At 43.4% G+C, this 144,179-nt stretch overlaps 1 protein-coding gene across 4 annotated transcripts; it reads right to left on the reverse strand.

Moving 5' to 3' along the window:
• Positions 1-18,835: 18,835 nt before the first annotated feature.
• Positions 18,836-109,081, reverse strand: BCL11B (BCL11 transcription factor B). 4 transcript variants are annotated; one of them, XM_035566818.1, is made up of 4 exons: positions 109,024-109,081; positions 95,146-95,511; positions 67,213-67,428; positions 18,836-20,847 (listed from the first exon to the last, which is right to left on the reverse strand). In XM_035566818.1, exons 1-4 carry the CDS (start codon positions 109,079-109,081, stop codon positions 18,836-18,838), a joined length of 2,652 nt encoding a protein of 883 aa, XP_035422711.1. The 4 variants fall into 4 exon arrangements, with proteins under 4 accessions (XP_035422711.1, XP_035422710.1, XP_035422713.1 ...); XM_035566817.1 differs by having other exon boundaries at positions 95,146-95,514; XM_035566820.1 differs by lacking the exon at positions 67,213-67,428.
• Between the last annotated feature and the right edge of the window lie 35,098 nt (positions 109,082-144,179).

Here is a 144,179-nt window from a genome sequence, read left to right on the forward strand (position 1 = left end):
TAGTTCTCCTTAATCTATGAAAGCACCCCTCTCATATTTTTTTTTCATTAGTACAGGCATAAACATTTTACTATTAATTGCAAGCATCATTTCAAAGCACCATATTTATGTTGTGCTTCTAAACATGCACAGATGTGTTTGGACAGGGCAATATGGGTTAATTGTAACTTTACCAGATATATATTACAAACAAAACACTGACAATAAAACAAGAGACAGAAAATCAATATGGTGTCAGACAAATTAATTATCAATGGTATATGGAGTTAAAAATAATGGAATGAGATCATCCACTTAGTTATTTTCAATGATCTGCCTCTTTATGATCTTCTTTTGAGTTTAGAAAATTCTCCACAAGTCTGCAAAAGCAGAACAGTTACCTGTTCAATCACGCTCCTTTCCCCACCTACCTCTGCAATGAAAACTCAACCAGCCTCACTTGTAGTCCTTTGCTTCAGTTCATACCACTTGCTATCTTGCTGGAATCTCCTTGTGCTCTAATGGCTTATTATCCCAAATGGGCAATGAGGACCTCCAGTTTCCAAATGCTTTCCCCTTCTCCCACTCCTCTGCCCAACACAGAAACCCACCTAACCTCTCTGCAGACCCTCACCTCCCACAAAGCCCTGCTCTTTCCCAGGCTCCTCGCATAATGCCTCACTGCCTTCCCATTTCTCTAGCCTGGATTTTGTTCCCATGTTTTCTTCTTTTGCTCCTTGCTTCTTTCCACCTAACCCATATTTCACATCTTCCGCATCACCTGGGTTTTCTGAATCTTTTCTCCAAGGTTGTTTGTGGAGCTTCCCCAACTTCATTCCACCTGCAGTTTGTCTCCTAACATTCTCCAGACAATCTCCTGCACTTTATGCCTTTAGGCCAGATTTCCAGCTTGAATGATACAACTACAGACTGTCCCTTTCCCAAGACAAAAGCGAATGTCTTTGGGCCAAATCCTGAACTGATATGCATCAACTTGGCTCCACTGACTTCAGGGGAAGGGGCAGGCTCAGAGCAGCTGAGTCCAATACTCAGCTTTGCCCTGGGGGATGACTGCAGTACATCACACTGTTAGTTGAGAAGTTCTCACTACCCCAGTAATGGCTGCAGCTAGTTCTGCCTAAAAGCCAAAGACGGGAGCTGGTATATTGTGTTTTTTTTATTTGCGGGTCATTCACAGTTCTGTTAGATGCATAATAATCACAGCAGACTTTGTTTAGTTGTTTTCAAAAACTTGGAATCGCTTGGGGGAAAAATGGGTGAAAAGCAACAAAAGGACTTAATTAAAACATATTCACTGAGGTCACCAAGTTATGACACATACATTTGGTTAAACAATTACATTTTTGTTCATTGTCACAAAAACTGGCAGTTTGGATTTACAAGGCCAGTCTCTGGCTGTTAACTCTGCTGGTCTGTCTGGAGTTTCCCCCAACATCAGCATGTGAAAGCAGTGGCCTCCCACAACTAATATTAGCACAACATGTGACTGTAGGGTCCTCCTCCCTCCTGGATTACCAACTTTTAATTGCCAGGACTCAGAGGTCAGTAACTCAGCCTTCCTGCATTAGGAGATCCTTTCATCAACAAATTACGGCCCAGATCACACCTCCAGGCACAGCCCCAGGACAGCAGTAAGAGATGACGGCCAGACCGCCCAGGAGCAGCCCTGGGAGGCTGAGCAGCTCCGAGACAGCTCCTGAGGTGCTCAGTCTTCCTCCTGCCCCGTCCTTAGGGAGAAAGCATTACTTACCAGCAGCCTATAACCCTCTGGGTGACAGCTCAGCCGGTCCCCCCAAGCCCCTGCCCACACACCTGCCTGTGGGAGAAGGAAGCAGCTGAGGAGCTCCACCCTTAGCACTGCACACCTGGGCACAGGCAGGTTCAGAACATCCTCGCTCCTCTGCACGGACACAGACATCTGCCCCAACAGGTTTCTCGCCCCAGCTGCAAAATGACTGAAATATTCTGCAGATGATAGGTCTCTGAGCAAGATAAATGAATTAACAGCCAGGGCCAAACCCTCAGCTGGGGAGATTTAGAGCTGCGCTGATTTGATGCAATATGGAGATTGGCTCTATTTAAATGAAATAAAAATGAAAAAATAAAAATACCTGCAAACCAAAGCTGTTATCCTGAAGATTCTTCTTGCAGTAACCTTAGGACTAGAGATAATGCTATTGCTTTGGTCATCTTTCTTTTTCATTCCTTCTTTTTATACATTTTAACATGATATCTTTTAAATAAAAAATTCAGTGCTTACATAACTTCCAGCGTGCACTTCTAACTGATGAAATCTAGCAAATCTCAGCACAATACCTGTCTGAATAATGGTGCCACAAATGAAGAAATAGAAGACACTTAGCAAAAAGTTGCCAAGAGAGGCTGAGAGAGAGATGCCAGATAAAAGCCAGGGTTGCATCTGAGGAAACAAAGCAACTGCAAAAGATAAGAAAGCTGATATAGGGATTTAAGCTCAAGAAATAAGGCCGATTATTGTAAATCAGGACAACACTATAAAGACAAAGATGAGAGAGGAAACCAGGAAGAACAATATTGAATTTATCAAGACAACACTGAACCAACAAAACAAAACTTGAAAGTACAGTAGTAGGAAGAAAGCACAAGAGAGGGAAATATCATTTTATTGCAGCACCAGGAAAAAGACAGAACTCGATAAGTGACAGGGCAAAAATCATTAAAAGGACTGGAGTATTCTACAGAGACTTGGAGTCCTGCATTTAGAGCAACTAGCCAAGAAAAGAGTTTTTGCCTTCAAAAAGCACGTCTGAAATCACGAATGAATGAAATGCGTGGCCTGACCAAAGCGTACAGTAGGTCAAGGCACTGGCAGGCAGCTGTCTTTGATAATCCATGGAGCAGCCTGTCAGACAGCAGTGTTCCCTGTCTGATGTCTGTTTGGTGTCCTCTATAAAAAGAGCTGTTGGTTCCTGTTTGCACGATGTTGCAGAGAGATGTTTGTCTCTCTCATAAAAAAACACTAGGGCAGTTGGCAACAACTGATTCTCTGAGCAGAGATGCTGAGAAATGACTGGACATAGAGAAATGAATATATATATATAAAGTAATATATTATTATTTGGACTACAGGAACAGAGATATTTTGAATGAACAAATACAACATCACAACTGCAAACATGCAAGATAGCCCCAACTCTTAGGGGCTTTTAAGGCCATTTCAGAAAAATTTAGAAAGATGCCATGAAGAGCATACACCAGCCTATAATACCATCCATACTGATTTGACTGTCAGCACCTGAATGTGACCACAGAAACACTATTTGTGATTAGTGTGATCAGAGCAAAGGTCTGTATATTCTTTCCCCAAGAGCAGCCAAAAACAGGTGCATATGAAGAGTCTAAGTTCAAGACAACATGTACAACATTTCTCCAAATAGTCTTCCAGTCTCCAACCATTTGTGGCTCAGTGACTTCCATGGTCAGAGATGGTTTCTGTGTATTCAGAAATCCTCAAAGATTTTCTCTTCCGTGAGCTTGCAAAGCCTTCCCTCTAAGGCAAGTAAACTTTTAGAACCATGCAGCAAGTTGTTCTGCAGCTAACCTGCACACTGGGTGAAGAACCATTTCTGACCTTCCCCAAATAGTATAATTTCATCCATCCTTACCCACCCACACAAGTTTACAGGCCTCAGATTATCCCCTTCCTCACCTGAAGACATCTAGTTTTCTTAATTGTCCTCTTTCCACATCTTGGATCTTCCCTGTGGACCTTCTTTGAAGAAGAACCACACTGAACTACTTGAAAAAGCAAGTACCAACAGTGGTCTTTGTAGCTGATCTGTGGTTTAATGGAAGGCAGTTTTGTATCAAGATTGATGTTTATTTTCTAGACAGATGGTAGAAGAGTGGAAAATATTGTTTTTATAAGAAAAGAAAAAAAAAAGGCTGGGGAGAGTGAGAGTACATGGAAAATAATTTATTTGGTTCTGATGCATGTACAGACGTCTATTGCAGGCCTAACAGAGCATTTCTGTAACACAAGTGGCTTATGCAATCAGAAGGGCAAAAGAGCCCTCCTCAACCTTTTTGAAGCCACGTGGCTCTGCAGTAGCCCAACAGAACAGGCAGAAGTTGCCAGATCTCAGGCCAACCCTTATTCGTTACCTCCTTACCAAACCGCTCCAGGCTGCCACAGCATCCACAAGCCAAAGCCCCTTAAGGATTGCATCAAGATATGTGTTCCTCCTGATGAGCAGGAGGGCATCTCTGAGCTACCTGGGCAGCTTCACTCTGCCCCTTTCTCTAACTTTAACTTATTCTAAGGATGTGATTTTGCACTGCCCTTCTCTTAATCTCCATTAAATCATCCTTAACCCTATAGTGCCCCTTAATCTTAATGAGATCAACCACTGAGTAAAATACTAATCAGTGCACGAATGACTCTACCCTCTATTTTTTCCTCTAAGAATCCAAGTGCAGGAAAATACCTCAGAGTTGATACCTGTTACCTCCCCCTCCCAGGTATTTAAGAGACCAGTCTATGCACTTACAGTATTCACTTGTCCTAGCCTAAGCAATCAAGTGCTATCCTTCTCCAGGGGAGCACAGCAACTCTGGCAGAGCAGTAATGGACAAGCACTTACAGAGAAAAACAAAAGAAAAGCAAGACAAAATGCTCTTGAACCCCTAAAGCCTTTTCAGCATCATCTACAACCCTCTCCCACAAACACCACGGTAATTGCTTGCACTGTGGATTTGGGCTCCCGTTAGGCAATCTGCAGAGGGCAAACACTTGGGCCAGATCTTGGAACTTCTGCTGATTTTTAGCAGCTAGATCTGGCCTGGGATCTGCTGTTTACCCGAGACAAAGGCAAGAAAGAGTATGTCTTATACTTCCCGTTAGCATCTGAGCAAACATTGTGTTTAATATTAGAAGCCAGTATGCATGTGGTTGCTTAGGAATGAGAAACATTCCTCCAATATGCCCTCCAATACGCACCGGGTTGCTGTGGGATGTTTTTGTGCATTCTACTTGAGCAGTTACCAGGGTCTAGAGTCCACGGGAACATGACATTGTAATCTTGGTCATGTTTTATTTATGGGGAGTAGTGCGGCAGATAGGGTGTGTTAACAAACAAAGATGATTGCTTCAGGGGCACTCTCTCGTCCTGAGGTAATTAAGACAAAGTAGTTTCACTGGTTGGGGGATTCGTGCTGCAGACAACCTTTTCCTTGCAAAACTGATCTGCAGCAACTAGGCCAAAAAGGCTAAATCAGAAGCAACATGGGTAGTGCTTTATCTTTGGTTAAAGGTGGATCATTAAATGGCACTGGCATAAATTATACTTCTTAAAAACCCATGCAACATGGAATCCTATTGCAAAGAAAATGTCAGGCTTAGAGATGTGCAGATTTTCAGCTGGAGAAATATCAGAAGAATTGCTGCTGCAGCCCAGCGTCTCTATCATGGCCTGAAAACAACGGCTGCCACCAAAGCTGCGCTAGCCACAAACCCTGAGAGATGCTGGCCTGACAAAACATGTAAACTTGGAGTCAAGCTCAGCTGTCAGAGAATCTCAGCATCACGAGGGAAATCTATTCCACCATCAAAGGTCACAACTCAGAGACTTATGGATGCTCGCATTTGTTGGTTATTTGCAAGCTGTGCGGCTGTGATCACAGCCCTGCAGTACTTGCTCCAGAGGAAATTACAGAAATACACACAAGGTACAGCCCAGGTTTCACAAGAAAATCCACTAAGACCCTCCTCCTTCTCCATCACCTCTTCTCCCTTTGTTTGTCTCCATCTCCATTCCTTCCACTGCAGCAAGCCCAGCAGGAAGCCTTCCCCCAGCTCCTCCTTGCCCTCCTTGACAGGTCAGACTGTCCCAGGGATAGGCAGGTGCCTTGCCTGACTCTGGTCAGGTTGATCCCCTGATGTCCAACACGGTCACACTGTGCTCTCATGAAGGCAGAGGATAGTCTTGCCCCTTGCAGATTTTAGCTCACCGATGGCAACCAAGGCAGCTTTTTCACCAGTTCAGACAGGCTGTAACTAAAGATTGTATGTAAAAGCACCTCTTTTTTGAAATATTCAAATGTCACTTGCCATAACAGCTCCTTCACTGAAGGATGGATGTTCCTTTAGGATTGAGGAGCAATCAGAAATCACAGGAATTGGACTCAGGAGATCTGTACAAAACTTCTGGTGACTCCATAGATATTTCTTTTCATGATCTTGAACAAATCACTTAACCTATTTGTGCTTCATATACCTATTCGTAAAGCTAGTGTAATAACACCTTTTCTCCTACTGTTTATATGTGCTGCCCAAAGATGTTAAGTCTCTCACAAAGTCACACGTAGCAAGCTCCAGTGTTGCTTTTCTAAGACTGTTACAGGCATATGGGGTATTTCAGAAGCATCACCAATGAAGTATTTTATTTTCAGGTTTCCCTGTCTTTCACTAATAGGCTACATTTGCTGTGTAGGGTGCGTACAGCAGTGCTGCTGTCTTCTGTCACCATTAACCCAGAAGAGTGGTCTGCTGAAATGAGAGACAATTTGAAAGGAAAGAATAAATACATTTAATGAAACGTGACAGGTACCTTTCACACCTTTCCAGGGAAATACATTAATTGCCCCCTTTGCTTTTAACTGTCCTACGTTGATATTTTAAAATAGATCAATATAGTATAAAACCAGTATCTTGATTGCTTGAACTGTATGTTTAATTAGGCTAATTTGCATTTTTCTCTGAGTTAAATTAAGGGCTAAATTCAGGTTTGGTGGAAGAAGGAAGAACTCTTTCAAAGGTTATGTTGCAGTAGCTTGCATCAGCTCTGAATCTGATGCACAGGCCGCTACCTATGTTTGATAAACCCCAGGTTCTCCACTTCATGTGAAGGCAAGTGTTACCACTGAACTTCCTTCAATGTTTAGTAAACATTTTAAAAAATCTTTGCTCTTTTAAGAAGCCAGTCAAGGAAACCATGACCACTGGCTTGTGAGGAAAGGAAAGGATTGCTAAGGAAAGGATTTGAGTTGTATAAGGTGAATATCCCTGTGAAGGTACATTGGATATATTTCTTCTTCATGAAGGGCTACAAAACTATGGAGGGGGAGAATATGTTTACAACATGTTTTTGCCTACTTGACAACAGTTATTTTCCTCCTTCGCTTTGACTCATTCTTCTGTTGCTTTGTTATGTTTGGTGCTTTTTTCTTTCATGGATAAAGAATCCAAATGCTTTCAATATTTCCTCATCAAACTTAAGCTCTAGACTTCTGATCATTTCCTTCGCTCTCTTCAGGACTTCTCATTGAACCTAAGTGTTCCCATCACCTTTCACTGGTGGGTGAAGCACACGGTGCCATTGTGCAGACAGTCTTACTCAAAGGTAAAGAGGTACCTTCTTTTCTCCCTGTCTGAAATTCATACCCATAACAGACATCACCAGCTTCTCTCTGTCTGAGGTCTTTGGCAAGTCAAGGGATTTGGAAGATAACCTGAACAGAAAATCAAAAGCTCGTAGGAAGTCAAGAAAATAGTTGGTAGACACAGAGACAAGCCACACAACACTTTACTTGCAGGTATGTGGGTTCCTCATGTCCTGTGTGCTCAGAGGATCTGAATTCACTTTTGGTTAAGCTCCACAAGCATCTGTTGCGTGGGAGAACTGGAGAAACAGAACACTAATTCTCTGGGCCAGGAATGTTTCACATGAACCAAGAAATTCCCCTCAATGCACAATTGCATGTACAAATTAGTTCACACAGCATTTTAGGGAGGACACAAAGTCCAGTCTTGCACACTGAATACACAGGTAACAAAAGCAACTGCCTCTGATTGCAGAAAATCACGTGAACTCTGTGGCCAGAGATTCTGTCCATCAAGACAAGAACATACTTCTGGGAAAAATTGCTTGAGAGATTACATCAGATGGAAATGACAAAAAAGCTACTTAATTCTTCTGGCTGATCATTCACATACATCACAGCAGTTCCTACTGACATGCACAGTGTACTTAATTCACCAAGAGCTAACTGCTTCCCACTACTCTTTTTGAGGATTAACTTACTGGGGAAGTCACACTCAGCATCACAAAGCAATCAAGGCAATTTGTTTTAAAACACTTCTTTAAAAAATCTGAAGAACATCTTACTTAGTCTTTCTTTAAAAAAAAAAATGTATCAGATATTAAAACCATTTACCAGTCTGGAGTGGATAGCATAAAATGATTTTCAAGTGATAGACCATCAGCCATTGGAAGTAAGCCCAACTGCCCTGGTGCAATAGAGCAATGCTGATTTACATATGTCAGTGTCCCGTCATTGTTTGCTCCCCCACAAAGTAGAATTTAAAAATGCATTTCACTAACGTGCTACAAAAAATAATAACAAATAAATAAATAAATAATCCTTCTTACTTCTGAATCCATCGTCATTGATCCATCTCCCACTCCACTGGTCATTATCCCTTATTCCTGTATACATCTGCAGTGGAGCCTCGTATTTTCACAGATGGATGAGATATTTTATAGCCAAGGTCAAACATCCATTGCAGAACAAGCTGTGCCAACAGCAATTGTACTGCTGAGATTCTCCCTCATCAGGCCGTCTTGGTCTGTCAGCAAGGAACTAGTTAAACTACCTGACTTTGCACTAGAGTGGATGAAGACCATGCATTCAAACTATCCTGCAACTCTTTCATGGAGATCATAAACTATGACAGAGGAGTAAACTGCAAGTACTTTACGTATCAGATTTCAAAACTGACAAATACTTAGAAACATTTTCAACAGTGACCACTTTTCAGACAGAGACATGGCTTTTGACTCAGAATGTGTTTTCCTCAACAGGAAAGTTTGTGTGGTTAGTAGCTGGCAGTTTGGGTGTTTTAAATGGCTATGATTTCATATTGTTACTTCAAGAGTCATTGCAATGAGCCAAATTATAGAACTAAACTGGAACCTTCACAGGTGGAGAGATTTCCACCAGGGTGTCATTCTGAGAGTTTCTCTATAGGACTACTGGGACACTTATGAGATGTATTGATGTAGAAATGACTCTGAAGTCTTTCATATCTAGTGAAATCATCATTGTCCTGGCCAAGTTTTTATCCCCAGTTCTTGCTACCTGTTGGGTACTACCAAGTGTAGTCAGAAGTTATGTTTCTCTTCAGTAAATGTGGGTCTAAGTCTCAAACTGAGGCAGGATGAGTTTGGAATTCCAGTTTCTCTATATTCAAAAATGTTCAGACATTGAAAATAATAATTTAACCCATTGGAATATAAGCATAATAATGTCTATGACAGGAGATTTTTTCTAAAATAAATTTGGTCCATCAGTCTTATTTTCAAAAATCATTTGGAAATGCAAAGTTTGTTAAAAATCAGTGGTCCTTAGAACCCAAGTTACCTCTAAAAGGAGATTTAAATTCACATTTCACTTAGCTGTTTTGAAATGTCTACCAGGTTTGATTCATCAATGATCCTCCAACACATTCCTTTCATCTGAACATTATTACCATGTGAAACATGATTTTCTCCCTTGTTTATATCTCTTAACATCTCCTTCCCTCTCCTCTTCTAATTCTGTAATTGTATAATTTTGTTCTGTCAGTCACTGGGGGTATTTTGCAGGAATGGTGCTTTTCTCAGTGAAGCTGCATTATGTTACATCATTGCTAAGAATTCAAAGTATTCTGTGGTAAGTGTCTGGTGTCTGATTAGATTGCTGCAGCCACATCCTGAATAGAAGCTACTATTGCTATCAATAACAATTTTCTCTGTTTTTGATGGTGGCTCACATAGGGAATATATCATAGAAAGACTTTCCTCCTTTGGCCTTCTTTACTGCAAAAATTCTTCCCACTCCCACATCAAGGAGAGTTTGTTCTAAGTTTTTCCATGTCTACCTAACTTTTGTGATTTATCTTAGTTTCTCTTGTCTCTCCACGTCTCACGGCAGTGGGAAGATCCATGCCTCATGACAAATGAAGCTCCGCATGCCCCCAACACACAGGTAGTTTTATCCATCTTTTCATATAAATATAAATATAAAAGTGTAGTGAGGAAAAGCATTATAAATATACCTTGTAGTGGTAATTTGGTATTTTGGAAACTACTTCAGATTAGTGTGGCTGAACTTTGCTTTCTGCTCTATCGGTTTCTAGTCCAAAAAAAAAAAAAAAAAAAAAAAAAAAACAGCAATTTTAATACAATCTACTAGAATGTTATATGGGTATTTGTCACATGTGCAATGGCTACTCCAATTGTGACTTTTGAAGAGGATGCATGGGATCCTCATTTATCAATGCAATATCCATTTTACATCAACTTTGATAAAGAAACAAGCAGTCTTGAGGATACAGTGCTGTGGGTGTAAATTGCCTTAGTTATACTTCTCTCAGCTAATTAGGAGCAATTCAAATGAAATCAATATTGTACTGTAGCTTTCTACAGATTCACTTGAAATTTTAATCTAAAGTTATGTACTCAGAGTTATACACATAGCTTCTGCATGTACACACATAACTTGTTAGTCACTGGACATACATTCTTCATGCTTACAAGCCTTTTTAAGAGCAACATGTAGTTTTCTTTATTATTGTAATTCTTTGCTGGCTTGTGGATGAATATAGAAATCCTTAAAACATGATTGTTTTCCTTCACATTTTCATTAGGTTTGATGTATTTTGACGACACCTATGGCTTCCACCATAATCAGCACTGGCACTTGCCAACTCTACATGAAAATATGCATGTGGTCTTCACTTGCAGAAGAGGTATTTCACAGGTGTCCTGACAGATTAAGAAATAAATAAAAAGGTACAAATAAAACCAAACCAATGTCTAACTTCTGTGCAGGAAAAAAAAAAAAAAAAAAAAGCAATCTGTAAAACAGTACATTGTCTGTATAATGCAATGGGCTCCTGATTAGTATAGGAAGTATAAGAATTAGAACCATATTTTTTGGAACTAGCTTCACCCTCAAACTACAGTCCTACCAAGCCCTGAGGCATGTGTCCGCTTTCAATAAATGTAATACCATATTGTTAAATTCCATGATTAAACCCATGGGGAAACAGACAGTGACAAAACTGGATGAAGAATCTTTTTTTACATTCCAGTGTTTTTTTCAATGGGTAGATACAGAATTATATCTGATTCTGTTCTGCATAAAACTGTGCTTAGGAAATGTCCTGAAAGGACTCATCTTGCATCAGTATTGGATAGGCAAAAGGAGTGAACAGGTCTTTCCCACCTCCAACATGTGTGATCCCTTACTGGAGAGAGCGGTCTGTCATCTGTCAGACAGTGAAATACATGTTGTCATTGAGTAACTAAAGGTCAGTGTTTAGCTGAGCTAGGAGAATAATTCAGAGCAAATCAACTATTAGGCAAATGTTGCCTCTTTTTTGCTTACAAGTTGTCTGCAAATAGATCACAATTTTCTCAAATATATCCATTATTCAGAATTATTTCCTGAATGATTTTGGTGTATAATTATTGGTCTGTTCACAAGCCTTTCATTTTGAGTACTCAGTTTTCAAGCTGTTCTAATTGGACAGATGGATCACATGGTGTGTTTCTGTCCTTTGACAGGGTTACTCTTTGACTTCACTTTGAGGTAGCAGCTTCTTGATTATAGAGTTTAATGGTCACTGCTATTCTCTTATATGTTCTTATCATTTATTTAAAGGTCTTCTATGTAAATCAACTCACCCAGATTCAGTCCAAGGCATACTTATGTAAATGGAGAGTAAATCTATTGAATCCAAAGAAGTAATATGGTGCAGAACTGGTGTGAGGAATAAGGCCCTTGAGAAATCAAATCACCTTCATAACACATTCCTTCATTATAATGATTTTAATGTTGACTTAAAGTACCTCTCATCTCATATCAAAGTTTGAACTCCATTAATTTGATTTGGATTTCACAAAGATTCTTCTAAACATTGTTCCTTTACTGAATATAATAGAGTTCTTCTTGGGTTACACAAACGTGTGAAACAGGAGCATCTAACCCGAGGATGCTGCAAAAAGACTCATTTGTTTGCAGCCTTGTTTATGTCATTTCTCACATTTCCTCTGTCAAAAGGGCCTGATTCTGCTTTTTCCCTCATGCTCAATATGTATGAGTGATAAGCACTCTGACAGACAAGCTCTAGCAGATCCAACAGTGATGATTTAAGGCATTACCACTGCCAAGCCGCCCATGCTTCTTCTTTCTGGGCAGATACCACCTGCCCTAGCAGAGGCAGTGGATGGAAAAAAAGTTCCCTTGTTCCCAAAAACCCGCCTGCCCATGGCCAGAATGTACAGCAGGAGCCACTGGATCTTAAAACACCACGGCCACATCTGCAAACCCTGCAACACCTTCAGCGATAATGAAATGACATAGCTCATGTAAAGCTCCCTTAAGTCATGTTCATGGCATGTCAAAAACACCCCTTCCAAATGCAAACTGTACACAATTTAGAAGTAGCATGCAACAGCCTCTATAGATCGCTGCAGAGTGCATTCAAAACAAACATGGCATTTGGGAAACTACAGCGTGAACTATAGCCCAACGTAATTGCCAAAGTTGGGTTCTGATTTCATTTTCACTGGTTTTTCATGAGTGCAACTTTTCAAAGACTGTAACTTTTATATCATTCTGAAGCCTTGATCCAGCAAAGCACTTACACACATACCTAAATTTAGATTGTAGATTCAGGGAGCCCAAGATCAGGAAGGGACCATCTGTAGGAGCTCTTCTGTAGCACAAACCACTGAGCTTCCCCTCCTGACTTCTGAGTTGAGCCAAATACTTTAAAGTCCAGGAGCAGTTCCTTTGAAATGAATTTCAATTACCCACCTGCTTTGAATCACAAGCCTGTTACATGGTTTGTTGGACCAAGGCCTCCAGGAAATCAGAATCTGGTCTCCGGCACTCCACATCTTTCCTGAGCTTTCCAATAATTGTTTGAATACAATTCTCTCATTTAAGATTTCCATTCATTTGCCGCTAACAGGTTGGCTTGATAAAGAGTATCAGGACAGTGAACTGCCTGTAGCTGTCAGCTCTTATCCTCAAACTGCAAATTGTGCACAATTCTGCCTGTAAATGTGCATGCCTTTGTCCCTAGCTGAGGAGGAGGAGCAGATGTGAAACTGAAGTTGTATTGCAGTGCTTCTCATATAATGGCACACAGTCTGTGGCCCAAATTCAGCTCCTGGTTATATCAGTGATTGTTGTCCCCATTTACGTTGGCATCAAAGAAGCAAAACACATTAACCAACTTAGGTGCATATGACTGCTAGCATAAGAAATTTGACTGTTTAAAGGATTATTCTACAATTTTCTCTCAAGATGCCTATGTGGCTAAGGGGTGTGCAGAGGGGGGAGGTCTTTAGCTCCAAGAAACATAAGCAGCATTTAAGTGTACTTTTAACGTCACATTTACGTGTCCTCCCCAAACAAGACTTCTCTACTGATGGACCCCCACAAGAACTGACAGAAAACACTGCACAGGATCTTTCAACCATACTGAAGTTCTAACTCCTCACTTCCTTCTGCTGCTTTTTTTCCCTTCCCACCCCTCAATTTCAAAAAAAACAGGAAAGACAAGATTTGGAGATCAAGTCAAATGTCCAATTTATTTTTATAACTTGAAACTGGAACAAACGTTGTTTTGAACGAGCGTACAAATGAAATGGTAGACACATGCTGAACTCAACATTGTGACAATAAGGGAAAAAAAAAAGAGGCCAAAAATCTTGTACAGAGAATAAAAGGAACAATAAATATTTCACTAAGCCATATTGAAATGACCTCCAGCCATCTCAACATTTTATCCATAATAAAAAAAAAAAAAGTGCTCTCGTTTTTTAAACAGAGCACAAATACCAAGCAATAATAAATAGTTCCAAACTTGTAGTAAAAGACAAAACCTCCAAGTAAACAACAAAAGCTCATACAATAAGTAATAGAAAAAGGTAATAAAAATATTTTGCCTTGCCGGTACAAATGCAAACAACTTAAATCAATGTTACTTTGCTTTGCAGTTCTAAAATACAAAGAGCACCATAAAAATGAGTTTGCCTGTGATAAACAAAACCTTGGACTGTCTTTTACATAGGACTGGGATGAAATGCTGATTTTTTGAACCTTTCCTTAAAAATAAGTATTTTTCTTCTTCAAACCAGGTTCTTGGGCCTGTCCTGTTGCCAAGGAAGTCATCTGGAGTTTTGATCCAGACTTCAAAGGCAGCAGGATTAGACACAATGCAAGTAATAAATTCAACCTTGAAATAATAATAATAATTAAAAAATAAAATAAAATTGTGAAGAGAACTATGGCAGCATTCTAGCTATTTTACATCTATGCTATATTGTGCTTATGGCCTAGTAAACTACAGTTCTCCTAAGCAAGAAGAAAAGGAGGGCCATTTCATTACCACTATATCACTACAGTCTGCAGAAACACAACCTTTGTGCTTTTGGGGTGACTTATTTTTAGTTTCAGTAGTCTAAGTCACAAGACTAGACAACTGCTGGTGTTAGCTATCCTGGATTAACAAAAAAAAAAAAAAAAAAAAAAAGTAGGGAGACTGGAGTTCCTAAGCAGCTTACACTAAAATGAAAGGTGAATTAATTCTTAAAGCAAAGAATCATGGACTGAAAACATTGATAAGCGGACTGTTAACTTCTGATCTTCATTACGCTGATGTACGTCCAGGGCATTCTGCTGAATTCTGTGATATGACTCTGGTTCTATACAAATGTCAGAGTTCTGAATTTTCACCAAAAAGTGAAAATATGCCTTTAAGGGATCAGATTCCTGCCTCAGCTGAGCTGGAGTAATCCAGCACTAAGAGTGATGAATAATTCCTGATTGTTATCAGTTTAATTGAGATCCAAAATTTGTCCAGAAGTCTTAAGGGTAGGTTGCTCGAGCCAGGAAGACATATCTGTTAGGTAGCTGGACCAAATTCTCCCTGCTGTCACACCCATGCCTCTCCAATTGCTCCAGCCATTCTGCACTGATGAAAGCTGCAGAAGAATTTGGCATGGAAATTCTTTTTGTTTGTTTTAGTTTTACTGTCATTTCCTGCAAGGGCGGTGAGCACTTTCTCCTTCTCCCCTTCACTAGAGCATCAGTGCCTCTTCTGCCACCTGTCTTCCCCTCGACCCAAAAGGGAGAGAGCATGAGAGAGAGAGAGAAAGAACAGCAAAGAAGAGAGACATCAAAAGGCACAGAATTTCATCCCAGTCCCTCAAATATTCAGAAATTTATGGAATGTACAACTCGGAGTGAACAGCAGCAAAGCAGCTAATAACATGGACTGGCAAGACCTGTACATGGAGTAGGTCCTGTTCTGACAGGGAAGAGGAGGACTGTGCCTGGACCAATTTTACTTCAACCCGGTCACAACTGTACCGACAGCGGATCATTTTACCTGTGTCAAAGTGGATGCGCCAGCTCTCATTTTTTGTTATAAAATGCCTTTCTTCCAGAGGGCAGTGGCAGGGAGCAGTGAGTGGGGTAGCCGGGAGAGGGAAGATGTGTTGGACATCTTCTTTTTGGGGGAGGGAGGGATCTCCTCTCTCTCTCTTGAACCTGCAGGGAAGCTGTGGGATGTCACCTCAGACACCTTTATGGAAACTGGATTTCATTTCTCACGAATAGGCAATAACCATCCAGCCTGGTTCAACCATACCTGGTAAAACCTTGATGCAAGGGGTCCAGGCAACTTTGAAGTTATTTAGAGCCCTGTGGGAACAGCACTTTTTTGTAGGCCATTTCTGACAAAAAAAAATAAAAATTATATATACAACTAAAATTATTTCTGAACAACAACAACAAAAAAAATAAAAATAAAAAAGCACTTAATTATTTTGTTTTGTTTCTTTTACTCAAAGGTCGTCTAACAACCCCCTTTTTTCCTGTACAATAAGGACTTCACATACAAATTTTTTTTTATTTTTGCAATATTTTATCCTGCCAAATTAAAAAAATATATTATGGCAGCCTGTTTGTTTGTTTTTATTTTTATTTCCAAATTCACTAACAAAAAGGTACATTAAATCCCTTTAAAAGGACAAGCGTACAGTTAAAAAATTACAAGCTTCAGTAAAAATACAGCAAGTGCCTACATCATATGAATCAACCAATATCAATATCCATTCCAGAAGGGGAAGGGAAGGAGGAATGGGGGAGAAAAAAAGAGAAAAATAGGTACAGGTCAGAAACGTGATTTTTTTTTCTGCAAAGCAATAACAATATTAAGCACTTTTTTCTACATACTTTTTCTACATGGTGTAGCAATCACCTTTTAATCCCCAAATACAAGATTCTATACATTTTTGAAATAAAAATTCAACACCCAAGGCAGAAAAAAATTTACTAAAACTCAAGACTTTACAGTTACAGTGACAAGAACAAATTTATAGACCCACCATTTAAATTTTACTGCAACATTTTCAAGGAAAAAAGAAAAGGTTTTTTTTTTTTTCTTTCTGGTTTTGTAAAATGCCCAGGCATTCTCCATTATTACAAATACTGGTCCACTTTTACAGTAATCAAGAAATTTTAATATATATAATATATACTAAAACCCCGTCACCAAAAGAAAACAATATACACATGGCCATTATGGCATTTTTTAATAACCTATTAAGCAAACTTTGAAAAAAAAAAAAAAAAGATTGCTCAAACACACATACACACAATTTCTTTTTTACCCTTGTATGTATTCAATACTGTAAACGTATTTTAAGACAGAGTGCACTAAATTTAACTTTTAAAAAAAATTAGCCGTTGTTCCTGAATTGTTTTTTCTCATTCAATGATAACAACTTGTAATTTGTGTCATTTGAGTTTTAATTCAGCAGTAAATCATTTCCATTCCATTTCCTAAGCAGCGTTGTCCTGAAAAAAAAAAAAAGGCTGAGAATAATTCAGCTAATGGATGTCCGAAGTTGTGCTGGGTATACATCTTCATTTGATTGGGTCTTATGGCATTTTCATGTCCACTATCTTCAACCAGTAATTTTTTTTTAAGTAAATGTGGCTCTTTTTTTCTAAAGAATGTACTTTTCTTGTTTTACTTTTTTTTAAAAGTCTTTTCATTTCACAAAAACATTTTGCATTTGTCTCAAGAGACTCAAATAGGAAGATCAGTTTTCAAGGCACTCACGTCAAATTGAATGGCAGTAGAAAAACTGTCCAATAAATTATTTTTATTTATTTTTCTTTATAGTGCCAGTATTGTGAATGCCATGCTTAGCAACACTGACACTTAATCTCAGCTGTTCCCTTACAGTTTAACCCACCTTTGGGCCAAGTAGAAGAATATGATGTAATTTCTTGTTGAGAAGCCATTTTTCTCTTAACCACAAACAAAAGCTTTAAAGTGCGGGTCAACATAATTAAAATCTCTAACCATAATTGTCCACTGTTTGTTAATATTAGTCATAATGGGCTTTGAAAAATTTAAAATTTGAAAGTAAAGCAGGTGCATTTTTCTTTTCTTTATTTTTTTTTCTGTCATAATGCTTTTCTTATAATACAACTAACTTCTGTTCCTAATTAAGTCAATGGGAAAACTCTTAACGACTTCAGTAGGAGCAGAATCTTGCCAAGATAGGTAGATCAACTATAATTTATTTTTTCCTTTCCTTATAATAATGCCATTGTACATCATAGAAGATAGTTCTGATATTTCCATTCACAAAACAAATGACTATGAGTTGAGACTGTTCACTGAGAAATTGCCACTTGCCCATCCTCTAGTAATTATTTCAACTACAGCAAATCTGGTCTAAAGGAGAGGCACATACAGACGTCCTGGACTCAGAAATATGTTTGTGCAGTTTAAAATGAAAAAAGATGGCATTTGGCTCCTCTGAGGTTTGAAAAGAATATTACAATACTTGAGATGTACTTTTACTGTCTCTATGAAAAGTGGCAGGAGGGGAAGAAGGAGGGAAAAAAAAAAACAAAAGTGACAAAATGGCACCATTCTGTTGCCATAGCTTTAACAACAAGAAGAAACTATCTTGTAATAATGCACAATTAAGAATGGTACTCTTTTCTGAATGTAGCTGCCGTCTGCACCTATGTCTTTTTAGCTGGCGTGACTTTAATGATGAAATCCATCTATAAAAGGCCTCTGTCGTTAGTGACATTGTCAGTGCTACATAATCCACCCAATTCCAAAAGAAAGTGCTAATTTTAAAGATTGTTATCCGCTGTACAATTTTGTTTTCACTAATCTTCAAGGTTATTTAAAAGAGGAAAGGAAAAAAAAGGAGGTGGGGGGAGGATTTGGAAAGAAAGAAAGATCTCTGTTAAAATTCTGGCTTCTTCACAAGAAATTACACATGCTTAGCTTAAATTTCAACAAAGCAGCGGCCCAAAAATTATAATTTAAAAAGATATGTTTCACCCCTACAATGCAAGTAATCTCAGGCTACGACTGGGTAAAATTAAAAAGGGATACCCAACAAAATTTTAAAAGAAATTTAAACAGAAAGAATAAAAAAAAGTACCTGCACATGCCAAAAAATTACAAAAACCCAATAAATACAGAAATTATTGCACAGTTAAAAGGCTCCACAATTTTTACTGCCTTAATCAACCCTCGGGTTTAATAGAACTTTGTAGACACAGGTTATATTTAAGTGCCAAAGTCTGGCACCTACCATAGTTATGCTAAGTTATGTTTACGGAGGCAAGTTAGGTCATCTTTTCTCAGTTGGCAATAGTTAAACTGTACAAATAAAATGTTACCTAGACCCCTGAAATTTAACCTAGCGGGGGGGAGGGAGGGGAAGGGACGGGGCGGGTGGGGGTGTGGGGGGGCTTAGCTTCTTTCTGCCTGCTCAATTTTGACGTCATTTGTCAGCAAATGTTCTCCATGCCACTTTTTCATGTGTTTCTCCAGGGTGCTGTAAACACTGAAGGGCATCTGGCAAATGTCGCAGCGGTAGACCTCCTTCCCTATCTGGCCATGCGTTTTCATGTGACGCGTCAGCTTACTGCTCTGGGCACATGCATAGTTGCAGAGCTCGCATTTGTAAGGCCGCTCTCCAGTGTGGCTCCGACGGTGCACCGTCAAATTGCTGCAGTTCTTAAAGACCTTGCCACAGTACTCACATGTATCGCTCCTGCGCCCTTCCTTCGAGCTGGGTCGCCCGGGGCCCGGACCGCTGATGTGGGGGGTGCTGCCTCCGCTGGCCGTGCCGCTGCGCCCTGAGAGCCCCCCGTCCAGCATGTCCCCCGGTGGGGTGGAGAAACGCAGGCTCCCGTTCTCCGATGAGTGCTCGGAAGAGGTGGCGAAGGGGGATTGTCGGGAGTCTGTGAATCCTAGAAACGGATCCTTCATGAAGTGCCTAGATGCTGCGTACCCTACCAGCCACTGGGAGTAAACGTTTTCGGAAGGTATTATTGTTGCTGGTGGCAAGTCCAAATCTTTCTCAACCTTTATTCTTTTAGACGAGTTGTTTAAACTGGGGCTCGTGATAGGTGTCGGCTTGCGAGGGAACAAGTTTGGGAAGGGCTCACCCGGGCCAAAGTTTCTTCCATTGACCGTCCCTTCCTCGGTGCGGTCCAGCTCTCCTACCACCGAGTCTTCATCACCTGTATCTCTCGGACAGAGGTCTCGAGGACACAAGTCTCGCTGGTCAGAAGACCTTTTCATGAAGCTACTCCTCTTCTGTTTCTCAGCTAGCATGTCGTTGTATTGCTGGATGGCACCGAGACTTACATTCTCTATAACTTTTCCTAGGACGAGGGACTTCTCGTCCGGCAGCGATTTGGAGCCATTTTCTCGGTTACGACTCAGCTCTGAGTCCATACTGAAGCTTGACTCTGGCCTGCTCTCATTTTCCAGCTCCTCTTCCTCCTCCTCCTCCTCTTCCTCTTCTTCATTGTCATGGCCCAGGGAAGGATCGCTCTCGTTCCTGAAATCTGTCTCACCGGGTTTCAGTCCCTCTCCAGTGAGTTCACTTGTGCCTGGCTCAGGGGAACTCGTGGTGGACAGTCCATCGTCTGACCTGCCTGTCATGGAGCCAGCTTTATGCATATGCGTTTTCATATGACGCTTTAGCTTGCTGGCCTGGGAGCAAGCGTGGTCACAGAGCTGACATTTGTAGGGCTTTTCTCCTGTGTGACTGCGCCGATGGACAATAAGGTTACTCTGGAACTTGAATGTTTTCCCACAGAATTCACAGGACTTGCTCTTGGCCTGAGGCTGGGGAGGCGTAGTGCTGCTGGGGGGCATGGGGGGCAGTGGCGGGGTGCTCAAAAAAGGTGATTTAGGACTCGGCTGGAAAGGATTCAACAGGCGATGCATAGGGTTGGTGCGACTGGGCGAGACTGGTGGAGGGGTGGAACTGTTTCCTGCCAGCTCTCGAAGCCTTCTGGAGAAATCCATCGCTGGGGACTCAATTGCCATGGGGTTTAAACGCATAACTCTGTCAAAGGCACTGGGATGCTGGGCAACTAACCCCATTTCTTCGGCACTAAGGCGATGTGGATCCAGATGATGACGAGGTGGTGGGCTGAACAGTGGAGGCGTGTTTGGGAGCCGACCCTCACCAAAGCCTGGGTGTTCACGCAAGATTGGTCCTGTCATCCGTAGAAGATTGAAAGGGTTGTTGTCTCCAAGGAAATTCATCAGCGGGGACTGTGCAACAGTCTCTGGTCCCAGAGGAGGAGGGATGGTGATGCGTGGAGTAAGGGAACTGTTTGAAGGGCTTGTTTCCAGGTAGATGCGGAATCCATGTGTGTTCTGGGCATGCTGAAGCAAGAACCAAGCGCTATTAAAAGGCTGCTTGCATGTTGTGCAAATATAGCTTGAAGGCTCATCTTTACCTATAAAAGAAAAACAGAGAGAACACTCAAAAAATAATACAGCGGAGAACATTTAAATACAGTTGGCATGCACTTTATTTTGCTAACACATTTCCTCCTTGGCATTTCTGAAAGAAGGACTTAATTGCAATGTATTGACTGATATAAATTGTTGAACAGCACATTTACTCACCACACTTATTCACTTAACATGTATGACAAATATCACACATACGCACCGGTGCTATATACATTTATATCCTCCAACTTGCAAATAAAACCTTTTATGATGCATGAGGATCCAAATCCTTTCACATGTTTATTCCACAAAAAGGAATTTGTTTCAAGGGATTTATGGCTACATGTGAAAGTCAAAGAAAATGCGGTATAGTATGTTTTATGGGGCACCTGCAAGGAGCTTCAGCATCATTTTCACTCTTTCATTTTATATTTTTATATACTTCACGCACCAGTCCCCTGAGATCTTGCTGAATTTAATTTATACATGCTTCAGTCATGCCAGCACTTCCATTTTTAAAATACTATGTAAGTATTTAGCTGCACAAGTCCTATCTAAGTCAACAGGAGCTTGGAAAATGTACCCTTGCATAAGCCACTTTGATATTATTTTTCCAAAACACCAAGAAGCCACTCAATGAAACATCCGGTAATCAAAGCCGACAGCACAGTTGCAATTAACAGTAACAAATGTCGGGCCGTGCTTCAACTGTGTCCTGAGAATTTCTGAGCCTGAGCCTGCCCTCCAATACACTAACGCTCACTGGAGCCAGAAACATTGTTCTGTTTGCCTTTCTAGCCTCTTTGAACAACTGCATAAAGGTGGAAAGCATTCCTTTAACCTTGATTCAGCTTTACATAAAGGACAGGTGTGGACAAGTCTGTGCTACAGTCATAATTTTGCTAGCTAGAAAATTCCAGTCCCGGGCACAATATAAACTATGTGCTATCTTCAAAAAGCACTTTCCCCACACGCACACCCCCAACCCTTTTTCTATGCCTCTGAAAGACTGTGATAAATTTATAAATACCTGTCAACCTGAACATCATGATACAGGATTTATTTTTTTTCTTAAAACAAGGGAGAGGCATCCTGAAAAACAACTCCCCACTTTGGAAAATCTACAAGTAATTTTTTGCTGGACAGTTTGTTTGTTCATGAAAGCGTGCATTTTGATCCCACTGTATCTAAATGCACTGAACTTCTTGCAAGTTCAAAACCTGGACCTGGCTCCCCTCCATGTCTGTGTAGCACCCCAAGCCCCCCAGCCTCCCCACCAGAGTGCGGGTCCAAAGCTGAGCTGTACAGCCCATGCCTAGATAGGGAAGTGCGATTCAGAGCAGGCCATTGCTTGAGTTTGAAAAGGGAAAAGTTTATAAGGTGAGCACAACTGTATCATCAAAACTACCTTTGTGAAGAGAAATGACTCATAGCAGTCAAAAAAAAAAAAATTAAATCTGGGGCACACCAGGAGAGGAAGGATTGCTGCTGGCTGAATTCTCCTCTTCTAGCTGTTGCGGGAATGGCTGCTGCTAACAAAACCTACAAAACCCTAGACAAGGAGACTAGGGGATTATCTGCCTACCTATCAGCCTGTCAGTCTATCTAATCTTATCACCAATGAACATCCACAAAGGCGTAAAAGAACAAGCATCTATCAGATTGGGACTTATATACAAAGGTATGTGATAAATGTGGTGCAGTTCCTCCCACTCCTATTGATTTCACAGGGCTGTTGCTGTGGATAGCAGCTTCAGACCCTGATTTCAGAGAACCCAGGTGTCCACAGCCAAGAAAAACTCTGCCCAACGCCACGGGCATGTCCGACTGACACACCCCCACACCCAGGTCCTTCATGCCGCGTCACACCGGATGCGCTCAGTTGTTCTGATTAATCTCTAGCAACCACTACTGAAGAAAAAAACAAGTTTGGGAGCTGTGTTCTGCTTGGAAAAAAAATGCGCATAACTGCTATTGACACTAATGAAAGCTACATACAAACACTGAAAGGAACTGATACATTATCCCTTAAAATCTACTCAGCACTCAGGCAGTTAGGGAGTTTTATGTCAGCTCTGCAGCCAAAGCAACAGTAAATGCTCCCATTATTACTTCAAATATTTAAATTTCTGTTTCTTACAGAAATATGATGAAAATGTCTAGACGTTTAACTTTTCTTGCCCGGCAACATGTGTAGTATAAAAAGTGACAGAAATCACTGAAGCAGACTAAAGTATATAACATACTCTGTCAAAAGCTTTTTTTAACAATATGTTTTACCTCAGCTCACCCTAGAATAGATTTTAATAAAGCCCCTTCTGAAGTGTGATCTAATAGCAAATGAAGTGCAGCATCTTACAAGGTCATATATCTTCAAATTAAAGAGTGCTCTGCACCCTTCACCTTCATTTTATCCACTCTAATTAATCTATTTATTACCCACAGCTGTTCGATTCTTTCATTTTTAAAGTCACAGTGTGTTTTCTTTTTTTTGTTTTTTTTTGTTTTTTTTTCCCCCCCTTTAAAAAATAAAGCATGTGAGTGTGTGTGCATGCATTCTCCTTGCTTAGCTCAAGAGCTGACAGGAGGAAGAAAGCAGCTGTGCATTATACTGCAACAACAGCAACACGTTTACTTCAGCAGTGGCACATACGTAAAGAGAAGAATTCCTGAGCAGGCTGAAGATCAAGGCCAATCTAAAACTGAAATGGCTGATTAAAAAAATTACACTCAAAATGGCAGCTGGCTGGATTCTTGCTACTACATGTTATGAGGAACTGAGATGTTTTGTTTTGTTCTCCAAAACTTCACCTCCATGAAATCCAAGTGAGCAAAGTAAACCCTCTCCTTTTTAGTTTTCTTTCAAACAGAGCAAATTAGTGCTATTAGTGATGTAAGATTTACAAGCTAGAAGTCGTAGAACAACTTTCTCTTCCTTTTTTGCTTTTTTTTAGCTTTTATGCTCCTAAACACTCATCTTCAAGAGACCCCTGCACAACGGCAAAATTAACTGCAGGCTGCCTGGCTACCAACCTCTGACTGCTCTATGAGTGTTTGTGTGTGTGCCTGTGTGTACGTATACATATATATATGTATGTATATATATATATAGAGAGAGAGACTTTCAAAACCCTCAAAGACTCTCCCCAGACTCCTCCTTTAAAAAATAAAAAATAAAAAGAAAAGAAAAGAAAAGAAAAGAAAAGAAAAGAAAAGAAAAGAAAAGAAAAGAAAAGAAAAGAAAAGAAAAAGAAAACATTTATTTCCATATTTTCACTTCATGGTTATCTTGCCTAGAAGTTGCCCTGAGCAGTATAGATGCTCACTTTTAAGAACAGAACAATGTCAAAAAGTCTTTGAAGATCCACTCCGAACATTTTTATATTCAAAAACTTACTAAATATTTTAAACATGCCCAGAAACAGCCACGTATTGCTCAAGAATGATCCTTATATTTAATAATGCAATGCACCTACACTATAAAACTCTTTGTTATAAGGCTATTTTTGATATATGGCTATCTTAATCCCTAGCCACCTGCACTGAAGTCTGTCTAAATACCACTTTATGACAACTAGTCATATAGGCTTTGCCATGTGTAGTCTTTATTGCTTTAGCATGTGCTTGACATTAAGCATGGGAGTAATCAACACCAGAGAAACTTAAGCACAGGCTGAAGTGCTCTGTTGGATAGTGATGAAATTATTCATGTGCTTAAAGTTAAGCACAAGCCAAGACTTCATTAACACCATTCAAGGAATTGCACATGGATTCAACCCTCCAGTCTGTAAATAGGCTTGATTTTAGCAACCAATGGCTCAAGTATAATTTTTTTATCTTTATGTTGTGGGAAGGTATGATGAGACATCCAGGCCACAAACCCTGAGTATGTTGGCAGTGGTGGCTTTAAGACTGCACTAAATAAAGTACTATCACTGGAGTTCAGACACCTCACAGGTTTGTAGGGCTGAATCCTACTGAGATACCAGTGTACAGATTCAGAAATCTTGACTTTAATGCTAGCAAGGACCTTGAAATTAAAGAAGTAAAGGACCTTAATAGCCTTAAAGGTTACTCTGGTCCCATTCCTGGGCCAAGGGATGTCCATATCTTTGCATCTGTTCATACCCATGATAGATGCTCAATTACCCCACTTCAAAGGCCACTCAGATGGAGAGTCTATAACTTTTTTAAGTCTATCGCATTCTCTCACTTCTTTACTATATGAAGGTTGCCCAGTTGCCTAATCTAAACCTTTCTTCCTGCAATTTAAGATGGTAATATTGTGTCCTACCTACATGGACATGAAAAACACAGGAAACAATTTAGTCTTCTTCTCATAGGCCATACAGATAACATCCAGCCCAGTGATTTGCAGTTGAGCCAGTTCATGTCTTTTAGCAACCCCTTCCCCCAGCTCAATTTGGAAATATCAGCCGGGAGGGAATCTACCGTGCCTGTCTATTGGGTAGTCTGTGCCAATGGTTGACTATCCTCAGTGTTAAAAAAAGCTGTCGTCTTTCTGATTCAAATTTCTGAGTTCAACTGCCAGCTATTAGATCTTTTTAGGTTTTTATCTGGTAGATTAAAACCTCCCTACTATCTTCTCCCAAAGTAGGTAATTATAAACTACAAATTTATTGAACACTCACCTTTTCTGCTTATTGTGACATAAGATGGTCTCTTCCAGAAATATTAAAACGTGTTCCCTCCATTACTGCATGACAGATTATATTCCATTCAAAATGTCAAAGCCATAATGAACTTTTTTTTTTTCTGTTTCATGAACAGCACAAAACAAAGCTAAATTTGGATTCTGCTTGCCAAATTCTGTCCTTGTGGAGGGCACTAAGAACACACAGGTAGGTTTGCCCAACCCAGAACAAGAGTAGCCTGGATCTGTGGACATTCATCCCACTGCAACAGGCAGCATGAATTCCCTGACTTATCTGTCCTCTGCAGTCTGGCTTGTATCACATAGTGATACACAGATCTTCCCTGCCCAGTTGGTACATGACTTTCTGTACACCCTGAATGCTGAGCGCCTTTGCCCTGGAGATAAATTTCCCTCAAAATATCCTCAGTTATTCTGGATACCATAAACAATAATCAGTGTGAGATAAGAACTGTTAAGAATTCATTATTTTCTGCTGGGCTACAGTGACATCCAGTGCCTTACAAAGCCTCCCCTCAGCATGCCTGAATAATTGCATTAGCTTTAACAGAGAATGAACTCCCCCCGACTTTTAATCACCCACCCGTAGCCCCTGCCAGGAGAGGCTGCACTGGGTACCACGTCAGGTCCACATAACTACTGCCATTCTTTACCTCTAGCAATACTTTCCGGGTAATGTTTCTGGTTCCCTTTACAAAGTTACAAAAGCAGCAATAAAAATGTTAAGGAATTTTAATGCTGCTTTACTGCAGCTTTAGAAGTTCAGGAAAAGTAGAAACTTGGAAGCTTTAAAGAAAGGACAATTTTTATTGTAGCACTCAGGAACAGACATGTATCAGGTTCCTACAGTCCTTCCACCAATGTTACTCTCTTCTCCCACTTGATTTTTAATGAGCATTTAAATAATTACTCCTTGTTATTATGATGGTTACTCTAATAATACCAATAAAGGTAGCGTAGATGCTCCATAAAAAACACACCTTTAATTGAATTATTATTAAATTAAAATGTCATAATTGAGAACACTAGTTTAACAAGTCACCTTATAAGACCAGCTGACATTAAAGAGAAGGGCATTAAATACTAGAAAGATTTAGTGCTTCATACTGAAGAAAATATATGCTTCTACGTCGTTTGACAGGTCACCTAGACAAGGACCAAATACTTTCCAGGTGCCTGCAGTATGGATCTGCAGTGTGAACTATTTTGGTTCATAACGAATGCATCATCAGGTATGTAAAAATATCTGTAATATAGGTCCAAAACAAAGCCATTACCTTCACTGTCTTTCTGCTGAAGAGGTTTTATAAGCCATATTACCATTTAAACTACCCAAGTTAGCAAGAACATTTAGTTACATAGTTTTATGACTGAGTGCTGTTGAATACTATAGCTGAACACTCCCAATATTCTGGGGGAGTTTTGCCCTCCCTGCATTCCTTAGGGTGTTTGGAAGTGCTGCTACCTCCATTTCACACAGGGACTGACAGTCTTCACTAAAGAGACTGAGGTGTTAGGTTCAAGACCGAGTGGGGATCATCACTGCCAGTCCAACACCAGTCATTAGTTTTAAATACCCAACGCAAAGGAACCATTTCCCTTTATACTTCTCTTCATTTTAATTTTGTTTTGATAGCCACACAAGCTGAAGATGTAAAACAAGTGCAACTCCTCTACCGATCCCCAGAGCTAACACAGTGCATCCATCCCTACACTGTCTTCTCTAAAAAAAGGGCTCGAGAGAGACTTGCAGCACTTCCTGCTGAGGGTGACAGGGACTATCACCAACAATTCATGAAGTAAGCATCAACTGGTGACAAAAGTTGGTGTTTTATAACTCTCAAGATGTCTGCAGTCTCACAACCTAAGCACCTCCAATTCTCCACTCAGATAAACAGCCACACTCTCTCGTAAAGCTCAGCCGACCCGAAGTGCATCTTAGTCAAGGAGAGGAGATGAAGGTTCTAGTTGCAAGAGCCCAAGCATGAGGGGCCATACAGCCTGTCATCATCTGGAAATGGGGAATCTCAAGATGAGGTCGGTGAAAGGGAAGAATGTGACAGGGAAACAAAGATTAAACGTTTTTAAGAGGTGGATGGAAAAAGAATAGTGTCTGAAGGAGGCGAAGTAACTGGGAAGTGTTACTTCTCACTAACAGAATCCTGTCTCATCCCATACTTGGCCCTGTTCTCTTTTCTTGCCTTGTCCTTTGAATAGCCTATTTCCTCCAGTGCCATCTTCAAACACAACAAAAATCACGACTTCTTGCAGTATTCTTCTCCCACACACTGCCTGCGTGCTTTACAGCCTTCCCCATCCTGTTCCTACCTTGACTACTGGGACTGTGCGTTCTCTACAGAGATTATGCAAGAAGATTTATGCCAAGAGCACCTACAAACCCCACAAGACCCTCTTATTCCTGGCTCTGATTTTAATTAGCAATGTGAATATTCTTGAGAGCATTTTCCACCTGTTGAAAAAGATCTACGATAGCACTGGTTAACACCCCTACTGAAATATATTAATATTACACTAATATTAGTAATATGCTTAAACAATTAATTATTTCTATGCTAAAGCCAACTGCCAAGCTCTGTCTTTGCTGGATTAAATTCTCTGGGGAGCCTGTCTTGTTTTCTGAAGTCACTTGTGCTTTTCAGTAGTGAGGGCAATGCTGATCATATTTAGGCAGAACAGAAAGTCATCTCTTTATCATTCTTGTAATAATAAATATATTTTTGCAAAATAACCTATTTTATCATGAGTGGAAAATCTAAAAGATTAATTGCCAATCATATTGTCAAGAAGTCACACCGTCATGCTGTTTATCTACAGCCAATCCTCTCACAATTCCAAGAACAAAGAGCATGAATCCTTGAAAGACTGAGATATCCACCTGATAGCTTAAAATCATACTCTTAGACAAATTCTGATTTGAATTACCCTGCTATGAATTCAAAGTAGCTCTGACCACCACTGCAGCCTTCTGAGTTTTTCCACATAAGTTATACCAGGTTATCACAAACAAGGATCTTAACTAGGCTTATATAATAATATTAAAAGTTGTGATTTTTTTTTTCATTTAACTTTCCCCAGAAGTATTTTATATGTCCTCCCCAGCATTTATGCTTACACAAAAAAAAGGAGGTTGCAGGCAGAATACAGCCATGCATAACACAAACAGATGCTTCCTGCTTCTTAATGGACACAGGTGACCTTTGGCTGCAGATACAGCTTGTGTTCAATAGTCCCATTTTCTGTGAGACTTAATCATACCTCAGAACTGTACTGCCAGATTCACATAAATGAGCCAAATGCACAGCTCAGTTTAATTTCTAGTGCATTACAAAATGGCAATACTATATTTTTAGGTATAAAATGTCAATAGTCATTTTGGGCAACTTCCTTCTGGACGTCCAATTTCTCACTCCTTAACAGAGCTTGTGGCTTACTGGAAGTTAATGTTCAGCCTACAGAAGTGTAAGAAGTGCTTTTACTTAGTATAGAAAAAAAAAAAAAAGAAAGAAAAATGCATAGCAAAAACTGGACTCACAACATAGGGATTTTGACCCAGAAGGACTACTAAAATAGACGATAAAAAACGTGTTTGCCATCTCTGAACACCTTCTTCTAATTGGTGTTAAATTCTAAAATACAAAGGCAATTTATAAAACCAAGAAAGGGAGAAGTGTGAAAAGTAAGGAGCAAACAGGAAAATCAATATCAAAAGATCAATAGTGAATGAGTTAACTTTTAAATTAGCCCTTTGTGATACAACTGTTTCAATTGACTCCACCTTTAGCATCCAAACAGCTTTGTGTCTTTTAGTTAGTTTCTTTGAACCATCAGCTGGCAGATTGTAAGGACACTTTACAAACCTACTGCATAAAATAGTGAAAACTGTCAGTGAAAATGGGGAACATAATAAAAGAGGGTAACTGTACCCACTGTACAGATGAAAAGACCATAGGAATACCCCTGGCTGGTGGTTTTATATATAGGATCCCATTTACTGCATTCATGAAAAACCCTTGTACTGCTCAAGGACACTTTTAGGCCTTTTCTTTTGCATAAAGTATTCAAATGCATTTGAAATAATGTCAGTCTTTTCTACAACATATGAAATATGCCAGCAGCTTCCCTTTAAATCGGTTTCCTGTAAGTAGTTTTGTTTGAAAACTGGCAAGTGCTGGGATTTCTTTTTTTTTTTTTTTCCCACAGAGTTTTCTAAGGTGCCATTTTCTCATCTTACAAGCAGGAATTCTGAGTAATCTGAATAGGAGCTTAAAGGAGGATACGTAAAGGAAATTGTCCATGTCATATATGGAAAAATAAAGAGTAAACCAGGAAACAGTAAAAGAAAAAAAAATAGAAAAAGCCAAAGGGTGAAAACAAATTTCCTTGTTTTTTTTTTTTCTTCTTTTTTTTTTCTCCCCAGGAATACTTCAGTCTGTTTTACTACAACTATTTCTTAAGGGTATTAGGTGCCTATTCATAGTTAGTAAATGAAATAGCATTTTTGTTTTAATTCATTGCTTCTTTAACAAATGCTAACTCCCATCTCTGCTTCTTTAAATCCACAAAATCTCCACGTTCAATCCTAAGAAGTAATATAAAGGCTGTAAATCTTGTTTTAATGGAATGTACATTTAGCTATGAGGAGATAATTGACGTTATGGAGGGCCTAGATGCTGAATTATATAGGTTATCTAATACAAAGGGGACTCATTACTGAAGCACTACAAACAAGTAGTAATATATGTATATTGTTCTGAGTGGCGTTATAGCAAAAGTGTTCGGGTCTGCAGGGATTTATAAAACACAAGAAAACAGCAGACATGCACTTGTAAATTTATCTCATTTGTCTCTGAAGTTAAAGGTTATTCCCTTGATCTGAATTTGTAATAAAAACATGCTAGACTAAGGTTTGTGGAGAATGTTTGAATATGTAAATTGTGTATAATGATAGGCAATTATAGGGTAAAAACTGGACCTTATGAATGTTACAGAATTGCATGGAGCATCAAAGTATTTTCCTTCAGATGAAATATTTATCTTTTATGCATGTTATAAGCACTTTTTCAAAGGTATTCAGCAACCTATTTGAGCGCAGAGTTGACAAAAATCAAATCATTACAACCGACTAAGACTGTGGGCTTATGCACAGGAGAAGCCACTGCTTTTTACAAAATATACATAATAAATCTCTTGAACTAATGGTTCCGGAGATGGATCCTCAAGGACAAGTTCCACTGATTTTCACTCCCTTAGATGAAAGCTGGTCAGATGTTTCTGGATTTTTTTAAAGAAGCTGTGGGGGTGGAAGCGTGGGGAGGGAGGCTGGGGAGGGTAACTAGGTAAGAACGTGCATTTTCCTGGACTGATTCAACAAAATCCCGTTTCCCCTTCAGTTAGTTGGCTGCTGTTTTCAGGAATTTAAAAAAAAAAAAAAAAAGGAAAGAAAGAAAGGATGCTGCATCAAGAGAGGCAGGAGTAAAGCCAGGAGATGATACTGTAGTTTATGCTACTGAAGATAAGGTTTTCTCCTTCTCTGAGCACGACAGTCTGTTCAGGTTAACCAACTGCAGTGTTAGAATAACTCCAGCCGACTTGTCACAGAGTACAAAAGTCATCAGCAACTGAATGTTCTTTTCTGCACCGCAATTAAGACGAATCAATACGACGTGCCACAAATGGTATTTTACTCTCAATAAGAACTCGGGCTGAGTTTATTCAGAATATTTTAGCGCTTCCCCAGGGGATTTTGGTCCGACGCAGATGGCAAATAAAGTACTCAGCCTAGGGCTAGAGCACATTATGCTAATTCTAATGTCAGATGTACTTTAATATACAGCTCTATTTAATCACCCCATTATTTCACATTTCCATATGAAAAACCTGCGGCACTTCTGCAGAGCTTTCACTCTGCGACAATGCCAGCTTCCTTCAACTAGCTCCCTGCGAAACAGAAAAGAAGACTGGTCATTCTCGCCAGTCAAAATGTTACAGTTTCAAAGTTTTAGTATTCCTGAATTTAAAGTGGGTCTTCCAGCACAATTAGCAAATCGCTCTGCTAGAATGCTGATATGTACAAAATGCTAAGGAGGTGTGATTTAAAAAAAATAATAATAACAGCCCTCCCTCCATGCCGCATCCACTTGTGCACGCAGACATACGCAGGCACACATCTTGAGTCTGCTTGCAGAATAGGAATAGTAAAAATAATGAAAATATTTTCCTAGTGCAATTCAACCAATATTTTCACCACTTGTCACCAAAACACTGCTATTCCTGGCTGGATGGCTTTCGTTACTTAGAAGAACAGACATGGCTGGCACAGCTGCCAACCTACAGATGTCTCAGAATAAAACCTTCCTTGTGTATCAATAATTTTTGCCTGTAACAAACTAGACCTCTAATTAGATTTAGAAGCCATACACCTTCAGCATGGGCCACTATCCAAATTATCTGCAAATTCACCTTGATGCCACATCTCTGGTGACCACAGAAATTGAACGATGGACTTGAAGGTAAAACGATTCCAAACTGGATTTGCATTGAAAAGAATGAGGGAAAAACCTTTTCTATGGAGCTGGGTTTATTTTCAAGCCATCTAGACTTTAGATGTACAGGCAGGGAAAGCAGAGGCAATCTTTGGAGCACCTCTTCAGTGGCTTTCCCAGCTTTCCCTTCATAGCATTTCTGTGAAGGACCCTTAATTCAGTGTTCGTGTAGAGTCACAAGTGAAACGAGCTGCATGGTCTCAACAAAATCCTCCCCCAGTTTGGCATCACTGGGGCTCCATGATAACTACCACTGCACATCAGGGGGAGCCAGGTCAGGACTGGATTATTCTGAGATGCTATCAGAGGAATGCACGAAGCTTAAATGGATCAGTTTTCTAATGATTGCACTAAACCTACAACGTATTTCACACCCCCCCCCCCAAAAAAAAATCTATTTAGAAAAAGACCTACTTTTTCCTCCTTCAGTTACCCAATCTGAATCCTTTTAAAATTGTTCAGCAAAGCATGCAGCAGCCAGCACCTGGGGCCAGACCTCACCTGGTTTCACTGCATCAACATTTAAAGATACAGAACTGCTCTGCTGTGCCTTGACACGGCATATGTCACAACTTCTATGTCCTATTTTAAACACATTGCATGATATCCCTCACATTGAAAGCAGAAATTCTTATATTCTAAAGCTTTTGTTATATATATAATGAAATACATATATATATATATAACAAAATATATATATACCCATATACATTTAAATATATACATCCACATATACACCAATGTGTCTGTGATATATAGATAGATATATATAAAGTGATTTGTTCTCTCTACAAATGGCTATGAATATAGCATTGTGCCGGAAGGAGAAAGGGGGCTGAGTACAGGGCACAGGTGCATCCTTTTCCAGCTATTCCAACTAGACCTTAAAATACCCAGCTCGATCCTAGGGGAAGCAGATACAACAGTTTCATCCTCTCGGAAGTTTTGCCTCAATAGAAAATACAGCACAAGTTAATTTAGTAAATTAGGGCAGCTTTAAGGTTTATTAAGTAGAGAATATCTCACCCTGAATATGAGCAGTTAAATTCCAAAAAGGAAGAGGAAATGAATGTTTAATATCCTAATACAAAGCCCACCAAAGTCAATGTGAATCTTTCCACTAACTTCAATGGGCTCCACACGAGGGTCTTCTTCCACACTGGGATTTGTTAGTCTCAAGACACCGTCTTCAATGTAAGGATAAATCTTGTTTGTGGTGGTGTAGTTAAAAGAAGAGAACTGAGTTCACAGCAGCTATAAGCTGTAAATATATTAGCGGAATAAATGGAGACATAGCTAGTAAAGTATCTTTTATATCTGTAGTGGGGAAAAAAAAAAAACACAGCTGAAATAGGAGAAATACATAAGATGAAATTAATCCTTGACAATTCCATTGCTTTTTCTTATGTTGATATTATGGGTTTTTTTGAAAGTAAAAAAGAATAATAATAATTCTCTGTAGATCTATCTTATTTCTGTAGCTCACTTTAGATAAATTGACTGTATATTTAAGCTCAGTTATTAAGAATTCTTTGCAAAAAATGTAGCTGAGAGTAGCAGAACATTTTTAATAATATATTTATTCTTGGTAATAAACAAATTCGAGGAACCCCATTCAATTTCCATCACTATGGGAATTTTTTGAATGCCAGAATGTCTACAGACACATCTTACACTAAAGGGTTCCTACAGGACTCAAAGTGCTGCAAAGGAAAATCCCAAACTGGCTGAACAAAGAAGCAAAAAGAGCAGAAGCATTAAAAGTCTGAATATTAAGGGAGCAGGGCAGGGGACAGGGAGGAGTTGTTGGAGCAAGAGATAGGAGGAGGACGGTATAAAATACTTCAGATGAAAAATAAAACCCACCCCTTGCAGAAGCAGGGATCTTGGGGATTGCTCCAGATGAAGCGGTTAAAATGCAATTTATGTCTATGAAGTTACGAAAGATGAATATATGATCATACTTCCTGAAGTGCAAAGATAAAAATACAATTTTTGCTCCTTAAATAGGTGATGTTTTATGCCACTATAACAGTGCAGAAAATAATGCCAATATTGGCTTAAAAGAAGATGCTAAAAACTTCACATTTTATTTCTATACAATCCAGATTGATCACCTAAGAGAAGCATAATTAAACAATGCTAAGCATCCCAACCCCTTTGAGAATGTGCTGCCTAAAAATATTTTTAGAACAATCACTGTAGTAATTCTTCTTAGTTGTAGAAACACTCCAAATCAGAAAGTCAATTTTTCCTCTATTTGCAGAAGTGTGCTGGTTTTCACTGGAAAGGCGCCTGTGTTTTGTTTGGCTGCTGTTCATATACTGCCTTGGCAGGATTTCCTTGGATTGCTTACAGTGAACATTGCTCTTGCATACAGTAGCACTCCCATTTTAACCGTCCCAGCCACACGTTTTCTAATAACACACGGAGAGCTGCAAAATCCCTATAAGCACAGCTCTTTAAAGCAGCAACAGAAGGGGGTGGGGGCGGAGAGCTGGAGGGGGGGAGGCTCTGCCCGTTCAAAACCCAGTGCTGCAAACAGGGGATAGTCCTTTTAAAAACAGCCAGTGTGAATTGTGTTTAAGGAGCAGCTTTCCAGGAAAAGAAAAAAAAAATCATCTCTGAGAAGAGGGCCTGATTCAGCTGATTCACTGAATCTGATCTGCGCTGGCTGGGCTCTAAGCGTTGCTGACTTGGGTCCTAAGCAATGTTTATTTTCTTTCTTTTTTATTATTTTTCCTCCTCTTCCGAGGGGAGCACAGATAATTTAATAATCCCTGGCATTACCTTGAGTGTTGGAACCCTACACCTGAGCCTGCTCCCCCTGCACGCACGTTTCCCACCCCAGTACAAGCTGGGGGCGCACGGGGAGCACTGTGGGAACCACACGGGCTAGCGAGGCAAGGGCATCGTTTATCTGGCCAAAATAGTCGCGGGAAACAAACACAGCATTTCTACCTACGGCTGGGGCAGAGAAAGCTGGTAACAAACCCGTTATTCAGCTCCATGCCCTCTATAGATAGGGCTGACTTGTTCGTGGCCAGCTGCGGCGTGGCCCCCCCACACCATCCCGACTCGCCCACGCTCGCCACCCTGCTTCTGCAGCTTGGCGGCGATTTGCATCTCCATGCATCTCATTTCTCGTTAAGTAACTTGATTAATTTGGGCGAGGAAAGTTGTCATTCAAAAAAAAAAAAAAAAATTTCCACCAGCATTATTTGTGCTTTTCAGAACTCCCCGACCTACCCCCTGCCAGCCTGGCCCCCACTTCGCACTTCTCTTTCTCCCCGTCCCTTTCTCCCCCCTCCCTGCTCTCACTCTCCTTCTTTCTCCCTGTTGTTTACAAAGGTTTCATTATGTTTTCAACTAATCAGAAAGGCCTACTAATACACAATTAACATGTGACTATAAAAAAAAAAATAGCTTCCAGAAGAAGGAAAAGTAATTAAGTAGAGAATGCTTTTCAGTAAGTGCTCGCTTTAACCCATCGTCAGAGAACAGAGTCTAGGTTAGTCCACAATGGATGGAACAGATGCCAAGGGCGAAATGTTAAAAGCAAATAAAAAAGGACATTATTTTCTTTGGGAATAATAACTATCAACGCCACAAAAACGAACATCAGACTGCAGTTGTTTTTATCTGACCTCCTCCTCTTTCGTCCACTTTTCTAAAGTGCCTTTTCTGCATGTTTCATTAAAATAAATACAGAAATAAAGGTATCGTTTATTGCGTCTTTGCTTCCAAGGTGACAGGAAGCCAAATAATTAGCATCACCATCAAAACGGCACAGAGCTGGAGATTATTAAAAAGATTTTAGGCCTAAATGTACACATAAACTAAGCTCCCAAAAAAGTCAGTAGAGATTCTGCCCCAGCAATGACAAGGGGCGCTGGACCCACTGCAAGTGGTGCTGTGTTATCACAACACACAGGCAATATAGGAGAGAGATTAAAAGTTTTAGTGTTTGCAGCATTTCAGTTATTAACTTTGCATCTATCTGCTGACAGAGTCCTCAGTCTGAGTGTTTCCACACAGGTTGGCAGCCTGAGGATGCTGCATATATGTAATATATACCATACATGTGTGAGCGTGTGGGTGGGTGTATATATTCATGTATGCATGTAGATAGACAGAGTAAACCAAAATGTTATCTAAATAGTTCCAACTTTTTTCTTTAATCCAAGGATTGTCAAAATACATCCAAATGCTCCCTGTGTTCTTGATGCATTCAGCTGACTTCCAAAGCAAAAATGGTTCCCTTTGGAAAAATATATTTCTCTAGACGACTGTCCTTGGAGCAGAGTATTTGGGATATTTTTTATTTCTGTTCCCCTCCCCCAAATAAATTCTAAAACAAACAGACGCTTAGTCGAGTATCTTGAAAACCAAATTCTGCAAGGAGCTCAATGTTTCCAGCAAGGCTCCAAACATCAGTTAGGTCCCGCTGAAATCAAGGGGGGGATGCAGGGTACTGGGAGGAACCGGTCTTTCAAAGCCACAAAGGAGCCTATGCAATAACAACTCCTTTTCCTTAAATTCCCCACCCAATGAATTTATATTCCAAACTATGTATCACATAGACGGTATTTTTTTCTATCCAAAATCCCATTAGTTTCATTGGCACTTTAGGTAATAAGATTTGCATGGTAAAAATTCCATTTCTATTAGATTGGGTCCATAGGACTCACCAGTCTGATATGATTGTCAGAGGAAAGGGAGGATCTGTGGGTTTGTTACAATATGAGGATTTGTCCACACAGAATTTGGCACCAGTTTAATCAAAAGGACTCACTTCACCACTGCAAACCCCAGTGTAGCCTCTATTTCTGTCAGCTTAGAACTGGCTATATCAGGAAATTTCTCACTGTAAATGTATATAGGTAGGCTGAAACAGGTCAGCTAAACTGAGGTGACAATCAATTAAAACAATTTGTACCCAGAAGTATTCTGGATTATCAGTCTGAAAGACCCATTTAGTTAAAATACAGAAGAGGGCACTCAGGCCAGACCTAGATGTTGCATTTGCTTCCACATCTGAAGCCTGTAATAGAACTGGTGGTGTCCTGGGCTGAATCACCCAGTTCTCTGCAAAAGCCAGGCACTGCTGCTCTTGCTAATAAAAACATAACCCCCCAGGTCATGTTTGTCATCCAGGTGCACACATGAGACCCTTCTTTTCAACCATGGCCACCAGCAGAAGCTTAGGGAAAGAACACATGAATCAACTTCACAAGCCTTCCCTTTCAGCCTACCTGCACCAAGCGATAGGTGATTTAGAGTCCTTCAGTGCCAGAGACTGATCCAGAACAGATCAGCATAACCACCCACCAACCTATCTGCCTGATTTTGCCTAGTCCTTTTCTGAAGGCGTTTGTTCCTTTTAGCTTCTGCAACATCCTGCAGCCATGAGTTCGACACCTTGGTTTGGTGTGAATGAAAAACTACCTCCATCTGCCTTAAATCTGCTGTACGTCTCCTGGGGCATTTAATGGGAACACTTGCGTTGCTGAGAGGACCTGAATGGGTCCTGGAAACACACCATCACAAAATACTATCTAGCAATATGAACAGCAAAATCTGGCTCTGCTTTTATGCAGTTGATACATAAACCAAAACCTTACCAATTCCACAGAAGCCTATCTTCTAACAGCCGATGGAAAACAGTGTTGGGCACAAGTCAGGTATAGCAGCTCCTTCCCAAGCCATCCTTCCCTGAATGTGCTTGCTCTTGATTTTCTGATCTGCTAAATAGTTTCTTTTTCCACTCCTAATCTAAGTTTAATGTCTAATCTAGGCTTAAATGTCTCAGACAACAGAGATGTATTCACCAAATGCTGGGAGATGGATTTACAAGAACTTTGCTGAAACTTGACATTTTTCCACCTCTTAAGAACACTATGCAACCTGAAAATCAGTCATGGTCTGGAAGTTTTTCCTGATGCTCATTTCACACATCATTCAGTTTACCCATTATTCATAGCTGCAGCTCACGTTCTGAAAATGCACCTGGTGCTTAGCATCAAGCAGATCCTGAAGCCCCACTGCCTTCATGGGCATCCTGACCTCACTACAGCCTTTTGGAAATGGGGGGCTGACGGGGATGTCACGCTACTGAACTACCCCTAATGTTCCTTGCTACATGAATCATATTCCTACCTACCCACTCCTTATTTAACTTCCTCATATATGTTTAGTTCTTTTCATCTTTCCTTGTGAAATGGTCCTGCCAACATTTTAATCACTTTTGCTGTTGTTCTCTGAATTACCTCCAATTTGACAACACCCTCCAATTAGCAAGGTGTACAGAATTATGCACAATCTTGGGTCATTGTTCTGCATAAGAACAGTTTCCTATTTAATGTCTTGCTGTGGATCAGATTCTGACTTCAAGCACACTCTGGGTCTGAATTTGGCCCATAACTAGGGCTGACTGAAGTGTGCAAATCAAGAACTGAGGGCATTTTGCACAGCTCAGTGTCGTCGTCCCTGGATCAAGCAGTGACCAAGTATGTAGCCTCCTCTACCACCCCTGAGACAGGCAGACGGAGTCAGGTGATGGTGCGATCAATTGACCACCTTCAGTACGAACTGTTTTGCCTCTATCAATCTCAGACAAATGCTTAACTCTAGTGAGAAGTTATTTTCTAATCAAAACATTACAGCACACTAGATTTACAGAAAATGCAGTTCAGGGTTATGGGATGCAAAGCAGCAAGAAGGGCCCCAGGCACACACGGAGCAGACAGCGCCAGGCAGACTTATAGCCTGAGTTTGGTGGGAGGCACCAGATAAGCATCCAGGAGTGTCTGACAGGGGGCAGATAGTGAGGATGTCAAGGAATTGTTTGGGGGAATCCCCTGGGGTATAACAAGAAGCAATGGGATTTAATTGGGCCAGTGATGGTGCAGGCTGATTATCAGGAAAGTGCTTCCTAATTGTGAGGCTGGCAAATCCTTAAGAGAAGCCCCAACTTGATGTTGTCTCTGATGAGGAGAAACACTTGAGAGCACACGACAGAAATAATGTCACATTGCCAGAGTCAGGGCAGCATTATGTAACCAGCATTTTCTGCTTTTTAAATTCATGGGCGTGATTCACAAAAATGAATCGGGGTGCTCCAAGCACCCCATGTGGAAATAGCATCCTCAGTGTGAGCTCCACACACACCCTCCGCCTTCAGTGGTGTCTGCGCCTTACAGAAGCCTCCGTGCACTCTACAAATGAGTGTTATCAATATCCGTCACTAAGAGATCAGGTCAGAACTGTTAATATCTCATCAGTCATGCGAGCTGCACATCTCTTTCCCAACACACACCTATGGATTTATTACTAGGGTATTTCAGCTCTTTTGTATTTTCAAATCAAGCTGATTCATGTAGTTTAATATTCACTATACAATTAAAAATATATGATAATAAGAATGTTTTCCTAACTCACTACAAAATACATATGATATATATTTGTATAATTCATATTATCATCTTTTTAGATCAAATTATATATGCTTTCTCAGGCAAGATGACCTATTACACAGACTAATTGATTCAATGTCATATCTACAACCACAAGGTATTTTTACCTAAGCTTGGTCATTTCAGCCTATCCACAAAGCATGCTCATTGGGTTTTGCTGGAAGGGTCTGGGGGAGGGAAAGATGATTGAACACTTGAGTCAATATTTACCCCTTTGTTAAGATGGATGAGGAGTGGATAAATCTGGTGTATGTGCTTTGTCTACTGAACTTGGCAACGTGGACTCTGCTCAGCAGACCCATCAAAGTCAACAAACACACTCCCAGCTAACTAACTGTGCATGCTAGGTAGCTGACATGCAGAGAAGTCCTGACTGAGTGAATAATGTGAACTTTCATGGTGACAAAATGGGCAGCACTATCCATTACCCCAAAGAGTAACACTGAAGGTCACTGAAGCATTTGGAGAAATAATAAAATAATTGTTGAGCTGCAGATTCAGAAATGCCAGCCTGTAAAGCCACTTCCTCCACTGAGGAAGATCCCCTCCAATTAGTGGCCTTCAATTCTTCCAATACCAAATGCATGCACAATCATTCTGAGATTTTGTATTTGGAAAAAAAAAAAAAAAAGAAAAAAAAAGAAAAAGAAAAGGAAAAAAAAAGAAATTGGAGTAACACATAAACTTTGCCTTCCTGAAGACTAAAGTGGGACAGAGGCATGAAAACTCTCCTAATTCTCTAGCCCTGAAAGCATGAAAGGGGACTTGCATCTTTTTATTCTTCATATCAAAGAGGACTTAAATCAAAGTGGTCACTCCTGCCTCAGCCTGCAGACCTGACCTTCCTCGGAGGTTCTGAGCAATTTGTCACATCTCTTGCACAGTGTGGGGTACTCTGAAAACACAAGGTACCGGCCGGTGAAGGCTGGAGCTGTATTTCACACAGCTGCCAGATCTCCCTCCCCGGGTTCCACCAACGTGTTTGTGTCCGGATGTGGAGCTGGCAGCTGACTGAAAGCAGACCAAGTTCCTCTGTGCCCCAGCCATGCATTGCTCCCCTTCACCTTTGTCAGCTCCACAGGGAGAAGAGGCTGTGGCCACAGCATGCAGAATTTCAGCAGAATGGGGAAGCAGCATGGGGACCACGAAACATAACCAGAGGTGGTTAACTAGAGAAAAGAACCGTGAATCCCCACTGAAGCCATCGGGAATCAGAGATCCGAATGCCTCCCAGGATCATCAGCTACTGAGGTGTTCAAAAGCACAGCCTAGTTTCAAATCTCACTCTATTTGGGTTTCCTATCTTTTCCTAACTAATTATAAATTAAAATGTTCTTCCCTCCTTTGCCAACTACCCCTTTGTTTTACCTCCGATTATCAAGCTCTCTTCAGGTGGCTTCTCTTTAATTTTCCACTGCTGAAGTGCCATTCAGAAACTAAGCAGACCAAATTTTGCCCTACTGTAAATCTGCTAGAGGCTTTTAGCAGAGATAAATGTAACCCTGCAGACACAATAGGGTGCAACAGAGTGGCATAAGGAGAGATCTGATTTTTATTACTATAAGAATACAGACAATGCAGTTATGTAGTGATTATTATATAACCCACACCTCTATAATGGATAAACAGGAGTCAAACTTGTGCACTTAAGTAATAAAAGGTTTACGAATGGGCCTCTTCTATTAATGTAAATAGTCTTCCCTATTTTATTAAGATCCATCTATTGTACGGTGCACTGAGCTAACAAGCAATCTTCAGTTGCCACCTCGCGTGTCTGCATTGCATAGTACAATTCCTCCTAGATAAATATCTCGAGAGAAGCAGGAAAACAATTAAAACTAGAAGGTAATAAATGATGAAGAAGCCTACGAACAGCATGCTGGCCCTCTTCCCAGTCTTCATTCATGCATCAAAAAATCCCATAGCTCTGAGTCTTTGAGAGGGCAGCTGGGCAGTAGGGATGTCCACAGTAATATAAATGGGAATTAGATATGATCAAATGTGCTCATTGCATTTTCAACAGCACATGTAATCTTCTCCCCCCCTTCCCTCCAGTTCCCCCACCTCTCACCCCGCTACCAGAATAGCTGACAAATGATCCTGTAACCAAGCAACTGGGCAACTGAGGAGTTTCAAAGTTTCAATATGTGAGAATTTAGCTATGATCATTTGGGCGATCAGGCTCTGTCTGAAGAGGCCATCCCTGTTTTCTGTGTTAAATACTTTTGCAGTTTCCATGCAGTTGTACCCTGGCAAGGGTTTGCAAGGGTTGGTGGAGGTAAAATTTTGTCCTCTGAGCTCATCAGCTCTGTCCATTACTTCTGCTCCCTGACATGGGCAAGCGGGTGAGGACCACAGAGGAAATGAAGATACATCTAATTGACAGTCACCTCCATGGCAGCAATGGAGTCAGCACAGTTAATGCTGCCTTGGTGATTCTCCATCAATGATACATATCCCTGTGACATTTCATCCATAACTCATGACTGCTCATACCGAGTCCAATGTTAGGTAAACTCAGCACAGTTCAAACCACCACCAGCATTTTATTTCTTTGCATATTGCAATAATGCTGATAGTAATAGGACAAGGGGGGACTGTTTTAAACTAAGGGAGGGGAGATTTAGATTACAGGTTAGGAGGAAATTCTTCACTCAGAGGGCGGTGAGGCCCTGGCACAGGCTGCCCAGAGAAGCTGTGGATGCCCCATCCCTGGAGGTGCTCAAGGCCAGGCTGGATGGGGCTTTGGGCAACCTGGTCTGGTGGGAGGTATCCCTGCCTATGGCAGAGGGTTGGAACTGGATGGTCTTTAAGGTCGTTTCCAACCTAAACCATTCTATGATTCTGTGATTCTATGAATTAACACTATTTAAAATAATTAAGTCAATGAAAACATTTTAAAATATCTAGATCTTTTTCATGGACCTATTCAAACCACAGTAGTGTTTTCCACGGGGGGACACAGATTGTGAGATAATTGATTTTGATGCCACCATGTGCGCCCTTGCTTTAGATTCAGGACACATAACTCACGTGGAGGCCAGTTATGTCATAGTACAGCCTCAAGTGCCAGGGTCTATGGCTTTAAAAGATCCTATGCTAGAAAAGGTATACTGTTATCACAGGCTGGCATTTGCTTCTAAACAAAAATGTGATGGTAAAATTGTGTTTATTGCCTACCCACATATAAATGGAGATACGTGTGCATTTAAAATATATTTTGAACATGAAAGGAGTATGTTGAATGTATGTGTATTTGTACAGGTATGTCTGTAACTCACCACTACACTATCTTTGACATAGATGTAGATAAAAGTACAGCAAGGATTTTTAACTCTTGAATTGCAAAGAAATGGGCAGATAAACAGATCCTTACTATAGGCACTCAGTTCTACCCATTTAAATAAACAACACCAATCTTTAAATGAAATGCAGCCCAGAATATATATAAATTTATTTTAAATTCTGAGCTGTATTAAGCCTTCTCAAATCCTTGCACATCCTGGTGATATTAAGTCAGTATTCACGTATCATCCATAATTGTCAACTAGCCACCACAGGTCAACTAGCCACCACAGATGAAAACTGTCAGCGATAAAACTTGACCCTATTAGGCTGACCCCAGATTAAGTTTTCTGGCTGATCACTGAATGGGGGTGGTCAGACAAGCATTTGTACATCTCCATTTAGCAACAGGGGCCCAGAAGAATGCAGCATTATTCTAAAGAAAACTAGCCATAGGTAACTAAACCCCCCACAAAAGACTTGGCAAGCCACCCTGAGATCACGCTGCCAAATTCCAAAGAGGGGTGAATGCTTTCCAATCCCCAGAAAGCATTTGGGTTATACTCTTTGGTGACATAGAGGTTAAGTCTAGTATCGGGCAGAGAAAATCAGTGCAAACAGTGGCATCCTTACCAGGCTGGCATTCTAGGCTGTGCGATAAGGTGGCTTACGGGTAAGGGGATATGGCAGGATAATAAGTCAGCTGAAAAATATCACATATCATTTTTTTTCATCCCAGCCCCTTGTTAGTTCTCCATAAAAGCACACTTCTCCAGTCTCAGTTTTTAAGTTACATCCAATTTCTGACCCCAGGTGAATGTTGAAAGTATTCACACCTTCCCGCTTACACCTCCATTGTTTTTTTACCACCTTAAACCCACAGAACATAGCTTCAGCCATTTGAACACCAAGCTTCAACAGCCCCATTGTGAGAGATTTGCCTGTGGGACCAAGATGTGCCTCACAGTGAAGACAATGAAAGAAATTAGGAAAACTATCTTGGGAATGTGCATCACTGGAACTCTTTAAAGTGAAATGAAACCTATGTTCCTCTTCTAAGTCAGGCTGAAAATCAAAGAGCCTCAAGTATGAAAACACACAGTTCGGGAAATTAAGAGGTTAGTACAGCTGGAGTTTTTCATCACTGCTGCTTAGTGTAGGTTTATTGGCCACTTTTAAGTAGAGAAAAGAATGTCTAGCAAAGATCATCTCCAGTGTGCAGGTTTTCGAACCTGGAACTATTGCCATGCTCTTCAGGGTGAATAATTACAATAAATAAAATCACCCTCTTCATCCGTGTTAGAATTACTGTGGCTATGGATGGTGCAGATATGCTGGAGGGATTTCAGGAGCTTATCAACTCTTCCAAGAGTAGCCCTCCCCACTGCACTACTCACTGAATTTACATCTCATTGCATGGGGCAGCAATTAACAAAAACAAAAGGAGGAAAAAAAAAAAGAAAGAAAAGGAAAAAAAAGAAAATTAAAAAAAAAAAGAATGAAAAAAAAGAAAACCCCCTCCAGATCTTGTGAACTAAGGGAGTGCAGGAGGCCAGGTCCCTGTAGAGTCTGGCTGGTTTAATAACACTGGTAAGAAAACAAGAGCGGTAAAAAGAACGATCAGAGTGTTCAAGAGCAGCAAACAGAATATCAATCACAGCACAACTGCCAAAACGCTGCCCGTTCTCCTCCTTGCAGAGCCACTAACCCCGAACAATTTGCTGCAGCAAAGGAGCAGATTTAATGAAACAACGGGGCCGGGAGGGCTGCCATGGCAGGACGCCCAGCAGACCCCCCTACGCGGCATGCAGCAGGACAGCGCACGGGCTCCCACCTCTGCACAGGGCGCCGAGTCCCTCCCCTGCTGTCCAGCTCCCCGGCAAGATGGCAGACCCCGAACAGTGCTTGCAAGAGGCAGAGCCACAAGGCCATGCACTCCTGTTCCCTCCTGTACCCTTCCTCCCCTAGAGAAAACCCTGGGGATGCAGCTTGTGCACTCCAAAGGCAGACTGGCGCTGGGAATGCTGATGTGAGCTGAAGCAGGAGAGAAATGGAGGATGCCCTCACGGTGGTGTTGGGAGAGGCCTCAATCTTACATACATAACCAATTTGGAGGCCTCCATGGATGCTGACTTTGCTCCCCAAAATAGCTTGCTGACCCTCGGGAAGATATACTCAGAAACAAATTGCCTGTTGGCAGGAGCCAGGGTGGAAGGATTTAGGACCAGAGGATTACCTTGGCACGAGTCACTTGACATTTTCAACACCTCAGGTTTTGCTCCAAAATGTGCCCTCCTAAGTTTGTACACAAGTGACCAGCATGCCCTATGTTTGCTGTTATGCTGCCCACTTGATTTATAAGCTGCTGGGTGTCACAGAGCCCTGTGTGCTGCAGGCTGAGCACCACAGGGCTATCAATTTGGCATGACACAAATTCTCATAGTGGAAAGATGTTTTGCACTGGGCTACTGTCCACAAACCTTTATTTGTAAAAAAAAATAAAAAAATAACAAAAATAACAAAAAAACAATAGGAGAACATTGGAGATACTTTTACATGATACTTTTCTGGTTCCTGAAAATGTGAGATAATGAATAAAAATGTTCATTACAGAATTATTCACTTTTCTCCATGATTCACGTCCCGGTAATTACCGTGACCAGCCTAATAAAAACTGCTACAAAACGAAGGTCAACTAGCAGTTAGAAGTGTTCATTTTCATTTCAATGTATTCATCTCTGGCTCCTAATGGCCTCATTTTCTCCTATGCTCTTTAATAAATACCACTGAATTACAGGTTAAATAGCTAAATTAAATTATTGCAATTACAGCGTGCGGAGCACTGAAACTGGTTTACCTTTCCCAGTTCAATTAGAGGGGAAGTTTCAACAGCCTGAGACTCCTGATTGCTGTCAATATTCTGAATCACTAGGAATCTGCACTAAAGGCCGAGTTATTTGGTTACAGGCTGGCTAATTTCTACACCCCTCTTCCTTCCCGTACAAAGATGAATGACTTGAGCACTCTCAGCTAAAACAAAATCAGGCAAAGTATTTTGGGGGAAAGCCACCACAATGCATAATTGATTCTTTTCAACTGAAAAGAAGGAAGCCTTGAAGTGGCTCAGGCTGAGGGAGAGTATAGGAAATGACAACCTTCTTCCTCTAAAGGAGAAGCAAGTACATTTTAATAAATATGAATGCTTAACCTGCCATCGGCCCACAATTATTTTACATGTACAAATTAAAGATGTTCTTCATTATTTAAATATATTCCAGCATTTGTTGATGTTGTCCTTTCCACAGGCTTAATTATTTAACATCCTGTTATAAGAATGAATATCTTAATAATAAGTACTGTTGGAAGAAAATTTTAAAAAAAAAAAAAAGGTTTGTCTCCAAAAGATCCCAGAGCATGAAGCGATATTTGTTGTGGAAGAGCTCCCCCTTACTTCTTCACTCTCGTGTTTGCAAAAAGCACCAAAAAAAAAAAAAAAAAAAGGGTGAGGGATTCTTTCCTGCAATGATAACAGGACATGAAACACAGGCACACTCATGCACAGTTAGAACAAGACGGAAATATTTTGACTTCTCAGGGCTATTGCCATTTCTAGCATGAAGGGAGGAGGGAGCCTGTTTGTCTTTCACCAAAATCTACATGTTCAAAGCCACATGCTCTGCACTGCACTTAAACGGAGAAGCGATACTGTCACTGTGGGAAAAGTGAGGTGGACCACACAGCTAAATTACTCACAGGCTTTGATTTTTCCTTCTGGACACCTAAGGGAAGCAGCAAGAAAGGGAGTTACTTCGTGCCAAGTTGAGGAGCCACATTAAAATATCTCTGCAGCTGAAGTAAAAATATATATACTCATTAAGGTAATTGGGAGCATATACAAAATCCTGTTCTTTTATTACCTCATCTTTAATAAGGTTTGCCACTGAAAGTATTTAATTCCTGGTAATGTCAAGTGGGTATAAACAAAAACAGAATACGGCCAACACACTAAACCACAGTGGAGAATTAATGTGATTGCTCAAGAAGGGGACACTGATACGGACACAACTGTGTCTTCAAAATGCCACCAAATCCTTGCACAAGCCGCATCAAAGCAGCGGAATATAAATACAGTTTTGCCTACAGGATTTTAGATTGGGTGTTTCTGTATGTGGATCCTGCTGCAAATATCATTTAACAAGTCACAATATTGCACTGGGGTTCGTTCGCAGCAGCTTGAGCTGACCTGGATTCCTATCAGATTTTGTACAAATTACAGACCTCACTTTTCATGAACCTGGGTGGACAGACAGATTCCACATGTGATTTACCAAAAGGAGATTAAGTCTGCAAATGTAACTTACAGTATGGGGCAGATCCTGAACATACTTCATAACAAGGCAAGAGGTAATTAGTGACAGCACCTAGAGCCCCGAAGGACAGGAAAGTATTCTGTAGAGTTTTGGGTGACTCTGCAGAGAAGCCAGAAGCACAAATGGAGAGATGGTATTACCAGAATCACTATGAAGTCCAAAAAGGCTCAGTGTGAACAGAGTACGAGGATGAGGAGTTCTGAAAGTGTGAATTTATCAGACTCATCCCTCTAAGCAAACCTGAAAGGTTCGAATCTCCACCACCCACCCTTCCTCAACCTGAGAGCAGGGTTCATTTCACAAGGTTGTATGTGAACTGAACCCTGCAGGGCTTGAACAGTTCCAGCCAAAACTGTAGCAATGGAAATGAAATGAGTGTTTTGTGATAGCTGACAAATTAGGTTACATCTTTCCAACTGTGAAGCGCATCCATTCTATAAGGTATGTTTGCACTGCTTTCCTCCCAGGTCTAAGAGGGTACCTGTAACACCTCAGGGCTGAGTGACCCATACCTGGATTTTCAGATCCTATTTGGAATCCACCTGGGATACACAAGGCATGGAAGAGATAACTGGAAGGCTTTTTGTATGTTCACCACATTAGAAAAGCTGGAAGGATAACTGGACCAGGCAAGCAATGTAATCAATGTACAAGACTCATTCCTTTCCACAGGATACCACAGATCCTACCTTGCAGATTGGATTTATATGGATAAAATTAGAACAAGTTGGAAGACTGGACTAGAGCTGGAACACTTGGAACACTTCTTGCAAAGCTTCCTGACAGCTAATCTGGCCTGTTTCAATAGCTGAGATCAGTGAGCCTTCGTCAGAAAGACTGCAAGAGTGAGAAAGAAAGTTGTCTAGTGGTCAGGGACCTGTCCTAGCAGTCAAAAGATAAATATTCAACTGCCTTTATCAGACTGAAAATGATCTGGGAGAAAGATGCTGAAACAGCATTGATACTGACCTAGAAGCCATTGTGACTGAACCAAAATATCATGATTTTTGCCTTAAAAAATGAACACTAAATTCCATTTCTCAGAGATCTTTAAGTTTGGGTTTCATTCCAGTAGGAAGAAAAATGCAATTTGAAGTTTTAATAATTGATGCAAAGTGAACATGTGCTAGTCTTCTCAATTCTCAGGACACAAATCCATAACAGAAACCTGACAGAAGCCACCATGACACTTTAAGTGAGTCATATAGATCACAATTTCACACTTTTTTTTACTTTTTTTCTTTTTTCTTAGAACACCAGTGCTAGCACCTGAAAAACTGAAGGAAGATGAATATTTCTGAGCAATTTCAAGCTAATATATGATTGTGAAGCTCAAGTTTACTCAGCTAGAAGACAAGTAGGAAGGAATGCTAGTATATTAGTAGTAATAAGCAATGAAAGGAAATAAGGTAAGATGCATTTCTACAATCCCTTTAACTGCAGAACCCAGCAAAGCACAGACAAGTTAGGAACACCAGCCAACGTTAACTTCTTTTTTGACTGTTTTTGCTCCACTCTGTGAGGCATAGTTTTTACCCTCTTAGGGTGAAGACCTTAATACATTCCCCAAGGAAGAAACTTCAGCTTGCTAAAGTCTCTCCTCTTAGGGCTGAATTGCCACACCCTCCTTCAAGGGGAAAGGGGCAATATCACCATACTGCACTGCCGAGATCTCAACAACTTCAGGAGGCTTCAGACCAGCTTCTCAGGGCTGGTGGCGAACTTCGTTGCCTGAGGGAGAAGTAGTGATAAAGTCTAGAGACTTCTCCAGGGCTGACAACTGCATCACAGCAGTCAGATGCAATTATGGATGGGAGCAGCTGGCAGGAAAGGGGATTGACAGTGACCAAGGGAGTGGAAAGGCCTATGAGAAAGCAGACCAGAAATTAGTAATGCAAAGCCCATGCCTAGATTGCTAAATCTATGCATTACACAAAGGACCTCTTTTGGCAACCGTTACTCAAGATGAGTAACGTTTGCTCATGCTGACTTCAACGAAAATTAAGTGCCTGAGAAACTGCTACCTATGGTGAGGAAGGGTATGTCTACATGGTATCTGGCAGGCCGACAAAGGCTCACCCTGCCTGCACTCCAACCTGGCCAGATGCAAGCCAGCACCAATGCAAGAGGCACGTAGCTGTGGTTAGTGTAACACCAAGCCCGAGCGAACAAGCCCTGCAGAGATACGGGCTCAACATCCTCGCTCGCACAGCTGAACGGCTTCCGGTGTGGGGCTGGCGTGCATCCAGTTGGCTTGAAGCATGGGCAGAGCAAGCTCATGTCTGCTTGCAAAATACCATGCACACCTACCTTAACACAGCTCTGCTTTCACCAAGAGGTTGAAGAAGTGAAGAAATCCCACATAAAGAGGCCATTCTGGATTCCTGGCTTCTTCAAAACCCAGAGATTAACACTAAGGAGCCAACCCTGGTTTGCTTTCCTAGCGGGTTCCAGGTATGGAGTACTTTATCTCAGTAAGATAAAATAAACTATATTTAAATCTTTTAGGTCCTTTCTTTTCTCAGTTTATTTCACGTGTTCTCAGCTACAGTTAAAAAGAAGTTAAAAGCCTCTACCTTGGGCCAAAATACCCTTATCTCCTGCAAGATAACTTGATGACTGCTGACCTGGATTATGGGTCTAATCCAAAACCTAAGCAAATCACTTTCAACCGTACAGTCATTTTATGCCTGTTGTTTATGTAGCAACGTGACCACAGGAGATGTCTAGAGGCTCAAAATCTACTAATCAAGTCTGTGCCCAAGCCCACTTTTTTCCCTGCCTGCAAAGTGGTTATACTTACCTGTGTGGGCTGATTAGGAGAAATCACAAAGATGAACTATGCTGCATAATCTCGGGCAAGTGGTAGTAGCGTTTTTAAGGATCGTTGCTGCATTTCTAAACTACCAAAAGACTATACTTCTGAGAGCATAAGGGTGAAGAAACAGTATGCTTTCTAACACCTACACAGCTTTACTTCTTAGAAATCTACATATCAACATGATGGCCACTAATCATAAATAACAAACCTGGCCAGTGTATCCTGGTGCTTTCCAATCGGACCAGATCACTACACCCATTGCCAAAAATAATGACTAATGAAATGACTAAGAGGGATGGGTAACTGAAACGCAGATGCTGCAAAACGAGTGACACAATACTGAGAAGTATTAATTCTGTCAGGCAGCCTGGCACTGTTTTATGCATTTTATATCGTTTTCTCTTAGGGAACACAATGCCAATCCAGCCTGGTCATTTTATTACAGAGCAGAGGGGAATTCCTCCTTGCAGCAAGAACCTTATTGCTGCAAAGCAAAAAGTAAAGATATGCAGAGGAACAAAAACAGAACGTTAAAACAAGTTTGTGTATTAAAGCTTAAAGTGGGACTCAGAAAGGCAGCAAATGGCAACTGAAACAGACATCCACTCTTGCTACTCATGGTATGCAGACATAAGGAAAGGGAGAAGTGTGACAGGAGCATGGCAATGGCAAAAATTACTGGACTGTGCCAAACCTTCTCTTACAACCTTTGCCAAAATGCCCTGCTGTCTCCTGAAATACAACTTAATGGCAGTCAGAGAGCAAGAAGCCTGATCTAATGTCCACTGAATCAATAGCAATTGATTTTTCTGATAACTCCCATGGACTTTGTCTAGGTCCTGCCCTGAAAGAGTTCATTTCTTCCCTGGCTATTCGATCGTATTTCATCCTAGAGTGGATCTCCAAGGACTGAATTTCTCTGAATATATAAGTCTATTCACAGTAATCCTGTTTAGATTCTTGCATTGCTTTCTTTATCCGCATACCTGTTTTCCTGAGATTAAGCCTCACGTTATTAGCCCTTACACGTCCCCACCACAGAGACACACCAGGGGAAAGGCAGCTGACCACGTCCACAGAGGGACTGACTGGTGGGGGCAGCAGCAAGAAGCCCCAGTTCCACTTGCTTCCAGTTCAGCATTTGAGCTCCAAAGCCATCCTTGCAGTAATGACTTGTATTTTATTGTTTATTGTTTGCCTGCTCTTCAAATTAGGAGTGCTGTGGGCTTCTTGGGATGAAAGGTTCCAGCTAAGTACATATTGTTGTTGTTTGTTGTTATTATCATTAAGATTATTCACAAATAGAGGTGTCAAGGTAGATTCAGAACAAGTTCTGCTGAGGCTCATATATCTTCCAGGCATCTATCCATGCTGTTATATAGTATTAAGGTGTGAACAGGGAAAACCGTGTACCCAGTCAGTGCTGTGTTTAAGTGGCCTGCCAATTCCAGCTAATCACCAAGTTATTTACTTCCAGTTTATTAGGCCGAAACTGCCACTAGCTGTTGGCAGCCTCTAATATTTACACCTTACTTTCCTGGGTCTCTTCAAGCACTGCTGTAATAAAAAAGCCATTTCTTCCAGGTTTAGATGCAAGAATTAACACACACAGCACCACGCAAGGCCAAGCCAAATTCCAATCTCAGTTACAAATGTGCAACCCCATTGATTTCCAATGGCTTAATTTGCAATGGTCTTGAGCTGCTGTACCTGAGAGCACAATTTGATCCACCGTTTTCACAGAGAGGAGTAACAGCAGTACCTCTTCTACACTTGTGAGGATTTCAAACACTCGCAACAACAGTTGGACAAACATCACTCACCATCAATGGCCCTCAGTCTCATTTCCATCATATCCAAGAAAACCCAGGAAGAGCAATTACTCAAAAAAAATTAACCTAAATGATTCTCATTCACTTTATATACTTCTGTAGCTTTGTATTATTTTAATATTTGAGTGCCACAGAAACTTCCACATATTTATCCTCATAATACTCTCATGAGAGACTGAAGAGTTGGAATTCATTACTGAATTGGTGGGAGACTTTCCATGGAGAAATTAAGGGACTTTTCCAAGATCACAGGGGAAATTCAATGGAGAAACAAGGCTCAGATTTAGATTTCCCAAACTATATGGAAAAGGACATGTGACACAAGAATCTCTGTCTCTTATTAATACTTTTCATGGGATACCAATAAAAGCACACAGCAAATTCTCAAATCCATTCATGACAGTTTCTAACGTGGGTTTTCCCTTTTTAGCCAGATACAGGGTTGTTTCAGAGGTATCACTGGGGGCTCCTGTTCTGTAATGCTTCCCTATCTCCCACTGTAAAGAGAACCTGTTGTTTTTCTCCTAAAGCTGCCTTTTCCATTGGAACATTCCCTGTGCTTAGTGTTCTCCTTTGATTTTAGACGTGTGATTAAAGCTTGCAGCCATGCCCTCGGTTGTGTAAGGCCAACAGTGTATTTGCCTGTGCAGACCAAACACGAGATTTCAGATGCCTCAGATGCGTGGTGAGCTGTGCGCTCCACGTGAAGTTCCCAGCCCCTTTGCACCTTCCTGGCTGCCAACACAAGGGAGTTCCACAATTTGCTTAGGGCCAGACACACCTTTGTTCAAAGGAAAACCTGCTAAGGAACAGCCAGAGCAAACCAATACTGACTCATAGCACAAGTGTGCTCACACAGATGACCACTTCCAGAAACAATAAAAAACTACGGACAAGCCCTGTCCTGCAAAATGTATGCATTCACAGCTCAGTACAGCCATCTGGGCTCACTGCAATGGGGAAATCCACCATATTACAAGATTACTTGCTTTACACATTTTCTCAAGGACATTTTCTCCTATCCCCAAGTAAGGATGTAGCAACAACCATCCAGGAGACCACATCAAGGGACACTGCAACAGATATTGCTGAATGCACTGCCAGCTGTACCCCATCGCTTGAAGGTGAAGTCCTGGCTCCCACCCACAGAAATGAATTTTACCATGCACTGTAGACTGAGCAGTGACACTATCAGCCACATAAATACAAGAATCTCACCAGCATCATTTAGAATAGTCATGTTCACATCAATACATTTCTTCCCTACAAGAAAAGAAAGCTAAGGAGAGAGTGAAAAAGAGAAAAAGAAGTGAAAGACAAAAAGCAGGGTTTTGGGGGGTTTTGTTTTGTTTTGTTTTGTTTTTTGTTTGTTTGTTTGTTTGTTTTGTTTTTATAACCTGGATGTTTTTTTGTTTGTTTGTTTGTTTTGTTTTGTTTTTATAACCTGGATGTATGACCTGGTAGGGAGAGAGCTACCATATATTTTCTTTTGGTCCACTTTCAGATCTCCAGTCACAGCATATCAGTTGGGTACTGTTGATTTTATAGCACAGTCAGGTAGACACAGGTCAGGAAAAATCATTAGAAGCAATCTAGAAGTCCAGGTTTTACCCCAGTAAAGTGTGGTTACTTTAATGAAGAAAATCTAGCTGCTTAGTTTAGCACCAGCTGTGGAAAAAAAACAAGGATTTCAAGAAATAATTACACTTGAAATGAATGTCATTATAGTTACTTCCCAAATGGAGAAGCCAAATAAATGTAAAACCGACCTCTCCCATTCTCAGCTGCCTGTTGTATTACAGTCCTATTCTGGTACCAGGGAAGTGGAAGGTCACACTGGAAGTATTTTTCCTTGCTGTAGTTTTTACATCACCACAGAACAGAAACCCTATGTAACCAGAGCTCTGGGATTCTGGTACCTATCCTTTTCCATGACTCCAAGTCCTCTCTCTGTCCCTTTCATCCTCCATCTCCCCTTCTCTCTCTTTCCCTCTCTCTCCTGTAACACAGAGGCATCCCAAATCAGCCTGATTTATAGACACCAAGGAAGATTTGTGCTGGGCTTTACATCTCTGTCTGTCCATCTGTGAAATAGCTTCTAGTCACAGAAATTATATGAATGGTAATTCAACATAAAATAAAAATGAAAAGGGCATTTCACAAAATTAAAAAAAAAATCAAAGTGATGAAATGTGTTAAGCAAACTATTTTATCACTTTGGTTCACAGTAATACTGGAGAACATTTTTTAAAAGTCCAGGAAATATTTTTTAAAGGGGCTTTAATAAACAAGCACTCTCTGTTTGTTGGAAACACTGACAATCCTATTGCCGTTATCAGAAATGCCTGCCCATAGCCAAAATTTCTGAACTTTGACATGCACTGGCTGCCGACCTAGTGTTACACACTGCTTGGAAAGGCGTACTCAGATGGCCAGGATAGCACTGCTTGTGAAAAGACTGTAAAGCATCACGCATTACCAAACTGGAGAGCCCACGTGAAGCACTCTTGTTTATACCTGCTTTTATCTAAAAAGCTGTTGCCCTTATTGTGTGCAGGTGTACGACAAAGTTGGCTGAACGCTGCAAAAACTGATCTTGTGCCCAGGCAATTTGGTCTTTTGCTCTTTCCCTGCATGCTCTCCACAGATCTTCATGAACTCAGGCTAGAAAACTTTGAAAAGCATTTGGCCTTGCTTGCCAGCAATGTTTGAGCACCTAGCCAGTCCACTAATATGAAAGAGAACTGTACCAGCTACTTTTGTTTTTTTTTTTAAGGGTTGGATTAGCTTCAGAATCAGAACTGCACATGCAATAGCACTAGAAACTGAACTTACCTGCCCTTGGACAACATACCAACACAGCTTGGTGAGTAAAAACCCAGACTCAGAGTTCTGGTTGTAATCAATTCACAGTGCATTTCCCTGAACTGGAGTTTGTCAAGCACTTCTGACAATTTGAGGATAACACTGTCTTGTGTATAGATAGCTCACAAGCAGAGAAAAAAAATACCTGGAATACATTATTTGTTAACTGTTCACTCAGCTCATGCTAGGTGTGTGACTCTGAACTGTATTTGGCATCTAACATCTCTCTTTTGATAGATAGCAATATCTCAGCAGCCTGCTCTCTGAGCCAGTGCAGACAAGGAATGGGCAGCACACGTTCATCAAACCAGCATCTGCTTTCAATTCTCATTTATAGATGTGGAATCCTTTCAACTGGACATTAATCATTCTCTACAGCAGCAGTTAGATACTTGAGACAGATCAGAACAAATCAAATTAGCCTTATTTATTAACAAAACAAAAAAAATCCTAAGGAGTAAATAGAAAAGACACCAGACCATTCTGTGTGCTGAAACATAAAAAGAAAATTAAGATACTGAAACACAGGAGCCTAAAAGCTTTCAGGTGCTATTTTCAAAGCCTCAACTGTAACCAAATAGCAGAGGGCTCTACTGCAGAATGCCTCATGGATTATTTTAGCAATAAGGTATAATTGAAAGGATTAACGTGAATGTAATGTTTCCCTTCCAAAAATTCCAGGAATGCAGAAATGACTCTCATCTGCACTGTATGACTCATGGTTTTAATGCTAGAACTTCATTTTCACTTCTGAGGAATTCAAGCTCAGGGAAATGTTACCACAGAAATAGTCAGACAATTGACAAAGGAAAATCTCTCCCTCTCTTGCTGCAGTTAAACTAACCTTAAAAAACATATCTTTGGAGAGTCCAGCTTGGTTCAGCTTCAGGCAATGGACATCCTGCACACCTAGGGGACCTGATGAGGAGCAAAATTCTCCAAACTAGCTTGTACCAAGCAAAGCAGCTTCCCCATGCTGGGTTTCCCTGGCTTAACATGGCAGACAGCTTTCAGCAAGCAAGATGGGGGACACTGCCACATTCACGTGGCAATTTGTAGCAAAGCATCTGTAGACTTCAAGACAGATGTGGACGAGTCTAGCGGAAGGTGTGCAGCTACACACCAAAGATATGGTGCTTGCTTTCTCTGTCTTTCCTTCCACATGGAGAAAATGCTTTTGTTTTTTAATGAGGAGGCGATGTACTGTGTTTGTCACAGCAACTAAGTGGAGAAGAGCTCTCACCATCTAGATTACATGTATCAGCAGCACTTCAGGGTTTGTTATAATGGAGGCTAAATGTTAAGCAGATGAGATGTCTTTTGAAGGAATATGTTTGAATGGCAAGCAGGGCTTGGCCTTCCACATGCACAATGATCCTCGTCTGTCTATGCAATAGATCACGAAGCCCATCATCTGCCCTCCGCCAAAAAGCCAGCCCCTGGCAAGCACGGCGGTGGGACGAACAACTCCAGATACCCACAGCCTCCCAGGCTAATCCTTCCCTCTCCCTTCCCTGCTCCGCATACACCTGACTGCAATAACAGCAGAGATACCATCTGGGGTTAGCTCGTTACATGTTTATTGCCCCTTTGTTTACTTCTTCATAAATATAAACTGTTGTTACCTGCGCAAACCTGTGCATCCAGCCTAGTTCTGGTGAGCCTTAAAAGCCCCAAATTGAAAATAGCCTAAAGATGTGAAGAATTGCAGCACCACAGTCCAAAAGGCAGCCAGCTAGCTGAGGTATATAGGGAGAACCATTGCAACATACAGCATGTATGTATGGTTTTATATTTAAGATTTCCTGGCTCGGAGGTACTACATTAGCTAGTTAGATGTGGTTATAAATAGAAGCGCCTGCTGACATTAATCACAATAATTTGGTGATGTGGCTACCGATGTGAAATTACAGGAGGGACAGGTACCTTGCAAAACTGAGCCCGCTTTATCGTCGGCCAGATCATTTATCAGCAAGGGAAAATAACCTTTCCTCCATGTTCTGTGATCTCATGCAAACAGGAATCCGAGCGAGAGAGGGAGGAAAGGGCCTTGTTTTTAGATTTGATTTGATTTTTCATTTGGTTCGATGTAACTTTAAGAAATATTAATCTGTTCCTTCGTTTAATTTCATCTGTACCACTGGCCAAGAGAAATGCACTAATTTATAAGTTGAAGCAAGCCTTGAGATAATGTCACCCACCATTCATCCAAATTTGTCACTAGCATCCCATTAAAGCCGTAATTATTTTTTAATTAAAACTAAGGAAGCTGGCATGTGTATGCCTACTTTATACATCTGTTATGGGTTAAAATAGCTTTTAAAAAATGTTTTTTTAGACCGCAGTCTTTTGTGGCCATGGCCTATGCCAAAGAAAACGCAAACTTGCTTATTTTCTCCATGGGGCGCAACACTGCCTATGTGTGCCTGAACAGATTCGACTGGCCGTGAAAAGAATTCTAAATAAAACACAAACATGGAATTTGGCAACGCCACAGAAGCGAGCTTAAGACTAATTCCAGCATGCGGACGGCTCTCACACAGCAAGTCTGGCTCCACTATAAATGAAACCAGGCTCTGTAAAATCGCCAGTAAAGTTTGAGTTAGGATTTAAAGCAACAGCACACTTATTCCGTGGTTTAAGGGGGGGAAACACACGCGCGCGCACACACACATGCTTCAGCTTATTAAGGAAATTCATGCTGGCCCAATAAGTCTGCATGTTGCAAGCTGTGTTTACTTTCAGCAGTCATTTCCATTTAAAAAAAATGTTAAGGGGGGGAAAAAAGAAAAAAAAATACTTTGGACTTGATTTTTAAAAGGAAATTTAAAAAAAAAAAATGCTGTCATTACTGCAGGGCCCAGTGGCAGAGGCAGCAGTGAATGAAGGACCTACCTGACAGCAAGGATGAAAAGGTGTAAGAAGGAAAGAGGCACGAAAGGCTGGGGCAGAGGAGGGGAAGGGAAAGGTGCGGCCAAGGAGAAGCTCCGTGGCCAGGGCGGCTGTGGGCAGAGCAGCCCGGTCCCCGTTCCCATCAGATAGCCCAGCCAGCGGGCTGGTGACTCACTGGGACTTGCTGGGAGGGAGCCGAACGCTGCACGCTGCCAAGAGAGGAGCAGAGCTAACCCGGGGCACTGCCAGCCCCTGGGCAACCCCTCCTGGCAGCCCCACTGGCCCCGGGGAGCAAAGACATCTGCAAAGGAAGAGAAAGTAAGGAGACGGGGAGCACTGGCATTCACCCAGTTTTACCTTTATAGGATAAAATAAATTTAAGAAATCCCAGCTTAAAATCATGAGGCGTAGCCTGACAAACTTAACAGGAAAGGGCAAGGAGCAAATTATTTAAGGCAGTGATAGCAGTGTCTCCCACACACCCTTATGCTCCCTTACGGATCTGGGTGTTATCAGGCCAAAGAATTCAAATTAAACCTCAAGTGCCCACCTCAAACCCCGACCATTGGGCTTTTCTTCAAAATAGGGAGAGCAGGTCGGAAGGTTTGCTGGCTGGAAGCCTCCGAACACTGGAAGAGCTCAGACATTTATAAGTGCACTCGAGTGCACTAATAAACTTTGACAGTGGTGGTAGAAGCAGGGGTGAGCACCGCTGTAGCTTTCACACTGCTCCTTCTGGAAAACGCGCAGAGAAAGTACGAAGGAAATTGGGGGGAGTTCACAGCCATTTCTCAGGATTATTTCACAACTATTCGATGTATCTACTGATTACAGCATGACAGGTTTGGCTTCAATAGGCTACAGAGTTTTGAAGACTCTACATTGACTTCTACAATCAGTTTGAGGAGAAACAAAAAAAAATAGGGAAAGAACTTCACTTTTTTATTATATTTTATAAGGTTCTGCAGAAAGGTAAAGTTACTCACTAATCTTGTCCTGACCGTAGGCAAAACCACAATGATCCTATTCCCAGTTTAATCAACAGTTCACACGCTTTTATAAAGGATTTAGATTAATCAATTCGTAAACACTCAGACCTAATTTCTGGACAGCCTTTGCTTTTTAAACCTGCCTCTGCCATAATAAGTGAACTTACTCTCTCCCTGTTCAACCAGAGGAGAGAACACCCCAAATTTCCTTTAGAAGATCCAAAATGGAAAAAATACTTCCCCCACAGGCAAAGGGCTCTACTGCCATGCTGAGGTCTATCTACATTCCATTATTTTTTGGTTTTTCACCTTAATCCCACGATCTCTTTTAAATGGTACTTGTTTCCCAAAAATGCTCTGATTCTCACTCGATTCTCTGTAGTTTCCTGAATTCCATAGCCCAGATTCACTGCTGGCATAACGATACTATGACACTGAACTCAGAAAATGCCTCCTGGAAAGATGCTCAGCTAAGCATCCCGTATGCCACAGCAGTCCCTAGCCCATCCCTCAGTGGACCCCTGGCTCGCTACAGTGTGCCCTGGAAGCATCATGTTCGTCACGCAGCCAAGGAGGAGATATAAAGATCAGTTTTAGATCAGGGCCTCACGTGAAATAATCTAGGTCAATACAGGAGATGTCTGACACATGAAGAGGATGGGGTGCTCTCCTTGCATTTCCAGGGAATGGACTGAGCACAATATATGGACAATTGGCTCCAAATAGCCAAGTGACATTTAAACAAGCATAACGGCTGCAGGTATGCTGTGCAAACTGGCCTCCCTCTAACCAACGGTCCTTACGTCATTAGCACAGACAATAATTTTAAAAAGCATTGTTTCGTGGCATGATTCCAGAGCCTGCTTCTCCCCACTGCCTTGCTTAGTGCCTGCATTAACCTCATTCTATAAGTCCCAGGACCTCTGACTCTTACAGCTGAATTCATAAAAAATGTAAGCCCTCACTATGTGGGATTTTTGCTTGCTTCCTTCCAAGTGCATGTTTTTCTGACTCATTGAACCTGGCTTCCCCAGCTTGTGCTACAGCAGGTTGCATTAGCTACAATAAGCACCCATGGAAATGGATTGATTAAGAAAAAAACAAGAGGGAAAAAAAGATAGCAAAGGCACATGCTACGCTTTAGCCTACCAGATTCCTGTACGTGCTACAAAAATGCTTGGAAAAACCCTGTCCAAAAGAAAGCAAACAGCATAAAAACGTATGTTGCCAACAGTTGCTCAGCTGTTTACTGCTCAGCAGAAAGGAGGACCAACACGCAGCACAGAGGAGTCCAGTGGGTCACACACGAGGTGCACCAGCATGGCTTCTTTGACTCAAATCCCCTTCTGAACATAGAGAGTCCCATCTGAGAACAGAACTCTTCCTTTCATCAATTTTTATGAAGCACGCGGAAAAAAAGAACCCGGGTCCTCTAAATGAGGCAGCTCTGGAGGGACAGGAGGTTATTCCTTCGCAGAACCATTCTCTGCCCTAAACCTGAACTACACCAGAAATGCGTGATCCAATTCCTTTATTAAAATAAATAAATAAATAATGTTAAATATATCCATTTCACTACAAAATGTGCAATGCCCCGCTCTTGCTTCTACCTTTTCTACTCTGGCCTGTGAACTGAAGAGCAGTCCTCATCGTAACTACCTACACCATACACCACGGCTTGCCCTACTTTTATTGACACAAAGCATTATATTTGTGCACAAGAGTTCCGCCTCTGTTCGCACAAACAGAACAGCCCAGTTCACTTCCTGGCACAGACAAGTACATGAACACATCCGCATGTATCTGACAGAAAGAGAGAAGAGAAGTGATGACAAAAATCTACTGAGGAAGGGGCAGAAGACGCCATCCTGAATATGCCAGGTGAGGCTGTACAAGTGAACTGTTTAGCATATGCTATGTACAAGTAAATGGCAATTTACCATGGGAAAGAAAGAATAATTGCAAACATTTATGCCTCATACATGTGTATGAAACAAAACAGCTCTTAGAAAGCTCACGCATCACCCAACCAGAAGGCAAGGCACCTGACAAACACTACCCCTAATTTTGTCGCTTTGTAGGTGATTGCTTCCTTCCTTCTCTTCCTGCATTTGATTTCTTATCTTCTTAGGAAGTGTTCTCCAAGAGGCATGCAGACAACTCCCCGAAAAGGGTGGAAAAGAGGTGGAAGCAGGGAGATGCTGGTCCTATCCAGCAAACCACCCACCAAACACGAAAGCAATTCCTCACTCTTTGCTGAGTACAAAGATGCACCGTACAACAACTTCAAAGCCAGGTCTGTTCTTCCTTCAGACAGCCGAAGTGTTTCTGGATGTATTGGCTGCCAATAGCCATGGCGGTGCCTGAGCCTTGACTACTGTGCCCCATTAGAGCAGTCTTTATTTATGCTGGTGTTTTCTGGAAAGTACTGCACAAGTGCCAAGAAAAGAGGAGACTGATTTGTTTGGGTCTTCTGTCAGAGCAGCAGGCAACCTGCCATCAGCAGTGCCTCTTTGTAACCAAACTACTCTCTCCCTTGCAAAGTACTGATACTCCCAAATATTTCATGAATCAAGAGGAAAACCAGGGCGTTATTACTGATGTGAACAACAAGGCACAAGATAGGAGCCTTGTACAAATAACTGCTCAGTGAGAGAGACCAAAAATATCCTTCCTTTGCTTTCTCCCAACCTCGCCTTTCAACTCACCTCCCACCTAATACCAATGAAGCACATTTGAGCTTTAACAAAGATGGATCAGTTGCTGCGCAGTCCCCTGGTGCTTACCTAGACACCGAAGTCACCTAGTCCTAACCCAGTCATCCCTCAGCAAACTCTAAAAGGAAATAAATTCATCCATGCCAATAAGTAAATTGTAAGACCACCTTCATCCATCTTGTTCCTGTATTTTTAAAATTTGATTGTGGCCAAAGAACTGCTGGCTGGAAATTACCCTTCCCCCAGCTCACGCATACACCCTTTAAAAATGCAAAATCTAGCCCTCTATTTCAATATTTCTGATGTCAGTGACCGGTGTCGGCTCTCCCCATACAGTAACTGCTTTAAAGCGCTGCATACAGCACTGCATTAAAAATTAATTACACATGCTATTTTATTGATAGTGCATAATGTAATGAGCACCAGCTGTGCTAAACATCCAAACTCCTTTTTAAGACAGCTATAAAAAAAGAAAGAAACTGCACTTCCAAATGCTTCTCCTGTCAGAGGAGAAAAACAGCAACATCTTGGATGGATTTGAAACAGGATTCTTTGATTTAGCTCTCCATTTGGAGCGTTTGAAGAGTTCAGACTCTTGGGCTCAGCGTAGTGGTATGCGATCGAGTTAACTCTCTAAATGTTGGACCCATTGTCTTTACTGCAGGCAATGTTTCTTGCACCCTTTTGTCTTGAGACTACAAGATTCAGTTCCACCCGTTAATATTGCAATTAAGAGCTTTTCATTTTCCTTGGATGTCTGGAAATTGCAGGCATCCCCTTTAAAGCACCTTTAAATATCTCTATTGCCCCTGCTGGTTCTTAACTTTAGGTAATTAGGACTTACAAAGTTAGAGTGATAGGGCGCCTGTCTAGAACAAAGCCTCAGCCATGCTTAAATTGCCAGTGCTGCTGCCCCTTGCAGCACCCTAATTTTAGCTGCCTCTTTGCTCTGTTAAGATACCTTCGTTACCTCTTGGCAAGCACACCACCCAGTCAGAATATATAAGTTTGCAATTAGCTACATCTCTTTTGAGTTTAGATCTGAGTTTAATATCTGGTGAGAAAGAGAGCTGCGCAGACAGACAGGTCACATATGATTTTAATACTTGGATAGATGGATGAACGCAGAGATTGATAGATAGATGAAAAGATAGATGCATACATACAAACTGATGCATATCTGTTTTTAGCACATACATCTCTCACACAGCCCTGCACTCTGTAAGTACTGTGCACAATGTCAATTCTACTATAGCACACACTAAATATTTCACTAAAATAAATAAATACATGTAACCATGACTAATAGGGCACCTCTCCTGAATGTTAGCCAGGTACTTTAAGTAAACCTTTTCTTTATGGAAGAAAATGAAAAAATACATTTTTAAAGGGTGTCAGGGAAGCTGCCTTCAGTCTTTTTCTGCCCTCAGAATCATATACCCAAAATATGTCTTTCTCCTCTCAAAAAAAGCACCATGAGCTGATCAGAAATTGAGTATTACAGTTTTTTTGTTTGTTTTTGTTTTTTTTTTAAGATTCCACTCAGAAAAAAAAATAGGAGTAATGTATCAGCCATCGTCCTGGGACTTGATGAGTTGGGAGGTTTTTGCTGGATGAGTTTGCATTCTCTGCTCTGATTACTGTTTTGTTTTCCATTGATCCTCCTGTGTTAATAAAACCCAGTCTGGAGTGAACAAAAGCTTGCTTCTTGTTCTAGTAAGAAATGTGCCGAGCACATACCATATCATTAACATAAAAGTTTTTGAAATAATACTGCTTTCTAGACAGCCTGTATTAATTGCAGCAAGCTTTTTGCAGCAGGGTGGTCTAATCTAGCTTTTCTTATTGGCTGATTCCAGTTATAAAACCAGAACAAAATGAATACTGTGATGTACTTGAAGAAGGAAAAAACATTCTTTTAAAACCTATTATTTACTCGCAGGTACTTCTTTTATCTTTATTGCCACCTTAACCTTTGCTAAGAAAACAGAAATGATGCAGTAAGTAGAATTTCAGCAGCCAAGTAAATTGATATCAACTTTACAAGATGACCGTGTGATTTTCAGAATGTCCTAATGACTAACACAGCTGATTCCTTGAATTAAAAGGAGCTTGTTCCACTCTTCTGATCTATGCCCCATGCCTTCCTCTGTTTTAGCCCTTCAGCTTCACAGCCCTGTCCATTAATCACTGCTGTCCATGCCCGCTTGCTGTTTTTATACATGCAACTAAGTATCATAATTGCTTTCCACCTCCCTCCATCAGCCTACATGTGGGAAGCAAGCAGTTTCGCTGGCTGGCTGAATGTATGTGTACTGGGCAGATTTAATTATCTTTACAGATATATATAAAACCCTCGCTCATGGGCCGAGGTCCAAAGACTTTGGATCAGGTATGTATCTGAACGCAGGCAGAAAGGATAAATTATTGTCTGTGGCACTGCAATCCACTTTGTCTTACACCGATCAGAGCTCCTTTCCTGGGGCTTTTACATGGTAGGATCTTCAGGGCAGGGACTTTTCTCTTTGGAGAGCACATTGTAAAGTGCCATGCACTTCTGTGCTGAGATTTTCAAAGCTCGTTTCTCGTTAACTTTAATGGGAAATGGGCATCCAAATCTCTTAGGCAGCTTTGACAATTTAAGACTTAATGTACAATATTAATAAATCAGCATCATAAAAAGAGCCTTATGAAGATGTATTGTGAAAAAATAGCCCCACAAAAAGCATTGTAGTGTATGTGTGTATGCATACAGGCATATACTTTTCTTTACATAATTATGTCTCTCAACAATCATTTGCATGTCTCTTATGCAGAAAAACCTGTGTGCATTTTACAGTTACTCTAAGCAGTTGCAATTCATTGAAATGAAATAAAAAGCAGGCTCAGAAAAGCACCCTAATCTGGCAAGGGGTAAAGCAAAATGAATGCTTTGCCCATTTATATTTTAGATCCAAGCTACACAACCCTGTGAATTTCATGACTCTATTCCAACTTCTAATTAAATAGGCACTAAAAACATTTAAACAGGGGAACCCAATTCAGCAGACAGGAGCCTCTGAGGCAAAAATAAGTAAATAAATAAATAAATAAAGAGACAGAGAGAGAGACTTTTCCAGTGGCAGATATTTTAAAAAATCACATAGAAAAAACATAGACCTTCACCTGCACATTCCTCACCCTGTGTTGCCTTGAACACAAAGAAAGGAACAAAGACAGGAGGGACCACAACCAGCACTGTCAGGAGAGGTGCTGGACACCAAGCGGACTTCCCAGCATCATTTGCTGTGATCGAAGCTGCTATCAGCAGCACATTTCCTACAAATCACAAGCCACTCTGGACGAGGCAGAGGACTTCCCATCTGCACGGCTAAATGCTATTCAGCTCTCTAGGCAATTGCTCTTATCTAGATCCAAGATTTCCAAACACAACTTTTCCACCTGCAGACCCCAAACCCAGGTTTGGGATCCCCAGCACAAAACTGCTGGGCCTGATCTGGGAGTGCCTCGCAGAGATCTGGGAGTACCTGCAACTTCCAGCCTTCAGGGTCGCAGCCTGCTTGAGAACTGCATTGAAAAACTCCAGGTCCTGCATTAAATGAATGCTGAAAAACAGGAAAGGTAAGAAATGATGAAGGAGGAGAAGAGGCGGGAACTGTTGATGGCTTTTGTTCAAAGAAGGAAACAATTCCTCAGAAGCAAGAATGGAGCTGACAGAATAAAAGGCTAATCAAGTCAGAGAGACAAGCAGATCTCTAAAGCTGTAGCAAGTGACTATTGTAAATGGCTATATTAAAAAAGAGGGCACAATGCAGGGATCGTCACTAGATTATTAGTCAACACAAAGAACTCACTTTTCTTTCATTTCCACAAAACATTTTGAGCGCAAGAAAGATCCTGCGACTCCTGCTACAGGGTTTAAAGCATGCCCAGGCTCATTTACTAAGGGAGCAAAGAAAGGGTTAAAGAGATATAATCTCCTTTTCAAGGGAAGAAAATGCTTCTTTCAAGCAGAGCTTGACCAACTACTGTCATAAACATGTATCATGCACTTTGATATAACCTATTCTCTAAGTGCCACAGACTGCAGCAGTAATTACAGGAAGCCATGATAACAGGTCTCTCTCTCCGCAGAGCTGGCATCCTTCTCCCAGCAAACACACCACTCTGAACTGGCCCTGCACAGCTCCAAAGCGAGAAATGAAAGTATGTAACACACCAAAGCATCGCCCTCCCACCTCCTTTAATCAATCATTCCTTCCTTCCTTTTTAGTTTTGCTTCCTTCCCTCCCCACCGGCTGTTGGCATCAGGAGCAATGGGGAACCAGGGCATCCAGTCTGCTCTTACAGCTACCTGCCTACCAAAGGCACCTGCGTGCATCCTGAGTTGGTGAAGAGAGCAGAAAAATGGGAGATCAGTTCCAGTTTGCTTTACCAGCTGGTAAAGGGGGGAAGCGGGGCACCTATCTGACTTTCTCATTGAGCATCCACCACTCAGAAGCACATCTCCACACTGTTTGAGGCCAGCTGGTCAGAGTGATGAGGTCAGAAAAACAGAGCTTAATGAGAACAGCATCCCGCCATGCTGCATATGGTAGCATGGATGAGAAATCAGACCAGGTCCAGGGGCATCATGCATCGCTGCAAGCCCAGCACGAGCAGCTGGGCGCAGGCTGAGCCCAGCCAGGAGGCTCAGGAGCCTTCCTCGAGCACCACGAGCTTCACCTGGGGTCCTCAAATTGAGACGTGCAGGGACCTTCTCGTGAGATAGAGCACACTGCTGCAGTACCACTGTTAATGTAAAGAAAAAGTTGAACAGAGCTAACTTTTGCCGCTTTAGGGGGGCAGGAGGAGCCACTGGCCAAAGGCTTTATTCCTCACAGTCCTTGCTGTCTCTCTAAATCTCCTGGTCCTCACACATTGCTTATCCAGCATCATTCTGGGAGCTCCCTATTAAAGCTCCACACACATTAGCGTGAATGAAGGCTGCAGGGTCTGGCCCACCACAGTCAGACTCCACCATAAGTGCTTGCGGATTTCACCACAGCTGTATTTTCTTTTAAGCCCACCCCCCACCCCCCCCACCCCCCATTTTCACCTCTCCAGCCTGCAGTTCACCACAGCCCCGATCTTGCAACTGAGCCACACTCAGAAACACCCACTGATTTCAAAGAGATCGCTGGGTCTGAAAGGACGGGGTCTGGCAACCGTATGGCCGTGTCCTCTTGGGCTCCCTCAGCGCGCCCTCATTTCCACATCACTTTCCCCTCCTCGCAGTGACAAAAGTCAGGCATCCAAAAGGAATAAAGGAAAAGAAAAGCTGCTGGGGGAGAGGGGAGGGATGTGTGGCAAGTTACCAAAGAGCATTTTCTCAAAGCAAGGGAGAAAACTGCATGGAGCACATACATCCTGCGTGCACATGGACTCAGAGAAAAGTCTTTAATACAAATGATTAGGAGAAAAAAAAAGAAAAAAAAAAAGGAGGGGGGGAGACCTCAGATGTTAAATGTTATCCAATTAAGCTTAAAATAAACATCCCAGAGAGATGAAATCTTGATACCAGGGTATCACATTCTGCGAGGAGTCTCAGACATTTGTTCACAACGTGGCACAAATGGCCCGGCAGCGGCCGCTGGTAACATCTGAAGGTGGGCAGGCAGAAGGGGAAGGACAGGGGGAAGAGGGAGCCACACACCCCTTCCCGCTCCCCGTCCTCCGCCAGCACGGGGAGAGGGGCAGGAGGGAGGGCAGGGGGTGTTTGGGACATTTTCACTGCCTTCCCCACACGACCCAGCGGAGGCAGCTCTCCCACAGCAAAGATGACATCACTTGGCAGCACTACTGACCTTCAGATAGCAACAAAAAAAAAAATGTTTCTATTACCTGACAACTGACAATGACATCCAAATGTGCCTGACGTCTCAGTCTGAATCTCAGTCTGAGTCCCGCCAACTGAGACTGCACGTGCACCACAGCAGGGCAGGCTAAGGCAGGGCGGGAGAGAGGCCAGTGCGCGGAGAGGTGACGTGATGACGGATGTGTGAGGGTGGGAGGAGGCAGCTATGGGAGCCCCCGGCAGGTTTGCAGGCCTGGACGGCCCTGGAGAAAAAACAATAGAAAAAACTGTCAGTCGGACCTAAGTTTGAAGGGACAGAGGAGGCATCATCAGCGGGAACGGGTGAGGCAGGGGCTGGCTGCCTAACGCACTACGCGCTTGCTCTGCACTGCTCCCTGGGGAAAGGAGCCCTTGGGGCTCACGTTGGGCTGGGAAAGAGCAAGAAGGGACCTGGGGGCCCTGCGAGCCCAGCTGGGGGCACGGAGAGGGGCGAAGTGGGGGCACAGCCAGTCCTGGTGTGGAGGAGAGCCGGAGGCGGCGAGCGTCGCCACCAGCACTTGCTCAGGGACCGAATCAAAAGGGGGATTATTGTTTTACGGCTGTGTTAATGCATTTAGCTGACACAAAACCAGGCAGGCTCTCTGCCGAGCCGCTGCTGAAGCAGGCTCAGCACACCAGCGCAGACAAAGTGCAGTGACTTGGAGCTCAAATGGCTTCGGAGGGGTGCCAGGAGCCGAGCTCCCAGAATGAGGCATTCACGGGCCACTGTGCTGCCCGCCCGCCTGAGCCGCAGCCAGTTGTGCATTTTGCATGCCCCCATTATGCAGTCCGCTTCCCTGTCGAGCCTGCAAAGAATGGAGCAACATTTTTTTTTCTGGTAGCTAAAAAAATGATATTGTAACCTCCAGCTGTATTATTTATTTTTAACCCCTCTAGGAATCACCTGCCATTTCGAAGCTGCCTTTAGACTTCTCTCCTGCTCCACTGGAAACGCACACTCCTCCTGGCACTAGTCCAGATGGAGCTCCGTGGTTTAAAAAACTCAAATGCAAGCCTTACATATCGATATACACCTGTACAAATACAGACAGGCACAAACAGACATGCACACGCAGAATCAGGTAAGAGCCACATTTTTGGCTGGCGCGAAATCAGCAGAGTTCAGAGGGAAGTTGCGAGAACAGCACCGCTCTGCATCCCACCCCGTTTATTTAAAACTACCCTCTCTGCTTAATTATTGCATAAAGGGGAGCTACTAATCAAGGGCAGTTTCTAAATGAAGATATGCGGTGGAGTGGTCGCCATTAAAAAGCTGGCATTTGCCAACAGCTACCGCACAGTGGTAGGTCAGAAACCACAGTTTCCCCCTTTGTTTAGATCAGGAAATACGTGTGCTAATTGTGGGGTATCGTTTGGCAAATGCTCTCTTTTTTTTCCTAAGGGTGGCGATTCTGTCTGTGCACACATGTGCGCCTTGCATACACATGCAAACACCATGGCAGCAAGGAGAAATATGTTCACCCGTGCTCCCTTCAGCCCTAGAAGAGCAGCGCTTAGAAGGGAGGCTGTCCACCTCAAGGATCCTGGTTCAGAAACCAGGCCTACGTGTTGATCTGACAGCTACACATGTGAGGCAAACGGGGATACTTCATCCTTGGCACAGCATCCAGCGCTCCAGTCTGCAAGGACTGCATTTGATTTTGTCGTTTATCTTAAATGGCTAAGAGACCACCAGAGCAAAACATTTGTGTGAAGCTTTTGCCAAAACCACAAGTGAAGAGTCTAAATTCCCTGCGTAAATACTTGAGCTTCAAGCATCAAGGATAAAATTTGTGCTCTTTTGTGAGGACTGGTTTTAAATAGAAGCCATCTCTGTGGCACATGGAGCAAGGAAGGATTTTTTATTTTGGAGGCTCAGTTGCCTGGATTTTGCAATTGTTTTCATCTCCCTGGAAATACTACACAGGCAGGTAATGATAACTACTATCTAGACTGTACTAACATTGCATTTGGGGTAGAAATGTATGCTAGGTGCATGGAAATGGATGTCAGACACTGATTTCTGTCTGTTCTGTAACACATGAATAACAACCTTTTACATGGAACAAAAACTTAACACAAATTCCCTTAAATTACTTAACAATTGTATCTTATATTCCTGATGTTATAAAAACAACTAGGCTGGCCAAGACAAGGTTGAGCTGCCTGGGCGCTCATCCTTGCCAGGAAAGCCGTGAGCTGGAAATCTGGTTTAGAGTTGGACCACAGCTGCATCTCAGGTGGCACCTAAACATGCCCACAGCCCTGCCACGACAAAGGACACAGGTCTTGCAGTCAGTCAGTCCCTCCCACGTCATGGTGCCATACTACAGCTCTCAATAGGGTTTGGAAGCAGCCCATCATACAACGAACCACATGAAGCCCACCAAGCCCACCAACAATCACAACTGCATGGGGTTTTAATGTGGAGGTGCATGGGTCCTAGCCTGCAAAACTACCCTGAAGGTGACAGCCTCTCCCCTAGTGCTGGTGGGTCCCTCCTTTCTGTTAGCAATGAATTTGATATAATTTGCACAGTTCTGAGGTGTCTGAGAAGATGCTAAGAGGTCACCAGGAGGGTACAGAGATGCCCTCCCTTCTCTTACCCAGTATATTTCCCCTAGTGTGGAAAGGATGTTAAGGTTTCAAACAAGAGGTTTCTAACCCCTGGGGGAAAGGGATCCTGTAAGAGCCTTCCAAGAGAGGTAGTGGGGGCAAGCCAGCCAACCGCTTTAACAAGATGCCTCCCAACTTTATGGGAAGGACTATATGGTCTGGTTGCCAGTGAAGGGGTGGAACTGAAGATGTCACTCAGAAGGCCTTTTTGTGTCCTTTCTCTTATATATCAGGAAATTTAAAATGAGCCAATCTAGTGTCAGAAAGGAAATGAGTAGGAGGGAGAAGAAGAACGGACAAAGAAAGACTCTGGCAGATCTTCAAGGAGTCCCACTACCTCTCCCTGAAATGATGAAACTGGGGCTGTCAGACCAGAAGGCTGAGTCTGCCCCTACAAACCACCACAAACCAGGAAATTCTTTATTTTCCTTGCTACTACTTCAGGGTTTGCTTCTTTGTCACGGATAACAGGACAGTCCTCTAGAACCAGATTGATTGGCAAATCATGAAGAGGAAAATTGTATCCACTGCCCTGGAGGAAAGGCGTGGAGAAAAGGAGCACTCCACCGTTAGGTATGCAACGCCTCTTTATAACTATAGAAATAACAGCGGAACTCCGAAATACTCGGCTTGTGTTTGCTAAGAAAATGCCCATGTTTTACTTCTCTAGCTCCTCTTCTGCGGTATTTTTTTCCCATATAGCCTCCCTATTTAAAGCTGAAAACGAAGACGAGGGCTCTATGTTTCCTCAACTTAACTGCTGCAGGTAATGGGCATACACAGACTGAACAAACAGATAAAAACATACCCAGCTATGGGTAGACAGACAGATAGCTGCTATCCTAAGCTGGTGCAGGAGTTTTCTACTCAACCCATGCAGCACCAGGTGAGGGAAGGGATCGAGTCTCTGGAATCCTATGGCAGATTGACTGTACCACATTGCACACTCATTTCAAAAAGCAAACACTCCTGCGAGCCCCTGTGTGTCACACAGGGCACAACCACAACCTGCAAGAAGGGAAAGCAGACTGCAAGGACAGCAGTGCAATCGTAGAGGCTGATCTGGAAAAACTGATCCATTTGGGGTGAATGTGAGCATGCATGCAGCTCTGTGTCTCTCCATGCCCACTGCCACGATGTGTAAGGTTTGAGTCTCCTCTTGGGCCAGTACCATGAAATCATCCACCTGCACTGCAGATCTCAATTACATATTCTGCATTCATTCTGCATGGATGCGAGGGGGAGTTTTGCACATAGCATGAGTGTGGAACATGCACAGGGACTGTCACAGTGCAAATAAAAGATCTGCATTGCTGATAGGAAGGGAGGATTTTGTCCTTATGCTTTAAACAGGCTCAGCACACGCTCACTGCCTGCACACGGCAGTAGCTCCCAGGTTGTGTTGACTCCCAGACACTGCTAAAAGTAATTTTTTTGCTCTCTGCTATTTTTAAACTTGCAAAGAAGAAAATAAGGTAAATTGGACATGACCCCAGAAGATGGAAATGAGCATAAGAGCCTAGATGAACGTGACAAAAGCCACAATCAAGGCATAAATTGCATCCTTTTGTTGTCCCTCTCCCTGAGCCTAGGCATGACTGGCCGTATGACATGGTATATGTAAAACATCACGCTCCTTTAGCACATCTGCAGAAAAGTACCCGGGCAAAGCACAAAGATGGGGCTGCAAGCAACATTCACAACGTCCCATCTCAGACTGAGGACCTGATCTTAATTTAAGAGATCTTGCTTTATACCTCATGTTGTGTGCAAATGCAGCCATGTGTAGCTATGTGGCTGGTGCATCCCTCGGGATGCTGTGTGCTCACTGGGAGGGTGGCTGCATGTGCGTCTGCACGGGCAGACAGGCAGGTGCACACGCAGACGTGTAAGCCACTTAACAGGGCACGAACCAAGTTTTTGTGTGTCTCTCTGTGCCTGTCTGGTGATGGAAAATCAATCAATGGCTGGTTAAAGACTAAAGCTCAGTTCCATTATTAAAAAACTCTCTCTTTTAATAAAAAGAAAAACATCTGTTCAAACAGTGAACAGCTACAAATTCAGAGCGCAGGCTGCAGCCTCATCCCTTCCCTGTGCCCATCGTGTTCAGGGAGAATATTGCAAATGTTCTGAGATGGGTTTTACATGTACCATTGCAGCAGCCTTAAACAGACACATCCAGAAGTGAAAGACAGATCTATTCACTAATCTTTCCAACAGACTTTTTCCAAGCTTTTTCTCAAACAAGTTGTCTCATCTGTATTATACCATCTCACCCGGACCATTCCCCCATGGTGTTATATCTTTCTACCGTGTCTTTTCACACAGGCACCAACAGGATTGATGGAACCAAATGTGCACAGCACACGTGCACACACACACCCCTATGCACATACACACACGCTAGTGAGACAGAGGCAGAAACATTTCCAACAGCAACTAGGAGAGCAACGAACACTCACCCTGCAAGGGGCAGACACACGGAGCATCCCCCAGCGAGGGCAGAAGGACTCTGCAATATGTGCAGGCAGGCTGTTACTCACGCACAGAGCCCGGCTCGTGGCCAGACACACCTGCACACCAGCCCACTCCTCGTCCCCCTGCACACACAGTGGTTTTGGAGCAGTTCCCCTGCACCGGCTCACAATGTGCTGCTAAGACTAAAACTTTACTCGAGCTGGAAATGGAAAGGCTGCACTGGGGAGAGAAGAAGCGGGGCAGGGAAGGGATTTCTTGTTATATTTTGCTCAGGGATTTATTTTTTAACGTTTTTTTTTTTTTGGCAGACAAGGATTCCCTTTGAATTGATACATTTCTTTCTCCAAAGAATTTCGAATGATAATGCATAAATGAGTCATAGATCAAGAACAGCGACGTGGTGAGCAAGAAGGAGAAAGAGTGTGAGTGAGGGGCACTGGCACAGAAATTTGACAGTACCCCAACTCCCCCCCTTCCTCCCCCCATGCCAAGACATTAATTCTCACAAGTCGGAGAAAATTACTATGCATGAATGCAAAAAGCATGATCAGGAGTAATTAACATGGCTTCATATGCAAATTTTATTAATGCAGAAGTACAAAGTCATTATGCAAATGAAACTTACGTCAACTCTCTTGACAAATATTCATCTCTAAAGCTCAAGTTTCTCCCTTCTATTTTTTTTTTAATTTTTGGTGTAAAACGAAAAAAAAAAAAAAAGCGACGAGGACTGTTTGACAAGTTTGCAAAGTTGTTTTTCAACCGGAGAAATTTATTCCTGCATTGTTGATATTTTTTTGTTGTTGTTGGCAGGTAAACGACAGCTCATGGAGGAGAGCGGGAGGATGGGGGGACGCGGGCTACCAGCAGCAGGCAGCCAATCAAAACGCCAGCGGCTGTAATGAGCGCGATTGATGACTGTTTGGCTTTACTGCAGGGTAATGAACTAGAATCCAGTCTGAGGAGGAAAAAAATATGAATATTCATGAAGCTGTGCTCCTGCCTTTGATGATTAAAGAAATTTTTAATATTCAAATAAGCGCTTGCCAAGTGATTAACAAAGAACAAGCACGCAGGAATATGGAAATGGAGCTGTGGAAGATTTGGGAGTCACAGTCTGTGCAGAAAAGACAGCACAAAATTTCATAAACAAGATAGGCAGATAACCCAATTCAAATCTGAGCAAATAAAGGGGAAAAAAAATCCCATTCTTTTTCATCAGTTTGGATATTGTATCAGTCACTTTGTTTTAAAGTGTGAGGGAGAATAAAAGCAACCGATGCAATAAGACCAGGGGAGAAAATCCAAACCCTGAAAAACCCAACCCAGCAATTACAAAGTAAGAGTCCTGGGTGAGAAACTGATAGGAAAATGATGGCTAAGTCCACTGTCTGCTGTGGGCTATTGCTTTTCAAAAGAGGGAGCCTGCCTGATGCTGAGAGCCTACCAGCTCCTGCAAACCGCCAACTTGTTGTGTGTGACCGGAGGGAGGCAAAAGTATCCCGAAATAACTGAGCCAGTCCCTGCCGTTAAATCCCTTTCCTCAGCTACAGGGTGCATGGTGGGGCTTGACCGCTGTCTGGGAGAGAAACGAGGGAGTGCAACACAAAGCAGAAATGTTATTGCCAGGAAAAAAAAAAAAAAGAAAAAGAGGGGGGAAAGTGCAAAAGGAGGATGCAAGAAGGTCTCAACTGCCCACCCTGGTAATCAGCCGGTAAGAAATGTGCTTTCTGTGCCTGAGAGAGGAAGGTCCTCCCCTCCCCACAGGTTTCTGAAGAAGGATACAAAAATCCAGCCACATTACAAAATGTCTGATAAGTTCAGGCTCTCACCGTTTAATAGCTTCACTAAGGATTCACACTGAAGCACATAATAACAATATTAGCTGCTAAAATGACTTTGCAGTTAAAATACATCTAATTAGCAGCCAGCAACATCCTTTTTTTTTTCTTTTTTGGAAAAAACAGTTAACTTCAGGGCTACCTTATACCAGAATGAAATGTGGTTGAGCTCTTTCTGTTTTCCAAAAACAAAGTAAGGATAAGGATGTCTTCAAACACTTATGGCGTTGGAAAACCAACTCACCTTCTTTGTTATCCTAGGGTTTCACAGGCCTGTCTGGCTTTTCTGCAGAGCTTTAAAACCTCTGGTTAATTATTACTTATTTTAAAATCTAAAGATAGGATAGTCTAGGTACCATTTAAAAATTAGCTGGTGTATTCAGAATGTAACGTTTCCACTCTACTCCAAAAAATACTAATGACAATAACAGCAGCACGACGACAATGTTACAAAATGCACAAAACGGCCATGACTGGAACCTTCATAGTTGCTGTGAAAACACATCAAGAAGCTAATGGGATTTCCCCCCCCAAATCTGCTCCATTTTTAGAGATACAAATATACCCAGTGTTGATGTATTACAGGAAGGAAAAGGGGGAAAAGAAGAAGGAGTGGGAAAAGAAAAAAAAAAGAAAAAAAAAAAAAGGAAAGAAAGAAATGGTGAAACATAAGTAAAGATAAGGTTAAACACCACACAGAGGTATTGCTGGGAGTCTTTCCTCTGAATAATGCCAAGACCTTTAGAAGATGCCTCTTGTCTCTAGGTGCGTGTGGGAGGGTGAAGTGTGATATTACATAACGTACATGCTGCAGTGGCTATGAACAACCACACTGATTAAAAAGCTTGACTGTGAAGCTCAGCTTTCCGTTTCCTGGGCTTTCCGTAGCTTGTGCCAGACCCTTGAACATCGTAAATGTTATCCTTTGTCTATGAGATTCCTTGTCTTTACTTTAATCAATGCATTTTCTTTCCTAATGACACAGAAGCAACTAACAGCTCATGCAGTCGGTTGCTTTGAAGCCCTTCTTAAATGGCAGTTGAGTTCTACCATATAAATGTGAATACTTAATATTTATGCCACATTTTCTTTTTCTTTCTTTCTTTTCTTTTTCTTTCTTTCTTTCTTTCTTTCTTTCTTTCTTTCTTTCTTTCTTTCAAAGCTCCCCATCTGCATATTTCTGGTGAATAATGATACTTCAGTAGGGCAGGTGAACATACATTTCAGCATACAGAGTCAATGGGAAAAAATATTAAGAGTCAATACTGTAAAATTCAGCCCCTAAATTTAAGTGGCTTGAATTGAGCGTGCAGCTGTGGTTGCCTGTCAGTAGTTGGATGCTGTAATAATAATAATAACAACAACAACAACAATAATAACAATAATAATAATAATATGCCTTTCATTTCTCTAGTGCCTTCCATGCAAAGATCTGGAAGCACTTTACAAAGATAAATAAACTGAGCTTGGAACACCCTGTGTGGTTAATAAATATCCTAATATATCTAAATATCCTGTTTGGAGCATGCAACTCTTCTCACTGCGTAAAATTCCACATTTTAGATTGTCCACATGTTTGCACATGGTGTTTTGGAGGCTCAGACATCAAGGGTAGGCCGTGGAGATTTTTACTTACCTAAGAGGCCATGTGGGTTTCCAGGAGCAGCCTGCTTATGCAGTGCCAACACCTGTCTTTTGGGCAATAGGGGTGTTGGTTGTGGCCGGACCTGCTCCGAGGTCTGGGCGCTGCAGCATCCCGGGTCCCCCGGGGGCTCCGGTGGGGCCACCCACACCCCCCGCACCACCCACCTGATGCCCATCCAAACCTGACCCCGGCCCCGTGGCTGTGCTTTGACTGAATGTGGAGCTCAGGTTAAAATTGAACTTCTTGGCTCACCCCCATTAAATATGTGAGGAAAAGGACTTGTCCCAGTGCTGCATCCACCGCTCCCTCCCACCTGTGTCCCCACCCAGCCCACCTGCACGAGGGACAGCGGTAAACCCCCACTATGGAGAGCAGCCAGGAGTGAGAGGAGGGGAAATAGGGCCAGGGTTGGGCCTAAAATTCCACTAGGGATAAGTAAGTACAGTGCATCAACAGATGCTGTGGAAATATAATGTAGGAAACTGGAGCTTTTCTCATCGCAGGAGGGGGCTCTCACAGACAGGACTCAGGGCTGGGGATATGGCTGTGGCTGGGGTGCATACCCCAGGACAGAAGCCACGTCCTTACCCCAAGCTCCACTTTCCCCTTCCCACCCTCTGCATGCTGGCCTCTGCAGCCCCAAAACTTTTCCAAGCCAGGCCCGGCTCTCGCTCCGGGGCTGCCGAGTGCCTCACACAATGGTTCCCTGATCTGAGCTGCAATGTCCAGAAGCCACCGCAATAAACTAACAAATAACAATAATCACCCTGATCTGTGGAGTTTGTTTTCCAAAAGGCATAAAGGGTTGACAATAAACAGTTCATCAATTTTCCCAACTTTTTTCCCCAACTCTTGTAATTAAGTCCTGAGGAGTTTCAATGGTCATAAAAATCCTTGTGGGGATTAAAGTTTTCAGTCCCAGTTATACCGTGAGTGTTTCTACATGCCAGCAAATATTCCTGATATAATTAAAACATATAACCACCCCAACAGACCATCACAGCAACTTAGCAGGCCCTGGAATTAATAAACGAACTCAGTGGATGGAAAGAGCTGTTTCAAAGAACAGTTATAAGGGCAAAATAATATAGGGAGGCAAACGGGGAGAAATACCACAGTAAACTGAGGGCTTGACTACAGAAGCATATGGCCAAGAGGCTAAAACTGAAGTGGTCAGGGCAGAGCCACGGCCCTCCAGGAGCCAGTAATGCTGCTGGCTTTCACCTCTGCTGTGGCCTTTGGGGACCGAGCCCTGCCCACACCTGCAGATGCTGCACCACAGCCAGATGTCCTCGGGCAGGTAAAAAAAAAAAAAAAAAAAAAAAATCAGTGGTGGAGTTAGGCAGGAGTGAGGCTTTTGCAGCTCTGTAGCTGTTTGGTAGCAAAAACAGTTCCTGGAAGGGGAGGGAGCTTGGGGAAATCGAGGCAGGTGAAGTCACTCTTCCGCTGCGTGCCTCAGTTTCCCCGTCTGTGAAAATCAACTAACGAGATCTACCTGATTTTGTTCAATGTTCTGGAAACCAAAATGACTCTGTAACAGCAATATATTAAACATCAGCACCGTTAACTGTTTCTCTGCTGGAAATGCAAAGCAGGACCATCAGGTGATGCCAATGTCCCTGCAAAGCACAGATGGACAAATTTAATACATAGACACGGTTAGCTTTGAGAAGGAATCACAACTCTCATTTTTTTGGCTCAGCCCTTGCCAAAAGCAATGTAAGTGCAGGCACCTTATAAGTGCTGAATTTCAATGTGAAGAATAGTCTACCTGTTGAGTGTGAACGAATACATTACACTTCAAGTAATTTAACGGTGTTTGGGGGGGTCCATTAAAGTGCACATTTAAAATTTGCAATTTTGCCCTTGTGCACCGAGCACATTCACACTCAGCTGAGCATTTCATGAATGCCAGGCAAACTTAAAAAGCAAAGCAGGGCAAGCAATCGTAAGGGGGAAAAACAAGCAACAGAAAATTTAAAAATGCAGAGTTCCTTTGAGTTTTGGATCTTTCAGGGGAAAAACATTCCTGCCGTGCGTGTACAAGTGGGCCAAACTTTGATAACTGAAACTGTCAAATTAAATGAAATCAGCTGGAAATGGTAAAACAGTCCACCAGACAAGGGGAACCCTGAGGATGTAAAGCTGCAGTCCTCAGTTTACTGGACAACTGACCACAACTGAGTAAATAAACAATGCTCTCTTCATGGAGAAGATGCTAGAAAATTAACCAAACAATTTGGTTTTGATTAACAAAAGAAAGCAGACAAATAAACCAGAAACCAAGGAATCTAGTTCAGACTATTATATAAGGTTAAAAAGGGAAATAATCGAGAAAGAACCGACATTGCATTTGCATGAAGACCGATGTCGCAAACCTGCACCCAATCCTGCTGTTAAACTGCACAATTAAAAGTTTCACCCAAAGACTTCAATCTGAATAGAACTGGGCCAGCACTAATCAGACAGGAAAACCGAACCCTATCTGGAGAAGTAAAACACAAGTACGGTAAAAACAACCCCAGACTCCTTTCAATATGACACAAAACTGCTAAGAGAAAAGCCAACTATAAGAAAGGAAGAACCATTACAGAAGAACTCAGTACAGGATAATTTTTCGTGGGTGTATTTTTTCTAGACTAGATTCTCCTGTAACTCTCAATTCACCCATTTATTTGTACAGAATAGCATCTTCCTCTGTAAGATAAAAGTATAAGGCACAAAAAGCTGTTTATTATCAGGTCTGCTTGAAATAGAAGCTGAAGTTGATTACCATGGAAAGTGTATTCAAAAAATAAATGAGAACAAAACAGATACGGTGTACAAACCAAGGCAAAGCAAAAGAATTCCTTAAAACATCCACAGTCAGGATGAGGAAGTTATATTAAATTCATATGTATCACCCCGATAAAATAAAGGCTAGTGGTTTTTTGTTTTGCTTTTGATGAAAATGTCAATATGCTCAAACAGCAGCTCATTGCTGTGTATCACAGTCTAACCAAATCTTTCTATAACCTCTTGCATTACAAGCAAAATCTCTGAAATGTCACCAGCTAAAAAATTGAACTACCCTGTAATTAGTTTCAACAAAGTAGTCCTTTTAACCCTAATTTTCTAGATGTAGATGGCATTTCCAAAGTAAGTGTTATGAACCTTCCTTAAGGACAAGCGGAATCAAATTGTAAAATCACAAGCAGTGATCTAGGGGTTCTTCCTCTAAGTAACCCTTCTATTTCCCTGTAATAAATTCAAACCCAATCTCTTAATAGGTGATCAGAGAAAATATGCATGCACACCTAAACCACCACAACAAACTATTTTTTAAATACCACTCCAATTGTTAATATAATAAAGGCTGTTATAACATGTTAGCACTGGTATCATTATTCCTTATGATTCAATATTCTAATGACTGGCTGTAACAGAGGTTTATGTTCTGCCGAGGTTTATACCACTATTTAATGTAATTAAGCAAACTGGCAGCCAAAGCCTCTACGGAAATATCATTTCTGTTGCAGAGTATTCCCACCAGAAATTCACAGCAATCATAACATACAAACTTTGATTCTGTTTATTTTTTCCCGTTCTGAAACTGATCCGACATTTCTTGGACTTACTAAAGTGGAAGAAGGAATTAATTTGGCCTTTGAAGACATGTTATTATTGACAATACTAATAATCCACGGCAGCTGGGCCTTCCCCTTTCCTCTCCTTCACCAGGCAGCGCAGCCTGCAGCATCGCTTTGCAAAGCCCCAGAGCTGGACTGCCCTTGTACCGAGAGTCTGGCGAGCGTAGCAGCACCAGGGTTTTAAGCAAGCCATTAAAATGCTAATATTCAGCACGGACCAGATCCCTGCTACCACTGAAAGCTGAACTAAAGCTCCTCTGGAGACAGGATAAGGCCCTTCCAATGTGATCAAAGAGTAAATACATGCAAATCTCTGAAGGGAAAAACAATAGTGTTTCTTTCTAATTTTAAAACCAAACAGGGAGAGTCCACCAGGTTCGCAATCCATGTTACAGTCACACTTGGGATGCCTGACACCTGGGATCACAGCAGAAAGGAGGATAAGAGGAGCTCGTAAGGTCCAGGATGACCTCTGCTCGCTCAGGCACAAAGTTACCTTCTGGGCTGTGCTCCCCACCACTACTGCAGCTCTGCTGACCAGAGCAGCTGTGCCACAAATGTACATACAGGTTTTGTCAAGTCTCCCTTTATCCCCACCACCATCCAGGGAGCTCAGGCCCCTCCTGCATCCTTCGCTCAGGCAAGAACTCAGCCCCATGTGGGCTCCAATAACCAGAGGAACCTGATGAACGTGAGCCAACTGCACCCGCTTCCCGCAGCAGCGCAGCTTGCGAGCCGACTCACTTAAAATAAGGGTTTAGTTACCTCTTGCTCCCAGCTGAAAGGCTCTCCGTAGAAAATAAAACAAACAAACAAACAAAAAAAACAACACTGAAATGAAATCCACACCCATTTGGAGGGGGTCAAGGAATAATAAAGGGAAAGGGAAAATGTCTGGTTCCTATTATTGCTATCTCCAGTGCTTTCACCTCCACAAACAGCTTAAAAGAGGGCTTCTGTAGAAGAAGTTCAACTTCCCTTAATCTGGGCTCTTAAACTGCCAGGATCTAGTTACATTTTCTCCTTCTCCAGATTTTAATACTTTTATTTTATATCCTAGCATTGTGAGGAGGGAGGGGGAAGGGGGAGAATCTCGGTGTCACTGCACGGAAGAAGTCACCGGGTTTTGCGATCCAGCAGCTTCCTTGGCAGAGGGAACTGCTGGTTGGCATAATCCACTCGCTTGACAAAACTACTATTTCTGGGCACGCGCTCAAAAACAGGTAGGAAGCAAATGCTGAGAAATAAGGAAGTAAAAACAGCCAACAGATTTTTCACTACCAAGAACGCCAAGAGTAAACATGATTTATTTAGCTGTGTTTAACATGTCTCTTCTGCACTAGACTGCAGAAATCTGCTTGCATTTAGAGCAGGAGGAGGAGGCGGGGGGGAGGGGATAAAAAGGGAATCCATTACGGCGCTCGGCTGGTACTTTCTGAATTGTTCAGTCACACAGTTTTATTGAGTACAAGTATTTTCTAGCCCAAAATATATTCATGTGTCAGAAGAAAGCAGCACTAATCTGCTGTTAATTAACAAGCGGCTGCTAACAAAAGATGAAGGACCCAATTCATACAAACAATATTTACGTGGGTGTCGCATGATTTTGTCACAGATCTTTTCTTTTCTTTTCTTCCTCCATCCCCCTAACCCCACCGCCTCCTCCTCTTCCTCGGCAGCGAGTTGTGGGGATGCGGCGTGCGGAGCCCCAACTCCTCTCGGGGTCGGCACCCACGGCAGAGGATCCTGACCTAGCCACGCTCCCCGTCCCCTTGGACAGGCTCTCGCCACGGCTCCCTGGGGCACTCAGCTCCAAGGGCTCCTTTCTCCCCACGCCAGGCAGAGCCCTGTTGCACACTCACAAGTGAAATTTCCTGAAGATCCTTATTCAATTAGGAGGCAGAAGCCATCTTCTGGCACCATGCCTGTGGCAGCAAGGCTGCCGAGGCTCTGGAAGTGGCACCCTCCCATCCTCCATACATCCTCGCCAGCGGTTTACAGGCCACGAGAGGGAAGGGCGAGATCTTGGCCCTCCCCGGTGCCCTGCCTGTGATTTCACGGTTGTTTAATGCTACTGTTTTGCTAAGGAATTTGGGGAAGGGAGAGACTTGCTAAAGGCACCGAGACCTGGAGGGATTGGGCCTTGTTCAAAAATACCAATGCACACACAAAAGGGTAGAGCTTTGAGCACTGAACCTGAGGGCAGACTCGTGGCAATAGCCCTGCTGCCATCACCTGCTCCCTGCTGTGATTTTGGACTGTAGCCCTTGTGGCCTCATCCAGAGCAGTGCTGAGCACAGCAGGCGCCCCCGAGCCCCCACCGGCCGCAGCTAGGCACTTTGGAAAATCAAGCCATTCACATCTTTCTGCCTCATCTGAGAAATGAGAGTGCGTATCTGCATATCTCCTGTGGGCGGTTTGAAGCTGGCGCTGGCAAAGAGATGGGAGGGTTAAAACCGGCATCAACGAGCCAGATGAGCACTAAAAATTCCTGGACTTGCTCCACTCCCGGGAACAAAGGTGGGATTGCAGGTTTAGGGAAAGGGCTGATGGTCTGCTGTGCTCTGCCCCTCACGCCACGCAGCCCTGCCCTAAGCAGGCTTACAGGAGACCGGTTCTAGACTCTGCTCAGTGCTGCCATCACCCACCCACGTGTGGGGGAAATGCAGGGACAGGAGGGTGGCCAGAGCACAAAACAGAAGCATCAGAGCATGATTTTAGAAGTGCCAAGGTTCTTCCAAAACAGCACACTGGGCTGGCATTTCTGCTAGCACAGCGCTCAGCACACCCAGGTTAGCATCTCACCCCTCCAGCCACACTGTTCCCTTCAGTAAGAACCAAACTCTGCTGGAGCAAGTGCACATGTGCCCCTCCAGGTTCTCTCTCTGTACCCCAACCCTGTTGCCCAAAGCATGGGATTTTCACCCCTGGCAGCCCTGCCTGCTGGCGCCCCTGCAGCGCCTGGTCTGGGCTCTGCCCTGGAGGGGTCTAGCCCCAAATGTGAACTAGCACTGACTCCTCCCACTGTGCACATCCAGAGTCACCTCTGGCATTTCTAGGCCAGCACTTTAACGAAGCCCTGGCCTAGGGTTTTACAAAGTCTAATCTTTTTTTGTTAACAGTGATATTTGAAACATTGACATTTACCATTTGAAAAGTGAAGTGAACACATTTAAACAAGCATCTTAAAAGAGCTAATGAAAGAGAGAAACAGATCCATCTGTATTGCATTCTCCACCCGCTATCGCTCAAAAAATAAACCTTTCCAGACAGCGGGGAAGTCTCCCAACAGCGAAGACAATAGGAGTTCCCGCAGGGGAGGGAGCGAGGGCAGCCACACACCGGTGCAACTCCCCTCCTGGGTAGGCTGCTGCCAGCTGCCCATCGCCCCAAACAAACCCCAGCCTGAGCAGAGCTCCAGCACTAATGGAGACCTCATCCAGCTCACCAGTCCTTCCAGCACAAGCAGGTGCCCTTGTCAGGGGTCTCTGACAGACACTGCTGCATCCATAACTTCCCTCTGCTTAACTGTTTCAGATGGACATTAATTGTTAGATCGGGAGCAGTGAGGATTGAGGGCATTTTTCCTCAACCATAGGACCGACACGTTGAGGCTGAAGCCAGCCCAAGGCAATGCACTGTCAAAACCCGTGACCCGAGGGGTGACAGCTGGGTGTTGCTGGTGGCCAGCTAACACGTCCTCCACCCCTGTGTACTAGCACTGCTAACAGAAAGTGCATCACGCATCTCTTTCAAGAAACAGCTCCAATCGGTCATCCTCCATCAACTTCAAAATCAAAAATAAAGCTCATCTTCCGAAATGATGAACTTTGCAAAAAGAGGAAGCGTTCTTCGGTGGAGTCCAAGGGGGCTGGAGTGGGGGCTTGGTTTTTTTGTTGTTGTTGTTTTGTTTTTTTGTTTTTTTTTTAGGAGGTTTTGGGGTTTACTGCTTTATCTTCTTTTCACAAAGGAGGCCCTGCACCATAAACATTAATCACACACTATATTCTGCCTTTTAGTCTTGAACAATTATGAGTACAGTTTTGTGATCTTTAGCCATATTTACTGATACTCAAAGGCAGATTCTATCTTGTTAGATTGTTATAAATGAGACCCCAGGGAATCGGCGCACAGGCTGAGGCAGATGTGAGAGCCTTCTCAGAGCTCGTGTGCGTTTCAGTTTTCCAGTGCCGAAATTATGAATGTTTTGAAAAAAAAAAAATACACTTTAGATTCCTCTGCCAGATCACTACAAAGAGTTGTCTATAGACCTAGAAAGGTTGAATTTTGCTGAACTTAAGATTTTTAAGGTTAACTGTTCAAATTTCAAAGTTTGGCTTACATGTGCTTGCCATTTGTTTGCACAAAAGTTTCACAGACAGATACAGAAAAGGTCTCTGGTTATAAACCATTAAAGAGGAAAAAAAAGAAACCCACAAATTCTATCTCGTTCTCTCTTAGTTAAATATATTGTTTCTGGTCCAGACCTGTTTCATAATACCATAAAATAGAGGCATGTTTCCGACACTAGATTTGAGAAGCTGTCACATTAAAGGTAAACTTTTAATCTGCTATAGACAAACAACACACATTTTTATTTCCTGAGTAACAGCTTTGGAGAAATGTTTAAACAAGAATTTAAGAGCTCTGCGGTAAAGCCACATATAGGGGTCTCAGACAGCTACTGGGTTTGAGCTTCTTTTCTTTGTTGTTGTTCATTTTTAATTCTTTAAATAACCTACTTAAAAGTAGACTTCCAGGAGCAGAATAACCAAGATGCGCAGTAAAGTGAACCTCTTGGCTTGCTTTTCTTTCTACTTAATAAAAGAGAAATGTTTGAACTGAAACACAGGCCTGAATTCCTAGCTATTCATCTTCATCTTTTCATTTTCTCGGGACTTGCAATCGAATACTTTAAAGAAGTTAATTGTGTCACAATTAGTAACACATTAGTCCTCCGATATTTTTAATAGCAACCCAGGTTTTTCCCCAAGGCACTTAAAAATGGCAGGCTCAGCTATACTCTCCTTTTTTAAAACTCCCATGCACTTTCTTCTTTAAAAACCTCCCACATGCATTTCACTTGGTCTGAAAATACCAGCACAGATCTTAATCCTGCCAACACTTACAGACATGCTTAACTTTCTGCACATCAGTAATCCCACTGAATGCAAGAGGACTGTTTGCATACCTACAGCTTGGAGCAGGCGAAGGATGAAATCCTGCCTTCACTGAAGCCAGTGGCAAAACCCCCACTGATGCCAATAAGGTTATGATTTGACATCGAGCTTGTTGCAAGATTGGGACCATCCTCGTTTTAAGGTACTTTCCCAAACTCTTTTTTTTTATTTTCTCCATTTTTCTTCCTGGTGTTTCTCCATCTCACCTCCCACACTCACTCTTGTGGGGCCCCATATTGAGACCACTTGAAAACTTCTGCCTTTCAAATCCCTCCACGAGGGAAACCCCCTCGCTGAGACAGGAAACATCCTTTGCAGGTAAAGCTGAAAGAAACTATTTTGCCCCGCTGCGTGAGTTTGAGTAAACTAATTAAAACCTGGGAACTTTGGTTCCAAACGATGCCAAGAAGCAATCGTTAATATGAGCTGAAGTGAAATGGGAAGCTCCAGACATTTAAAATTAGCTGTAGGGAAGAAAAAAAAAAAAGAAAAGAAAAAATAAAAAGGCAGAGGGAAAGCATTTTTTAATTTTACCATAAAGCTGATGTGGTGCAGTTTGGATTGCATGGGGTTAAAATGAATTTGGGAAGGGGTGCTCTACAGGGAAGGGGGAAATCGCTGTTGAAAAGCGGAGGAGGGGGAAGCAGCAGCAGCCGCCTCGGAAGCGATGCGATGCTGTGAAGAGGAGGCAGAAGTGAGCAAACCAGCTGAACTGCTTGCAGAATTAATCAGTAACAAAGAGGCTGGAGCTGTTGGCGGGCTTCAGCCCTTGAACCTGGACTCTGCTCTATAAATTTCAACTTGGAATGGCTCTCTACTTGTTGAAAGACAGGTTGGCTCCGGGCCAAGCCATAGGGGAAAAAAAGAAAAAAAAAGCCGAAAAAAAAAATTCCTTCTTGCTCAGGAAACTTCCCTTTAGTTTCTAACTTTTTTTTTATGAGCTAGTAACAGGGCACTCCAGAAAATGGGAAACGGAAAGCGGGTATTGAAAGCAAAAAAATGAGCCAGGAGTTGTTTTAATAAAGAAAATAAAACAAGTAGGTGCTAAATTCAAATCAGGATCTTGCCTGCACGCAAGTACATCAGCTATTATAGAAGACTTCAGAGCACCTCGCCAATAATTCAAAGGAGACTTTTACAGTTATATTAGCTGGCTACAGGTTTGACTCTGAAAATAATAAATGTCTTAGAAGAAGAACAGGGCTGTTCAATCCCTGTCTGCAGTCTTGTCTTGTTCTCTCCTCCCCCACCACTCCACCTTGTTTAAATGACCGTTACAAAAGCAGTGTGGTATAAAAAAATGTAGAACCATTATTTATTCAGCAGCATCTCTTCCCTTTCTTATTTTCCCCTCCTTCAAACAGGGTAGTGCAGGAGAGCCGAGCTTTGCCTCTGCCTCTGCTTATTGCACAGGCAGTTTCAGTCACAAATACCTTTCCGATGCGGTGCTTTCCCAGCATGAGCAGACAAGGAGTGGGCTGGGGCAGAGCGAGGGGTTGGAGCACAGAGCGGGGAGCTGTCAAAGTGGAAAGAAAGAACGCAAACATCTACTAAGAGGCCAGACGAGCTGAGCAAGGTCAGCTGCAGAGACACAGCCCCTTGCTGTAGCTATGCAATTACGTCCAAAGTCTGCATAGCACCAAGAGTCCCAGAACCTGCATGCAGGACCTGGACCGGAGGATCTAAGGCAGCGGGAGGAAGGTGTATAATGATTTTAATTGCTCTTCCGAGATGCTAAGGGTAGACGAGATGCTCTTTAGCTTTAGAGCGGGGGGCTGATGCTATATGCTTCTTGCAAGAATACGTGCAGATAAAATACCCTAATGAGAGAGTGGAGAGAGAAATATGGTAAGTGCCAGCCATGATCAAAAGGTGAAATAAAATATCGAAATAAAATGCAGCCTAATCAGAGCATGGAAGACAGGGATACACAATCCCTTCACCAAAAGTGGCTGTTAAGTTAAATTAGATTAATCACTCCCACCTCCCTTCCTCCCCAAACTCCCTTATTTTTAATGAAGGGGCTTACTGCTGTAATGCTGAATGCCGTCCAAGCTGCTGGACGTTTAAAGCTATATACGTAACACGCCTGTGACACACACACATCCTGTGCTTCCACTTTCCAAGAAAGCTGGAATCTGCTACTTGGTAGGTCTTTTCCATCTGCAGCTTTTATGACCCTGCTGAGGGACCAGCAAGCAGTGTCCCCCCTGTCTCGCTCAAGAAATACACTACCAAATGCCAGAACAGAGGAGCAAGCAGGAGCGAGTTTAAGAGCTGTTGGGCTTAACGGTGGTTTGTGCTGATCGTGCTTGAATCTTTCTGCAAAGGCATACATGCAAAGAGGAAAAAACAACAACCGCTAAGTAACCACTTCACATCTGCCATTAAGATTATTAAACTTCTTACAAGCGGTATCTACCCCACCTTCCCCACTACACACAAATGTACACACACCCCCAAGCTCTCCAACGTGGCAACTGAGAGCCAAGAAAGCTCTCCTTTCCCTGCTGCAGCAACCGCATTTATTCCTGTTAAGGGGTTAACGATTCGTTTCCACTACTTCTCTCGAGAAAACCTACAATGAAAACATTGGCTCACGAAAGCGTTCTCACTGCCAGAATGCCACAGCGCGAGTGAAAAGTCCGTTTTGTTTTCATTACATCTCTGGGATTTCCGGCTTAACTCCTGAGCTTAGACACCAAATCCCTAGATACCCCACCCACCCACTTTAAAAAAAAAAAAAAAAAAGAAAAAAAAAACATTTATACTGCACAGCCCACCAATTACCATTTGGAGGGTGGGAGGGAACGGGGAGAAGGAGCCATGCTGAAAACGATGCTCTTGCTGGAGCGAACGCACGCATCTCCCCAGCCCAGAGCTACCCAGTTTCTCCAGACTTCTAGTGTTGTCCACTGAGAAATGCAGTTTTATTCCTATACCTGGCCTCTCTCCTCTGTTTCTCACCCTCTACACTCCCATCTTCCTACTTGGCCATGGAAGCCAGAGCAGAAACTCAGACCCAAATCTATATGCCCTCTCAAGTTATATGACACGACATAGAAATCCAAGCCTTTCTTGTACAAAAAGTATGATTACTTCACAGGTGTTTTTTTCTCCTCATGATAGAAAAATGTTTCACTCTAAGAAAAAAAAAGAAAAAAGAAAGGTTCAGCCTTTATGTTACAGCCGATTTGGTCACTGTGTGTATAGGCAGTGCAGTTCAAACATGGGCTGAGAAAGAAAAACAATCTATGGAAAAGGCACAAAGGGAGGCTACCTCATGCTATAGCAGCACTTCTGTCCTGCTGAAGCAAAGGAACCATTTCTGTGCCTGTATGTGTTTATTCACCACAGGAGAGTACCAGCAACTTTTTGTATCTATACAGGAGCTTTTCTGTTTTACAGTACTTCCATGCAACTGACTTTCCTTTTGCTAGGTTTCACTGCAAATTCCCCTGAAAAATCATGCAAGCTCCTTTCTTGCAGTCAATACACCACTGAGCACATAAGCCTATTATTATTAGTCAAATCAAAACAAATGCCAAAGCGGTCTATATGATTATTAGGCACTACTTTTCTTTGCTTCTAACAGTGCTTGGCAAAATTGTCAGGAAAAATGACTAATGACTGGCTGACCAGTGCCATTTCATCATTTACCATTAGTGTTTTCTAAAAATCTACCAATCATTCCATACTAATAATAATCAAAGATATACACATGGCTTCTGGTCTCCCACACATAGCCCAAGTAATTTCACAAGAAGTCCCAAATAAAAACAAAAAGACACTTTATTGGGTGACATTTTGACTGGGCTCTACCTCTGAATAAGTGCAGAGACTTTCCACCAAATCAGAAGGTATCGCACCACCAGTTTCATGGCAGTTAATCCAGGTGAAACCAGGGTGGAGTGGTGCCGGTCGGACTCTTGTGGGCAGCCACTCTCTTCCTGCACCGTTACTCGCTGTCCCTGCTCGTGGGAGCTCACCTAACCGTGCACAGAAAGCAGACAATAACTTTGAAAAACAGGATGGCGAAAGGAGTGAAACAAAACAAAAACTGGCAGGGAGAATTGAGGGCATAATATTCCTCAACGCTTTTTCTCAATCTGTTTTTAAAGCTCGGTGTGATTATTTTCACACTTGACTATCACAGATGCCAGGAAAGCCTCTGCCAGCCCCAGTGCCTGGCGGGTCTGGACCCCCGGCAGGGCATGGCTGGTGGCACCGCAGTGACAAACGTCAAGGAGAGCAGCCGGTGGCCCCAGGGGCCACTGAGCAACTGCGGCTGAGAAGATGAGAAGACAGCGCTGGAGCAGTGCCACATGGGCGCGGTGGAGTTCAAGCAAGGGGAAAAAAGGGTTTCGTAATAAGCAGGTTTCTCACCTTTAACTATTCCCCAGATTAGCGCCCTGCTCACCGGTGCCTGTGCAGGAGACACCGTGCAGTGCCAGGCAGCCACGTCCCTGATCCGGAGGGGCTGTGATGGGGCAGTTCCCCCCTTCACAGTACTGCCTGTGAGGTGAGAGCCTTACGGGAACACGCATGTGGCCAGTGGTGCTGGCATGTCCCCACACAGGCTGCTGTGCTGCCTCCAGCCATATTTCCTTTTCCCCTTCCTTCCTCCCATCCTGCCTTGGCTGTCCCTCCCCACCAGCCCAGTGCTGTCTGGGGGACACACCGAGGACAGGGGCTGCCAAGCTGGGTGCCCCTAGAGGATCCCCCACAGGGGTTCAAGTCCCCCCAGAGAGCCTCTGCTCCCCGCCCCACCACACACGCACGCCCGTGGCTGACAGGGCCCCTCAGGCTGGCTCCCACCTCGGTGCCGGTGCCAAGGGAAGGCCCCATGCCGGTCCCCACCCTGGCTTCACCAGCAGCCTGACAACTTTAAGCCGTCAACATTTTGGCGGCCCCTCGTCATGCTTCAAACACGCGCCTGGAAGCCGAACGAGGGGGAAGGCAGCCAGCGCCATCAGGCCTGTACCTGGGCATGGGGGCCCCAGAGGAGAGCCAGGCTCCCCTGACATGCCCCTGGCTCGAGTAGGGCTGTGGGTGAGATCACCCGGCTTGTTTTCCTCCCTGCCACCCAAGGCAGGACCTCAGCCGAGGCCCCCGCGGGCAGGAGGCTTGCTCATTAACCCACCACGAGCCCTGCTGCGGCTTACGCCTTCACACACCCCCCGCCCCGCAGCGTCCCCTGTGCTGCTCAGAGGCACCAATTAGCAAAACACGTTGCTAAACACCTGATAGAGCAGCGGCAGTGGAGGAGGAGGAGGAGGGCAGGTAACTCCTCTGCCACCAGGGAATGCCTGGCAGGCACAAGGGAAGGAACAAGCCTGGAAAAGCCTTGCAAAGGGGATTTCAGCTGCAGCCTAGGTTTCTCAGGCGCTGTTACCACACGCTTCTGGAAGCCTCGTCTTCCCTGCATGGCATTTTTCCTAGCATGGCTTTGACAGGGCACTCCTGCTGGACCCACCAGTCTGGAGAGGTGCTGGAGGCAGGACCCAGTTCCACAGCAGCCCTGGGAAGGGGAGCAGAGCCCAGATGATGGCCCCATGTTCTGTGATGCTCAAGACACTTCTTGCCAACCTGCCCAACATCGCCACCATCAGCCTCGGGTTTCTTTCAGTTTGTGGTTTCGTTCCCTCGCATGTGAAGGCATCACGATGGCTGTCTGAATCCTATAGTTAATATGGGTGCACGGGTCCATAATGGTACATTGTAAGTGAATGTCTCAGGGTAGACAGCAATAATAATTAGCTGTCATGATTTGAAAAAAGGATAATCCATGCCATTGAGTTAACAATCACTCACACAACACACATGGATTTAACTAATCTTAATTTGGAGAAAAATAACAATTCTAAATATATCAAATAGCCTATTTCATGGCAACCTGCGGCGGTGTTTATCTCTGGCTTCCAGCACATGCAAGTTATTTAGTTTCTCTCACTGGCAGTTTTACCATTCAAAAGCCTGAAATGAACATTCATGGAGCAGGGGTTGCAGTTAAATCCTGCCTCTGACAGGGAGACTTTTTTCATGATGCACATCTAGTTCAAGTACATAATGCATGGAGCAGAGCATTGGCAGGACGAATGAGGAATTCAAATCAACCCCCTTCCCCTTCCTTGCACCGTCTTTGCAGAAATTAACTGCTCTGTCTTAATGAACTTCTGCTGCTGGTGTCATTATGTGTCTGTGAGGGTACGCTGCCCAAAGCACAGAAAAGGGAGAAGGTCTGGTAGAAGTGGTTCCTGCCTAGAGGAGGCCCCCTGCTCTGACAGTTTAGCTGCTCCTATACATTCTGCCAAAGTTCACTGAAACTATCCAATGTTAAAAACAAGACAATTGGTACTTTTTCTTTAATCTACCTCATTTCACAGAGCCTTACTGAAGAAAAAACCTGGCAGCCAGCAAGCCCAGCAGGGCTGAGAGGAAGGCAGGCAATACCAACAGTCAAAGGATAGCAGGAGGCACCTCTCCAGGTCCTTCTTTAGCGAGGACTGGTCACCTGGTCATGCACAAGATCTCACGAATACGAAAGCTAAAAAGAGGTACAAAATACATCTGTGGTCAAAATTTTTCAGAATACCTGCCATTGGTGAAATGAAAGAAGCAGTGGCTGATAACTCCTAGCTAATTCATTGGCCTTGCTTTGTTTTGCTCTGCAACAATCTGGTACATCTGCTTGATACTATCACACCCTCTGTATGAGAGGCAGAACTGCTTTTCAAACAGGTCAGCCAATTTGAAAAAAAAAAAAAAAAAAGAAGACTTTACAGGACAAACTGCTCCTAAGCAAGTCACGTCCTCACAAGTGGCAGCTAACATGTTACCACATACCTTACGGACAGTGGTAACTAAATGAAAGCGCCTTGAAAAGCTTGGATTTGCAAGTTACAAGTCCGGGAAAGATTACTGAGTTCATTATCAGAAGGTCTTTAAAAGCTGATTGCGGAGATAAAGTTGCTTTGTCTCTACTGAAATCTAGAAATGTCAGTTGGAGATTTGCATTGCATGCATGCAAATTCTTGTAGATTCCAGAGCTCTACCTGCCTCCCTCTAAGCGGCACAAGGTCTGTTATGTGGTCAGGAGGGATTCAGTGACCAGGGCAAGGAGAGTTCTCAATAAAGAAAAGCAAAAAGAAAGAGAGAAGGAAAGACCTCACAACTCCAGAGCACTCTGCATCGAGGTTAATTCTCAGTGAGGCGCTGCATCCCAGCGCACCACATGAAGCACCCTCATGCCCAGAGGGGAGAAAGGTGCAAGGGGTAGAGCCGAGCTCAGCGCCTGATGTACCCTCGCTACGCTCAGCTCTGGGAAGCTGTAACATTTCGCGGCTTAGTCACGCAGCAAAAGGCCGCACAAATCATTTCGACCAAATAAGAAGGTCTACAAAAATAACACAAGATCAAGGAGAGTAGCTGAAACCTATTTGAGGGCAGCAGCGGTGGCAGCATATTTCAGGGAGTTGGAGTGGAGAGTGGGTGATTTCTGGTTTTCCTCTTCAAATATAAAGACTCAATTATCTTTGAACAGCTTGCTTTACACATGAATTGACACATTTATTTTACAATAAATAACTGAAAGTTATCTATGTTTCCTTTACTGTTAATCTACACAAAGAAATAATAAACAGAGCTTGTCTACAAAAATGCAACTACTGCAGTCCTCAGAATTCAATTAAGCTAAAATAATTAATGTTTCCACCATATTAAATTACTTTATACATTTGAGCCACTGAAGTTTTTTCATTCTTTAATCTTTTTTGCCTTTTTATTTAATAATTAAAAAAAAAAAGTTATTTTCAAAGGGGGGGGGCTTGGCTAGGAGGGGGAAAAAGAGCATGATTTGCTGTTAAAATGTAATGGTCTCCTTTAGCTGACACAGCATGTAGAGTGTTTTGTGCCTTTGATTAAAATAACATTTTAAATGCTTTGAACAAACATATCTCCCCATACTTCTAAGGGATTATTTTACATATTTCTTGGTGGAATAAAGAAATTCATTCTTCCTGTTGCAGTACAGAAAGGCTATGAATATCTTTCGTCACATATAAAGTAAAAATACTGTAGGCTGTTGCATTATTACCAAAAAAATAAAAAAAATAAAGGGAGGGGGTGGCGGGGTGGGAGAAAGCTGCCTTAGAGATTAAGTTTCCCTTTTATGAAATCGTATTTAGTCTCTTTTTTTAACAAATCTAACAACAATACTCTACAGCCGCTCACTGGGAAATACCTTTAATGTTAAATGCAGATTCTGATTTTCTTGGCTAATGCAGAAAGCCTTTCTATTGAAATATAAATAAGGGGTTTGGTATATCCCACTAAAGCCTTTCCAGTGAATGACTTCTGTGGGTTTTTCATGGCTACCCTCCATGGCTGTAATGTGAGGCTTTTATCCTACTATTGAAAACTATCCACTGCTATTAAAAAAAAAATATGGAAGGACACTGCACCTTTTTATCTCAGAGCTGGGCTCCTAATTGAGAAAGCATTATTACTGCACTATTTAGTGGATGTCCCTATCTCTGTGCACTGCTGAGAAAATGCCAATCAAATGATAAACCCTTTTATTTTTCTCAATGCAAAATCTTTCCTACATATTTTCATTTGATATTCAGTTTAGTCTGAAAGAGATTAGGTGCTCCAGATTGGCTTTTAATTTTTTTTTATGCCTTTTCCACATATGAACATAACCTTCACCCTCTCCCCCAGCAGATTTTCTGTATGGCAAAAGCACTGGTTATATTGATGCTGACCCCCAGAAGCTGGGATGGGACGGCATCCTCTGAGCTGAATGTAGCCATTGAAGTACTTCATTATGGACTGATCTTGGGCATAGATTGGTAAAAGAGGAGATCTGGAGTACAACTGCAGCGTAGGTCTCCTGGAGTAACCTCACAAAGCACTGGGCACCCTCTGCAAGGGGCTGAGCACCGTCAGCTTGCACAGAGATCAGCAGCTGTTGAGAGTGCTCAGCACCATTCAGGAGGCCTTCAGCAGACAGGAAGAGAAGCTCTTGAACACTTCTCTTCTGCTCCCATCAAACCTAGCCCTCAGAAAGCTGTTACACCATGAGGGAGTCATCTCTGCCAGGAAACGAATTCAGAGCTTCAAAAGGATAGGGTAAGAACGGGGTCAGGTCTTATTACAGTAGGGATGCTTGCAATGCTACGACAGCGGCTGTCACTGCTGTCGCCCCACAAAGCCACCAGTTGCCCCATGTCAAGATGGTGACTGCACCCTTATGGATTCCTGAAAAACAAGGTAGTCAATGGGTGGCATATGCCCTGTCTTAAAGGTCTGAAGGAGATCTGAAGACTTCAGCAGTTCAAAGCCTGCATCTTCATTTATATGATGGCCAAGCCCACCAAAGGTGCTGGGGAGAGACTCAGACACCTCCAGTGATAAAACGGGGAAACTCTAAAGTTTTAATTGTAAAGATAGGAGCCTAGTACCAGTCTTCTGGGAATTCCCTCATGGGAACACCTCTACTACAGACAGGATTGTGGACTGTCGGATCTAATCCTATAGGACAATTCCTAGAGAAATCATCTAGTGGCAGCAATGACAACTTGCCACTGGTCTTCTGTACGGGATGCAGTCGATTTGAACATAAAGGCCAGTTTGAGGGAAGATCCTACTGTGTAACATGAAAAAAACACTGACTAGCAGGGAGCACAGCCCTTCCTTTCACCATGGTGAGCAGCGTGCGCTGCACTGCAGAGAGAAGAAACGCCCTGCGTGCCGGAAGCTGCCCCACGCCGTGCACTCTGCAGAAGCCATTTCACAGCAGCTCACCCAAGTGGATGCCAACGCTTGCCTACCCACCACTGAGCTGGGGGGGTCTGCTGAGTAAATGTTAACTGCACCATGTCTGAGGGGGTTGGGAAAAAGAAATGCCTGCTATCTGCTCACCTGGGCCAGCTTGTGCTTCTCACCTTTTTCAAAAGCTCATTTTGAGTGTGTGTGAATGGAGGTGTCCCCCACCCAACTCCAGCCTTCTGCAGAGACCCAGGACAGGCAACACAGTCAGTAATTCAGGTCAGGAAGCTGAAATCTACCCCAGCTGAAGTCAGTGGAAGTGGATTTTGCCACTGACTTCAGTGGGGTCAGGATTTTATCCTTCCCAGTGGGTCTGCGCGTTATGAAGTGTATCTGAACTGGACTGAACTGAGCATCTCACCAGAGTCTTCCACCACTGCTACCTGCTTAAGGACGCTCCTGAAATGGCTTCTCCGCCCCCAAACTTCTGCTTTTTCTTATGTGTACACACTGCCCCTTGGCTCTCCCAGGGGATCGAGAGTCCCCAGTCTCAGAGAGCTGGCCCTGCACAGAGAGCTGTGCTGAACCAGACAAGGGGTGGGCAGCCCTGCTGAGCATCCCCCTCCTTTGCCCCTCCCCTCCCCCCCGTAGCTGTGAGGGCCCTCCAGACTGATGGCTCCTATAAAGACCTGTGACTGAAGCCTCCGTTTCATGGCACTTTCTAGAGGGCTCTCGTTAAAAGATTACCTAGGCAGTTGATTGAGTGTAAAACATGCTGTACCTGCAATGTTCTCCTGCTTGGGGCAAATTCCTTTTGTAGGCGTGAGAAGACGGTCTTCTTCATCGGGTGTGACTTGGATCCCGATTTCCACTGGCTCTGACACTTTCCTGAGCTCGGCGCGTGAGGAGGGGGGAGGGCTGCTCTTATCCATGCTCTTTTCATAGCAGGCACCACCAGTGCCATTGCACTGTTTTCTCTTGTGCTCTATAAAAACCAAGATGTCTCCCAGCGGGAAGTTCATCTGACACTGTCCACAGGTTAACAAGTCGGGGTCTGTCCCGCCTGCGGCGATGCTGATGCCACCCGGCTCTGCTATTGCCAGGCTCTCATCCTCGTCGGCGAGTGCCGGTTCCACATGGTCAGCCTCTGCTTTACATGGACAAGGAGAAAGAGGGAGGAAAGGGATGAGGGGAGAAGAGAAAGAGATTCCTTTGAATGTTCATAGACTCTGAAGGCTGCATCACAAGAGGCCCAGCCTCCCCCCGCACCCAAAAGAAGCCAAGCCTGATTAGATCTTTCTTTCATTTTTCAGCTTTTCCACTCTCCCAGAATGATTTCAATATATTTTGCAACCAAGCCTGCCTGAAACAAAATGGAAAGGCTGACCTGGCATAGCTTTCCTGACAGCTCCTTCCCACTGCTGCCAGCACTGCAAGGAGATCAGCAAAGAGCCATTTTGCAAACGTTCAAGCCCCGAGTCACTTTCTGAAACAGTTTCTCTCTTTTTATCCCACCTTCTCATTCCCACTGCATCTCCCAGCCATCTGGCCAAGGTCCTATCCAGCAAATCTTATGCACCTAAATCTCTCCTTTGATTTCAGTGAGAGAGGAAAAGCAGGGAGGGAAGTGCTCAAGCGCCCTGACCGAGCAGGATCAGGCTCTTGTGGCACACAAAATTAGTGCTACCACCCTTTCCCCTTACAAAGATACCAGCAAGGTTAAATGTCCTCCCATCAGTACAAGATACAGCAAATAGTAAGGTAAGAAGGATGTGGAGGTGAGCAGCTGAGGGGGTTCCAAAGTGTGTACATTAGGAAAGAGAGTAAGGCATTTATTTAACGTACAGGAATATTGGCTGAGCCCGAAATCTTCCACTCATTTTCCTGATGCCAAATACCTGTGCAGTTGCTATATAGGTTAATAAAAGTTTTTTGTATAAATCGTGCCCACGGACCGGATGGACTTTATACCATGAGCCCCAAAACACTGAAAGCATTTCTGAGTGACCTGAATCAGTTTCTAAGGAATAAATAATTTCTTGTGTCACAGTTAATAAAACACAGTGCATTTTTAATGGGTATTTTGAAGGTAATTGTTACATTATAAAATAATTGTGGATCACAATCCATTTCTGGGGCAAAACTTGGATTTTGTTTTATTTTCTCTTGTTCTGCTGTGTAACTGCCAAATCATACAAACCTTGGTCTTTACTTGGGCAAAATCTCCACTGACTTTTGCCTAAGGCTGTTTTGCCTCTGCAAGGACTATAGGATTTGGGCTGAACAAAACAGAGGAACTAACAGTATGTAAATCAGGGAGTGAGACCTCTAATCGAATCAGGATTAAAGGAATAGTAGGAGAAATGTTCTTTACTGGCCTGAGCGGATTGCTTATGGTTTTCCTAGGGAAAGCGAGTTACACAACTGTCTCAGAGAAGTGAGACTGAGATAAACAGATGTCATAATCCAGATCTGGATTCTCCTCCTGGCCGAAATCAAAAGGAGTTTTGTCCCGTTCTTCAGCAAATTGAAAAACAAAACACAACACACACACACACACAAAACATAGAAAAGGAACAAGAGCTAGAAGGCAAAATGTATTACTTGGCAGCAAAAACTGGTTGAGCCTCGAAAAAGACAGTTTAGAAAAAGAATCGTCCCCGTTTTCCTCTTCCAGAATAAATAATTGATTAGTGTATCTACCAGCTGTATTACAAGTTGCATCAGAGCTCTCTAACAGCAAAACAGAGAGCAGCAGCACCAGCAGCAACAGGAAAAGGACTGAGACCCTAGAGAAGTGCCCGAGCACGACCCATCCTGCTGGAGCAGACGATGGGCACAGAAAGGCTTTGGTTTCCTAACTCACCCCAAGGTTACCAAATACACAGCATAATACTAGTTCTGAAAACCAGTAATTACTTTTTTCCCCTTAATCTAAGTTTAAAAGGAGTTTGAAGACAATACTATGTAATTAATTCACCAATTTATATTATGAAAAGATGCCTCCTTGCCTCAGTGAAAACACAACCATAACCCCGCGCTGAACAGGGACTGCCGGGAAGAGAGCGGATGTCTGTGAAGAGTGTGTCACAATGCAAAAGGTAATTATTTAGTGCTGCGGTTCCCTTTAATGATCTAACATTGAGCAATATTGTTTATATTGAAGAGAGCTTGCACCTTTAATTACCAATTACATATACATCATTTTAGAGCCAAAAGAAAAGGACTGTTAAAAGGGTCCTTTAGAAGCGTGTGCACTATTTCTAGGAGGAATTCCTACTAAGGGGGAGCAGAGTGTCAAAATATTAAAAAAAAAAAACACACACACCCAGGGACATACACACACGCACATACACACATGGGAGATGGGACAAAGAGCTGGAAAAGACAACATGAAAACAGGAATTGAACCAAGGGTTCTAAGAAGAAAAGGTGGCAGAGGGGGAAAATGCTTGTTACGAGTTTCACGTAAAAATCCTGTAAAGCTTTCAGATTAAAGTCTGTCTCTCATATTACAAAGGCTGAATTTTGGCATATATATAACAAATAAAAAGAAAAGCACAGATCTCAACTTTATTATCTTTTTTGATGTGAGGATTTTTTTTCTTTCCCTGTGATTTAAATTGTGCTCTTCAGAAAACATAGCAAAAGTGCTGCATTTGATAAGAGTCCTGACCGTGCATCTCTGGAAATATGAAGGAGGTTTTAGCAGCTAAACTGTTGAGAATTCTTTCCTTTCAGCTCTACAGTTCATTTGAATATTAGTTAAATCCACATATGCCTATTCACTTACACTCTCTCACTCTCTCTTTCCAAGGACTCTGCAATGGCACTTTTTTAAAATAACATCTGGTATTCCTTCATATTTTGGCAGTCGCCACATTACCGAAAATCAGCTTTTCGTTTTCTTGGTACGCTGAGCCCTCATGATCAGTAGTAATTGGGTTTCAAACTCTCAAAAGGTTTTTTTACTTGACTCTTTCTGATTTTAGCTTAATAAATCATCAAGCATGAGACCAGTCGTATACCCAACAATGCAGAAGCTATATTACAATCCCTTTTTCAGGACATGGAAAACAGACATAAAAGAATGAAAAACAAAATACTGAATAGATCTTCCAATGCATTTTATCCATGTCAATTTACATTTTTTTTAACACAGAATAAAATAAAAAATAAAAAAAAAAGGAAAGGAAAAGAAAAGAAAAGAAAGAAAAGGCTTCCTATTGACAACTCAATTAAGCCATTAAAAACCTACATTCAAGTAACATTACAGGAGAGATTTAAAACCCACAAAGGAATAGAGAAAAAAGCCTGGAAGTCCAGCCCATAACGCATCGGGTCACGCCTGGTTAATACAACAGCCAGGATCTTATGCTGTTTAAGGAGTCCTTTAATACCAATGGGGCAATTTAGTCCAGTCTCAATCTAAAGTTCTGACTCCACTTGTGTCTGTGGGTTTCAAATGAGTTACTTCACATTATTTGAATTTAACTCTGTGGTTTTATTTCTGTTTGTTGGTAGCTGGGTTTGGGGGAAGGAGGGTGTTTCCTCCCGAGCATTTATCTAAAACTAATTATTTTTTTTAAGAAGGAAAAATCAAGCCACACGAAAAAGGAGAATGGAAAACATCTCCTCTGTCTTACGTGGGAAAAGGAAAAAAAAATGCAAACAAGCTATTTCCAGCCAGGACTCATGCCCTGGTTCTCCCAGGTGTGTTGAGGTGTGCCCAGTATTATCGCTGCACCCAGAGACTCCTCAAAACAGCCCTGCACCACCTTCTGAGGGAGCACAGTGAGTCGGGGATGGGTGATCTATGGGGACATCAGTGACTCTTCTGTCATTCGATGGCTTCATAAAATTAATGCAGCTGGACAATCTAAATCATTTGCTTTGCCAAGTGTTACACTTGCTGGCTGGACTCTAAGCAGCATCTCAAAGCCCTCTGGCTGCCTACAATGCAGTGGACAATTTTCCTAATTCCACAAAGGCACTGTCGCAAAACCGCCAGTGCTCCTCTTTCTGCATGGTGACATCATTACACCATATGCGCCCCATGCAAACAATATTCTTATGCCCAATATTAAAGCAAATGCACATGCTAAGTACTTTCTGCCTGTCAAATGTCTCAAAATCATGCCCATTAATAGTAGAAAAGTCTGTTACTCAAAATCATCTCAAAAGCCTCAAAAGACAAGACTGTATATGCTTGTCTGTGGGCTTTGGATGAGGCCGGGTCCAGATACTGGTGATTTATTTTCTTGTGCTTTTATTGCACTGCTGAATGAAAGGTGCAAAGGAATCAAAACGTTGTCCACCTATTCTCTTTTCTTATTTTCCCAATCCCACAGTATCAAAGAGAGGCAAAGAAAGGGGGAAGAGGGAGCGCTTTGGCAAGAGACTGAAGCGTTGCGCATTGAACTTCCTCACCGCCTTCTGTTTCAGCAGCGGGGTCACAAATCAATACCGGGGAGTTTGGGGAAAAGCTGCAAGTGCTCTGCCTGCTGTGCTACCACCCCAGCCCATGCTGAGCCCAGGGTGCCCCTCGGGACAAGCTAGGGCTGCCCAAATTGTCACACCCCAACCAGGGAAGCCACTCGCCCGCGTGTCCTGGCATGAGGGACCCGGCCCCGCTCCCAGCGTACAGCCACCACTGCCTTGGAGGCACAGCCAGGAGCTCAGCCCAGTTCAGGAGCAAGCACAAATAAGTGACATGCTTTGTAGGGTGTTGCCCAAAGCAGCCCTGAAAACGATGTCCCTTCCATCAACACCCACATGTCACATTTACTGTAACATCAACACGCTTAGCAGAAATGGCTTGGATCGCGTGCGCTCGAGCTGGGTTATCGCAGTGATCGGTGTCAGGATCCTTGCTGCGCAAAGCCCATGGCCACTCAGAGCAGGCACTGCAGCTCCTCACCCTCGAAGTTTATCAATAACCTGCTCCCAGTTCCCCCCTGCAGCTGCAAGGTACAGGGTTTAGTGTACGCCCGCACGTTGCATCAGCATCGCGCTCGGCGGTCCGAGGCACCGCTTGTCTGCCATCCATTTTTAATTGTTCTGAGGACTGAGCAGCAATTACTGATAGAGTGTTTAATAAATAAATAAATAAGTAAATACGCGTGAGGCAGAGTTGACCGAAAGAGGCGACGTGATGGGGAAGCCCCAGAAACGCACGGGCCGGCAGCTCTGCGCTACTTTTCAAGTGCGTCTCAGGGCGCAACGCAAAGCGCACAAAAGGCGGCTCGAGGAGCGGCGGGTCTGTGCCGTGACATGCCGTGCCGTGCCGAGCCGTGCCGGGGAGCCGTGCCGTCCCGCGGAGCCGTGCCGTGCCGGGGAGCCGTGCCGGGGAGCCGTGCCGTGCCGTGCCGTGCCGTGCCAGAGCGCAGCGCAGCGCGGCGAGGGGTGGCCGGGGGGCACCTGCCCGCGGCAGGCGAGCTCCCAGCGGCTTGGGGGGGACCGAGGGGGGCGTCCCGCAAACCCCGCACGGCGGCGAGGTGCTGGGCAACCCCGCAGCGCCCAGCTCGGCCGCCTCCCGCAGAAGTGGCCCGAGGCTCTCGGAAAGCAGCACAAACACCCGGCCGCACCTGAGACGGAGCAAGCCCGGCCGCGGGCGTAAAGAGCCGGGCAGGACCTCGGGGGCTGGGAAAAACAAGGAGGGAAACGGCACGGCAACCCCGCAGAACCCAAACGGAACAAAAGCCAAGAATATCCAAGGATCTGCTTGGATCTCAAGCGCTCGTCAGATGTTATTTCACCAGGAACTATGCACAGTGTTAAAGAAGGGAGTGGCGTGTCTCCCCTTAAGTAAACTGTACGTTTATAAAAAAATATTTACTGCTTTTGAGAGCGTAAAATGCATAGGCTCTTCTATAGACTGCAGAAGCTGTAAATCTCCGCAGATAAAATGGAATGTGATGATGGGATATAAAAGCATGCTTTGTTCCCAAGTGAATAGATTTGTTTTATTTAAAACTAAACGACAACCAAGGAGAGAAAAGAGCGCTCCGTGCCACAAAAGCAGAAGGAGCGGTATTTTGGTACAGGCTTTTAACTGGCTTAGAAAAGGAGATTTGAAGCACGGATTCTTACCCAAAGATTTAAAAGGCATGATCAAAATTAAGTAATTAGTTTTGAACGCATATTAAACACACAACAACTCTGTTCTTTTTTATAAATATCGGTCTAAAAAGAGACTGCTCCTCAATTGTGTATGGAACACTGTTGCTCATATACAATTTTCTTAAGCCTTTTTTTTGCTCTCATTGAAGCATATTCATTATAACATTCAGTGAATTTATGGCTTATTCCAGTGGCTTAGTAAAAGGGGTCATAAAAAAGTTAAGTAAACCAGTGTTTTTTTCCTTTCCCTTAACTTTGGATTCCTTTTTTATACTGTGCTGTCTAGTGCTTAGTCTTTGGAAAGTACCTTGGGCATATCCAGCACACACACAAATTATCAGCTGCTCCAGGAAAAAAAAAAAAAAAAAAAAAAAAAGGAATTTCTTGCACCGAGGCAACTACACAAAAGACTTGCATATGTCAAAAATACAGAACTAAGTCCCTGTGAATGCTGTACCATTAATCAAATCCCCGATCTGGTGTCACTTTTGCCAGTAAAATGATGATATTCTTCTAACCCCCTTCTACTGGCGCGTGCCTGAAACGCATGAAGTGTGTCCCTCTGCTTTAATTTGTTTTCAAATAGCCTGCTTTAGGCATTTTTTATATATTCCTTGAGAAGAAAAAAAAAAAAAAAAAAGAAAGGGAAAAAAAAAGCTGCTACTTAAAGCTTCAGCAAAGGTCTACAGTATCGAGCAGGCAACAGCTTTTCAGGAGCTAGAGCAGTGGGCAAATTTAACCGATGTTCAGGAGCTGAACACACAACTGCCTTTGAGGCTTGCAACCGTGGGTGCAGAGGAATGGTGTGCAGCCTGCCCAGATACAATTTAAGAAAGTAAATAAACACAAAAGAGGAAGGTGCTATAGTAGGAGCAGCTGAATGAATCACACATTTATCAATGTGCACTGTTATTGATGCCTTTTCCCTCCCTCATTAGAAAGACATATATATATAAATCTATCTACAGCCAATGCTGATACTTCGCCAAGTGCTTTTACGGCATCACTAACTTTAAAGCAGGCGGTAAGCCCAGCCACCGTTTATTTTTCCACGCGCTTTCTCTTGAGGCTACCAAGACCAAATGTTACCGACATCTGCAACACGGTGCGTGGAGCAGCCCTGAAGAAACCACTGCCCCGCTGAATGGCAACCAAGAGGAGGAAATGCTCGGGCAAGGAGGCGGAGAGCCATTTTGGTACAGCGTGGCTCCACGGGGAGACTTTGCTGATGGGCTTCAGCCTTGGCGAGTGGGATGAGTGGGAGGCAGAGGGAGGAAGGGGAGCGTGTGCATGCATGTGCGTGTGCGTGCACTGGGGGCAAAGGCACCAGGGAGGAGGAGAGGGGGGTTCTCGTTCCTCTTAGCAAAAGTCAGCAGTCGTGGAATGGAAACAAAGCAGCAATTGGCAAAGTTTGAGGAGTCTGGGGAGGAGAGAAAGGCGAGTTTTCCCCATAGCAGGGGAACCTTTGCCTCACCAGAGGCCGAGGCACCGTGCTCTTCATGTTACAGGTCTGTCAAATGAGCTGGCTGCTGTCTATATGCTTCCAACGAGCTTGATTCAAACACTAAATGAAGTAGAGAAATCATCAGATAAATTGCTGGCCCCCTCTACCCAAGAGTGAAAGGTTTTTATACAGTTGGCGACAGCCCTGATCTTTCGTCTGACCTAATTTATTTCTCTTTCAGATTAGAAGAAAGCATGCTTTCCTGTCTCGGGATAACCTTCATCCCCATATTGAGCCCTAAAAATAAGAATATGCTTGTGATATGTTAACAATACCATGATTTGATGACTTTCTCATACTGGGTGAAGTAAACCTTCTACCCTGACATCCAGCGATCAAAGCTTCCCATGCGTACGCCGCAAAATTATATGTTTGGGCAAGAAAATGTCCCACTAAAGTCTGTCCATGGCGGGCAATCAGACAAGCGGAGAAGAGCACAAGCTCAGTGGAGCAGCCTGCGAGCTGCAACTTCTATATCAATACGTGGTTTTGTGTTTATTTCTTCAGGAAAGAAATGCTTATTTTCTTTTGCAGGAGCTGCAGGTTTTTTTGTTATAAGGACCTGAGACGATCAAAGTACGGTCAACTATCCAACAGCAGATCCTCTCGGCAGGGGCACATGTGGCTTCCTGGCATGTAAGCAACCCCAAATGGTGAGTGTGTGTGCCCGCCTTATTGCCGTGCACACCTTCTCCCAGGACCCCAGCTCCCTTTCTCTCGGTGTTTACATCTACTGGAACAAGCAAGTGCATCTACGTGGGCTTCCCCCCCGATGCACGGAGACTCGCTCGTGTTCAAGTATCATTACCCCGATCGCTATCTGACAACAAATTGAGAATTTAAACACTGTACGCTGGCAATAAAAAGCATTGTTAAAAACTAATTTTAATTAAAAACTCCTGTCCACCCGAGTCAATTAATCAGCCGCGCTTTAGCTAAAAATAGATCTGCCTCGCTCGCAGCCCCCCTGTCAGCTAGCGCTCTATAGATCTTCGAATGAAAATCGATACTACAACTTTACACTGCAAACATTTCGCAGCGCCGTGAAGTGCCTGAGCTCCGGCTGCTATTTCCCAGGGCTGAACATCCCGCGCAGCAGCGGCGGCGGCGGGGCTGGCGCCGTCCCCGCATCAGACGGGCTGCGAGCTCCCCCTAGTCGTCAGCAGCCGCCACTTGCGGCCGGGGCACCAGGCAGCCCTGCGAGGCAACTGCGAGCCAGCAAAGTTTATTTTGGAAAGTCTTTTCTATCAACAAACAGCGCGGAGAGCAAAGCGATCGAGATAGGAAACGGGGAAGGGAAGTCGGCGAGCTGTGCGAGGCGTTTGGTTGACCGAAAAGGTTTGCGAGCTCGGCCCGAGGAAGACTTGCCGAGGAGGTGTCAACCGAAGTCTGTAACTGATATCAATAATTTGTACTTGTACGAGCGCACACACCTCTAAGTCATAATTGTTGTCAAATATGCCACAAGACAACCCTTTGTTCTGCGGAGGAACATCCATTCTGCATAAGACAAGGGCTCCAACCATTCCTGCTTGAAGGCAGCCAGGTTGTAAAAGCTTTAAGACTTTATTTCTCAATATTTAAATAAGCCTGACAAAATATGCTCTGCATCTGCCGACCAGCGAAAAAATGCAAAATGATTTCTCACCCGCTGTACGTCTATTTAGACCACTGAGCACATCAAGCAAAAAGGACGAAACAATCAAGATCCACGATCTAGTTACTCTGCATCAGTTTTTCAAAAATATTTTAAAAGACCAGAAACTATGAAAATATTCCAGCATTTTTTTTCATCTTATGTGTCAAATATAAATATATCCAAATGAAAAGCAACCTGGAAATCAACCGCACGCAACCTCTTTTTTTTTCCTGTCCTATTTAAAGCCGACACATGTAATGTCTTTCAAAAACACGTTAGGCTTTTCTGTGGACAACTGTGCAGGTATTATGAAAAAGTCAGCCATCTCCAAAATAATTTCCTCTCTAATCTTCAGTCACAGCTTACATTCTCTTTGCATGAGAGTTAATTACATTGGTGTGGGTTTTTTCTGTGAAAAAAAAAAAGTGTATTAATTGCACTGAATCTAAATGCATTTTAAGAGAAGCTCCTTGAAGCAATCTGCAAAACTTTGACATGCAAAAAATCTTAGTGTTTTTCATCACTATTTCTAATGACTATGTACAAATACAAAATGGTATAGGAAATTATTACTCTTCCTAGGGAACCTGTTGACCAGGTATTGAAGAGCCTTCTTGGGAAACCTGGCTGTCCACCTGGAACTGTATGATTTCACTGTGCCTTTCCCTCCCAACCTTTGCTGCTGCCCTACAGAAACGTTCTTGCTTTGCCGCCTTCTGCAAAACTGCTATCAGTGAGCTTTTCACATGCTCTCATTTTTCGCATTTCCTTCAAATGCAAAATGCAGGGCTAGTATGAAAACAGATTTCTCAAGTTAAAAAAAGAAGATCTTAAGCTGGAAAATCAGCAATTTGAATCAAACCAAACTAACGTTTCTTTGCACGGAGCAGCTCTACAGCTCAGTTTCCTCTTTCTCTACCTAATTGCCTCTTTTGCTTTGTCCACCCATTTAAGTGAGCGCAGCTACCAAGTTTATTCTGTCCACCATCACTGAGGAGAGGTCCAGAGCTGCTCTTTTCTCCCCACATATGTCACCCCCTATTTGTGCTGCACATGCATCCATTACAAGGCTGCCTGGGTGAGCCTGGCAAGGACAAACAGGCCACTCAGTTTTGCAGCCTTAAAGACCACCGTGCAAATGAGACACTGCAACTCTGGAGCATAGCTACGTTGCAACCCCTCTGCTTTTTGTGTTTGTTTGTTTGTCTTACACTCAGGATCTAAACATTTCTCTGAATACCAAGAGCATGAAACCCAATAAACTCCAGCTGAGCAGTGTCAGAAAACCCTTCTCTTTCTCTCTCTCCCCATCTCCCTCCCTCTCTCTCTTTCTTTGCCTGGCACAGACCTCCAATCCGTCCTGAGATGCAACTCTCCTGACAGATGCCAAAGAGGGAGAGGGGGAAGGAAAAAAGAAAAAAGAAAAAAGAAAGAAGGAAAAAGGAAAAAAACAAGCTAAACATGACATAAATGCAAGATTTCAGGAAACAGCATCAATTCATCCCGGCTTTGGGGGCTTGGCTTGGGGCTGGGTTTATTTTGTTGCAAGTGTTTTGGTTTCCTATTCCGCTGCCTGCTACTTTCCCAACACCCCCTCGCAGAGGCCGGTCTGCTGGCTGCTTTGCCCCCACGAATGACACCTTCCCGAGAAGTGCGGGGATGGCAAGTCCCCCTCCTGCACGCCTGCAGCTGAGGCTCATTGCCTGTGCGCTAACATGCCTGCGCTTCCTGCTCCCCCCAGCCCCAACCCCAGCCCCAGCCGCAGCCCCCCCGGCTCCCACCCCCTCCTCCCCTGGATACCTTCATTTTTTTCTGCCTCTGTTCAGTATGCAGCCTGATTTCTCCGCCAGCTTCCTCAGGATGGAGAGATAGATAAATACGAGAGGGGAGGGAGGGAAGCTGCGTACCGCTCTGCTCTCCATTCCTCCCCAGCCTCCCCGCTAAACCCATTGTACACGCAGCTCCTCGGCACCTTTTAATGCTCTCCTGCCTCATTATTTACTTTCAGGTAAAGCGATCGGAAAAAGGAGATCAAATTGGAAGAACAAACCTACCTGGCTCTCTCCTCCACCCCACCTCCCCCCCCAGCAGAAACAGCAGCAAGAAAAGAAATGTTTCACCCCTTGAAACAAATTCAGAGGTGCGCAACAAACCAGATTTTCTGCACACCCCCCTTTCAACACCCCACATTTCCTCACAACTGAGACAGAAAAGAAGTGGGAGAAATTGCACAGGGCGATTTAGAGAGGGTTCAGGTTGTTGATGCTTTTTCTTAAAAAATAAGAAATTGGGGGGGGGGGGAGGGGGGAGCACCAAGAAAAAGGGAAACGCGTTTTTCTGAACCGGATGGTTAAAAACAAAAATGCAATTAATGAAGAAGGAGCGTGGGGGGGGGAAATCCACCTTTTATGGTGATGCAAATCTGGCTCCCAAATAACAATGAATTAAAAACAAACCCCCCAGAAAGAGAGCTGAATACCAGATGCATCTTCATTTGTGTTCCACCAGCTGATGGGCTGGGGGGCGGGGGGGAGGGAGGGTGAGGAACGGGTTAAAAAAATAAAGGAGCACACCAAAAAAAAAAAAAAAAAGGAAATAGAAAGAGCGAAAGAAATTGAAATTTCGGGATCCGCACCGTTTCCCCAAAACCCTCACCTACGAAAACAGAAAAAAATCTTCCAGGAGGGGGAAAAATTATATAGGTATATATACATCGATTCACGAGGAAATCTTACAAACAGAAATTTATCACCGGTAACAAAGAAAGAGAGGAGCTCGCAAGCACCAAATGCTCCTGGCAGATGGCTCCTATTCTTGGCTTTCAGGGGAGGGGAGAGAAGCCGGGGGAATATTTTATTTATTTATTTAAATTCTTTAAAATCGGAACATAAATATTCGGATCCGCCGCGGCTCAGGCTCAGCCCGGGGCTGGCTCCGTGCGCGCCGCCGCCCCCCGCAGCACAGCAACTTGCGGACACGTCGGGGGGGGGGGGGGGGATGGGGGGGAGTCCGGCCGGCCTCCCCGGTGGGGTGCGGGGCCTCAAACCGGCCTCCGCCCCCCCAACAACCTCCCCGAAGCTTGCTCTGCTTTCCTAACTCCCCCCCCACCTCGAGCGGGTCCGATGCTTTCGGGGGGAAATGCAGGACCACCCCTCCCCCCGGTTGTCCCCGGGGCCCGGTGGCGGAGGAGCAGCGGGGAGCTCTGAGGGGAACCCTCACCCGGAGCCCCCCATTCAGCCGTGGCAGAGACCAAAGCAGCTCAGAGAGGGGTTCCCGGCATGGGGGGACCTGCCCCGGCTCTGCCTGCAGCCGCCCGCTCGCCCCTCTGTAGGGTGTAGGGTGGGAACGGGGAGGAGAGGGGGGGATGCGGGGGGGGGGGGGCTCCTTCCCTTCCTCCGATTTATCCTTTTTTTTGGGGGGGGGGGGGAAGGGGGTGGTGATGAGTATTTGCATTTCACAATGGGAGCTTCGGCAAAGTGCAGCCCCCGCTGCTGCCCCGCCGCCCGGCCCGCGTTTCGTGCCCCCTCCGCCGCCTCGGCTCTCCTCTCTGCACCCCCCCCTCCGCTCCCCAACAGGCACCCCCACTCCTTCCCCCAGCCCCTCTGCACCCCCTGCCCTGCCTCTAGCCCCAGCCGAGCCCGTCGTGCCTCCCCCCGCCTTGTGCAGGACGGGGACCCCCCTCCACTGCACCTGGGGCTGCATCCTGCCCATCTACCTGCCCCGCACCGGGGGGCTCGGCGCCCGCCGCTCGGCCGGCCCACCGCCTCCATGTGCTTCCCATCAAGCCCCCCGGCCTCTCCTCTTCCCCCAACACCCCTCCCCGGCCCCGCTTCCCATCTTGATTCTCCCCGAACCCCCCCGCTTCCCAATCCCCCCCCCCCCCCCCCCGGCGCCCCGGCTGTCACGCCGATGCCAGGCTCCCGGCCAACTTTTCCCAGCGCCCCGCTTTGCAACCCCGGTGCGGGGAGCGAGGAGCGGGGCCGGGGGCGATGTGCGGAGCCCCTACGGCCCGGTACGGCCCGGCACGGCCCGGCACGGCCCCATGCCCCCTCGGGGGGAGCCCCCCGCCGCCCCCCGCCGGCAGCGCCTTTCCCCCGCTCCGCTCGGCACCGCTCGGCGCTGCCCGCCCGCCCGCCTCACCTCCGCACCGCTGCAAACGCACGGCAAAACTTCGGGCTTCTCCCCCCCACCCCCCCACCCCCAGCCCATCCCCCCTAGCCGCACACCCCCCTCCCCTCTTTAATTCCCTTCTCTTCTCCCTCTCTCTGAAGTCATTTACTAGCTTTGGTTTCTCCTGGAGCCCCCCCCATCCCCCCCCCCCCCATCCCGCTTCCTCCCCTTCCCTAATTTTGCTCCTTGATTTCGGCTCGATCTGGTTCCAAGTTCAAACTTACGTGTGATAATCTCTCTTTGTGACAAGTGCTGCGGGTTTCCCTGCTTGCGACGGGACATTGCCCTGGCATTTACACTGGCATCGCCTGGAGAGCTGCACTGGTCTGGGGGGATGTGTTGGGGGCCGATCCTCCTCCTCTTTTTTTTTTTCCTCTTTCTTCTTCTTCTTCTTTACCGAGTTCTTCTTCTTTCAAAAAAGAAAAAAAAGAAAAAAAAATAACACCTCCTTTTTGTCGCTGCTGTGGTGCACTGGATGGGATCTCCTCTCAATTAAAAATCATCATCATCAGGAAAAGCTTTCTCGCTCTTTTTTCCTCTCTCTTTCACACACTCTGTCTTTTCTCCACTGCTTCTGCCACTTGGACTTCCAAATCTCTTCTTGAACTTAGGAGGATATGCACCGCCAGTGACACTTTTCTCTTTCCCTCTTTCCAGAGTGCTTGGCAAATTGGCAAGTGCGCTTTTCCACCAGGAGGGTTAAAAAAAAAAAAAAAAAAGAAAAAAAAGAAAAAAAGAAAAAAAAAAGAAAAAGAAAAAGAAAAAAAGCAGGAATATAAAAAAAAAAAAAGTACTTGAATTGGGATTGCCCACAAACAAAAAAAAATTGCAAAAAAAAATGTTTTTCAGAGATTGACCCTTGCTGGGTAGATATATAGAGAGAATTTTTTTGAAAAGGGGTAGCCAAAACTGTGTCTCCTCTTTCCCAGCTCAAGTGGCACTGCTTTGCCCTGGTGCTTTTGGATTGCCAGTGCTCCTGCACCACTTTGCACTCTTCCCCCCTCGCCTGGCACTGGGACTGGAAGGAAGGAAGCCCCCAGTGCAGCTGGGCTGGTGCTGGCTATTACTATTATATATTGCAATGTGAAGATGGCGGAGTCCTGGTTCTCTGGGAGCGCTCTGTCTCTCTATGGCTGGGGCTGCCTCTGTACAATGGGATAAAATTCAAGTTCAAGTGCGGACGTGACGTTTAATCTGCACTAGAGACAAAAAGACCCAGAGAGTAGGAGCACTGGGGGCGACTAGCGGTGGCTTTTTAACATTGTACCCTGCAAGAGAACAAGAAACGCCACTCGCACACACACACACGCACACACACACACTCGCACACACGCACTCGCACACACTCGCGCACAAACTAAAGCACATGCACGGAGCGGGGAGCAGCTCCGGGCTTTGTGCGCTTGCTGCTTTCTCGCCTAAGCGGAGGGAAAGGGGAAAGGGGGGAGCAGAAAGCCGCATCCTTCCCGCACGGCCAAACTTCCCCGAGCCCGGGAGGGCTCGGCCGGGGGCGGCCCGGGGCGGGGGTGGCTGCCGGGGGCCGGCGGCCGAGGGATGGAGGCGCGGAGGGGAGGATGCGGAGAGCCGCCCGGCCCTGCCCGTGCCCCTGCCGGTGCCGGGGGCGCCGGGGGTGCCGGTGCCGATGCCCCCGCCGTTCCCCATCGCGGTGCGGAGCCGGCAGGAGCCGCGGGCAGGCTCGGGCTGCCCGTCCCTCCAGCCGCCGCCGCAGCTCCTCGGCGGCCGACGCGTTCCCCCTGCGTTTCTTTCCAACAGTTTTGCACCAACATCAGTGTCTGTGTGGGCTGGGGAGAGGTGTTTGCTTTTGTTTTGTTTTGTTTTGTTTTGTTTTTCCTTTCTTCCTCTCTCTCTTAAGAGAAGTGTGATGGGAGCGGGACACGCGCGCACACGCTCCCGAGCCGCACACGCACACACACACACACTCCGACCTGCTTCTCCCACCCCCTTTTCCTTAAAATCCTGGGGGTGAGGATTTCTCTTGGAGGAATTAAAGTCTCGGCCGCGAATCGGGAGACGCCGAGTTCCCAGGGACCGCATCTCGGTGCACTTTTCCTCCTATTTCCCACGCAGGTAAATGCCCACAGCTGCGTGCGCCTCTAACTTGGGAGATTCTTGGGAACCAACTTTTTCCCCTCTACCTCTGCTCTCCCAGCCCAGTTCCTCCGATTATCTTTTTTTTTTTTTCTTTTTCTTTTCTTTTTTTTCCCCTCCCTCTCCCTCCCCAGACAAGCAAATTGCTCGTGCAAAGAGCTTTCAGCACCACGTCTGGACAGGGCGAGGGGAGCGGGGAGAGGGGGAGGGCTGGGGGCTGCAGGCAGATGGAGCAGAAACCCAAGAAACCCAGCCTCCACCCGGAGCACGCCAGGAGAGCCGCTCTGCAGTCGTGTCGTTTACTTTCTCCGTTAAATGAATATATAATTTTATTTTATTTTTTTGGTATGAAATCGCATGAGAGCCTTAGAGGACCAGAATTCATCTCGGTGCCCTTAATCAGCTTTGAGAAGAATTTGGCTAAACAGCCCCTCTCTCGCCTCCTCCAGCAAATCTGCCTTTCCCTATCCCCACCCGCACACCCGCTCACACCTCGCGGTTCGCCGCTGCCAGCCCCCGGCCCCCTGTCCCCTGTCCCTTGTCCCCTGTCCCCAGCCCCCTGTCCCCGACGGGGTGCCCAGGGCAGCCGGCCCCCCAGTTCCCAGGCCCTGCCGTGGGCTCGGGCCCCCCCCTGCGCCCCGGCTCAGCCCTCGGCCGCTGCCAGCACCCGGCAAACCGCAGCGAGCAGCGCTTATAAGCTGCCGAGTGAGGTTTTCGCCGTGGTTTCCCGGGGTCCTGCGTGGAAAAAAAAAAAAAAAAAAAAAAAAAAAAAACGAGCAGGGTGAATGCAGGGGGCCGGTAGCCCCATGCACAGCCGTGCCGGGGGGTGCGACGGCAGCCGAGGCCCCCGGGACACACGGGGGTGCCCCCCTCGGGGATGCTTCAGCCGAGCCTGCGGGGCCGGGGGGGCAAAGGGAAGGGGCTCCCCTGAGCTGCCCTCTGCACCCAGGGCTGGGGGCTGCCCTCCCCTTGTCCCCCTGTTCCTTAAGGGCGGGGGGATAGTGAGTGCAAGGGGGGAACTGGCGGGGAATTGGGGAGGGGGGGCACTTTTTTGCCCTCGGAGGTGCAAAGTCCGGCTCGCAGAGAGCGCGGCCGCTTCTCGGCGAGCCGCAGGGAGCTTATCGGGAAGTTGCTGGGCATCATCTGTTGATTAACCAGTGTCTTCCATTGGGCGCTCGGAGCGGCAGATAAGGGCCGGCAATGATTGACCAGGGGCTGCCCGGGCCGGGGGGGCCGCCGGAGCCCCCCTCCCGGCCGCAGTGACTCGCAGGCTGCGGGCAGGGCTGCCGGGGTGAGCCTTCCTCCCGCCGCCTCCTCCTCCTCCCTCCGAAAATACATCCCGATAGGGAAAGGGAGGGGGGAGGGGGGGGGGATAATAAAAAAAAAAAAAAATCCAAAGTGATTTCTCAGTCTCCTCTTTCCTCCCCTGTCTGGCACTTGTGATCATTAGCACTGAAAGCTGTTAATGTCTTGTCTCACAGCTCCCCCTTTAGTCTCTCTGCTCTCCCTGTCTCGCGTTCAAAGCCAGATCAATAGCAGGCTCTTTCTAACCTTGACCTATCCCTCGACCCGCCTCCATCTGCAGCTGGCCCCGCTGTTGCCTTGCTCCCCCCCCCGCCGCAGCCGCCCCGCCGAGGGCTCGGGGTCCCCGGGGGCTGCCCCCGGCATCGCCCCGCTTTGTCCCGGGCAGCGCGGTCGCGATGGGGAAAGGGCCGGTGTCCCCCCGGCCCCCACCTCACCACCGGCCTGCAAAGCAGGACAAGGCTCCCCATGCCAAAAATTTAAAAATAAAATAAAATAAAATAAAATAAAATAAAATAAAACAAAATAAAAAAATAAAATAAAAATTAAAGTAAAATAAAATAAAATAAAATAAAATAATAAAGAGGGCAAAGAGGGAGCATAACCTGCAAGAAGAGAGCAAGCTCTTTGCTCTCTCTAAAGGTGCTGCTTGCTGTTTGCCCCTTGTTTAAATTACAGGGGAAAGCGCTTGCATGCACAAAATATCTTGTATTAGGGTAATCATCTCCTCTGTCTTCATAATATGCCAGGGATTTGAAGAGTTCTCATCTAGAAACACCGTCCTTATCATAGGGGAAAACAAGCTAATATGATGTTAAATATTCCATTTCACCCTACACGCGAGGCATGCTGAGTCAAGAACTCTCAGCACACACATTCTCAGCTTCTGGGTTTCTCTTTCTTTTCATTTTTCAAAATCGTGCAACATCTTTAGCTAAAATTTGGCACGGATGTAGATACATAAATAACAGTGGGATCAGTGTAAAGAGGAAGTCCCGACATCCTCACCGAAGATAAGCTTGTTGTGTCACTTGGACACATTTTGAATGCATTTCCACTTTCTCCCCATTTGCTCAAATAACTTCTCAGTGGAAGAAAAATTGGAGCTGCAGATTCTGTGTGATGTGATTTTAGTTTCTTCCCAGTCTTCACTGAGAAAGCTCATGCTAAGTTAAAAGTAAATTGTTTTTGATACAGGTCTGGGAGTTGGGGGAGAGAAGAGAGGGAGGGAAGAAGGAAGGAAGGAAGGAAGGAAGGAAGGAAGGAAGGAAGGAAGGAAGGAAGGAGGTTTGAGACAGTCTTGACATAAATGAGGCTGTTGTCCTCATTCTCTTTGAATCTTTAAATGTTAATGCTGAGGAAAGAAAAAAAAAAGAAGAAGAAAGAAAAGAAGGAAAGAAAAAAAATAAGAATAAACACAGGGCGTTGATCTGATCAGCTTAGTTAGCCACTCCACCTTGTGAAAAGACACAGAAGCACAGGATCTAACCAGATCATATTTACATACATATTAATAAAGCTCCCGAGGTGGCAGTTCAGCCTTCACATACAGTGCAAGGATCTCTGCGAGTTCTCATTTTAGACCCATAAAAAAAAAGATAAAAAGAGGTCTTTTGGGCTTCCTTGAATATTTTTCTGCAATGGTTTTATATCATTTCTGAAAATTACATAGTTAAGTGGCATCAAATTTCTGGGTGATATAATAACTCAAAATGTGTAATTTTTTTTGTATCAAATCACTTTGCAGCCGTAAACAGAGCTTCAGAACCTCAATCAGAGGAATGATTTGGTGTTTTTTTTTCATTTATGGCAAACAGTAAAATTGTTCTTGTTACCTATTCAGATACATATAAATTGCAACATTTATTCACTTGATTTTCTTTTCCATGACACTGGTACATTTTAGGGTGCAGTGAAATGAAGGCTTAAGAGGATAATGTATTATCCCCTGCACCATTCCCGAGACATTTTGGAAAGAGGCAAAAGTGATGCAGATTGTACTGTGTTTTCAAGACATTTGGTGTCCGTTCATTTTTGGTGGCTGTCACTTGCTAATGTTTCCAGGAGTTAATTTCAAAACTGAGATTTCCTCAACATTTACATTCTAAGCCTTCCCCAGAGTCCCCTGCTTATTCAATGGACTTGGGTTTTTTGTTTGTTTGTTTATTCATTTTTACTTTTTTTCCTCCCCGCAGAATCCTTCATTTTTCCGGCTCTTCCCAAGTGGTAAACGTTCTAGATAGCTGTCCAAATGTTGGGACCCAGTTTTTCTTCCAAACCTTGTTTCAGGTAAAACAAGCAAAATCAAAACAATGCCTATGTCACTCCCCCCCTCCCCCCCCCCCCCCCAAAAAAAAAAAAAAAATGAATCACAGAACCAGCAAGCAAGAAGAAAACCACTGGGTTTTATTTTTAATTTATTTTTTGATCAGACAAAATGCAGGATTGGGGCCTGTTTTCCTTCTTCAGCTTAAAAAGTGCATTCCTAAAGACATAATTTGGTCTGTTTGAGCTTCAGACTTTCCAACAGTAGAGATTTAGTTGAGTTCCCATTGTAAGGGGACCCCCAGGGACTGCAGGGAGATCAAGACCTGCCCCTACCTTTGAGGCTCTCTCTGAAAGCCCCATAATAAATTTCTCCAGCACCTCAATTTGCTCAGAGACGTGTCAGGGTGAGAGGAGGGCGATCAACACACATTCTACACCAGGCCACCTGCATCTGCATGTACACAGGCAAAGGTAAAGGGGAACACACCTTCCAGGATCCCAATACCAGTCAGGCATCCCATCTGCTGTAACTAAGGATGCCACTGAGGATGCCACTTGGGCATCCACATAATTTGGGGCTTGTCATTGTTATTCACCAAAAATAAAAAATAAAAGAAAGAAGATGGGCAAAATCTGCTGTTGCTGGGGAGGCTTTTTCAAAAAAAAAGCTGGCACAAATTCCCTAACGAATTCAGTCCAAGGATTGTTTGTGTCTTTGGAAAGCAAGTGCCATCATTGCTCGATGCAGTAAGCTGAGCTTTGTGAACCAGCACTAGTTAGCACAGGCTTCACTGAAAATAAATAAATAACACTACAACCTCCTAGAAACCGAGGGATATTTTCCTCCAAAGAAGTACTTTCAAAACTGGCTCCGTTATGTAAAAGCATAACGTCGTATCTGCCCAGAGATTCTTGCACAACTTGGTTTGCGTGGCGAGGGGGACAAAGAACCCCTCCTCCATACCTACTCCTCGGATCTTATATGTCCTGAAATACAGGATCCATACATCTCTCCTCTGCTTTCAAGCGTAAGTGTGTAATTTTCAACCAATTTCTTCTCTTCCTCTTCTCAGATGATTTTAAGAGGATTTGAAATCTTTGGATTGTTTAAAATAACAAAGGCCTCTAAGCTCTGAATGTGGCAATGAAATCTTCAGCTTGAACTCATGACAGAAACATTCCAGCTTGTCTCTTGTGAATCATGAAAATCTGAATCTGAACATCAGAAAAGAAAGGCACCTCATTCATTCTTGTTCTTTATTCCTCTCTGTTCTTCCTACTTTATTTTATTCAAATAGGGTGCATTCATAGTAACATGAATGGTGGTGGTGCTTGTTTTTGTTGTTATTACCAGTATTGTTATTATTATTTTTATTTTAACTTGGGCAGCTGAACTCAAACAGGGAAATTCATTGGTTTCTGGATTCAGTAGCAGCCTCTGCAGTTTCATTATTCCTGTTGACAATTAGGGAACAGAGAAGTGCAGATGCCTGGCCTGGGAGTGCTTGTGTATTGCACCCAAATTACACATTCTTGTTCACACAGAGTGAAGCAAAGTATGAATGTGAACGTCATTGCTCGTGTCTCAGGCAACTACTCACATCTTAATTGAAAATGATCAAATAACAGCATTCCCATGGACAAACAAGTGCAACCTAGCTCTGCGCTCATTGAGGACAGCAGAGCTGTAAAGCAGGGCAGGAGCTGCCTTGGCCATCACACCCCAAAACAAGATGCCCTGGGCTGGTCTGTGCTTCCTCCCCTCTCAGCTCTTTGGAGGTGGCCTCAGTGGCGATGGCAGGGGTGTGCTCCTGGTGCTGGGATCCTGCTTGCCACTGTCCCCATTCTGACTTCGCAGGTCCCCAGACACCCTGGTTTTCCTTCTGCTTGGGGGCTACAGGTCAGCACCAGGACACTGGGTGGGTTGTTCCTCCCTCCTCACCTGGCACTTTGAAGCTTGGGATGACTGGGCCACCTTGGAGCTGGGTGGACCAAAGGGTTGGTAGTACCATACTCATGCTCAGAGGCCGCAGAGATGCAAAGCATCTACAGAGCAGCAAATGAAGTCTTTTCTGAGCCAACTGTTCCACCTGGACCCCACTACAAATTATTGTTTTCAATTACCACCTGTGTACTCTTTCCCATGCAACTTATTGATGTAAAATTACAACAACACTGGTATAAATAAGTTATGCTGCAGTTGTAAAATGGAAGAAATTTTGTTGTAGCAATTATGTTCAGCAAGATGACAAAATAAATTTCCAGTGCTGTGCTTGCAGTAACCTGGGGAATTTAAACCTCATAATTTCCATTCATTTCAGATAATTTGGAGTAATTTCTATATGTAATAACTTTGTAATGAAAAACACAGCGGTGCTGAAGTGATTTCAACTCTTTTTTTTTTCCTATGGTATACATGGCACAAAATAAATAATAAAAATAATATTTCCTTTTTGTATGTGTTCAGTAATTCTTTCAGCAAAATCATAAACTAATACCAGGACTAAATCTCTGTCCATGAAATGAAAAATAAATTGAGTTAAAGAAAGTGAAAAAGTATGAAAGGCCTTGGATGTTTTATTGTGACTTTATTAAATTGTATCATCTCTATGCTCTATGGTATCCCCAGGGGTTACTGTTCTGGGGAAGGGCAGAGAGCTAGACAGGTACATGTCCCTAGATCAAAAGCAAAGATGGTTGGAGGAAATCCATACAAAAGTGCTTAATTCAACCCTTTAATTTTTGAAAGAGAAACTAGAAATAATAATTAAGAAAAAAAAGAGAGAGAGAGAGAGAGGTGTGGGATAGTAGGACAAAAGGCACAAGTCGCTTTGGGCACTGATTTTCGTTAGTGCTTTTGATGGTAAGTTACTTAGAGACAGTAAACATGTGTAATCACAGAATATGTTCCAATACAAGGGAATAGCATTTAATTAGAGATAAGAAAGAGTACTGTACATCACTGAAGAGCTGTATCTGTGTCCTACTTACCATCACAACACAAGGCTATTATTACACAATAAACGTGAAATCCTGTGCTCTGCTCTGTGGAAAACGGTGATTTCCTTAGGAAAAATAATAATACAATATCGATAATATGATTTTTGCATTTACGTCTCACTTGCATCTCTGGGTGGTTCATAAAGGTGGTCAATGTTTGAGATACTCCTTGTAGTGGTAAGGAAAAGGAGGCATAAAATGTGTTCCTATAACCTTGAAATGTTATACCCAGCCAAGCTGTGGCACAGAAGTGAAAATGCAAGATTTTCAAATTTTGACTGCTAAAAATCCATCCCCCAGTGGTATTCTGACTTCTGTTTTTCAACAACAGCAATATTAAGAGGTTTATTTTTGTGTATTATAATAATACCAAGCTGTACCAAGAAAGGGTCAGTTTGAGTAAATTCCCCTGGTGGAATGTTACTCAACTTGGACGGTACTCAAGGTTGCTTCTGCCTGTGCGCACCCTTTCATTTGCAGATGCTTGCTGCCTGCAGGGCTTCACTCCCTTGCTGGCTTCTCCAGGGCCAGTGCTGTAACCCAGACCACTTGAAGATAACATGAGATGCAGGAGGACTGAAGATTTTGACAGCCTTCTGGGAAATTTTGTCTGAGGGTCAAGGAAAAGCAGAACAGGGTTATCCAAAAGCCATGGTCTGCTCAGAGAGGAGGAAAGGAAAGCCAAGAAGAAATGAGGGTTATCTAACGTGATGGCATTAAGATAAATCATTACAAAATATTTGACTAAAGGTTTGACTTGCCTGTGGCTTGCTGGAGATACCAGCAAGCAGACTCAATGAATTCTACCTGTTTAAGGTCCTTGTACAGCCTCACGGCATCACACACCTCTCCAGAGAGGAACACGCAGACTCTGATTTTGAAGGGGACACAGAAAGCCACAGAAAGACGAATGCACGAATTCTCAGCCTGGGGCTTACCTCCTACCACAATCAGTGGCCATTAGGTGCATAAATAATTCCTGAGGCTCTGTTGCTGATTTGCTCAAGTCAGGATTTACCATACCACAGATATGTGTGTCCAGAGGCCATGCCCTCCAGCAGATACTTAGGACAATTCACATCTAGAAAGACAACAGGAAATGTAAGGGAGGTGAAAGTCAGCCACAGTACAACAGCACACAGAGATTGGCACCGAGGTTTTAAAAATACAGATTCCCATCCCCAACCTTCACACTAAAGAAATGGAAATGGAAGCAAAGTTCTAAAAGCTAGAGGCAGGTAGAGGTCAACAGCAACATGTAATGGCAGGGAGCTGAAAAACTCTGATCCCTTCATCAAAAGCAACCTCAAAAGCAAGGACCAAAATAGAACCCACTTGTGGTCACAAAGTTGAGGGGCTACATTTGAATAGTAGCTCCCGTGCCCCTGTATTTTTGTGTAATGATGTTGCAGCTACTGAGAAGATGTCTGCTGTCACTCTGAGCATCCACACCAAAGGCCAGGAATGTTGTTTGAAATCTATTTTTTAAGCATAACTATATAAATATGCTCATTCTAACTTTTGTGAATTTTCTGATCCCCTCCAGAATTACAGGTAATTACATTGCCTTCCACTAAATTGCTCAGAAATTCAATACATGCTTTCCCAAATATAATTTCTTAAGACAGTAAATTAATAGCTGTAAGCAAAGAAAACAAACATCTCCCGAAGTACACACCTAAAATCAAAGACCTGTTTCCTTTGAGTCAGGTTAAGACAAACCTTTTCAAATGGCAATGCCCTCTTGTATCAACCATCATTCGAAGATTTGACCCTTCCTGAGCCTTTTCTGCTAGATAAGGTGTTTTACACTGAATCTTCACAGGGACAGAGCATAAGTATTTGTTTTACTGAGTATATGTAGATGAGGTCAGCCTCTGAACTGAGATTTTTTTAAAAAAAAATCACTGTCTTTTCTGCATTCAAAATGTAGTTGGGATACAGAGCTCAAATTATCTATCCAGAAGCAAAAGTATATTGGGAGGGGGAAAGAAGAGAGGGATGAAGACAAAAGCAGGTGTCATTTTAAGTATATGACTAAGTCTTCTAGCATGTTAGATTATTCATGTGTTTGCACAATCAAGGCCTTAGACGAAAGTACACCCAAGACCACATTTGCCTATATGCACAGCGATGAGCACACCACCAGTGTTTGCCATGTAAAGGAGCACATAGAATTAGAATAAAACAATGCCAACAAAATCCCCCTCACCCCACGCGCAAATCAAATTCATGATGAGCAGGCCTGAGGGAGGGAAGCAGCAGTGGAGGCCTGGCATGCCATGTTAAACTGAATCTCCCTTCTGCCTACTCCTCCACCTCTTTCTTTTCCTCCTCCTCGCCATGTGGCATCCTACTCTCCTGCTGCTTGCCTGCTACGCCTCTGCATCCAATCCACGAAGCACCGTACGGTAGAAGTAGCAGCAGCAGGAGCACGCTGTCAGTCCCTGCCTAATCAGCCCCCACCGTGCTGTCCAGGAAGACCTGCTCATCCCTCTCGGCCTCCTGTCCCACCACCTATCACGCAGCTAATTGGGGGAAGCCAGGCACCAGCACCACAGCCAGAGTCCTTGGGTGCCTTCTGTGTAGCTGGTGGGTATTCCCCCCACAAAGACCCCATCAAAGCTGTTGTTGCTGCCATGGCTGCAATTTGTTGGGCAATCTGGAAGGGAATTTCAAACAGTCTCCAGGAGAACCTCCTATTCCTCATCCTCTGCCACACCTCACTGGGATGTTTAACTGTTCTGTGCCCTTTTTCAGGATGAAACCTCACAACACATTCCTCAGGGTGGGTTTCGCTGTGGTTAACCCCATGCTGGTCACTCCTGGAGATAGCTGCTGCTTTATCACCCTCTGTCACAGCCTCGCCACTGGCAGTCACTGGTGTTGGTGGGTGAACTTCGCTGAGCTCAGGCTGCAGGGGAAGCCAGGGAAGGAGCTGCAGGACTTGTGGGAGAGGAGGTGGGCTTCTCAGGACCTCACACAGCACTTGTATCACTCTGACAAACCAAGGCACTTCTGATCTGTGAGCCTAAGTACAGTGAATCTGTCTGCTGCCAGGCTGGACATTGTTCTCAGATGACCAACCCACACAAATCAATGTATAGTTTCAGCACAACACGTCCTGCTGATATTATAAAGGATATAGAATACAACCACAGTAGTACCATCGTGCTCTGTTTGCATCAACTTTCCATGGGCAAAACCTGCAAATACACCCCTGAATACCTCCCTTCCTCTTGTTTGCAGAACAGCATGCAAACATGTTCTTAAGGCTGGGGCTCTGCACAGGCAGCTTGTATTGGTGGACAGCCTTGGCAGGCTAGCACTGCTCTTCCCAATGCAGGGCTGAACAGCCCCAGTAGAGGCAGGGTTTGCAAGCTCAGTACTGTGCTGTGTCGTGAGACCTTGCAAACTCAGCTTAGTAATAGGTTGGGGATCTCGTTATTTCATAATGCAAAACTGCCCTAAAAGCTGTAGGCACAGCCTCGCTGCTGTTTCATTGCTGCCACCTTCAGATTTTATTAAGATTTGGGCTTTTTTTCTTTTTCTTTTTTTTTCATGAAAAAACTTCACATCTAAAAAAAGAGATTTTCCTAACTCCAGAGGAAAAAAAAATATTTAAATGTGCCAAAAGCCCAAACTGTGCCAACCAAGAGGCTCAGCATTCCAGAGAAAAAAGGACACTTCACTAAACATGATAAAAGGAACTAAAACAGCAAATGCTTCTTCAGTCACATGCACAGAGCTTCAGGCTTACCTCACCAGTCCTGAGTGCCTGTGGTTGCCATCTTTGTCTTCTTTATCAGCCTGGGCTTCATGTGATTTCAAGAATATTAACCCTGAAGCCATTCCGCAGCTGGCCAGCAGCCACTGGGACAGAAACATGCAGAGTGAGAGGTCTTTGGCTGACCAGAAACCATCTTCTGGGCTACAGCAAGGAAAAGCACAGTAAAAAAGCTGCAGTAAAAGCCTGAAAACTCACCTGAGAGGCGAAGACACAACCATGCTCCCCTCAACTGGTAGAGCTGGGTGGGTGAGCATCAGTATCCTGCAGCTGGAAAACACCCAGAGGTCCAAGGCTGGCCTCACACAGTCTGCTGTTGACCTGGCTTTGGCTTCTCCACCTGCCTGCACTGGGGGCTTCCGTGCAGTGTCTGCTGCTCCCCAGTGGAGCATATGGGTGCTCGTGTGTTGCTGGGTACTGCTCGGACCTAACTGTACATCAGCGCTGGCACATTCGCCTTACAATTATCTTTAAGGAGGCTATAGCAAGATGGGGATCAGTTTCTTCTCCCAAGCACCAAGGGATAGGACAAGAGGAAATGGCCTCAATTTGAGCCAAGGGAGGTTTGGGTTGGATATTAGGAAAAAAATCCTCACTAAAAGGGTTGTGAAGTATTGGAACAGGCTGCCCAGGTAAGTGGTTGAGTCACCATCCCCAGAGGTCTTCAGAATACATGTAGAGGTGGTGTTTAGTGACATGGCTTATTTCTGGATTTGGCAGTGCTAGGTTAAAGGTTGGACCAGATGATTTTATAAGTCTTTTCCAAGCCAAATGATTCTATGATTCTATTATTCCTGTATGCTCAGGGTCTTAATTTTTTTTCTGGTGAGTGTGGTAAAATGTTTGGATGTCTCAAGGAGGCCCATTCATGTAGACATTTGGAACATTTGGTATTCAAATCGCATGTTTCTAGGGCATGTGTGTAGAAACCTTTCAACTTTCTGAGACCTGCCCATTGCTCCCAAGTACCATGGATCAATCAATTTGAAGGCTAGAGGCCACTTGGCATAATACAGGCAGCAGAAACTGACCCAGGCATTGTGCAACCAAACACATGGCTCCCACCTGAATTTTAGAAAGTCATCCAGTCTCAACTTAAGGATAAGTCCATCACAACACTAAGTAAATTGTTTCAATAATCTATTGCTTCCTTAAAATAAATGTACCTCGTTGCTAACCTGAATTTGCCCAGCTTCAATTTTCAACTGGCTGCTTTCACTAACTGCTCTCTGCTACGATAGAGAACTGTATCCTTTTCTCAACTCAGAATTTTCTGATCAGAAAATTTCCAAACTTTCTCACTAACAAATCTGTTTTGGTCCCTTGATAAAAGGTGCAGAAGGCAGAATTCAAATCACCTCCCTACCTCTTCTTTAAACTTTTTCCAGCATTCACAAAATCACACATGACTTCCTTCAAAGTGCTAAAAAGAAAAAACCTGATATTCTCACCTTGTTAGCAGAGCCAAAGCAATCATTCAACAGGAACCAGAATAGATGTATTGTGCATAGCAGTCCTAGACAGCTTGTTTTATTTGTTTAAATGGACCAGTGAAGGACTTTCAAAACCCAGTTTACAGACAGAGCTGTGCTGGAACTAGTCTGCATCAAAGGTGGATTTACTGAGGAGGATAAAAAAAATCAATCCTCATCCTCCCTAATTAGCTCTAATCAGTGAGAGGTATTCCTGCCACAGGATGAGGGAAATGCCACCTGCCTGCAGAGCCCCCATATCTGTATCACCACTGCCTCACGTCCTGCCTACTCAATTGGGTGTCTTCACTGTGATTACCCTTGTCCTCCCTCTCCTTGGGTTATTTTCTGCACTTTTCTTCAAAAGAGAAGATGACTGGTATTTTTCTGTTTCCATTGAAGCAGATATCAACCAGCATCTTCTGCCCTTTGAAGACTCTACTGAGGGGTTAAGTCAATGTTTATGGGACATATATACTGTCCCTGGAGGTATTTAAGAGACATGTGGACATGGTGCTAAGAGACGTGGTTTAGTGACGGGACTTGGTAGGTTAGGCTGATCATTTTGAAGATCTTTTCTAACCTAGATGATTCTGTGATTCTAAAGTCCTCCTGGCCAGACCATGAGGCTGGGACTCATGAGAGGCAGGTGGACGTAGTGACAAACACTGACAGCATCAGTGTAGGTATCCGGCTTTTCTTAGATTCTAGGTTAAATATTACTTAGAGCAAAATGAAGAGACTGTCCTCAGTCAAAAAAAGTCATTAAATACTGTTTTTGTATCTGCAGTTGTTGCATGGATCTTATCTTAATTCATGTTTCAAAAATATATATTTACAAAAGAAATACACATTTAAGTAGATGTTTTATGTTTTACCTAGCATGCATTAGAATAAAAAAGCACGCGATCAATAAGACCACATTTTAAAGTTAGATTATCTGTGCTATCTTATGTTTATTGGAACGAATGTCATATTTAAAATCTCTGCCTGTTGCTCTCCTGTTATTTCTCAAAGTATTCTACACGATATTTAACACAGGTCAGTTAAGTTATTTTGATAGTGAGAGGCAAAATTTACGTAGATAAAGTTTTGTTACTCGTTCTTTATGAAAAAAAAAAAAGGCACAGCTGATTCCTCTGAAATTTCAGCTGTCAGGAAGTGATGATTATTGTGTAAGTTATCTTTCTTTTATTGATAGTCCTAGTATGTCGGTTACTTTGAAATATCTAAATACCTGCACAGAAAGATACAGATATTTATATAAACTGGTGCCAAACAAAGAAGCAGTTGGTCCTACTGTGATTTCACCTGAGCTGGTTTAGATGACATTGCTTCAGGTGTAGGATGGCACAAATAGCTTTAGAATTTGACCCCATCGTCTGCAAGGAGACATGTGAAAGCGTGTGGCAACATGCCAGGCTCTTGGCACAGCATGCAAACCACAACTTTAGACATCTATTACAAATACAAGCTAAAGAAATAATTTGTAATGATTATATAAGTTAGCAGTATTAGATCCATTGTGAAATATATAGTGTGCTTTCTAAAACAGGAACACATAGGCTGTGGGCCTGATTCATCTCTGCCTGGTACCTTGTGTAGGCATTCACACTTGTCCAAAAATGCCTGCACAAAGCTACCAGGACAGTTTAGAGAATTTTCTCCTTTGCTTGCCATTTATACGAGATGCACAGCAACGTACAGTCAGGAGGTCCCTGATCACAATGAAGAAAGTGTCTGGGCCAGATTTGCTGGGCAATGTTATCTTTTGTGACGTGGCAGAGGGAACAGAGCTGTGCCCTTTAGTCCTGTTCAAAGCCTGGATGTGGCCCATGGGGAATGTCATCTCCTCCTACAAGCGGAGGGTACTGAGGGTTTGTACTGTGATCGGAGGAAAGCCGTGCACTGCCCCGGTGCTCTGTGCTGGGTGGTGATCTTGAATGTCAACCATCATAAAGTCTGAGCGATAACATCTCTTGTTTCATGGATTTATTATCAACAGCCTGCCTTGCCCATTGACCTCAAGATGGTTTTATTGTACATCACCACGACATGGTCACATTTCTACGGGAGAAAATTACTGCTTATCGCTTCTCCCAACGACATCAGGGCTGGCTTCACAGCCCAGCTGGCTCTGACCTGGCTGCCAAGACAGGGGCAGGGCAGGTGACGGAGGCTGCTGGCCACGCTGTGCTGGCGGCGGCCTTGGGCCTTCCTCCTGCTGCTGGAGCCATGCTGCAGACACCCAAAGGCATCTTGCTTCTTAATGCCCTGGCAGCTGCGGGATTGAGTTAAAGGTTTTGTTTCTCCACCTTTGTTGTATGTTTGCCCTCTCCAGGCATTTTTCTTGCCGCTTTTCTTGTTTCACTACCGAGCACCTACTGTGGCCTCTGCTGCCCACATTATCAGGAGGCTGTTCCCTACCACTTCCTGCCTTCTTTTGCTGTATTGGTTTGCCCTTTTCCCAGCACATCTAGCTGTTCCCTCACTAATTGCAAGTGTTTGCTAGGGCTATACCTCCTCTTTTTCTGTCTTCTGGCTTGCGATCCTAATCAAACACCTTTATCGGCTATTCCAGTGTTTCAGGTATTATTCCTGGCAACAGCATCTCACTTGTGTCCTGTCCTTCAATTCCCAGTGAGACAGTAAAAATCTTTACTTTCATATTCTCATCTTTATCTCCCATGGTCAGCTCTGTATACAAACCTGGTTCTAGCTTCCTTGCTGCTACAAGGAAGTTTTGTGTGATTTTTTTTTTTTTTTGTCTCCCTTCCCATGATATAAACTTGCTCTTCCTTGCTTGCTATGGGTCTCGCTGCCTGGGTTCCTGTACCACATGCTGGGTGATCCCAGGAGAGTACTGTACTGCTTCTAGGTGTGGCTCTCTGTTAACACAATGTCTTGTTTTATGCTGATATGCTACGGACACTGACTTCCTGGTGCCAGTAAACTCCTATCCTGCATGCCATGTCTCCATGCCATGTTTCCAGGAGGGGGATGGAAGTGTCCAGTGAGGTACCATCTGATGCCAGCAGTGGTGGGGTGAGACCTGCGGAGACAGCAACTCCTTTGCTCTTTCATTCTCTGCTTGGACGCAATGATGGGTCAGAGTCTTTACCAGACAGGAGAAAATTGGCCAGAAGAGGTGGGACTGCCCAGATACAATGAGCAGGGCTTGTCCCATCATACACACACACACCTGCAGAGTCTGAACTCTGTCACACTTGGAGATAAGACGCACTCTGGGGGACAATTCATCTTAGTCTAAAATGCATCTGAAGAACTGCTCCCCCCAAAATGCTTGTTTCCCTCCTTCCTTCATAAAAGGAGCAGAATATCTCCAGAATGGAGATAGCAAGAGATAAGAGTTTGGGGAAAAAAAAAAAAAAAAAGTCTAAAGAAATGGCCTATGGAAGAATATGGATTTTGCTTTATTTTTCTAGTAGAAGGATAATAATTCCTTGTTCTTTTGTACTCAAAAAAAGACAAAACTTTTTTTGCTATTTGCTGCAAATATTCAGGGTCCAACTCTTCCCTGCTGCAGCCTTTGATGTAGCTGCTATCTCCCTGACTCAGTGCAGATATCCCAGAATAAGACCAGCAATAAAATAGAGAACCAGGCCATATATTTTTTCAAAAAATAGATGAAAAAAAATAGATGAATGAAAAGCACTGCTCTCCTGGTGTTAATGGAAGGCTTCTTTGTATTTGATACTGTGAAGAAAATTTGCCCAAAAGCAATTCAACCAAATGTAAATATTGCCCCCTACTACTACTGCCAAGATCAATGAGAAGCTGGATTATCTGCCTCATAAGTGCTACCATTTAAGTTAGATCAATGCTGGGTCTGGTTACATGTATGCACCTGATTTTTCAGTACTTTTCTTTCATGATTCTTTTATATACATATATATATATATAATTTCCTCTCAGTGAATGCAATGCTGATGAAAGCTCTCAAGTTGAAATCTCTGGAAACTGAAGTCATCTGGCTCTCCCTAGAGCAGTCTCAAATGTGGCATCGAGATGTCCCTGGGGTGTTTCTAGGATACGCCTGAGAGTAACTTCATTTTGGTGCCCTCTGGCCTATTGGTCAGTCTGACAAAGACACTCACATGAGTGCAAACTGCAGGACATGTCCATACCCCAAAGGTTTCCACACTCAGACTAAAAGGCCACAGAGCACATTCCTCACTGTTCATGTAAGCTTAGGTCTCTATTGCTATGTGAATTTGTTTGATGAACACAATAATGAAGTGGAAATTCACTTTGATTGCATACCCACAAGTTTTTATTCATTTTCCACAAACATTTATAGAGGAAATATTTTTGTTTCCTCCTTCCAAGAACATTCCCAGAAAGTGAAAGCCTTGCAGCATCTACCAAGAAAGTTGCAATCGGATCCAGAGAAGCAATTAAGCACATGATTAAAATGATAAACTATCCCAGTGGCTGAAGTGCTCTGCTAGAACCAGAACATCTTCTGCAGTCTTGATTTTTCATTTAGTATTTATAAATCGTCAGAGTAATGGAAGACAAGGCAGTGGCACAGGGTAGGCTTACACAAGTGTAGAAACATCTCACCCATGCAGCTAACCCCAGAACTACCTAGCTGGGGCCTTGGAGTATATTTTTACTTTACATCACCTCCAGATCTAAATTCTCACATCCACATAGCACTGCCCCATCTGGGCCTCCAGCTGCAGTCAGAGATCTTTGCCCAGACACCTCTGCATGGCGCAGATCCCATGCATGTGCCCACAAGCTTCCTACAACACCAGGACTTTCCAGGGGGTTTCCTACACCAGGTTTTCCTTCCCCTGAGGGAGATCAGCACCCATTCTTTGGGAAAATATTCATGTGTCCAGGCCCCTACAGCTCAGGCACGGCCACAGCAACGTTTCAGAGCAGCTTGGGATGGAGTCAGCAGTGCCAAAGCCCTGCAGGAAATCTGCACTATGTGGAGCAAAAATGGTTCAGGACACCCTGAGAAGCCTTAAAGCAATATGACATTTTGTCAAATTTAATTCAATTCCACATATTTTGCCAGCTCTTTCCAAACTTCTTTGTCCTACGAATTTGGCACCTCTTCCTTGTCTACCCTTACAAAACAGGATCAGCTTTCAAAGAGAAATGTGCCCAAGCAAAATCTGCATCTTCCTTGCCAGCAATTATGGGAACATTTTCCATCTCCTTTGCCTTTCTCTAGGAGTCTTCTCCCTCCCTTTTGGAACAGCCTTTTAGGACATTCAGTCCTTCACCCTGATCTTCCCCAGGACACTCTACCTAAGGAATTTCCCGAACTTTCTTTTTTAGAAGCTGGATCTCCTTCCAGAAAATGACCACAGTTTGGAAAAGGAGTTTTCACTTGCTGCTGTGATAAAATTTCCTTCATCCACAACAGTGGTGAAAAGGTAGCATCTCTTATGAGGGTAAAAGAACCAAATAATTCTTTTACAGTCCAACAACAACTGAGGGAGCAGTGGACTATATAAGTGAGCCCTCACAGGTGCGTTCATACCTTGCCACCTGCTGAAGATAATCTGAACTGGCAAAGTTGTGTTGCCTAAATTCAGAACTGCTAAGAGTTAAAGGAGATTTTACTCTGGCTCATGTTGCCTGTGTGTTTGTCCTGAGAAGCTGAGAACTAGGACCACTGTTGTCACAGTATAGCAGCAACTCTGAAGATTCAGTGAGCCAATACTCTTGCAATAGCTTGCATTTTTAGTGTTTTCCATTGCAGAGGGTTTTGTTGTTGTTGTTGTTGTGTTTTTTTTTCACATCTCATCAGTGAAGGGATTAGGTGGGGTGAGGGGAGAGATAACTATCCAAGCAAGTAAGAATAATCTACTGTGAGTCATCACTTGTCTTAACAGACCAGTCCTGAGAGCAAAGAGTGCTACAGAAATGTCTATTTTAGTCAAAAAAAAAAAAAAAAAAAGTTTGGAGAAGTGAACATTTCTGCACAGATTGTCACTACTTTGTGAATACTCACTGAAAAAGCCATGAATCTGGTACAGCTCTACAGCAGACAACTTTGGAGGAAAGCTTATTCTCCGGCCGTGAATTATGCACAGATAATTATACTGTTCTTTTTTGGCAGCCCACTCTGTGGTTCCCATCTTGGCACATCGTCTTCTGTTCCAAGTCATACACCCATTAGCTCAAGCCTGAGAGCCCTTCCCCAGGTCACACGTACAACACCCTCTGAAGGAGTGGAACCATGATGACAATTTGTCAGATATGATAACTAGCAAATTAGTGCCTCGCATCTCCGTCAATGTTTGGGGTTTCTGATACAGTGCATGTAGAGCTATTCATTAGGCATGTTTGACAGAGGGTGGGAGTGGAGAGGTTGTTTTGTCTTCCTTCACTTTTAATTCTGACAATTGCAAATGCGCTGCAGGCTCCGGAGCTCAAACACTCATTGCACTATCCTGGCTAAATCCTAGTGAGGAGAAAAAATGAGCTCTCTTGGGTGACCACTCCAGTGTGTAGGAGTGAAGCATCCTTTTCATATTCTGTCAGCGCTACAGTAAAAGCAAAAATCTTTCAAAACATCCTTCATGTATATATTCAGATTTCTCATACTTTTATTCCACTTTAGGAACATAAGATCATTGGAGACGTCCTGGTTCTAAGAAGTATTGTGGAAATACATTGTCAAAGCCTTTTAAAACGTTCCCTTAGATACCTCATCTTAAGACGCAGCTGAGCTCTCAGCAGCTGTGAGGTACCCTAGTTAGCTACCACTGCTACAATTTGTTGCAGCTCAGCCTCCTGGAATAATTCCTGTCAATGAATCATTATGGATTAGGCCATACTTAAAAGGTTAATTTATATACAACTGCTGGAGCTTGTATTGACCCTTCTTACACTGGTCTAAGGCACTGAATGTTTTATTGCCTCTCTGTATAAACAAAAGTTCCAGATAACTGCATATCCTTGACAAAATGTTCTTAACTCTTTCAGTGATGGGCAGCCTTTCTGAGGCAGCCCTGCCCATGAGGATGCCAGGAGCAGTGCTCTGGAGACATATCCATACCAGGTTTGGGGTCTCTCTCTGCTTGCAAAGACTGTCTCATTACATCACAGCAATGCCAAACTGGATTTTGCAGCTATGCATCCGTGATAAAAACATAATAAAGAAAAGGTGTGCAGGAAGAGAGAAAATCTTTCGTTAGATGAAATGATGTGATTTAAGGGATATAATTTTGCTTCTGCCTGGAGGAAGGAGTTATGTGCCAGGAAGGTTGTCCATTTCTTTCCAAGATTATCACCTTCCTAATAAAAACGTGATTCTTCCTTACAAACATCATGTCACCTGGTGCATGGCTTAATCATCACACACGTAGGTATTAGAGTGCTATTCATGAATAAAGTTAACATATGTCTTGGTCGTTTCTCTACACCATAGCCACATGCAGTGTTCAGGTATCCAAGGTACGCTTTGATCCCCCATCAGCTGTGGTGCTAGTATGGCTTGGGAAAACAGTAAAAGCACACCTCAATAAAAGCTCAACAGTGGTTTAAATGTCTGCAGTTGCTCTGTGCAGTAGAGATTGTGTTTGCAATCCTTCACGGCCCAACCATATGTTACGGGAACACAGGCTGATCTCAGCCATCTTCTCTGCATGTCGGCTGCTGCTGCGCTGCAACCTGACCCTCCCCGCAGGAAAGCCTGGTGGTGCGGCCAGGGCCTCCACCAGCCTGAAACCATTGCGGTGCAAAAAGCAGATGAGAGACTCCCTGGGTTATGCTCAACGTGGAACAAAGGTGCAGTATTTCAGGTTTCCAGATGCTCAGATGCCTCCTGGAACATGCAACCATATCCCAGCTGGAGTACACCTGGTTGTAGCAACTGTGTTGCAGCACTTTGTGCTACACAGGTGAGGACTCCGGCACACCATGCGCCTCACACCCCACCTGATTTCATTGTATGTGTAATGCCCATCCACCATACATGTTCTCAGCCACGTGTTGCTCAGGTATCCACTACCAATGTGTGAAGCCACGCTCCTGGCTGCTGCTCCTCTTCCCAAGGTCGGAGAGGGAAGGGTGGTATGCAATTCCTACATCTTTCAAAATGGAGATCTAGCCCTTCTGGAGCCGTTTCAGACCATGTTTGCCAGACACATTTTCCATCATCTCTTCCTTCTGACATTGGCCTTGATCACAGATATGACATACAACTTTTTTTCAGCTTAAGATATTTCTGATGGCAAAACGCCACCACCCACTCCTTCCAAAGGGGTGCCAGCCATCACAGTGTCAGGATACAGTGAATCTTGTTGCTGCCACGGGCTGTGTGGTTATAGCTGGGTAGTGACATCCCTGAACTCTTGTGAGACCTGTCTCAGGGCTAATCAGAGGGACATGTAACCCAGTCTGTATCCATCTCAGTGTACCTGGCCACTACCACTACAGGCAGCCCTGTTACCTGGTATGGCAGGAAATGTGCACAGCCATCTGCACGAGTGCAGCTCAGAGCTATGACCAAAATACTCTTAACAGACAACACCTTGGTCTGGTCAGCTTAAACTGAGCTACCTTATCAGTACTCATAAACCCTACCCTCACATATCTAACAGTAGCCTTGCCTTCACTCAGGACAGTAGATCATTGTTCTCGTCCAGATACGCAGGATATAAGCAAGACCTCTGTCTCCCCTTCCCACATACCCAGAAAGCACAAGCATACAGGGCCCTGCTGTAAAATATAAACACCATCCCGTACACAGAAGATTGAGGGCCTATCCTTTTTCCCTCATGAACACAGTGAAGATATAGAAAAGATAGAGGCTTGCTTTCCTTTTACCATACTGCCTGAGCTCAAGGGTAGGTCTGCCCGGAGACAGGCCCAATCCACCATGCTCTGTTCTCAGCAGTAAGTAAGATGTCTCTTGCATAAGCCGTTCCACTTGCAGTAGATACTAAAATATTTATTTGTCCAGAGACTTGGACCTTTCTCTTCCTTATTCTACATTACTCTGCTAATTTCTGGCAGTAGATTCAGTCTCTCTCCCCCCCACATGTGTGCAAGTTCTCTCTTCCTCGGGTTCAATGGATATTTTCTTTTTCTTTTTCCTTTTTCTTTATTCTTCTTTCTTTTTTTTTTTTTTCATATAAATTAAACTAACTGGAAGACCAGAGTATCTGATTACCTGGGGGCAAAGCATGATGCTGAGATGATGTGCACCAGGCAGGTAAAGAGCTTAAAAGATGGTCTCCACATCCTATGTCAAATGGTGAAGTTTCTATTGAGTACAATAGGATTCCTGTATGTCTTTGCAGTTTTCTTGAGCCCAAATTCAATTTAAACCTAAATAGTTTCAAATGTAACTGTGCTTTTCTAAAGGGACTTCTCTCTAATGTAAAGCTTACTACTCTGATGGAACTGAAGTCACATTTGGCTAATATCCAATTTTTTTTCCTTAAAAATGGCATGGAGTTTCCGGATGATGAAAGTTCAAAACCACAACGACCTCCTTATCTCTCTTGGCTTAGATGATGTGTCTCTTCCAAACAGAAATTTCTAGCACAATTTCTATTCTGACACTAACCTCTTTCTGGGGATATATATATATATTTTGTCTGAGAATTTCTGTCATTTGAATTATTGGGTCCAAGGTTAGCACAAGAAGAGGCTCTCAAAGACCTTTCTGAAATTGGTCTACGTTAGTGGACTTGAAAATAAACAAAAATCTCAACTGTGTCATGAATGCTGTGCTCTCCTTCACACCCAATAATCTTAGAAAGTGTCATGGGACCACTTGCATGAGTAGGCAATTACAAATGCAAACAAGAAGAAGATAATTCATCCCTTAGAAGATCTTTCAAACTTCAGGAGAGGACAACTCTAACCCTTTATCACCCTTCTCCCCCCAAATCTGCCATTGTAACTACCTTGAAAGTTAGCTGTACCTAGAATGCTACTGAGAGCATTTTTCCAACATCGCAAAAAAATTGTCATGACAACATATTATTAACAACTAGACCTGCTGCTGTTCTTCCTCTGTGGCACCAAAATGCTAGAAACAACTTAAAGCAGGAAAGATAATAATCTGTTTAATAAACATGTTTGATTGTGGAAGACGGTGCTTCTAAAGTTTTTCTAGTTGAAGAATCACTTAATCTGTTTTTAAAAAGAAAGAGCAACCAGGGAAATCTACAAACTTTTGGAAATCAAGTTCATTTATTTTTGTCAAACTTTTGTTGTTCTTGCTGTTGTTGTTTGCTGGTTTTTGATGATATGTAAATGGGAGAAAGCATTATATTCAAGAATTTATGTTTATTTTTTTACAGTGTGTCTACAGTATGTCTCTGATCAGGGTGGACCAGGGTGTCAGTTCCTGGGCCAGGTTGTGGAGACTATGTGGTCTGAGTGACAGGATGCTTCGACAGCTAAGCAATGAGAATTAGTAATGCCTCTTTGGTTACTGATTCCAGCACAGCCCTGGCTTGTAACTGTCCACTTCTGATGACTGCAAACTGCTTGCTGTCTCAGAGATGACTAACACTAGGACTGGCTTAGTTACAGCGCCCATAACTGGTAGGGTTGCATGGTGCTTATTTTCAGCACAGACCAGCAAAACCGTGACTGTAGTTAATGACTGACCACCTATGCAAATCTCACCTAATCTTGATTTCTGCTCCAGGAAGTGCGCTGATGGCCACCTGTGAGTAGCTGCAACCTCTAATGTACACAGGTCGTAAGGGCACTGCCTCCTGCGTAATCATCTCTATTGCAAACCCGGGTAGCTGCAGCAGTCAGGCTGTGCTCACACAGAGAGGGGCTCTTCTGCCCCCACCAGGCACCCTTTCAGAATAGGACTGAAGCATACTGGCAGGGTGTGAGACATCAGTTTGCACAGTTACGGTTCAACCTGCACCTATGTTGTGGCTGAATACATGCCTTCGGGTCTACAGAGAGCAATACACAGCCTTTCTTTAAAAAATATGTTATATTGGAAAGCATTCAGTGTACTACAAAGCCAGTAACTGGGTGTGTCTGTTGAAACTATGACTCATTTCTCAAGTCCACTCCAAAGCCAAGTCATTTGAGTCCTAACGGGCAAAAGAGCAGTTAAGCAATTACTGCAGCACTGCAGTCCATGCTGCTGATAAAAGAGAAGTGCTCAGGTTCGTAAAGCTCAGAGAAATGACTGTCCCCATTTTGATATTAACCAACAGGGCTAAGGTTTTGGTTCACATCCTTGTCAATTTAGCTGCTACAGGATGTTAAATAAAATTGGATACAGATCCCTTCCAATCAAGCCAAGTTATAATTATTGGTCAAAAGTCACAATGCCAGACACATTTATTGTTGGTTATCTGAGTAATCTTTAACCCTCCATGGCAAAAGATCTCCAAAGAGAAATAGAAAATAAACAAGGGTTGGGCATTAAAACATAATGACTCAACTGAACCTGAGCTAGCTTAAGGCACTATTTTATCTTCTTTTTTTTTTTAATGTCCCTCCAAGCTTGTAAAGCAAGCTTGACATCTGTATCAGGGCACAAGAGGTGTTAGCTTAATAGTGATTTCGTTCATGGAGCATCTGTGAAAGCATTAGGTTCTCTGAAATTCATGGGTCTGGTCCATCAAAAACAAAAACATTCCCTACTGCCGTGGTATCTTCACACATTGCTTAAAAGTCTGGCTTGAACAGAAGATGTTCATTAAGCCTGTGCATAAGTTCCAGCCTCTTTGTTAGGTTCTGAAAGGGTAGATACTTCAAATGCCGTGCAAAAAGCTCTGAAAAAGTGCATATCACTGGGCTGAATTCATATGCCACTTGTTATTATGTGCACCAGAGCACACAAGGTATGTCCAGAGAGAGATCACTCACCTATTCTTTAAATATGCAAACTGAATCATGAAATGTCACTGGTACAAACAGAACTAGACAGCATTTCAGTCAGCAAGGCAGATGAGTTTGAGTTTAAAGCTCTAAGGAGACTTGGGTTCAAGCCGTAGCAATGACTTTCTGTTTGACCACATGCCAATTAATTACTCAGATAATCTTTGCAACGTGATGTGAGATCTTTTATTAAGAGACAGTATAAAAGCAAGGTGATACAAACTTTTGGTGCTCCATGGTGTCTGCAAACACAGTGCTGAAAAAAAAGAGCTGCATGCAACGCTATGATTTCATTTCTCAGGGATTCATTTCAGTATGGTCTGCAAAGGAATTACACACCCATATGTCATTTTTACTTTTGGGGTTCAAAATATCCAGCTTGGTCCCTAACACTATAATAATCATTGGCATTACTGAGACACTTTCAAAGTAGATGCTCAAAACATTGATGAACTGGGTCTGTGGCTCATAAGTGTGCAGGAACTGAGAGAATGTTAGTTGTGTGTTTTTTTCTGGGAATGAATCACCTACTTTCACCTGGTTTTGAATTGACACCATGAGAGAGTTCTTTTGGCAGGTTTTTTAATCCATACCTGTGAGTCCTCCTATCTCCTAAATACTGTGGAAATAGCTTTAGAAATTCAGGCAGATTAGAGAGAGAAAGAGAGAAAAGGAGAGCGCAAGGGAAAGAAAGAGGGAAATTTCTCAAAGGGCTAGCAAATCTCAGTAACCTTTTGACAAACGTGGTCTGAGTTCCAAGTTTGTGACGAAACCTGAAGCCAGGCAAGTTTCTTGTGATTTGGGGCTCTGCTATGAACATTTTGCACAGCTCCGGCTAAAAGGATCTGTCCTGCTGTGCTGCACTCTGTGCCCTGTGTGCAGTGCATTTGTCACTGTGCAGAACAGAGGAGGGGAGTACAGATCAAAGGCAGCAGAGAAAGATGGGCTCAGCAGCATCCGAGGATCAAGGTGCCCCTTCAAGTTTTTGTGTTTTTCTGTTTGTTGTTAAATATTTTTATTTGGGGGCAGATGGGGGAAAGATGTGGAGAAGAATCTGCAGCCCTCTAGTTCTGTGTTTTGCTGGTCTTTTCTGTCCTTTGCATGCTGTGCATCAGTCAGTGCCCTAATGGCAATAGAGAAGCATGTCTGTGATCTTCACATACAGAAAATCAATCTGATTCCTTTCTGGATAAACATTTTTCTTCCAGAGCAGCCCAGCTCTAGAAGCCCATTTCCAAAAGAGTGTTTGTGGTGCTGGGAAGGAAGGATTTGGATTAATTTCCATTGCCCTGCTTATGTGCAGAGTTCTTCAGACAATCAGAAGCATCACCCGCAAATCTTCCTGACAGTACAATTTTGCCTGTAGCTATAAGGTTCAGTCATACACAACACATCTTCCTTCTAGTCTCTTTGCTCTTAGAACAGTGCTGGGCACATTTTCTGTTTGCATTATGCTTAATTCATAGACACAGCATTTGGCATTGTTTGTAAGTCTATCATTATCTTTGTTCGTATTGACATCAAAAGCTTTCCTTCGTGTGTGTGTCTATGAGCTCGGTGGAGCCTCTCTATCAATCAAGCAAGGAAGCAGGCAATCAATCAACGTACAAGTATCTGAAGCTGCTAAATACAACAAGCGAGCATGTCAGGCAGATACCTGGGTTCTAATTAGTACTAGGTATTATTCTAATTTCTCTGACTTGTTCTGTACTTCGTAGGACCTGGGGAAGTACTTTGTCATTAACATGTCAATAAAGCAATACAAATGAGGCTGGAGGGAGATATCAGATCCCAGCACCACAATGTCAGCCCCAGTCTCTGATGCATTCTTCTGCTGGGGGGCAAAAGGGGGGAACGTACTTTCAGACGTAGTTGATCAAAGAAATATCATATACAATAGATTTTCTTTTCTTCACTCTAGTGGCTGGGTGGCCCATTGCGATTGATTGAATTTTATGAATTAAGTGAATAAGTGAACACACAATGACAAGGAGGTTGTATTACAAAAGCTAGGATGCCGGATTCTGCATCCCTTAAGCTGGTGTCAGTTGGGAATAATTCCTCTGGCAGGAATGGAGTTACCCTAGATTTCTTCTGAGGCAGCTTGGCCTGCTTTGTTTTTTGATGGCTGTAATTTTGTTTAATTATTTATGCTAAGACTTCATGTCATACTTTAAATGTACTGTGATATATTTTCTCAAGGTAGAGAAAATTTAGTAATATAGGTCATTACTGCAACATTAACACTATTGAATCTTTGGAGAGATGAGAGCCCACTGCTGATGGTGTGAAAATGATGAGGTATGTAGATTAGCATCAAGAAGGAGAAAAACATTCTACTGTAAAGGAGGGAAAAAAACATTCCTTTTAACATCTAGTGATATTTGCAAATATCAAAATTATATTTTTTGTGGAATTTGTATAAAGTAGAAGTAAAAATAAGGGAAAATTTTAGAGATCTGAGATCCTGAAAATATATGTTTGGAATTAAATGAAATCATCTAAAAACTCTTTCCATTAAAATGTTCTTTCCCCTGCTCCCTGAAAATTTCTCCACTGCTTTGATGACAATGGGAAAAAAAAAAAAAAAAAAAAAAGGAAAATAATACCAGAAATAAGAGCTTTGATGACTCTAGAATCTAGGGAAGCAAAATGATTTTGCTTGGCAGATTATAAATGTATATTCTTAGATGGTTGCATAACACGAGTAGCTTTAAGGAAGAGCTGCTGTGTTCATGAGATTTAGGGATCATTTAAAGCATGAATGAACTGCTGCCATCTTCTGACTTTTCTGAGTTCTGCAAACTGAAAAGACAATATTCTACTGTAATCAAGTGCCCTGGGGAAAATACTTGTAGTGTTAGAACTTGGAGGTACCAAGGGCTTTTAAAATCATTTTTAAAGATGATGGTGTATTCTGCAAGTATTAATATATATATATATATATATATATGTATGTTTAATTGGGGTTGGCTTACTTTGGTAGTTTACCATGAAGACAAGCTGATGAAAGTTTCCAACATTGCCTGAAAAAATGTTTCCTAACAAAAAATTAGATTTAATTTGCTCCTCTACTGCCATATGGTAAATTATACTAAATCACTGGGCAATGCCTGTGTGTAAATGTGATGAAAACATGACTTAAGGAACTGGAGATAGTACTGAAATTAGGATGCCATTTGATAGTGCAAGCCTTAAGGGAAGGTTCATACCTTACCCTTTTAGGGGAAAAAAAAAAAAAAAAAAAAAAGGAGAGGAGAGGAGAGGAGAGGAGAGGAGAGGAGAGGAGAGGAGAGGAGAGGAGAGGAGAGGAGAGGAGAGGAGAGGAGAGGTGAGGAGAGAGGATAAATTAAACTTCTGGCTCAAAAAATCTGAATTTAAGCAATTTACTTTCAAAATTTTCACATGACTCCTTGGCTTTACGAGAAGCCAAAGCTGAAATCCTACTTCTGAGCATCCTCAGCCTTGGGGGCAGTTGAAAGGCAGAGCCAAATTCTTCAGCGCAAGCGCTTTTGAGTGTCACTGTCCGTTTATTTATTTGTGTGTTTGTTTGATTGATTATTTATTTATTTCAGATGCAGTGTTTTTGCACATAGAGGCTGGATTCCTATTCGTTTGTTTATCAGTCTTCCATCCACCATCAGAGGACTACAGGGCTCTGCTAAAACTGATAGTTATTGCCTAGAAAGAAAAACTTTATGGGTAGCTTTCCGTGAAATATGGTTATTGCCTGGCATATTAGCAGCTGCTGGATTTGCTTTTCCTTCTGTGTGGACCCTTCTCAGGTAGGATTGCCTGAAGAAAGACTCCAGGCTGTCTGCAGACTGGCTATTCACATGATTAGGGGGAGATGTAAGGATATTCTCCTGGGAGAAATATGGTTTTGAGAAAGAGACTTTAGGTCAGGTAGGACATTTGATAGGACATTTTTGGCTGCCACCTCTCCGTTGTGTTCAGGACCAGCCATTCATTATGGCTGATTTTGGAAAGGTCTCTGTACTCAGGCCCTAGGTCTGGGTATCTGGACACTGATTTTGGTAGCGGATGGGGGTAAGCCTGGTCACAACAGCAGGCATCTCCTTCCTCTGGTGAGGTGGCAAATTCCCCAGGCCTCCTAAGGTGCACCTCCTCTCCCAGCAACATCTGCCCCTCTCAGGCCAGCCCTGCCTCTAAGTCTCAGTCACCCACCCTCCCCTTTTCCCTTCACCTGGGTTAAAAATGAGCAAAGTGCTATTCATTGTGCCTTTGTGCGGGTGGCTAGGAGCCCCTTGAGGCATGGTGACCTGCTCTCACCCTGGCAGCCTGCACCATCATGCCTACACAGTATTTACAGCTCTCTGGTGCCAGCCCCATTGCCAGCTGTGAGAGTGCCAACATACTTCCTCTCTATTGCCTGTGGAGAGCCACGAGACAAGAAGGCTTCTGCCTGTGTGCTGAACCGGTGTTGGCTTATGAAGCATATTTAACATCCAAAGGCCAGCTGTGCTCCGTTCCATCCCTGAAATCTCGAGCCGGTGAATAAAATGAATGAAATGTAAGTACTGCTTTATTAGCTTCTTTTATGTAGTCACCTCAGGCTGCACAGGTGTGCTAGGAGCTGTTGGGATGTTAGATGTATGTGCTCGGTACGTGGTTAAACGCTGCGGAGGCATTTCATCTCAGAAGCACCCGGTGAAGAAGAGAAGAGCTCCCCAGGGGCCAGGCTCGAAGTCCATTTGCCTGCCCAGAGACTGCTGACCTGGGGCATTCTGCGATGTAAGGCTGAAATATTGACCACATATTGTTGTCAAAAGTACTCTCTCCTTAGCCCTGGCTAAATACCAGTGTGGGTAAATATATTTTACAAACTCATGTTCTTCCGATATGCTCCAAAAAAAATATAGTATTTTCTTCTTCCTGTCTTAAACTACTGGCAGAGCTGCCTGAAACACCTGTACTCTCCCATCCCAGGGATGCCTGCAGCTTTTATGTTCAGCTTCTCTGTTTGGAATGACCTTCCAAATACCTTAGCAGGTTTCCACATTACCTTTGGTTAGGAAAGGCATTTCTGCCACGTTATAAATCCTAACCCCAAGAGTCCCGAGGAGAATTTCATGTTATTAGATGATACCACTAAGGGATGAGAGTGACAGTTTTCCCATATGTTCTGTTTTTTCCCTCCCTATCTTGTGCCATTAAACTGGAGATCCAACTTTTTGTCATTCTCCCCAGGAACATGCACAGCTGCAGTCATCTCCACAGCTTCAGAAAGCGCCCAGTACTTGCTTGATGAGGGAAGCTCAGATTCCCTAGGACACCCTTGAAAATTTGTCTCCACCTGCCCAAGAAATTTAGCTTTCATGATACATCCTGCCGTTATTGACTATGAAACAAAAGAAACTGAGATTTTAGAACCAAAATACATTATTTTTCCCCCCAGCCTGACAAGTGTTTACTGCAAAATGTTTTTAACTATGCTCATTTCATTAATAAATTGAGCCTTCCTCAAGAAATCTGGCAAGATCTTGTGGTGATTTACAGCCCTCATTTGTAGTCGTGCAGACTCCGGTCTGTACAACTAAGGACTAGCTGTGCAACCTTGCATGTTAGAGCTTCTGCACTTATAGCCTGCACCAGTGACTGAGCTTGGCACAACATCTGATGAACTTAGTCATACCAAGCCTGGATGAGGCAGAGACCCAAGACCCCAAGGTGGCCACAAGTCTCAGCTGGGCCAATTCAGAAGCAGATGCTGCCTATGAGAGTACAGCAACACTTCTAATGATTACAAGTCACAGCTTTGCTTTCCTTGTTCTCATCTCCAAGAGTAATTCCAATCCCAGGATGAATTTGTCAAAGAATTTGTCAAAAAAAAAAAAAATTATTTCCCCCTGTGAAGACAACTATATTTAGATAGCTCTCAGCTTCTCCTGTTATGCTTTCCTACCAAACTCCTGTTCCTGTTCACCTTGGGGAAAAAAGGTCTTCTTCCTCTTCTACGAATGAAAAATGGTTGGTCTTTAATCAAGACCAAGCTCGATTCAAGCTTGGGTCACTTTGGGCGCTTGGGGTCCTGCTGTTGGGGAGCAGGGGTGAAAAGCTTCAGGAGTGACAAGTTGCATGAACTCTCTGTCCCAGCTCCAGACCAGCAGAAATTTCAACAGGAGGAAGACTTCTGCTTCAATGTGGTTTGCAAATAAGTGTGGGAGGCATAATGGACATCTTCAATTGCATAGACCTTCAGTGCAAAAATGCAGTTGGTGACAATTTAGGAATTGCTATGAATAAATACTGATTCAGAATTGTCAAAGTAGTAAAACTGGAATTTCATTTGCTTATTCTGGAGGCTCAATTGCTTATTCTATTCCTTGAGAAAGTCTTTTACTGAACGGGAGGTTAACTTACATGTGATTGAATAACCCCTTGCTGATATATATATCTCTGTGTGTATACTATAAATAAGCACCTTGAAGATTAATATGTGTTTCTTTTTCCAGAAGATATTCCACAGTTGATGGCTCTTTTTACAAATCCCACGTACACCATAGCATCACTCACTTATTTACCTCCATTTGGAATAAATGTATACTTGGAATATCTTAAAACATAGCTTATGCACAAAGTTGTCCTGCAGAGACAGACTGAAACTTAATTGCAAGAATTTGAGTTCTATGACTGCAACTCAATTCATACATTAAATGCAGGTGGAAAGGAAATCCACACTGCTAAGCACAAAGTGCTCCACAAGGACTGGATTGAACCTACATGGTGCAGTGTCAGTGTTAGAAGTGTGATGAGTTAAATTAATTCTTATCTTTGAAATACAGAAAAATTTAGGTTTTGACCATTTCTACTTTCCATGGATGTAAATAGAAGTGTATTAAAGTTGTGACTAACATCTCTCAGGGTCAATTTGCTCCAGAATTAAATGGGTTTGTTCTACCATTTTTTAACTCAAGGATCTTTTCCTTCTTATGCTGGTAAGAGGACAGCAAAGAGTAGCATGGTGCCCTGGCAGCAGAGGACCCTCTAGCTTATGATGGTCTTGGCTCTATCTTCCATGGTCTTACTCAGCCCTGGCTCAGTCCAGTTTCAGTCTTACAACAGCATAAACCAGGGAGCCCAGGGCTCAGTTGTTGGCCAGTATAAAGACTGGCTAGGAGGTTGAAATGATAGTCTGGATTTGGGGAGGAGAAATAATTCGGGAAAATATCTAAGACTTGACTGTTGCCTTGCTTGATGTTTAGCCAGTAGAAAACCAAAGATCATGGGGGACGTCGTGTATTTTTGATAATCAGTGCACTGCTGTAGAGTTTTACACCAACTGCATTGTCTTCACTGGGCTTTTAACTAGACTCAGACTGCATATTATAAATTGATTACTCAAAGGACATGGGGGAGACTGTAAACATCATGAGTGGTAACCTTGGGCCCGCAAACATACATGCAGTTCTCTAGCTTTCCCTGGAGCTTCGCAGTCTTCTGGGTGGGCAAAGTGATCTGCTTACCAATGACCCCAAACAGATAGTGAAAAGAAACAATAGGACTGAAAAGCTTTGTGCACATGGGAAATAATTAAGACATTAAAAAATTGTTCTCTACGTGTTATGTGAGAATGATTCCTCCCCCTCACTTTCCAGTGCACTGGGGAGATAGTAGCTGTAAAAGAAAGCCAATGGGTTTTTGGTTTGTGTGCTTGCTTTCAAATTGCAGTCTGAAATGTTTCTTTAATTAAATCCAAAGGAAAGAAGTTGCATTATTGATTTCCCCATAGATGTTTCTGGTTGATACGAAGGCAGTACAAGCCTCTTGACCTCTTCAGAGGCTAACTTCAGGCACCTTCCCTGCGGCTTCTTCTTATATTGCTGGAGACAGATGCAAGCTATGAAGTAGATATCAAAAAGTTGCAGAGCTCTAAGTGTTCTTCTCTATCCTGGTACATGGGCAAACAGCAGCATGAACTGTTGGCTTTAACAAACCCTAAATCCAAGCAAATGTATGAGTGCAGCACAGGAACTTTTATCACTTTCCTGTCTGCCCCATATACTGCTACCTGCTTTGTCTGTCCCTGAGGGCATCACCACCCTGTGCCTGGTGTTTGGGTCTTGTCTGGTAATTGTCTTTTAATTATTTTTTCTGAATCTCTCTCCTGATCCTGACCTGTGCTGGAGGGGCAAAGCTGTAAACCGAGTGAGTCTCAGTGCTGCAAAATCATCTGAGAAACAACTGTTCTTACAGCACTTCTGACAGGATAAAAAGCAGAAAAGCAATAGATATTTTCAGATTAATTTTGCAGTTCCTGTTGTTGCAGGCCAAAGTTACTTGGGCAGCCCACAGAGCCATCTGTACCTCAGAGTGCTTACCTGAACTGAACTGTCACTTTTTTTTAATTTTATTTCAGGCTCGTGATTAGCTTTGAACAGAGCTTTGTCATGTTTAGGCAGGGTAGGCAAGGACATAGCTGTTGGCTGAGTCTGTCTCCGCCACCTTTAACAGGCAGGGGATGAACCTGTCATGGTCTGGTTTCCCTCAACGTATCCTGTGGCAGTTATTTGTTAGTCCTGTTACTTTTGACCCTCTGACAGCAACTCCTGCTCCTGGTTACTGCCAAACAGGAATTATAAATTAGTCATTAGAAACCCAGAGACAATGATTGTTTTGTAAAGAATCAGCACCGTGAGTGCACACTTGCATACACACTTGTGATTTTTCAGTGAAAGCTTTTTCAGTCCATCATTCCTCCAGATTGTGAACCCCAATTGTTGAAGAATCTCTTAAAGATCTGAAACTAATCTTCCAGAGACCTTCTCTGGAGCCTGCTGTATTAGAAGGGAATTTACAGAGGAATACATTAGAAGATCTTACAACCAGCATTGACTTGCAAGGAATCAGGCTTTAAAAGCAAAACTATTGTTCAATGCTGCCAAAATTCATTCATTCTTGCAAAGCCTCAGATTTTCTTGCTGCAGCACATTCATTCTTAAATGTCAGACTCCATGCACACAGCCCAATTTGGTATTTATATGATGAACACAGCAAACCAATGCTCCTTAATATAGTTGCAGCCTTGTGATGGGATTATTTCCCTTGTGAAAAAGCAGGATATTAAGTCCATTAAAAGATACATGAAGTATGGCAGGTGCACAGCAATTTTGCAAGACTGAGGGAAAAATGATACCTTGATATGCTGAGTTGAGACCTTTTCTAATTTTTGACAGTTTACATTTCTGAGGTATTTGGTAAAAAACATCTTTGGTTAGCACCACTGGAGCCAATTCAGCTCTCAGCAATGTGGGTGTAGATCTGGAGTAATTCCATTCTGAACAAGAGAGCTCCCGCAGATGCACTCTAGACCTGCTGTCACGCAGGTGACACAATGGAACAAGGCTGAGAGTAATCCAGCTCATGAAACTGTGATTGCCAATGGCTGGGGCATTGATAAGCTTATCCTCAAGGGACTCACAACTGGTGAGGTGAGGGACCCACTTTCTGGGAGGGAAGGACTTTATTTCAGACTCACCTTGTAAGAAACAATCTGAAATAGGGACCTTGTGCAAAGCCGTAGAAGACTTTGAACGTAAAGGGGGTTTGTGCCAGT

The sequence above is a fragment of the Cygnus atratus genome, chromosome 5 (genome assembly GCF_013377495.2).
Source record: "Cygnus atratus isolate AKBS03 ecotype Queensland, Australia chromosome 5, CAtr_DNAZoo_HiC_assembly, whole genome shotgun sequence".
Taxonomy (NCBI): domain Eukaryota; kingdom Metazoa; phylum Chordata; class Aves; order Anseriformes; family Anatidae; genus Cygnus; species Cygnus atratus.

Coding starts and splice junctions, on each gene's coding strand:
- BCL11B (XM_035566817.1), bottom strand. CDS start 109,081: ATGTCCCGTCGCAAGCAGGGAAACCCGCAGCACTTGTCACAAAGAGAG. Junction 95,515..109,023: donor ACAAAGAGAGATTATCACAC/GTAAGTTTGAAC, acceptor GTCCATGTAAAG/CAGAGGCTGACCATGTGGAA. Junction 67,429..95,145: donor CAAGCAGGAGAACATTGCAG/GTACAGCATGTT, acceptor TTTTTTCTCCAG/GGCCGTCCAGGCCTGCAAAC.